The 144,179-nt window shown below is 39.4% G+C and overlaps 1 protein-coding gene across 1 annotated transcript; it reads right to left on the minus strand.

The window, feature by feature from the left end:
• Nucleotides 1-2,131: 2,131 nt before the first annotated feature.
• Nucleotides 2,132-113,604, minus strand: NXPH2 (neurexophilin 2). Its single transcript, XM_080797862.1, has 2 exons — nt 113,432-113,604; nt 2,132-3,012 (listed from the first exon to the last, which is right to left on the minus strand). The coding sequence occupies exons 1-2, from the start codon at nt 113,480-113,482 to the stop codon at nt 2,269-2,271; spliced, it is 795 nt and encodes a 264-aa protein (XP_080653988.1). The 5' UTR covers nt 113,483-113,604; the 3' UTR covers nt 2,132-2,268.
• Between the last annotated feature and the right edge of the window lie 30,575 nt (nt 113,605-144,179).

The following is a 144,179-nucleotide window of genomic DNA, read 5'->3' on the forward strand; positions in this document are numbered from 1 at the left end:
GGCATATGTTCTACTCCAATTAAAAAAATATGCCTAGGGAAACTTTCTTTTCTCTCTTTTTTTTTTTTTTTTAATTCCACAAACCCTGCTAAAATCAAAGAATTGTGTAAACCAGTCTCCATTTTTACCCTTTGCATGGATATGTTTATATTACTCAACATTTGAACATCAGAGAGTTCTTAACCATATTTCATGTTGTAATAATAATAATAATAATTAATATCAATCATAATAGAACCTCACACTCGTAGAGCTCTCATCAGGTTTCAGGCTACATGCCAAGTGCTTTATATGAATTATCCTTTTATTCTACATTAATGTCTTCATAGTCAAGGTGCTTTGTTTAATATATATATATAAAGAAAATCTTAAAGCTCACTTGAGGCTATGTGCGCATGCGTGCACGCACACACACACACACACACACACACACAAAACCCTTGTGAGAACAAAACCAAGAAGAGTCTTAAAAAAACAAACAAACCCTGAAGTCATGTGACAGATTTAGCAAATTCTTTTTATTTACATAGAAATGTGTACACATACTTCTCTGTACACAGAAAATTCTAAGTATATATACATATATGGTTCCCACATATTTTACAATAAATAGTATTTTAATCCTGTCTAGGGATGAAAATAAAAGGATGCCTCAAAATATTTCACACCAACCACAACATTACGAAAGCATCTGATGAACTCAGAGCAAAAATTTCAAGCCTGTACTACCACACACTAAGCCTAGTACATTTTTTTTTTTTTTACAAAAGACAAAATCAAACACTGTACAGAGATCACCAGTAAACAGAAAGGAATGGAGATGCAAAATAGAGAACAGAGCTGTTGGCTCTTCAAACAATGTAGAAAGAGCATTTTTGTTGGTTAGACTGGTCTTCTTTAAGTTTAATTTTTACTTCAACTGGTATTTTACAGATAAGGGGGCAAAAGTGAACACCTACTGTAAAAAGAGTAACCATTCCATGAGTCTTACAAGTTCTAGAAACCTTATTGCTGGCCAGCCAGACCCTCTTTCTGTGTTGATGCGAAGATCATTCAGATCTATGTTGCAGGATGCCTGTCCACACCCCCCCCCCCCGCTCCGCTCCCCCACAGAGAAGATGGCAATGACTCCAACTGTGAATCCGCTTTAATTTGGAAGTGATTTCAAAAGTCTGGTCAGTCAGGTTGTTGACACTTAATAATAATCAGTCATGTTTAAATATACTCTTTACCTCCAGGTAGTGTTTGATCCCCCACTCAAATAATGAACTAAACGCAAAGAGGACTTAATCTGGGAGGCTAGAAATAATGAATCCATAATCCTGGAATTTTGTCAGTCCACTTCCAATTACTTTCTCTGTTCTTGCCTAGGGAACAAAATCACTTTCTCTCAATTTCAGAGTTGTTCTATGTGTGTATATAAACTCACACTATCAAATGAATAGCATGAAGTTATAGGTTATAGGGTAGAATGCAGATTTTATGGTATTTTTGGCAATCTCAGGGCATTGAATTTGGCAAAAGAATCTAAAAACATCATGATCTTCATGATTGTGGGACTGACTTAAAATATATTCGGATTCACTTTCCCAATGCCCCAATATTACTACTCAGATGAGAATCCTAAACATGGTGACCAACCCAGGACTAAGTGTTTAAGTCTCATCCCAGCCTAACTCAGATAATAATGTGTTTAGTTCCACTGTGGCACTGTAACCTCACACATGAGTTTTGAAACAAATTTTACCCATTCATCTCCCATATCAATAACAGCACAGATGTGGGGGGAAAGACGCAGATAAAAAAAGAATTCAATGTCAGAAATGTGATTCATCTATCAAATGCAATCTTTTCAGTTGCTTTACTGAATCTGCTATTTTTAAGGTAACCTTCCAAAACAAATTTCAAAGGCAGGCTCATTTCAAGAGCAATGTTTATCACATGCACAATTCGGTTCTTTTTCGTTACATGTTTCTACCATTGATGTTGATTTTAGAGAAACAACAATATTTCTAGGACTTAGCCATCCTATATGAAAGTGATGGCTTCATACACAGTTTGACTTTTCAGATTAAGGTACGAGTTAAACAAACACATTTCACATTTAAAGATGTTTCTTTTTCTTTTTTTTAATTTGAAAACCTAATAGGGAACTAAGGTTCACTGCCAGAAACAAAAGGGATCCTTTACCACGAAGAGTTGGCCTTGGTTCTTGGTCATTCTAATGAAATATGTATTCACCCCTCATTTATATCACTGTGGAAAGATTCAGCCAGAAGATAAATATGGAGTCTCACTATGGTAATTGTAGTCAGGACAGACTTTTTGCACAAGTTTATAATCAACACTGTAAAAGGCGATGTAAATGCAAATGACCTTGAAGGGTTTGGAACACAACCAAGACACATGGCTCTGGGTCTGCTCCTGGTAGCAGATCTTCGATGGGTCAAAGTTGCACAGGGCAGTCTTCTTCGCCCGGTCTGTTTTTTCATATTCAATGCGACAATTGAAAGATTTAGATTCCTTGGTCTCCAACGTAGACTGCGGGGAAACTTCAAATTCCACCACTTTGGAGGGGGGTACCAAACTCACTGAAACATTGCCTAGGCCTGTGGAATTATGTCGGAAATAAACACTGAAGGTTCCATTTCCATGGTCAACAATTTTTCCTGTGATGAGGAGATTGAGTTTAACAGTTTTAATGTTGGAATGGAAGTCGCCCCACCCAAACATCTTCTTAAATTTTCCTGTCTTTACTATTGGCCTCCGTTTAGTTCTTGTCAGTGGCTCCTGAACCTCCGTGACATTGGCCAGCCAATCCCAAAAGTTTTCCATGCTGTCCGCATACGCCAAGTGTCCAGGCTTTGCAACAGGAGACTGTTTAACAAACAGGCGCAGAGGATTGATGATCCTTGAGTGCACCACGTTTCCAACCAAGGTCCCGGGAGCATCTTTGTCTTCCCAGTCCAGCCCCTCTGTGGCATGCACCGCCTTCTTACTGTCACAAAATAGCTGTTTGAAAAGAAGAAAGAGAAATAAACTTGAGGTTAGGCTTTGAGCACACACACTAAAGCCAAAGCAAAGGGGAAGTGCTTGCAGTATTATTTCAGTTCTTGACAAATAACATTTCACACACACAGCTGGGCTCAACAGCATAACAAGATGAGCATCTATTCAAGCAATGTAAAATCGTGAGCACAAAATTCAAATTAGGAAGAAAGTATTTCATTTTAATGGGTTAATGTGGTTTTCGTCCCCGCTTCCTCATATTTATAATACTATCTTTCCAGATTGAAGGAAGTAATATATTTTGGTATCTCATTCCATTTGTGAGGTCTTCTCTTTCAGGTAGAAGACGACTCCAGAATGCTGAAGGTTTCTACCAAGAAGCTAGAAGTCATTTGAATGCAAAATATTGATATGTCTTTTAAGTATACTTGGGAATATTAAGGGTATTATTATATTCAAAGGCTTATGTCAAACAATTTCATAGCTTTTGATATAATTCCATCTCAAACTCTGTAATAAAAAAAGGAGTATGAATAGTAAGAGAAAGTTCTACAAAAGTTTTAGTTGAAAAAAAAATTTCAAATTTTGTGGTCCTTACAGAAACAGAAACAAATTGGAAATGTCTATTTTGAATTAATAACAGACCATAGATTATCCAATAAATTTTATTACAACTGAATTCTATACCCTGAAAGAATTGCTAAGAAAGAATGCAAATTAGTTTTATGGATTCCACAGAATGCGGTTCAGATCACACCCACTGAAACATGATACTTTATCTGGATCTGATGTTTCTTTTTATTCTTTTTGTAGTGCAAGAGTCCCCATAATTTCTAAAAATCAATTAGTTAAGCCAATATTGATTTTGAGGGATGGAATCATAATATATGAAACTGTTGCCTGGAGTGAATATTTATGGATGAGTTATAAAGTCCGGAAAATAGAGGTTTCTAGTGGAAACACAGATAGCCTCTTATCTCTAATGGCACAAACCACTCTGGTAATGATTCTCCAGAAAACTGTCAGCATGATGAAAAGGATGAGAGAGAAGTGAAGCTGTATTTATGAACTGTTTCCCCAACCCTTTCAAACTTGGCAAAGTACCTGGTAAAACTAGTCTCAGATTATTACAAAAATTATTGCTTTCAATCCAATTTTTGAGAAAAAAAAAAAAAAAAAAGAAGACACAGCTTGGATTATAAATTTTGTACTCCACCATATGGTAGAGCTTAATAATAACATGAGGTTATCTTCTATAGATTCATGAGAGTTTCGAAGTTTAAGTTCTAATAGAGCTTCGTGAAAAGTGTTTTCACCTATACCCCAGCCCCCTAAGATCACGTTAGAGTCAGAAACCAAGGACTTCAATGCATGGGTTTTTTCTTTTTGTGTATTTTGGGTGAGGAGGTGGGGTAGGGTGCATAATGTATTTCCCTCTGATTAATTTCCTGATGGCTTTTCTTCTTCATGTCTAGTATTTTTAAAAATTCTTTTCCCTTAAATTACTAAGGTTTGGCAGAAGGGCAAATTGAAATAATGCACAATCTTACTATTTGGAGAATCTAAATCTGTGCTACCTTCTTAGGGGTTTATGTATCCTGAGTTGATACTTCTTTCCTCTGCTGATGTTGAAAGGTGAGTATATTCACCAGGAAAAGAAGAATCTTTACTCTGGATTTCTGGCTCAAAATATTCTGGGTATCTCTGACAGTGTGACTAGCTTTCTGATTTTGAATATTCTTTTTTTTTTTTGTAAGTTTTTATTTATTTGTTTTTTTTTTAAGATTTTATTTATTTTGACACAGAGAGATACAGTGAGAGAAGGGACACAAGCAGGAGGAGTGGGAGAGGGAGAAGCAGGCCTCCCACAGAGCAGGGAGCCTGATGAGGGGCTAGATCCCTGGACCTTGGAATCATGACCTGAGCTGAAGGAAGATGCTTACAACTGAGTCACCCACGCCTCTTATTTATTTATTTGAGAGAGAGAGAGAGAGAGAGCAGGAGTAGAGGAGGGGGAGGATAGAGGGAGAAGGAGAAGCAGACTCCCCGATGAGCAGGGAACCTGAGGTGGGGCTCAATCCCAGGACCCTGGGATTATGACCCAAGCCGAAGACAGAGGCTTAACCAACTGGGCCACCCAGGCACCCGCTATTTTGAATACTCTTAATTACGATGTGTAAATCTCATTCAAATCCTTTGTTACTCACCCATGGGGTTCAGTGGTTGCTTTGGTTATGACTTAAGTTCCCTGAGAGCTGACTGAAGAAGCCTGGTCCAACTGACATGCCACCCTCTCCCCAGCAAGACATCCAAGAACACATGGGCAGGTAAGAAACCCCTTCCTGATCAAGGTCCAATTTCTCTTTTCTGTGGTTGTGATTCTTGTTGCCCAGAGTCTACTATCTATTTTTCATCCATTTCCAGTATTTCATGAGATGTGCTTTGCTTGGTCCATGCTGACAGACCAAGACACACCTTTCACTTACTGAGAAGCTTGTCCATAAGAACTTTACTTCCTGATCTCTACTCCCAGACTTGGTACAACTTACAAACATCTTTTCTCACTCCTGCCTTCCTCTCTTTGATAGAGTTAATCTTTTCCAAAATTTTCCCCTTCTAAATTGTTTTTTTTTTTTTTTTTAAATCTAGGATCTTACCTTTATACACCATGCTGTCAATCAATGTTTTATTAGCAGGACTAAGACTGATTTTCCATTCAAAAATATTTTTTTTTTTACTCAGAAGTATGAGAACATTCTTTGCTCCCAGGGGCAACATGATCTTTTTTAGCTCCCTTAAAATGTCTGTTTTACATTATACATTTTCCTGAATTTTTTCTACTGGATCATTTTTTCTCATTTAGTGCTTGGCCTGATTTTCTCCTTACTTTTCCATTATTGAAAACTTATAAACAGTGAATCCATCATTCAATGACAAGTAAGTTTGCAAGTTAACTGGTATTGGCCTTTTACTCATCATAGATGCCATTATGAGACAGATGTTAAGAAATCCTCTTATCTCTAGGACTTCTGCTGTGCTGGTTCTGAGATTATTCAATGGTAATAAGAAAAACAAGAATAATAATACTAAAAAATCATTTACTGAGTGTCAAAAAAAATGAAAACTTTCTTTGTAGTAATTTATGTTATAACAAATTGACCCAAACATACGTGACTAACCCTAAGAAATTAAAGTGTAAAAACAAAAACAAAAATAAAAACTAAGTTTATCAAACAGATAACTTATATGCAATTATTTGGTTTTAGAAAGGCTCTTCAACCCTTCAGAAAAGATTTTTCATATGAGAATTTAAAATGTAATTTGACTTTTAAAAAGTATATTCTAACACAATACTCTACAGGTTCAAACCCATTCAAGGAGCTCATGATTTTAAGGTAGGCTTATATAAAAATATATAGTAAAATTTAACTAATAGCACAGGCCTGAAACTCGTCCCTGCTCTTGGGAAAATACTAACATTATTTTAGATAAAAGACATTTTTAGATAAAAAGTAGATATACATATATTTTAATTTTTTCGTTTTGCTCTAGACCATCACATCACTTTGACAACAATATTAAACAAGTTGAGAAAAGCTGTGTATAACTTCATCTGTTTATTACTTTATTTTTTTTTAAAGATTTCATTTATTTATTTAAGAGAGAGAGACAGAGAGTATGAGCAAGGGAGGAGGCAGAGGAACAAGCAGGCTCCCCACTGAGCAAGAAGCTCGATGCTGGGCTCAATCCCAGGACCCTGAAATCATGACCTGAACCAAAGTCAGACACTTAACCAAGAGAGCCACCCAGGCAGCGGTTTCTTACTTCAAAATACATGACAGTTATCACAAATACTGATTTCCAAATCTAAATCCAAATCTCAAAAAGTTGTCAAATAATGAGAAAAGTGTAATTAAATGGGTAAATATATTGCTAATTGTCCTACAAAGCTGACAATTGTACCTCCTCTCCCAACTCACTGTCCCTTTGGTATAACATGTTCAGCGTTCCCCCTGGAATATTTTTTTAAGATGAATGCATCACTGCTGAGAGGGTGCCCCCTCCCAGACCAGGTCTGCAAAGATGGTTGTATGATCTAAGTCTCCAAGGCTCATGCTTAACCTCAAAGATCTAAAGAAGGATGACTAGGGGTTGGATGAACTATAACCCTGCCCCACACTCATCCATATACTTCCAATATGGAAGCACAACAGTGGAAAAGGCACAGGCATCCGGTGCCTAATGACCTCACACCCCTTATTGAGTGTTTGATGTGAGCCCATTTTCTCACCTATGTCTCCCTTGCTGATTGATTGTAAGGACCAAATTTAAAAAAATGGATGGAAATTACTGAGCCCAATTTCTGGCAAAAGGCATTCAATGACTGATGGCTCTTGCATGGTCCAATGGATAGTACCATGTTTCCTATTCAAGAACTGTCTTCAAAGGGTTGTATGAACTCTTGGGCCTTCAGGAAGCTGATTAATGGTTAATCAAGCAACTTGTTCAGTGCCATATATTAAATGAGTGACTGAGTAGAAAACACCTTTCTTAACCCCAGAACATCAATCAATCGTTTCCTCATGTTTCCACTCTCACTGGCATCTGAGTCACAGCCAGATCATAGGCACAGGTGAGCTCTCTTTGCCAGCAGAACGTGTTTGTGGATCTTTGATTCCAACCTACCGAATGAGTCAGCGAGAGGACATGCTGGGAGAGTCTGGAGGTGGTTCTGAATCTGTAGGCAAACACTCTGTCCGAGTCAATGTTGTTAGATGTTATCTGCAAAACACATGGCTGTATCCCTTTGCTTACTTTTATATTTGCTGTGGCTTTCTATGGCTATCACTGCTTCCTTTGGTCCCATTGTATTACAATAATAATGCAAAAACATTTAACCACAAGCAAGCCCAAAATGGAGTTTCGAAAAAGGGAGAAAAAAGAGGAATTGCTGTGCTTTATCTGTTTGAACATTCCCTGATTTCCACACATTTATCAAAGTTTAAGTAATTTATGTCTTGGCAGGGTGTATCAATTTCACAAAGCACACACATTAGCGAGATACAATGATATCATATTAGCTTTTTCTGCATCTTACAGAGGAGCTCAAAAAGATTAATAAAAGCTCAAACCTTCATCAATTAAATGAAGCAGGTGGAAGGAAGGGAGTAGAGAAAGAAGACTGTATTTCATTTCAGTTCTTTGTTTTTAGGGGGGAAAAAAGCTGACAGGTTCAAATCATTCATCATAACAAGCTGGAGTTGAATTTTGCTGATAATTAAATGCATTTTTTCCCAAGAGACAAAGAAGCTGCAATGAATTTTATAGTAGCAGATGTGAGAACTGTCACGAATTATGGAAATAATTTATAAACTGAAAAGCATTTTCCTCTGCAAATACTATATCAGAAGATCCTTTTAAAAACTATATCTGCCATATACTTTTCAATAAACGGTTTATTTTAGAGTAATTTTAGCTTTATAGAAAAATTTTGTCATATAGAGAGTTACCATATACCCTGCATCCCATTGCCTGTACTGCTAACATCTTACGTTATAGTGTGCTTATAACAACTAATGAACCAACACTGACACATGATTATGAAATGAAGTCTATACTTGACTTGGATTTCCTTTGTTTTTCCTTAATGTCCTTTATCTACTCGAGGATCCCGTCTAGAACCCCGCATTATGATCATCATGAATCCTTAGGTTTGTCTTGGCTGTGACAGCTTCTTAGTCTTTCCTTCTTCTTCTTCTTCTTTTTTTTTCTTTTTTTAAGATTTATTTATTTATTTGAGAGATAGCAGAGGGAAGGGAGGGACAAAGAACCTCAAGCAGACTCCAGACTGAGCATGTAGCCTGACACAGGGCGACATCCCATGACCCTGAGATCAGGACCTGAGCTGAAACCAAGAGTCTGACACTTAATTGACTGAACCACTCAGGTGCCCCAGTCTTTTCTTGTTTTTGATGAAATGGTATGTTTTGAAGAGTACTGGTTAGGCATTTTGTAGAATGTTCTTCAATTTGAGTTTGTCTGATTTGTGTCCCACGATTACACTGGGGTTATAGGTCTGGGGAGAAAGTGCCATTTTCATCACTTTATCTCAAGGGCACATGTTAGCAACATACTTCATTACTGTTGATGTTATTCTTTGTATTCTGGGAGAAAAGTTCCTTTTTTCAAAGTTTTCCTTTCAGAATTTTCATAAGACTTGTTCATTTTTGTTATCATAAGCTTAGTTTAATTCACATCTAATTCAGTGGCACTTGGTTTAGGATTATTATTATTTTTTAAATCAGGTATTCTCAAGCCTTTCAATTTATAACTATTGAATCAGTGAATTATCTAAAATAACCTCAGAGTTGTTTGGGAAGTCATATGCTCCTTATAAAGTATTTTAGCAATACTGCATGCTATACATTTGTCTGTCTTCCTTATTAATTATTTTTTTATTTAATATTAATTTCTTAAAAACTTGGGTTCATTTCAGTAACTGAGAGCTCAGTCAGAAGAGCTTATTCTATCAATATCTTACATAGAATTAGATGCTGACTGTATCAGGGTCAACTGTCCCTTTTCTCAAGTTTGGAGCCGGCCCACCATACTTGACTCTAGACAGCCCCAGTGAGTCTTATCAACTCTGAGATGAGGCTCTCTTGGTGCCTGTTTATCAAGGGGGCATGGAGCTAATGAAAGAAAGCCCCACAAAAGAGCATTCTATATTCATAGTACTCTGGGTGCTAAAGGATCGTGAATGCTATGTGCTCTCACTTGGGATCTGGGGACAGTGAGACCTTTGGCATAATTATGAGATAACCCTTTCCTCTATGTCCATCATCGTGACAGCTTTGCTTTTTCTCTGTAGCTGCACACTATAGGGCTGAGGAGGGGAGATTTCTTTACACACAGTGCATAACAGAAAGGAAGTGAAGGGCATTTAAAGCTTTGAGCTTTTGGGGTTCAAATTCCATTCAATCTATACCACACCACTATCTGTCCAGGTAGTTCTATCTTACAGCACTTTGAACAGATGGTGTTTTCATTTGAAGAAATGCCAGCAGAAGAGATCTCTCCACCAGCCCTGCTGTCCCGGTCCAGTGTTTAACAGTTACAACTGACACATTTATTTTGTTCCCACTAACTCTTCACTGACATGACACCAGGGGAGTAGGAAAGGCTTGAATTTCTTAAGTAATTGAAGCTTAGCACTTGAAGCTCACTGCTTCTATATATAGTTCTCCTGACTTAGCAAGACCAGACTGGATGACATTAACATACCTTGCTTAAGAAAGTAGGAAGCCTGAAACAGCTTGGAAATGTTTCCACAAAAATTATTTTACTTTTGCAGGAGTAAATTAATTGCCTCACTGATTTTTGCCTATACCTGCAGCCAGATGAATGCGACTGGACTCCTTCCCACATTGCATTTGCAAATGACTGGACTGGGAGACAAAATGGGGAGTCCCAAACAAGTCCGTCCATTGTAGAAAAGAATCTGTCGGCACATCCTCCAGCAGCTGAATTTGCCCAAACAGAAAAACTGTTCCAAGAGTGATGGAATGAATGAAAGAAGCAGACACAAGGAATTCAATCAGAATAGGTTAAACACTACAGCAGGAAAGAATGAGGCATGGAAATAGCAGTGCTTTGATTTGGTGGAATGAGTTGGGGTCAGAGCACCGGGATGGTAATCTGGCACCATCACTTATGGTCCCATCATCCTGGGCCAGTCATGACTGTTTTTTCAATGGTAAAACAGTAGAGGCAGGGAGGGTTGGAGTTGAACTTGGGAGAGAAGGAGGTCCTGAGGTAGCAAGTGAATCAGAGTGAGGCCCCTCTGTGGGCAGGACACTTGTAATGATGTGAGTTCTATAGTCCAGAGGATTGAGGAGACACAGAACCATGGCCAGAGATGCAAGCGTTCATCTTTAATCACTGACTGAACACCTATTTATGGAATGCCTTCCAGATGTAGCATTTATGTTCTAGGTATTGGGAGAACGTTGCTCAAGGGGCAGATAAAGTTTCTGCCTTCATGGGATTTGTAGAAGAGCAGGAAAAAGAAGAATAAATCATACATAAATCTCTCACTTATTTATGCTTGTCATAAGGGCCAGGAAACTTATCTGTGTATCTATATCTATATCTACATATATCAGCACAGCAGGAAGTCAAGAGCCCTAGTCCTCAACAGGGAGAGCAACAGTGCAGGGAGTAAATAGAACCGTGTAATTAATACCTTTTTTCTGATGAGAGAAATGAAATTCAAGATTTACCAGTTGATGATTGATAATGAATGAATCAGTGACAAGAAAACATATCGATCTTGGTATTTATACTCCTTTTTTCCTACTTTAAATTATGTATTGATTTGTTTATAATTACTAATGAGAGTATGATAACATTATAAGATAATAGTTATATATCTTCTAGTGAAAGGTTAATTTGTTTTCTTTTTCTTTTTCTTCTGCCCCCCCAACTTTATTGAGGTATAATTGACAAACAAAATTGTAATATGTTTAAAGCATTCCACGTGAGGATTTGATACATGTTGACAGTGTGAAAGGATCCCCAGCACCCAGTTAATTAACACATCTCTCACCCCAGAGTTACCTTTTTGGGGGGGAGGCGAGTGAGAACCCTTAAGAAAGGGTTCTTGGCAAATTTCAGTTGTACAACACAGTACTATTAATTACAGTCACCAAGCCGAACATTAGATCTAAAGAACTTACCTGTCTTATAACTGAAAGTACATGACCACCTCTGTTAACCTAAGTGGACTCCAACGTTCTCAGTGCTGAATTCCTGATTAGGAAGTCTAGTGCTCTTAGGTAGCAACCCTAGCCAGCCTGGGCTTTCACCCTTAAACCTCCTACGAGATGCTGAAGTTTTATAATACCGTTGACCCTGCAACAACATGGGTTTGAACTCTGCGGGTCCATTTATATCCAGATATTTTTCAGTAAATACCATAGGGTACTGCAAATGAACTTTCTCTTCCTTATGATTTTCTTAATAACATTTTCTTTCCTCTAGCTTACTTTAAGAATGTAGTATACAAAAATATATAAAAGTATATAACACATATAACATACAAAATATGTGTTAATCAATTGTTTAGGTTATGGGTGGTAAGTCTTCCAGTCAATAGGTTACTAGTAGTTCAGTTTTAAGGGAGTTAAATGTTGTATGTGGATTTTTGATTGCATGGAGGTCAGCGCCCCTAACCCACTGTGTTGTTCAAGGGTAACTGTATACATTCTTGGGTTCTGGGAGAGTCAGACCTTTGCCATGATTATGTTATAGCTCTTTCCTATAATACTATATAATTAATACAATATATATTAATGCTGACTGATAATGAACTAAGTATGTTCTGGGTAAGTAACAATATTCTGAAATAAGGTAGGTTTGTCTTTGTGTGTCTAAGTGTGTGAAAAGATGCTAGTAGACAATAAATTTGGATGATATCTATGATTTTCACAAGAAATACTGATTGTTCTAAATAAAAGGAAGAACAAAACAATTTTTTTTTCACAATCATAGCACTGAAAAGACATCTATACCTCAAGAGGATGTTTTCAGTTTTCTGTGTTTACATTGAATATAAAGTATTTATAGCCCATACTGCTTTACCATAAAACGCTTGCCATAATATATATAACACGCAATGCACAGATTAAATATATTACCTACCATTAACAAGGAAGGCCATACCCTTAACTGTTTTATACTGCACTAAAAATATGTAGTCCTCTGGGGACACCTGAGTGGCTCAGTGGGTTAAGCCTCTGCCTTCAGCTCGGGTCATGATCTCAGGGTCCTGGAATCGAGTCCCACGTCAGACTCTGCTCGGCAGGGAGCCTGTTTCCTCCTCTCTCTCTCTCTCTGCCTGCCTCTCTGCCTACTTGTGATCTCTCTCTGTCAAATAAATAAATAAAATCTTTAAAAAAAAATGTACTCCTCTGTCCATTAAAGGAAAAAAAAAATCTGAATTTCCAGGATGAGGCAGAATGAACCAAATGCTCCAAACTTGTGGATTTGTACCAAGCTGGGAGAGTTGGCTTTTCCTTAATAACAGAAGTGGCATATGCTACAAGAGATAAATTGATACCGATCTATACAAATATTTTTTAAAGGCAGCTGGCTTGCCCTCCCTTGGATATCCTGGAATCATTCATTAATGTTCTTTTCGAGTGACAATCACTGCTAAGTGCCAGTTTGGAAGGAGAACTGGTTTGTTTAATAGCTCTGTTTATAATGTTGTTCAAGATGGAATCCATGTAGCTGGCCATTAATTATTTTACTAAGGGTATGAGTTTACGCCAAGAACCCCCAAAGTGACCCCTGCTATACAACCTACAAGTGGCCCACAGATGCCATTATAGAGCTGTATATTATAGAGTCAATAATGAAGGTGGTCTAAAGCCTTATCTTTGTTGCATATATATAGCTTATATAATTGCATTGCTTTAACAATTCTGTCCTGTATCTTGTAGTTAAAACTAAAATGACGACCAGCTCAGCAGAAAGAAAAAAAAAAATCCCTGTCATGATCAAACTCAGCATCCCATTAAATTCTTTATTTGCAAAGGAATCTTGGAAAGCATTTTTTTCTGAGTAGAAATTTTACAGATTATCGTCATTGCTGACAAAATAGAAGCACGTATCTGATGGACAACACACAATGCTATATTGATGATTAGTAGTATGGCTGGCCCTAAAGTCATATTTCTGGGGCTCTATTACTGAGCTGTCATAGCAGATTAAAAGAAGAATGACATAAAGGGAATGAAGGATGGTAGAATCAAACCTGTATCAATATATTAATTGTGCCTATTAATTTTTTGTGGCAATAAAGTGGCATTGTTTCAAAATTCATTTTGCATGTTGAAAAACAAATGATTGCTTAGGAGAAGAAAGTTAAACAGTGGACATCCTTCCTTTCTGCTGAGTGTAGCAAATTCATTTTACCTTCCAGATATCTTTTAATAGCTACCCTTTACATTTTTCTAAATTGATACAGGAACTAACAGGAAACATAAATGTGAAGACAGAAATCTTAGCAGTAAGAGCCAAAAAGCTAGATTGCAATGCTTGGCAGTAGTTTTATTGCTAAGGTTAAATATGGCAATTCCAATTTTATCCTGATGACAGTAATCTGGAAAATCAATGACATAACTTCTGCAAAAAAATGTACACATGCACACACATACACACACACACTGATACACAGAAATATCATGTGTATAAACACATGTGTGCATGCACATACCATAATTTCTGTAAACATTTAGGGGAAATGGTGTGAAAGGAAACTTAGATTTCATTTTATATTAGCAAGCTGAATAAAAGGGGCTCTTAAACAAGCACGAAGAGGTTAGAAACAAATGTTGAGGATGTCCTGTGGAAGGGGGCTAAGTGTCATGACAAGACCACGCTTCCAGAGTGAAACGGGGTCAGATTGTAGTCTCCATCACTGCAAGTTTTGCAAAGTCAAACAAAGTCAAACAAATATTTTTTTATTTTTATTTTTTTGATAATCTAAGAGATGAAAAATAGTCCCTTTGCAGTTAAGGAATCAATGCATCAGCATGTTAAGCGGTACTGTTGTTTTCATCCATGAGTCCTTATAAACCCCACCCAAGTTTTTAATAAGAGAGAAAAGCTTCACGTGATAGGAATACAAATACTTCTCAAATATAATGCCTGGGAGAAAACAACATGAATCTGTGTGTGTGGCGGGAGGGATTTAAGATTTTATTTATTTATTTGACAGAGAGAGAGAATACAAGCAAGGGGAGCAGCAGGCAGAGGGAGAGGGAGAAACAGGTTCCCCGCTGAGCAGGGAGCCAGATTCGGGACTCAATCCCAGGACTCTGGGATCATGATCTGAGCCTAAGGCAGCCAGTTAACCAACTGAGCCACCCAGATGCCCCGTGAATCTGTCTTGACCTCTAAATGTTAGCATTTGAAAGGGAAATTTACAACAAAGGGAAAAACAGTCAAATGAGGAGTGGAAATGCCAGATATCGCTATTTCTATCCCTTTAGGCAGAGTTTCTTTAAATTTTTTTTTTTTAGATTTTATTTATTTTCCAGAGAGAGAGAGAGAGAGAGTACACACAAGCAGGCAGAGAGGCAGGCAGAGGCAGCGAGAGAAGCAGGCCCCCTGCCGAGCAAGGAGCCCGGTGCGGGACTCGATCCCAGGACTCTGGGATCATGACCTGAACCAAAGGAAGCGGCTTAACCAACTGAGCCACCCAGGCGTCCCTAGGCAGAGTTTCCATGAGGGATGAGGAAACACAGTGTGGGGGTGGGTACAGAGAGAGACAGGAGATGGGGGTTAGGAGAAGTGCACATGTGCAGGGCTGTGTACCTCACCATCAAATCCTTTTGATATTTCAGTCTTGAGGTACAATTAGTCTGGTAATCAGCATGCACTGTCTGTGATGGTTAGTTTTAAAATTTCTTCTTCTTTTTTTTTTTTTTTTAAGGAATCTTTACACCAGTGTGGGGCTCCGACTCACAGCCCCAAAATTAAGAGTCATATCCTCCATGGACTGAGCCAGCCAGGCACCCAGTGATGGTTAGCTTTAAGTGTCAACTCAGTGAGGTGACAGTGTTCAGTTATTCAAACACTAACCTAGGTGTTGCTGTGAAGGTATATTGTCAATGTGGTTGACATTCACAATTAGTTGACCTTCTCTTTTTCAGTTCAAAATGTTCACTGCTTATTGGTTACCTTCTTTCAACAAACATGACATTTATTCATTTAAAATAAATCTTCAAATGGTTTTAGATATATAGTTTGGTATTTCACTTAAATGCAAATGTTTACAGTGTACTGGGGGATTTTTACATGATCCTACATAAATGTGCTGCTTTATTATGACACAATATAAATGTTTTAGAAAATCAATGATAATTTCCATATGATAAAATATCTATTTCATAAAGAACACAAGTGCATTATTACTCATGTAAATGAAATGGATAACAGTGCTAAAATTATTTTTTGCAATAATCATTCCTAATATTTATACTGAAAATTACATTCTTCATAAATAATTTCATTTGACAACTGACTGAATGGGAGAAGATATTTGCAAATGACATATCAGATAAAGGGCTAGTGTCCAAAATCTATAAAGAACTTATCAAACTCAACACCCAAAGAACAAATAATCCAATCAAGAAATGGGCAGAAGACATGAACAGACATTCTGCAAAGAAGACATCCAGATGGCCAACAGACACATGAAAAAGTGCTCCACATCACTCAGCATCCGAGAAATACAAATCAAAACCACACCAGTCAGAATGGCTAAAATTAACAAGTCAAGAAATGACAGATGCTGGCGAGGATGCGGAGAGAGGGGAACCCTCCTACACTGTTGGTGGGAATGCAAGCTGGTGCAACCACTCTGGAAAACAGCATGGAGGTTCCTCAAAAAGTTGAAAATAGAGCTACCCTATGACCCAGCAATTGCACTACTGGGTATTTACCCTAAAGATACAAACGTAGTGATCCAAAGGGGCACGTGCACCCGAATGTTTATAGCAGCAATGTCTACAATAGCCAAACTACGGAAAGAACCTAGATGTCCATCAACAGATGAATGGATAAAGAAGATGTGGTATATATACACAATGGAATACTATGCAGCCATCAAAAGAAATGAAATCTTGCCATTTGTGATGACGTGGATGGAACTAGAGGGTATCATGCTTAGTGAAATAAGTCAATTGGAGAAAGACAACTATCACATGATCTCCCTGATATGTGGATGTGGAGATGCAACATGGGGGGTTAGGGGGGTAGGAGAAGAATAAATGAAACAAGATGGGATCGGGAGGGAGACAAACCATAAGAGCCTCTTAATCTCACAAAACAAACTGAGGGTTGCTGGGGGGAGGGGGATCGGGAGAGGGGGGTGGGGGTTATGGACATTGGGGAGGGTATGTGCTATGGTGAGTGCTGTGAAGTGTGTAAACCTGGTGATTCACAGACCTGTACCCCTGGGGATAAAAATACATTATATGTTTATAAAAAAAATAATAAATAAATAAATTTAAAAAAAAGAAAAAAAATAATCTCATTTGATTCCCACACCTACTTTGTGAGGTGTGGTGGGCAGGAGATAGCCTTGGAGAGCTTATGAGGGGTTATCTAAGGTCCAAATATTGAAAGGCAGCAATAAATACAGAAACCAGTTTTTTATCAAGTCACTGTTTTTTTCACACTAATACTCTAATGGGCCTGACACCAAAAAAACAACTTGATCAACATAATACAAATAATATGATATAATATTACAAATAAAACATTTCTTTTCACTACAAAATGTTTATTCTAGAAAATAAAACTAAGAAAACTAAAGAAAATTAAAGTCATGTAACTGAATATTTTAATGTATATTTATATTTTCTTCCTATGTAATACAAATGATACATCAATGTGGAGGCCAAGAAAAATGAAGGCCATCCCACCTCAGGTTTAGCCTTAGTATAAGTATAGCCATCTTAGCTCTGGCAGCCCTGTGCCCAAGGGCTGAACTTTCCCCTACTTTACTTTAGTTCTAAGGACCCCCACCCTGCTTTGGTTCCAGAGACTCCCACCCTGCTTTAGTAACAGGAAGCCCCACCCTGCTTTGGTTCCAGAAACCCCCACCCTGCTTTAGTAACAGGAACCCATAAATACCCCTGCCTTAACTAAGCTCGGGCATCCAAGTCCCTACTTAGCGGTGTCAGATATACTTGGGCCCAAGCTTAAGCTTATTGAATAAACCCTCATGTGATTGCATCAGTGTTGGCTCTTTGGTGGTCTCTCCGAAGCAAAAACTCGGGTACAACAATCTTTTATATAGTATCTTTAATTACTTTAAAGAAAATATATTGTATTCAGTTGCATAACAGTTTAAATGCTTTAGAAGAAAAAAAATCTCACTATTACTAAGAGTAAAAATCTGGGCCTTCCACATTTGTCATCCAAGTCCAAATCAATTATTTGGATCATTTTGGGCAGAACCAAATTTGTTCTCTGGGATGGCTCCATCCTTGAAGGCCAAGCAGGTCTTGAGGGCTCTAGTCTTTGTATCCATGGCTTTGCCTTCTTTCTTCATCTTAACCCTTCCCTCTAAAGTGCCTTAGTCCAAGCTGGTGACATTTCTGGTGCTATGAATTTCTTAAAAACACATCAGTTTACTGTGTCATTCACTGGGGTCCAAACCATTAATAAGAACGTCCTCCACACATCTTTTCTGGATAACTGTATCTCTCTTCCTGGTTTCTGCTGAGGTAGTTGATTGGATCCATGAGTCATAGACCTAAAGTCTTTAGCAAAAGCACTCACACCTTTGGTGTTCTCCCCAGAGCCCATCATTTGACTCTAAGTAAAGGAGATTATTCTTCTTGTTGTGGGTGGGCATTATCCAATCAGTCGAAATGTCTTAAAAACAAAATTGTGGTTTGCCTGAGGAAGAAGAAATTCTGCCTCAAAATTGCAGCATTAACTCTTACCTGAAAGTTTCTGGGGCCTGCCCTACAATGTCGGACTTGGCACCCCCACAATTGCAAGAAGCAACCCCTTGAAATATGGCTTTTTAGGTTTCCATTTATCTACCCATCCACCTGTCTTTTATTTATCATCTCTCTAGCCTGTTGATACTGTATCTCTGGCGAACTCCAATACACTACCTTTTAATTTTAATAATTATGTTCATGTGTAAATATCTTATTTCATGACTCATTTATGCCTCTTGCTTTCTTATATTGTCCATAGAACCCAACAGAGGGGATACTTGATTGTGATTTCATCACAAGTTCAGATTTAGGGTCAAGTGTCTCCATGGTCTCCCAACAGTAACCTGTGCAAGTTCAAATCATTTCACCTGCCATGTTGTTTGTTATTATCATTATTATTTATTTTTTACTTGACTCTTCCTCTTGTAGATTCCTTGAAGGCAGCTGCTCTGTTTTGCTTGCCTTTATGTCTCCAGTGCTTATTTCAGTGCTTGATTCACAATAAGTGCCCAATGAAAGCTGAGTACATAAATCTGACCGGCAGTGTGTAACATCCTGGACCTTTCACTACTTTTTATTTCCTTAGGCTTTACTCTTAGGCCACTTTGGAAAATGTTCTAAATCCTAAATAAAATGGAGTCGATAAAGTAGTCAAGTAGAAAAAGTAGTGGAGACAGGGAAAGAAGAGTTACACATTGGGAGAATGGAACTGAATAAGCAGAAATGATAATGTGATAGAGGAAGAATGAAATATAAATAGAAAAAAAATTCAAAATAATATCTGAAAGGTTTGGCAAGAATTAATGAAAAACTTAATTTACAGAGTATTATAAAAAAAAACAAAACTGAATTCTATTACTCTCAAGGGGTACTTATTCCCGTGACTGTCTTTCCCCCTAGAAGCTGAGATTTACTCACAGATCTCTACCGTTAGCCCCAACTTAACCTGGAGTTCAAGATTTATGGATCTAGCTTTCTAACAGACAGGTTCACTTTAAAGAAGGGTAGTCAGGAGAAAAGCAGGCAGGGACAAGGGGCCCTGTCCTAAAAGGAAAACTACCCTTAAAAGGAAAAAGATCGCATCCTGTTATCTAGGCTTTACTCAGGGCTACAGCCTTAAGTCTTCCTACTAGGAGGCCTTACAACATGTATTTAAAATAATGGAAGGGAATGGTCTTGGGTGTTTTTACCCAGGTCCAGGGGCCTGCTGAATAGTCAGTGGGATATTTAAACAAAGTGCTTGATTTGGTGGCCTGTGGCTGGAAGGTGCGCCTTAGGGCAGTGGGGCCACCACCCCCTTGATCCCAGAGGCTACAGAAACACCACCCTGGAAGGAGCCCTCCACCTTTCCCATTTGAACAACCACCTGGTAAGTAGATGACAGGGGCATGGAGGGTTAATCAGATTAAAATAGCCCACATCAAAGAGCCCATAAAACATCCTAGATTTAGATACCAAATTGTCAATGTTTCAAGTCCCCTCCCTCTTCTGGAACTTTGTACTCTCAATAAACTCTCCTTTTCTCCCCACTACCCTTCTGCTTTACCTCTTCGTTCTAAAGGGCGTGACCAAGAACCATGGGCACTAAAGGAAAAGAAATCTTGCAACAACTTTAGCCATGGAAAGTACACACCAGTTTATAAAACTCTGTAAAATGTAGTATGATTCCTTTGTGATAGTGTAGTAGCAGTTAAAGATAATGCGGATAGAAGGTTTTTTCAATGATGGGCGGTCAAGGGAGCTCTTTGTTACAACTCCAATGATTACAACATTGCTTCAGATTGTCTGGACTGAAGTTGTGCTCACAGGGCGCCGAGGGCTTTCGTACAATTGCAAATGGACAACTTTCAGTCATCTGATACTGGCTAAGATCACTCATGCCTTCTTTCTCTGTGTCTGAAATCATTTGCAAATAGGATCAAATCAAAGTCTTTTCTGTCTCTCTGGCAAACTCTTGAGGTAGCCTTCCCTCAGTTTTCTCCACCTCCTTCTCCCAACATGTGGTTCAGAAGTCCTGGGGAAGGTCCAACAGGATTGTCCTGGGATCAGGAGCTGGTTCGGGCCCACAGACAGTGGCCCTGGCTCTCTCTTGCCAACACTTTCAGTCAAGCCACACCCATCAGGTATCTGGCCTCGGGCATTTTCTAAGATCTACTGGAATCTGATTGTGAGCCTTTAAAAAGCTCCCTGTTACCTAAATCGATGCCTTTACAATTACAAAGCAGTGGACTGTGTTCTTGTTTTTGTTTCTTTTGCCTCAAAGTAAGCTTCGGTAGAATTTTAATACATACAAGAGAAGCCAGTGTTATTTACTAATGCAATTATATGTGAGTCCAAATGAGTAACAATTCTTACAAGCTTCATGAATGAGAGTAATAAGGATCTTAAACATATTACTTGAAATCAGAGGAAGTAGATGAGTACTACAGTCATATCAGCCTCAGAAGAGTTCATGGCAACATCTCCACCACAGAGTGTCTTCGACAATCTAGTAGACTTGGTCATTCCCCACCCCAATTAAGAAAAAAATTGAGAACTAAGTTATCTTCATTCTTTGTTGAGAGCCTTTTCTAGTATCCTTACAGACTATTAAGTATAAGTGAAGACCCAGAAGTAGTGTGGAGATGGGACTTGGTGGGCCCACCATTCTACTCCTATAATAGTGCCTGAGTTGATTGGTGTCCCTTCGTTAGGCTGAATTATCTTAAGATACAGACATTTTCTTATCCTTCATTTTATTCTCAAAGCCCCGCATTTATTTTATGTCTAAAGTGCACATGAAGTAAGCATACATTGCTGAAAAAGTGTAATCCTTCATATAAAGTGCCAATATAATTTCAATAGTAACAGAATGACTGGGTTAAGTTTTCCCAGGAGACTTTGTATATTGTAATATCATTCCTGGACTGTACCCAAATGACCATATAACATTTTTAGATAATTGGGGATCAAATTCAAAAAGTTTAACTATCTGTGGTTTTTGTAGGGAACCTCGAGAGAAAAGCCACACTTACAGAAGGAACAGAATGGGATGCTACAAACAATTTTTGAAGGGCTCCTGGCCACTTTGGCCCTTGGAGACTCAAGCATAATCCCAGCCTCTGGGATCCAGCAGAAGACAAGCGTTGTTAGGCTTAGCTGAGGAGTACTGTCAGATTAGGAAGGGATCTGGAAAAGGGATGTTGTGGCTTACTCCATTTAATTAGGGAAAGGGAAAAGACTTCTGTGAAGAGTGTCCTCTAGTGACAAGGGAAGAATTAGTGCAGCATCCACTGAATTGCTAAGGAGAGAGTATACTTTTCTAGAAGTGTCCCTGTCAAATAAAGGACTAGAGAAAAAGATACTTAGGTAAGTTACAGTGTTGTGGAGAGTTCTGATTTTTTCAGACTAAAAGTGCTTTGGACCTGAACCACGTAGGTAAACGTTCCATTTCTCACTGTACTGCACTTGGCTTTTGTAGACACCTTTAACAATCTATTAAGTAAGCCAGAATACTTAATAACCAGTGGACACCTTCCCGATGTGTTATTGGGAAAGAGGAACAACCAGTGATTCACTGGGTCTTTACATACAAGTATTAAGAACTAATCAACCTGTTAATTAAACTTGGTTCAGATTGGTGCTTATTGAGCAACTATGATGTAAAGACCACTTGGGGAACATTCCCTCATTAAGAACTTGCAGTGAAATGGATGGATAGCCTGAGGTGGTAGCAGAGGGAGGAAGTGGTTAGAAAGCAAATATCCAGAGACTGAGAAACTTGAAATGTGAACCTATCCTCAACAATGCCCATCCCTTATGCAATAACTGGATCATTGTGCTCATTTCCTTTCTGAGTTCCTTCTTCAAACATATTCTCCTCCCTTTGCTGCCTTATCTTTCCCACCTGGTACATCTCCCTCCCTCCAAAATTCAACCCAGATCCTTGTGTTATGCTTGAAGCGTTCCCCTGTTTTCATCTTTCCCCATCTAATTCATCACTAATTCCTGTATTCTGTTCTCAAATCTATTTTATTTTATTTTATTTTGAGAGAGAGAGAGAGAGAGAGAGAGAAAGCAAGTGCACAGTTTGGGGAGCAGAGGGGAGGGAGAGAGAGAATCTCAAGCAGACTCCCCGCAGAATGTGGAGCCTGACTCAGGGCTCGATTTCATGACCCTGAAATCATGACCTGAGCGACATCATGATTTGGGACATTTAACTGACAGAGATACCCGGTGCCCCCCAAATCTATTTTAAATGTGTATCCCTATTTTCACTTCTGCTGTCTCCTCCATCAACAAGTTGATCTCTCTCCTGGACACCTTCAGCATTGCCAGTGTCCAATCTTGACCTTTCACTCATTCTCTGCATGGTGACAATTATACAACCAGGCCATGTTCCTCCACAGTACAAACTTGTCAGCATATTCCACTGCATTAAGAATAAAATTCAGACTTCTCAAATGGTGAGCAAAGTCCTCTGGTTATAGCTCCTTTTACCTTTCCAATGTGCATTCCACTTTCTCCTGGGCAGACGCTTTGTGTCTACTCCTCTTGAAAACCAACAGAGAACTTTGCTCATGGTCCTTATCGTAAGACATATTAATACTCTGACTCATGTTGCCTTCTCTCACTAGACTGCAAGTTTACTTTGGGTCTCCTATTACATGTATTCTACACACATTTCAGGAGCACCTGCACTTTAGGCACTCGGTTGGGCAATGAGGTACAGTGGAGAGTAAGATAGTCACGGCTCCTACTTTCTGGAGTGTGGTGTCCAGTGGGGGAAGGCCGAGAAGAAATTTGTAAGCAAATGCATTTACAAAATAAATGCAAACGGGGGGGGGGGCAGGGAGTGGAGAGAAGAAAACCAACAGGAGATGCACCAGAAAATAGGGTAAGTGCCTTTAGAGGGGGTGGCATTTAAGCTCACGTGGACAGAATTACAGGGACAGTGCAGAAGGAGTGTTGTGGGCAGAGGGTCCAGAGTCCAGCTTGTGAAAGGCCTTATGACCAGATAAAGCTTGGAAAATTCCAGGAATTATATGGAGGCAGCTAGCAGCAGGAGAAAGGGCATGAGGTGATTTTGGAGAAACAGGCAAGGGAAGGGTCAAGTCATTTGGGCATCAAGTTGACCATCTTGCTTGTAAGAAGTATTTAGTAAATATATGTTGAGTTTTCATGAAGTGACTATACACCAACTACAAAATTCTACAGGTTAAGAAATTGAGATCCTTAAAATTAAGAAAAAAATCAAGAACTAAGTTCTCTTCATTCTTTGTTAAGAGCCTTTTCTAGTATCCTATAGACTGTTAAGTATAAGTGAAGACCCAGAAGTAGTGTGGAGATGGGACTACTCAACATCTGCAGAGGACAATGCCAGCTTCTATCAGGCACACACTGAACGTGACTGACATGCATGAATCAACAGTCTTTTATCAGAATGTGTGACAGCGAGTGAGTTTCCCAGAGTCTATCCATACTCTAAACGCAAATGCTGCTCTCTGCCTGAAAGCTCCCTCGTCCCTTAATTCCTCTGGGTTCTTTATGCCCTGTGTTTTCTCTATCAGGGAAACCTTTCCCACTATTGGGACCAAATTATAACTCTCTAATATATGCACTCTTAGAACCGGCAGGTATCAAGTCGAACTACCCTGCTTGAGAGACTGTGTGTAGACACTCTGAAATTTAATGGTGAGGGCAAAGAGCCCAGTTGAGGCCAAACTTCCAAGGTCCTTTCACGTGAGTAAAGTCATCCTGAGCTCTTCAGAGCTGTTCAAGTGCTACGGGGTACCTCCAAGGGATCCCAGTAATTGCCACTCAAAGCAAGAGACTCCATCAACTAAGCCCTGTCCAAATCTTGGATCCATGATATCATGAGATATAATAAAATGGCCATTGCCTTAAGATTTCCACAAATTTTGAGGATTTTTAAAAAAAATTTTATTCATTTATTTGACAGAGCTCACAAGTAGGCAGAGAGGCAGGCATGGAGAGAGGGGGAAGCAGGCTCCCTGCAGCGCAGAGAGCCCAATGTGGGGCTCGATCCCAGCACCTGAGATCATGACCTGAGCTGAAGGCAGAGGCTTAACCCACTGAGCCACCCAGGCGCCCCAGGATAGTTTTTTATGCAGTTAATAAGGGAAACATGGAGGGTGTGTCTAAGTCTGAGAGGGGAAAGAGTAGGAGCCACAGGTGCAAGCGCTAAAAAAGATAATCGGAGCTTTGTCCTGCAGATGAGGTTGTCTGTGTGTGGAGCGACCCCGAAGCATTAGCCTGGGTGATTCCGCCAGAGTCAGTCTGATTTACGGATCCCACACAGAGCCTGGGGGCCTTCCCAGACTCTGCTTCCAGGATTTCACAGTCATCATTGGGATGGTTCCGGAAAAGTCCAGACTCAACCCCGGGCTCACCTGAACATGACCACCTGAGTCCAGACTGCTGGTATGACTTCCAAAAGACACGTGCCTACCACCAAGGAACCGATGCTAGCTCTGCCCAGCTGGTGCAGTTTTGGTCAATTTACATATTTCAAGGATATTCAAGAAACATGTAAGACAAACTTCAATGTTAAGTAACCATCCCCCTGTTTTCTTTTGCTTATGAATTCCGAGGTAGCTTGGGTCTTAATCAGTCACCTTTTTGCCCTGAAAAGGATTCATAAAGGTTAATTCTGCATGGATATCTAAACAGAAGAAAATGATTGAGTATATACTGTTAAGCCAGGTCAGCAGAAACCAGGTAAAATTCAGGATCGTTGGTTTTTATTTATTTAATATATACTTACAATGACATCATTTTTTACAGGGCTTATTTGATCTTTAATAGATCTCACTCCTCATCTTGTTATAACCTAATTCTGAAAAGTGGGTGCTTCATAATACTTGGAGATTTGCAATATTTATAAAGGAATCATATTTATAGAGGGTGCTAGCAAAGGAAAAAACAATTAGAAGAGTCCTGGTTTCTTAAGTCAGTTGTCAGAGTCCCAAGAAAGTCTTTTTCAAATAAGTTCAAGTTTTCCCCCTCTTAACAAAGTGTATGTAGGTTGCATTTCCATTTCAGGCATATTTTTTAAAAGGTGATTCAAGCAAGGAATTAATGATTAATAACATTTAAAAACCTGCCTGTTTCTTTTCCATTGTATCTCCTTTTTACTATCTTTGCTTGATTTGGTTTCATGGTTTGCCCCATGAATGTACTTATGCTTCTCATACTTTGTCTCTCAACATAGCTCAAGCATGTACGGGCAGTTACCTGCTCTGTCACCACAGTCAACAAAAAGGTGGCTAAAAAAAATAGAAATCACCCACTTCTTCACCACCTAGGCACCTGTAGGAGAGAACTCACTGTTACAAAAGTGTGAGTGTTTCTCTATTACTGGCTTTGGTCAAGTTAAAAATTTAAGGTAAGGGCTATGCTTGCGAGTACACTGGGTCAAATATGCTGAAGATTAATTCAGATGCTCCAAGAGCATGCAAATCAGCAGAATTTGAGATTATGCTCTGAGATAACTGGTGAGGATTCGGAAAAGCATATTCAAAACTCACAAGTCCTATCACCTAGCTTATTATGTGCACTTCTGAAGTATCTTCTACCAACTAGTGAGAAGGTGTTTCCATATAATTTATAAATTCTTGATTGTGGCCAATTCTTGATTTCTCTCTTCCTCTCTCTCTCTCTCTTTTTGCATCAAAGGTGTGACTATCTCTAAACAGTGAGCTATGTATGAGGTTTTGGTATATCTCAAGGGCTGTCCAATAAAAGCCCGGTGAAATTTGTAGTGGTTTGTCCTAGGTCTAAGTATGGAGACAAGAGGTAGGGAAACCATGGTTTGGTAAAAGGAAGGCATTTCTAACCAGAGGACTGCCCACCAATAGAACAGTCTGCTCCTATGAGAGTGGTATGGGTTGGATTGTGTCCATGGGTTATGGGTTATGGGTTCAGCATGTCCAACCCATGCTGAAGTCCTAACTTCCTGTACCTGTGAATGAGATTTTATTGCAAATAGGGTCTTTGCAGATATAATCAAGTTAAAATGAGGTCATTAGGGTGCACTTTAACCCAATATGACTAGAGTCTTTATGAGAAGAGAAGAAAAAACACACAGGTAAAACTTGGGCTGGCAGAGACACACAAGATGCAATCTCTCAAGCTGGAGGCAGAATTGGAGTTCTGCTGCCACTGGCCAAGGAACACCTGAAGCTACCAGAAACTGAAGCAGGCAAGGAAGCATCCTCCAGCAGAGGCTTCCAAGGGAGCTTGCTCTTGCCAACACCCTGATTTCAGACCTGGAGGCTGCAAAGCCCTACAGAGTCCGTTTCTGTTGTTCTAAGCCACCCAGTTTGTAGCACTTTTTTTATGGCAGCCCTAGAAAACCAATGCAGACAGTGAATTCCTCTGTCCTCATCACTCCAGATATTAAAGCAGAATATCTGAGGTTGTAAGGGAAATCTATAAATAAACTAAGCATTACTTGAAACAAACTTTATGATTTTTCCAGTCTCCAATTACCTTCATTTTTAATATGCTTTCCTATGGTCTGTCAATGATACTGGAGGCTCTGAGATTATAGAGCTACTATTACTGTTATTATTTAAAATGGTTGCCGAAGTTCTGACCAATTCAATAAGGCATAAGGGAGGTAACTGGAAAAAATCCTGGCAATGAAATGACTACATTATCACTAGTTGCTGAAAAAAATAAGTTGCATAAGTAAGGAATCCAAGGGAATAAAATGAAAAGGATTCAAAATTGATACTAGTCCAACAAAGTAGCTAAACGATTAATAACAAAAATAAATAACTTTCTATATTTTAATATTAAAAGTACTAGAATGTAATTTGAAAAAGATGCTCATTATGGTAGCAACATCAAGTCTGACACATGTAGAAATGGCTTTAACAGGAAATATCTAGGACTTCTATGGGTAAATTTACAGAGCTTTACCAAGAGAAACGAGTTCTCTTGTTTCTCTACCTGTCTAAGCAAGTGGACACATAACATGTGCTTGACTGAGAAGAATGGATTGTGTGAGGATATCACTTCTGGCCAAGTAAATGTATACATTTTATACCATTTGATCTACAAATCCTAATGGGATTTTTTGGAGAACATGAAAAAATGATTTTAAAGTCCACTCAGAAAAAAGTACTAAACACCTCTTGATACATATAAAAAACACAGATTAATGAAGCTAAAATACAAACACAAACTGATAAATTGCTTTGAATAAATATGGTAGAAAAGAGATTCATATCTTACCATATGAAGAGATTTTAGATATCATTAAGAAAAGAGCTAAGAATCATGATGGAAACACAAAAGATAAAAACATAAATTTCACAAAAAAAGATATACAAGTAGCCAATGAATATTGGGATAAACAGGTAAATACCTAATTAAAAGTAATGACAATATTTTCCAAAAGTTAAGTTGGCATGGAGTTTTTAAGGTGACACAATCAACGTTGAAGGTTGGGAACATGCCTGGAAAAATAAATAAGATGCCATCCCTCTAGAGAGAAATTTGGGCACATAAACTAATAGCCTTAAAAACTGTGATACCCTCAAGTCCAATATTTCATGTTTAGGAATTCAGTCCAAGGCAAAATAATGCCCAAAACAATGGGCCAAAATAGAGAGCTCTGAAATAAACCCATATATATATATGGGTTGCGTGATATATATATATATATATATATATATATATAAAATTTGATTTATAATAGAAGTGCCAAAGTAATTGAATCAGAAAGGAGTAGTCTTTTCAACAAAAGGTGCTGAAATACCTGGATATCCACATGGGAAAAATGACTCTCTTACACCAAACACAATAATTAGATAAATCCAGTAATTATTGGATCTAATGGATCTTAGATGTAAATGTAAAAGTTAAAACTATAAGACCTCAAAAGAGGGAAATAATCTTCAGCCAAGGTTTCTTAGGATATAAAAGCCAAGGTTTCTTAGGATATAAAAAACAAAAAGTATAAAAGAAAAAAATTTAAATTATATGTCACCAAAATTCATATAATCTGTTCTTTGGAAGATGCTGTTAAGAAAGTGAAAGACAGGGGCATCTGGGTGGCTCAGTGGGTTAAGCCTCTGCCTTTGGCTCGGGTCATGATCCCACGGTCCTGGGATCGAGTCCCGCATCGGCCTCTCTGTTCAGCGGGGAGCCTGTTTCCTTCCCTCCCTCTCTCTGCCTGCCTCTCTGCCTACTTGTGATTTCTCTGTCAAATAAATAAATAAAATATTAAAAAAAAAAAGTGAAAGACAAGCCACAGACTAGGAAAACATATTTGCAATACATTTAACTTACAAAGGGGTCGTATCTAGAATGTAGTAAAGAATCCATTCAACTCAATAATAAGACAAACATTCCATTTTTTACAAAGGGAAATGGTTGAGCAAAAGAAGATGTATTTCACTACAGAGACACAAATGGACAATATGCTCTTTTCAAAATGTTCCACCTCCTTAGTCTTCAGGGAAATTAAAATGAAATCCACAAGAGATAGCACTACATACCCACAAGAATGACTAAAATGAAAAAGACTGACAGTATCAGATGGTAGCATTAGTATCAGATGTGGGCTCACTAAAATTTCTGTACATTGCTGTCAGGAAAGTAAAATGTAAAATGCAACTTTGGAAGGCAATCTGACAGTTTCATATAAAGTTCAGGACATACCTACACTAAGACTCAGCAATTTTACTCCTAGGTATTTATCCAAGAGAAATGAGTATGCAGGCATACCTCAAATGTATCGTGGGTCCGGTTCCAGACCACTGCAATAAAGCAAATACCGCAATAAAACAAGTCAAATGAGTTTTTTGGTTTTCTAGTGCATATAAAAGTTATGTTTGAAAAAAAGTAATTTTTACACTCTACTATAATCTATCAAGTGTGCAAAAGCATTATGTCCAAAAAAGGTATATACCTTAATTTAAAAACACTTTATGGGTAAAAAATGCTAACGTCATGTGAACTTTCAGCGAGTTGTAATCTTTTTGCTGGTGGAGGGAGGGTCTGGCCTCAATATTGAGAGCTGCTAACTGATCAGGTTGTGGTTGCTGAAGGTGGGGCTGTCTGTGGCCATTTCTTAAATTAAGACAACAGTGAAGTTGGCCGTATTGATTGATTATTCCATGAGCAATTTCTGCATAGCATGCAAGCTGTTTGATGGTATTTTAGCCACTGTAGAATTTTTTTCAAAATCGGAGTCCATCCTCTTAACATCTGCCACTCCTTTAGCAACTAAGTTTATGTCATATTCTAAATCCTTTGTTGTCATCTCAGCAACTGTCACAGCATCTTCCCCAGGAGTAGTTTCCATCTCAAGAAACCACTTTCTTTTCACATCCTTAAGAAGCAATTCCTCACCTGTTAAAGTTTTATCATGAGATTGCAGCAATTCAAATATAATAATAATGAGAAGGTTTGAAATACTGCAAGAATTAGCAAAATGTGACACAGAGACACAAAATGAGCAAATACTGTTGGAAAAATGGTGCTGAGAGATTTGCTCAACACAGGGTTGCCGTAAGCCTTCAATTTGTTAAAAAATAAACAAAATAAATAAAATAAATAAATGCAAATATCTGTAAAGTGCAATAAACTGAAACACCATAAAACGTGGTATGCCTGTGTATATCCAGACAAAGACTTAAACACAAATATTTATAACAACTTTACTCATAATAGCCCCAAAGTGAAAACAATCCAAATGTCCAAATAATGGACAAACATGAATAATTAAGTAATGGATAATCAAGTGGAAAATAAAAAAATAAAACCATTAGATACAAAAGTAATTCTCCAAGGAGGAATATAAATGGATAGTTTCATGCAATGAAATATCACTTAGCATTAAAAAAAACCAAACTACTGACTTAGAAAATATGAGTCCATATACACTGCATGGTTCCATTGATAAGAAATTCTAGAACAGGCAAAACTAAGCTATAAGCAGGTCAGAGGTTGCGTTTGACCAAGGAGTTGGTGGTGGTGTTGATTTCAAAGGAACTTGAGAGAAGTTTTCAAAGTGATGGAAAAGTTCTATACCTTGATTATGGTGGTAGTTACACATGTACATATCTGTCAAAACTCTCAGAACTGTTCTCTAAAAATAGTTAAGTCTATTATGTGTAAATCATATCTCCTGTAAGTTGATTAAAAATTTAAAAGAAATGATGCACAGAGTTTATGTACAAGCCTATCAATTATAGCATTATTCATAATGGCAATAATGTACAGTATATACATTTAATGGAAGCAATAAAATGTAACTGATACGAGGATCCATTAGAGTAATGTAAACAAGGAACATTTAATAAGAAAAATGAAATACTAGTAAGTGGGAAAAAATGACCCATTTTTGGAAGAAACCAGTTTATATACACATTAAAAAATTATTGGCAGGACCAAACAAGACATACAGATGGCCAGCAGACACATGAAAAGACACTCAACATCCCTGATCATCAGGGAAATGCAAATCAAAACCACAAAGAGATCTTACTTCACACCTGTTAGAATGGCTAGTATCAAAAAGTCAAGAAGGAACAAAAGCTCGCATGGATGTAGAGAAAAGGGAACCTTCATGTACCATCGGTGGGAATGTAAATTGGTGCAGATGCTGTGGAAAACAGTATGGCGGTTCCTCAAAAAATTAAAAATAGAAATACGCTATGATCCAGTGATTGCACTGCTGGATATTTACCAAAAGAAAACAAAACCAGTAATTCAAAAGCATATAATGTGCCTCTCTGCTTATTGCGGCATTATTTACAATAGCCAAGGTATGGAAGCAACAGAAATGCCCACTGATTGATGAATAGATAAAGAAGATGTGGTATATATGTGCAATAGAATATTACTCAGCCGTATAAAAAAGAATGAAATCTGTCCATTCACGACAACATGGATGGACCTGGAGTGTATCATGCTAAGTGATGTAAGTCAGAGAAAGACAAATACCATATAATTTCACTTACATATGGTATCTAAAAAACAGAACAAATGAACAAATAAGAAAAAGAGAAATAGATTCATAAATACAGAGAACAAACTGGAGGGGGCAGGGGATGGGTGAAATAGGTGAAGGGGATTAAGAGGCACAAACATCTAGTGATAAATAAGTCATGAGGATGAAATGTGCAGCATAGGGAATATAGTCAATATATTGACATAAGAACTGTATGGTGACAGATGGTAAGGACACTTAACACGGTAAGCACTGAATAATGTACAGAATTGTCAATTCACTATATTGTATGCATTGTACACATATAACATTATATGTCAACTATACTTCAACTTAAAAAATTGGCAAGAGTAGAAAAAAAAATATTGGCAGGACATGTACCAAGTCACTAATTGGTTGTCTCAGGATAATGAATTCTTGGTGCTTCTTCTATGTAGTTGCACTATGTTTCATTTTTCTAATTCAGAAAAAATTAAAAATGCAAGTATTGAAGAAAAACAAAATAAAAATTATAAACTGACAAAGTAATTCTCTCTGGAGTAAGTATAAATGGATAAAATTAACAATTTAATAAAACATTCAACCTTATTACTAACCAAACAAGTACAAATTAAAGAACAGATGCTTTTGTGACTAACAAATCAGCAAATATAAAATGTATGAAAACAAATTATGTTTTTAGAATGAGAATATCTACTGCTGGAAAGGATATTTCCCCTACTTTGTTATGGCAATATAAATTAACAGAGTATTTCTGGAAAGTGATTTACAATATTAACAAAAAGCCTTAAAATTCCTCATTACTTTTGATGTAATAATTGCACTTCTGAAGTATTAGCCTTAGGAAATTCTTTCAAAATACAACAGTGAGGGGCACCTGGGTGGCTCAGTGGGTTAAAGCCTCTGCCTTCGGCTCAGGTCATGATCCCAGGGTCCTGGAATCAAGCCCCACATCAGGCTCTCTGCTCAGTGGGGAGCCTGCTTTCCCCTCTCTCTCTCTGCCTCCCTCTCTGCCTACTTGGGATCTCTGTCTGTCAAATAAATAAATAAAATATTAAAAAAAAATACAACTGTGATGTATGTACAATGATATTCACTACAGTGTTATTTATACTATGATAAACTACACACAACCAAGATCTCTAAAAGTTTATGAAAATTGCTAAGTGATTTTGATACATTTATTTAAAAGCTTATTAACTGATATTTAAAAATGATACGGACTTTAATAATGTGGGGGAATGCTTACTTAACATTCTATAATATTAAGTTAAAATGGCTACAAAATTGTCTATAAGGTATTATTTCAACTGTATTATATTAAAAATAAAGGGACAAAGGTTAGAATAAATATCCTAAAATACTTATAGGTTACAACTAGGCAGAAAGGTCACTGATGATTTTCCCCCTATTTTTTTAAAAGATTTTATTTATTTATTTTTGTGCGCGTGCCCATGCGTGCACACGTGCGAAAGAGCACAAGAGAGAGCGCGAGTGGGGCCAGGGGCGTGGGGAAAGGGAGAAGCAGAAGCCCGGCTGAGCAGAGAGCCCAATGTGGGATGGATCCCAGGACCCTGGGATCATGACCTGAGGCAAAGGCAGAAGCTTAACTGACTGAGCCAAGCAGGCACCCAACTCTCCCCTTATTTTTAATGTATTTGTGTATTTTGAAAATATTCAACAATATATATAGGTATAAATACAACTACTCCCAAATAAAATTCTGAAGTTAAAATATGTCCAGACCAAGATTAACACATTCAGGCAGTTTGCTATCAAATGTAGAATCCTTTAGTCTTCTAGTGTCTGGTGAAATGGAAAAGGGCAATAAATTTTGGGAATCAAACTACTTCAGTGTCTGGACAGAAAACAATAGGGCATTAAATAAATTTAGATTTGTATCTATGATGCCTAGCATAATATCTAGGACAAGATGGCTAAATAAGTGCAACTTACAATGAACAGAAATGAAAAAAATATTGAAGATGTATATGAATGTGTATGTACATAAATACACGCACATGATATAAAGCAATCTCCATATCACTCAACAATATGTAAAAGGTTTAAACCATATACGTAGAAAACATTGGATTGAACACAACCCCCTTCCGCAGTTGTCAATGAAGTGCGAGTTTAATCTTTTGTGGGCAGAAGGATGAAGTGTCTACTGCAATGCCAGTGCTGCCCCATAGCCCTGGGAGGAAGGGAGGAAGGTGTTTTTCCTCATCCAATCAGCTGGCCCACTAGGGAGCTGTTGAATGTAGAGGAAGTCAAGGAACAATACAACCTGGGTTACCAGTTGACACCTTGTGAACAGTTCATTAGGAAGACTCATCCTTAACAGAGCAGAGGAAGAGAGGGCAAATATTCCCCTCTTTGCTTTGTGCTTTAATTAATCTAGAAAGTACTTCCTGTTCCAGCAGCATCCAGTCCCTGGGATGAGAGCTGGCCTAGAAACATGGCGGTGAGAACAGATGAATAGGGCTCAAGATTGAAGTAGGCTAAGGGAGCTAGCCTATGGTGGGGTGAGAATGAGGGCAGATATTGCTGTGTCCAGCTTCTGAGAAGGCAGATGACGGAAGATGGACGTCAGCACAAGGGGGCGCTTTTCTGCAGGGATTAGACAGTTAGAGCTTTGGGGGAGCAAGTATCCAACTGATCCCAGTCAGTCTCCTGCTGAGGTGCAGAACAGGAGCTATGGAAATAAGTCCATGTATTTTCTCGTTCATGGCAACCTTTAGTCCAAAATTCTACAGGAGGCCAAAATATATTCAAATACAAACTGAAGCTTTTGTGGTAGGTCTTGCACACTCTGTGTGTGCAAGGCACACTCTGTGTCTTGCACACTCTGTGCAATAATCCAGACTGTTCCATGCATGTGCGGGGGTGTCCTCATGCGGGCTGGTACTGTTGGAGAGCATTACTGAATTCCATCTTCCCTGTTTCCAGTAAGCCATGTAGGCAAATGGTAATAGCCTAACTTTTAAAAAAACATTATTTAATTTTTTTTTCAGTATTCCAACATTCATTGCTTATGCACCACACCCAGTGCTCCATGCAACATGTGCCTTCCTTAATATCCACCACCAGCCTCACCCCACCCCCTGACCCCCCTCCACAACCCTCAGTTTGTTTCTCAGAGTCCACCGTCTCTCATGGTTTCTCTCCCCTTCTGATCTCCCCCAACTCACCTCTCCTCTCCATCTCCCAATGTCCTCCGTGTTATTCCTTATGCTCCACAAGTAAGTGAAACCATATGATAATTGACTCTCTCTGCTTGACTTATTTCACTCAGCATAATCTCTTCCAGTCCCGTCCATGTTGCTACAAAAGTTGGGTATTCATCCTTTCTGATGGAGGCATAATACTCCATAGTGTATATGGACCACATCTTCCTTATCCATTCGTCCATTGAAGGGCATCTTGGTTCTTTCCATAGTTTGGCGACTGTGGCCATTGCTGCTATAAACATTGGGGTACAGATGGCCCTTCTTTTCACTACGTCTGTATCTTTGGGGTAAATACCCAGTAGTGCAATTGCAGGGTCATAGGGTAGCTCTATTTTTAATTTCTTAAGGACTCTCCACACTGTTTTCCAAAGTGGGGTAACAGCCTCATTTTGGGGATGAGAGATCAAGATGCATAGAGTTTAAGCAACTCATCCAAGTGCTGTAAGCAAGTGAGCCAGAAAACAAACAGAACCTTGCTCCTTCCATTGCCCTACAGGGATGCATCTAACGGTCCATTCCAACCCAGCATTCACACCATTTTTAACATGATTTATGCCTTTTCTTTTATTTGACTAGGTGGTATAACACCCAAGCCCTTAGTAAAATACATATTTAGCACTATAGACATTTAAACCTTAACAATTCGATGATCTGTTCACCTACCAACATCTGGTTTCTCATATTTCTATTTTGCTGAAATGGTTTATAATACTGCTAACAATTACTGCTGGGTATCAGGCCACATAAATATTTAATGATGTCATTAATTTCTGAAAGAGACAAAGAGAACCTTGACATTAGGCTTAAATGAAGAAGGAATTTATTTCCTAGATTTTACACTGATATTTAATTTGAAGTTCTTGGACTGAAGCCTCACATGTATGATTGATTCGACTTTGACACTGTTCCTTAGGTATTTCCATTCACCTTTAAACATGGGCTTTTCCCTGCCTTGTGCAGCACATAAAAACTGGAACGTTCAACACTCTATCAGACCAGCACCTGCTGACCATCCGTCTGTTGGACTTCTTAGTTAATGTCCTCCCTCCTGCTCGTCGTTTCTTGAAAGCCTGGGAGATTTCACTTTACATTTGCTAAGACTGGTTCATTAAAATACTAATTTTAAACTGTAATTATCTGTTGGTTCATATCGGCGATTGAAACGCAGTGGTGCTATCTCCTAACTGCAGGAGAATTTCACATCTGTTCTCATCCCCTGGAGCCTCGAGCAAGAGTTACCTTGGCTCTCAAAGAAGGAGGCAGTTTGAAAGAAATGTAGAGAACTGTGCTTTAAGAAAAGCAGCAAAGGCAGGCAGGAAGAATTGTAAATATGGTAAATAGGCTCAATTGTACAACTTTTCATGATCATCCCTTCTGGGGGAAAAAAAAACAGAACAAAACAAAAGCAACCAAATAGGAAGCACAGCAGGTAATAGTCCTGCTGTCAAATTGGGAGGATTTTAACTGTACATCAGCTAATCTAACTCCTGAAGGATTTGCAATCTGCTGGCCCACATGGGTGGGAAGTGGGGTGGGGTGGGCTATTCCTCGTTTTGGATAGAGGTCAATGATATCTTCATCCTGGGATGGCATCAGCCAGCCTAGGAAATGCCCACTGCTTGGCAGAACTGAGTGCAATTCTCAGACTTAAGGTATAAAATACATGAGAAAGGACAAAAAAAAAAAAAAAAAAAAAAAAAAAAAGGCAACCCAAGGAAAATAGAACAGGTTTAAGACAACAGACCGGGAATAAAAGATGGACAGCACAGGGGATGACTGCAAGGGGAAGGAGAAGCACGTCCCGAGTTGCTGCTAGTGTTTCTGAGCACCCACTACTTGCAACTCACTGCAGGAGTCAGAGCAGTGAGAAGGAGCATTTCTTGAATGTTTATTGTGAGCCTGATTATGTCTTTAGGTTAGATAAGACTTGGCTGCATGGTGCTGATGAGGAAACTGAGGTTTGGAGAGATGAGAATCTGCGTTTAAGACCCTAGTTGTCCAATGCCACACTCAATGTGTTTTCTTTTATGTGATACTGATTTTCAATATTTCAGAGAGAAAGAGATGAGTAAGACACAGATCCTTCCTTAAAGATGTCTCAGCCTCCAGTACACATAATTTTTTTTCTTTTTTTTAAAGATTTATTTATTTATTTTATGGGGTAACCTGGGTGGCTCAGTCGGTTAAGTGGCTGCCTTCGGTTCAGATCATGATTTCTCAGAGGCAGTTTCTTTATCTTTTAATATATTCCAGATTCAGGTCCTGACTTGAGTAAAATTATAAATATGGCCTTGGCATCATATCGTCTCATGGCTCCTACCCACAGCATCCACTCCCAGAAGAATTACAGATGATTCAAAATCTTTCTTGAGTTTCCGTTCTACTCCACCCCCATGTACCCCCAAATAACCTGAATGAATGAATTAACTTGGGGAGTGAAAACTCATGATGGAAGCGCAGTAACAATGGGGCCAGAGGGATAGATTACTTTCCCAGAGAATATTCAAGGCTTCAGATACAGTATAAAATGCTGTTGCCTTTGTCCACATGTGAGAAGCAAGTTCCCAGGTGCCCAGAACAAGAAATGAGAAAGATCTTTGCACAGACAAACAGGAGATTTAACAATGGCCAACGAAAGGTAGGACAGAAAAGACTAGGAGGGCAAAAGAACCTCTCCTCTGTCGTGAGCATGGAATGTAAAGCAAGTGAGAGCTAAATCAGGCTTAATGAGAGCTAAATCAAGGAATGTTCCTTTGACAAATTAATTTGGAAATCATTTAAGAAAAACTGTGCCTCAGCTCTTATTTATATCTGCCGGAGAGATTGGGCCATGTTCTCTCCCCTGTGTTAAATAACAAGTATTTAACCTAGGAACTAAAAGTCCATTTTTCTTTTATATCTCCAGGACCCAGGGACTTGGTTGTTAATAATTTAGCTAATTGAGTAAAACCTAATGCTTCAAATCTTGAAGCAGGGAAATAAAAATTCAAGATTTCCTGTAGATATGGGATGCATAATATTTAATGCTTCAGAGATCATTAGTAAAAGAAAATATTACAGCCATACATACCCTCTGAGAGTCTAACTAATGAACGTCTCCCAGCTGCTGTTGGAAAATCAGCAGCAGCATCGGTACCAATTTCAAGACAAAGCACAGCTGACAGATGTTGGGAGGGATAAATCAGGCTGTACAAGGATTAAAATAATAAGTCCCCGGTGCCTTTTAAAGGCAGAGGTGTCACAGCAAGCTATTCCTGGCCACTTGAGTACCACAGAAAGTTGGATCCTGGGGGTCATTATCAAGCAGCCTGGTAGGTGTGTGAGCGGTATGTGACCAAAACCTAGCACAGGTTCTAATCACACCAAGTTTTCAGTGAGAGCAGCTTTTACTGTTACTCCTGTTTTAAGGGAGTCTCAAAGATTCTCCTTCAGTTACAGTGTTTGGGATCTGACATGACAAATGTGAATAGGGCCGACAGGACAGAACACAGATGACAGCGATCCTTCATATGCATCGTAATGGGTGCTTAGCAGCGTGAGGTAGCCGGTGTCCAAAGGGTGGCAGACAACCTCCTAACGGAGAAACACATACCTACGGGGGATCTGTTATGTGCCTGTTCCTATTTATCATTTAACAAGGTGGGGTAGGGAGACTTTTGAAAAAATACGCATGGTTAGGCTTCATTCCAAACATGCAGAAGCCTTGGGAGCTACGGGCCTCTCCTACCACACCACCCTGGATAGGACTTCATTGCAACCAGTACTCCCTTGTGCTGCAATGGTGTGAAAGCATGCTAGCTATGTTCCCCTCGCACACACCCCGTGAACTGACTGCGGGTGAAACCCGATCTGAGGCATCTGTGTCCCTCAGAGACTTAGACAATACCTGTGATGTAGCATATTTAATAAAGGGCTAGCATTTTCCTATGTGTCACAATATGATGGTTCACTTTATGGTCAACTTGACTGAGCCACAGGGAGCTTAGATATATGGTCAAGAGGGTTTTGGGATAAGATTAGCATTTAAATTAGAAGACTGAGTAAAGCAGATGTCTCTCCGGAATGCGAGTGCACCTCATCCAGTCCACTGAAGGGCTGAATGAAACAAAAGGCTGACCCTCCCATGAGTAAGAGAGAATTCTTTCTGGCTGATACCCTTTGAACTGGAACACCAGCTTTTTTCGTGCCTTCAGACTTAGTCTGGAATGTTGGCTCTTGGTAGGTCTCTCCGGTGCTGGCCTTTGGACTGGAAAGACATCTTTGGCTCTCCTGGGTCTCCAGCTTGCTGCCTCACCCTGCAGACCTTGGGGCTTGCCAGCGTCCGTAACGATGTGAGCCAATTCCTTATAATAAATAACATTTCTTTGGGCTATTGGAGTGTAAAATACAAGTAGATACGTAAGAAGTTAAATGGAAGGCAATGGCGGACCCGCAAGGCAGGTTCTCTGAAACCAGCGGTTCCTTACTCCAGCCTCGGTTAGAATCAGCGCTTCTTAAAGTAGGAGCCACAAACTGTTACCAATCCAAGACAAACACTTCAGTGTTTAGAAACTTTCATAACCAAGATGTTGCAACAACATCCAATCACAACATTCAGTCCTATGGTTTTTCATTTTACACAACTATTGGAACTTAAAACAAGCAACAACAAAAATCACCACTGGCCATTTACAGAGATGGTCTGACAAAACTGACCTAGAAAGCTTGTGTCACCTCAGACCAGTTAAATCAGAATTAGGGAGATGCGCAGCCAGAGCGCCACCTGAGTTTTACGACCCTCAGGGGATTCTCAGGTGGTGCCGCTAAATAGATCTAAAACGACTGGTCCCGCACCTTTCCTAACCCACCAGAGCCGAAGCTGGTCAGCGCCCACCAATCAGAACCGAGCAGGCTGTACACAATCCTATGACCGTCAGTAGCAGCTGAGGGGCAGCCTTTCCTATTACAGGATCCGAATGGGATGAATCACGTCATGAAGAGCTCTGAGTTAGTATGACAGGTGCAACCACGTATGATGGGAAGATACTTTTCCAGTCCATATAGATATGCTTTAAAGGGGTTCAAAATTGGAAATTTATAGGTACACAGTGGCCGTGAAGTAGAGGAAAAGTCCATTATGGAATAGAGTGAAGATACACTGGGGCTCAAATCGTATCCCTCAAAATGTGACAACCGTCCAGAGTTAGAGACTACCATAATGCTGCTGTTGTGTCTTGTCTCCCAATAACAAAATAAAGGGATGCCTATGCTTTTAAAATTCTATACTCTGGCAGCTGTAACTCTATCAAGCGGATTTTATTCAACAGAGTAGGACCCATCATAGTTTTCAAAGTAAGCATGATTAAGTCTTATTAGACTTTCATATGTCTTTTCAGATTTGTAAGTCATTTTAAATTCATACGACAAATTCACTTAATGTATCTTCATGTAGTGGAGATATAAAATTACCCTGTTCCAGGAAGCAATTATTGTTAATAATATTAAGAAGACTGGTGTTTCTTTGTTTCTTTTGCTTTGATTTGAGATATGGAATTCTCATACTGGAAGAGAATATATACACACGTAGACTCATACATATGTATGTATACATATAGGCGTGTATATTCTTAGTTATGTTTCTGGCATCTTGACACAATAATCATTCTTTTGAAGAGAAGTTTGTTTTTTAAAATTAAGCTGAAGCAAGAACAGTTAAGACTGCCCTTATTTTGGTAATGTAAAAGCTCAAGGAAAGTCTTCTGCTTAATCCTTTTTAATAGATTGTCCTGAGTTATGACTTCCTGGCATTACCATTATGATTTGAGAAGTTACCATCATCTAATTGAATTTCCCACACTATCCTGTATTTGTTCTATATCATTGCTGCCAAGATGGTCATCCTGCCTGTGTTTGAACATGTCCAGTGACAGGTACCTCCAAGACAGCCTGTGTCATCTTTAGACTCTCTATTAAAATTCATACCAGTATGAGCTGAAGTTTGTCTGCCTATAATGTTATTTGGTGATTTGTGTTCATTCTTTCTTTCTTTCTCTCTCTCTCTCTCTCTCACTCTCTCTCTGGAGTCCTAGAGAAGAATCCCCCATGTAATAAACATTCCAACAGCTGAAGACATCTGCGAAACAGCCCCTTTTTAATTTTATTTATTTATTTATTTATGAGAGAGAGAGAGCGAGCGAGCGAGAAAGCACAAACAGGGGAGCAGCAAAAGAAGAGGAAGAAGTAGAATCCCCTCTGAGTAGGGAGCCTGACGTGGGGCTTGATCTCGGGACCCTGAGATCATGACCTGAGCTGAAGGCAGAGGCTTAACCCACTTAACCACCCAGGCGCCCCATTCAGCCCCTTTTTAGACTAAATGCCTCCACTTGATCAATCATAAGCCACCCTTCGATTCCCATACTCATCCTGGAGACTTCCCTCTGATTACGGTCCTACTTCACAGCACACTGACTGCTCACCCCTCATGGACTCTTCTCAGGCACCCACCTACTTCTCTTGAGTTGTAGGGGAGACAGCTATTTGTCTCCATCTTGTTTATGTCAGTCATATTGGTCATTTTAATTATGTAATAAAATATTACATAAACCGATGAAATATGAGTGAGGAAAGAAAATTATGTAAAAATTAAGTCGACTGCTTGGAGAAACTTTGTGCAGATGAGTCTCTTAAAATATTGCTGCTAAAATAAGTGAAAGCAAGGGAACTGTAAGAGGAAAAAAGGTAAAAATTGTAGAACGATTTGAATTGATTGGAAGATATCTTTAGGTATGTGCTCCATTAAAAAAAAAAAACAAAAACGGCAGGAGTTAGGAATCTTAGATAATTAATTAGAATGGGGTTTATTTATGATGAGAAAATGAAAACTCCAGTGAGAGGACCCATGTTTAAGGGGATGATGTTGCAAATGTTGTTAAAACCAATGAGAACAACACCGAGCCCGTGAGGATGGGAGTCCGCCACCAAACACAGGCATGGCCATAGCTGAGTGCACTGGCTGAAGGTACGAGCCACCCCCCAAAGGAAAATGTTTGACCCTACACCAAAAAAATCTGTGGAAGAATGAACACTCATAGTGTCATTTAAAAAGTTTAATGCACATTTGACATTTTTATGAATCACTCCTGAAGAGCTTCTACTACACCATGAGCCAGAGATGGTATCTGAGAAAACCGTTGTCTGATCCCAAAGAGCATTTGCTTGACATCTGTGTATAGTGCCTGCAAATGCTTTATGCTATCGCTGTTCTCTTACTAAATACCAGAGTCTATTAATATAGTCTAGGATTGCATAAGCATTCTGGAAAGCTCATGCACATTTGAAAAGCATTCACCATATTGATGACTCACAACTTTAGTTTATTTCAGCTAAAACTTTTCCATACTTGCTCACCATACATCCTTCGTCCTCTGGTGGTGGTTCTTTCTGTATCCAAGTATCTGACTTCAAAATGGTCCCTCTTAACTTTCTTCCTTGTGGATTTGGCCCATCATTCTAACCTGCTGAGCTCCATTGGAATCCTGTCAGCCAACACATCCCCCCTGCTCTCTCTGAGCCTCATGTCATCAGCTAATTTAATAAGACTTGCTTCTCCTCTGCCCTTTTAAAATCTGACCTTGTCTGAAGGCTCCCTGGGCAGTCAAGCTGATAACTATAGATACTTCCTCCATTTCTTCTTCACTGGAATAATTTGTGATTACAGTCACCACGCTGGCTGTCCCAAGATGCCAGGGCTGTCTCGAGCACGAGTGCATATAGTCTAAACACAGGGCATTTAATAAGTGTGTTTAAAGCAGAGAATTTAACTCTTTTTCTGGCATAGGATGACAAGGAGGGCCTATTTGGGAAAAAAAACAAAAACAAAAACAAAAACAAAAACAGCTGCTAACTTCCCCAGCTGTCATCCACACAAACCACTTTGCGATGATCACCAAAGCCGTGAACCTGAACACGGGAGAAGAATGAGCATAGACTAATTAAGATGTTTTAACAAGTATCTGAGCATGCAATTCAGCCAGCGCTATTTCTTGCACCATGATTTGAATATCGGAGAAGACTGTATTGATTGCTTAAATCTAAAAATAATTTCATTAATGGAGGCGGATGTAATGTGATTTAATATGCAAATTAATGCTGCACTCACTGAAAAATACTAAATCACCCCATTTAGCAATTTGACTGAAATTAACTTATAAAATTCGAGACAACTTTGTTTTCCTTCACAATCTTACTGAAAACTCTTGAAAGACAATAAATGTTTTTTGAGTGCTGAATATTCGACACAGCAGTCTAGAAATAGGCCCAAACTAATGTGAGGTATCGTGCTCATTACTCTTTGAATGTTGTTCTAAATTAAGGAGACAAGTTGTAGAAAAGTTAACTGCTGTGAACTGGAAAACCTCCAATTAAGTGGTTGGGTTCCAACCTCTCCTTGACTCAAAGGCTGGAGGACATTTATCAAGGCGCAGGGAAATCAAGACTGAAAACAAGGGCTGGTCTGGATAACAAAAACCCCTGATTCACTCTCTCCATGTTGACAAAATAGACTCTATGCCCACAAACCTAGGCTGTGTCCACGCACCCACAAACCAATTTGAAACAAAAACAAGTGAGTATTTAAATTTAGACCAATTACGACAGCAAAAGCTGTGTTCTCTGGCATTCTACCAAACAAAAGCTGTGGAAACGGGCACTTACAATATTCCACTGGTCCCCATGTGTGTTCTAGCAGCAGGGACTGGCAGTGGCGTTAACTGTAATCAACGATGAAGTTATTGAGACCCCAGAGGACTGACTCTGGGAGCCACTGGAGGGAAGCTGGAATGAGGGCTGTCAGTTCCCGTTGTGGGTTATGGTAAGACAGAGGGCGCCTCCCTTCCTCTCAGGCAATAGGGGCAACTGTGGGGTCCGGCATTCCTGAGGCAGGCCCCTCAGCAACTGACAAGTTCAAACTGCATTTTCTCTCTCACTCTTCACCCTACAAGTAGCCTCTGCAGCTTCTCTTAAAAAAAAAAAAAAAAAAGTTTTTAAATTGTGGTAAAATATACACAACATAAAGTTCACCATTTAATGATATTTAAGTGTATATAATTTAGTTGCATTAAGTATACTCACATTGTTGGGCATGCAACCATCACCAGTATGTCCAGAATCTCTTCATCACTCCAAAGAGAAATGCTGTAATCATTAAGCAATAAATCTATTCATCTCAAGGCCCTGGTAACCTACTTTCTGGCTCAAAGAATGTGACTCTTCTAGATATTTTTTGTAAGTGGATGCATACAATATTTGTCCTTTTGGGCCTCGCTTATCTTACTCAGCATAATGCTTTCAAGATTCATCCATGTGGTAGCATATATCAGAACTGTATTCATTTCTATGGCTGAAGAACATTCAATTGTACTGATGTACCATGTGTTGTTTATCCATTCATCTGGTGGCGGACACTTTAGTTATTTCCACCCTTGGCTACCATGAATAAATTTTTCAGTGAACATTGTTGTACAAGTATCTGTTTGAGTTCCTGTTCTCAATTCTTTTCAATTTTCCTATTTCTCAGTATCTCGAAGTGGAATGCTGGGTCACATGGCAATTCTATGTTTAGCTGTCTGAGGAACCGCCAAACGGTTTTCCACAGCGAATGCACCATTTCACATTCTCACTAGCAATGTACAAGAGTTCCAAATTGCTGCTGATCATGAGACCCAAGCAGAGGGGTTAGTTCACCCGCGGGTCACTCTCAAGTTACCTGGCGTCCTTACTCCACCTCAGATTCTGTAAGATACATTTTTCTATAAATTATTATCGTTTACCAGCCCCTCACCTATAGTTCTCCTGTGGAAGTCCACTCACTGAGACTTCCTTTTCTGTGTCTCAGGTGAATCACTGCCCCATGCACACAGCCTTTATTCACTCACTCTCCATTTGAAGTGTCTAATCCACCTCGAATGCATCTAAATGGCCCGGGGTTAACACTGATCCAACTTGGCACCCAGCCCTCCCAACCCCTCCTCAGGCTTTGCCTGATCTCCCTTGGACCATTCAGCACTTTTTGCTGAAATGCTCCCGGCTCCTTAGTTCCATTCCTCTTGCTGCCCTCTTCCTAGAGCCAGCTTCTCACTTACTAAAATGAAGTGAGATGCTCCTTTGGACTCTGATATTGCACAATGCTGTCTTATGACTGGCATGATTCTATTTAAAAATCTTAGCCAGAGAAAGGAGGCTGACTAATTAACGAGCCCTTCCGGAGGAATTTCCTTGGTTTCTTCTAGCATTTAGGCTTTCCTCTCGGTCATCCATCTGCCTCCATCCTACTGAGGCCATAGTTACCTCATGACAACAGCTTCCAAACTTGTCCAAACTTGTCCCTTGACCTCTCAACTGCACCTCTGTCAGATACACATGACCTGAGCTCAGGGAACCGGTGAGTATGTGTAGGTATGTGCGTTGCAGAATGTCATTACATGAGTTAATTCTGTTGAATCCATCTTGTCGACTGCAATCATAGCATATCTTTTACAGCACAAATTCTTTTACTCAAACTCTTTGATTGTTCCTTAGTTCCTACTCAGTATGATTCAAACACCTAGTTCTAGCGGCTCAGTCCTCCCACAGTGGCCCAACCCACCTTTCCCACACCAGCTCCCACTATTTCCTAGCAGCTCTGATCTGCACAGCCCATGCATGTCCCTCTGCATCTGGCTCATGACATGGCCTTTGGGTTCCCATTCACCAAAGCCCTATGCTTAATGAACCTCTACATCTGTTCAAGGGTTGAGTTCTGTGGTCATTCCAGTTAGAAGAGAAATGTGTATCGTTTGCTAGTCTCATGTAGTTTGTAGCATTTTGTTTATGTTTTAGCTTGATCTGAAGCTTGATCCCATGAGCTTGGGCTGTCACTGCAGGAGAGCAGATGGCTGTCTGTCAAATGGTTTCAGTCAGGAGATCTTGGGGCATTCACCAACGTCAGGGTCTAATTGTTAGTATGGTAGGTGGGGAACCTGACATTGAGCAGTGCATACTGGGCAGAACTGTTTCTTAGGAATGGATGCACATTACCTGAGCTCACAGAACTGATGTGTGTGTGCAGGTGTGTGCGCACTGCAGAATACTATTACATTATAACCTACATGGATAGAAGCATAAGTCACATAGGTAGGAAGACTCTCCCCCTGATGGATAGAATTAAACTGGAAACCAATTTATAATCAGAATATTAAGTGAGTACAGACTCATAACAAGGTGCTGGTTCACTGAAGGGATTCATTCCTCTGTCCCAGGGTCTGAACTGCTTATCTTGGGCCAGTGAGCATTGGAATTTGGAGTTCTCTCCTCTCTGGGCTGACTGCCTTCTCTTGATTAAGTTTTACTCTCACCAGCCTAAATACAATTCACCACAGTATCAGCCCACCTGTCCTCCTCCCGCCCTCCGTCCTCCATCTTGATATTCAGGCACTTGTGAGTCTGGTTTTACTTTCCCCAAATGCACAGCAACGTCCTAACTTTGGTTTATCCTCAAATCAAGTTCAACCCTGTGAATGTAGCTGAGTGTATCTTCCTAGGTTAACTCTGAGAAAGCAAAGCTTATTTCCCCCATTATTATGTTCTTAGGTATTGGTTTACTTTTCTGTTATGCATTGACTACTCTGTGCCACCGAGCAGAAAATCATTGCACTGTAAGTACTTGGGTTCAGCCCTTATTTCCATGTATGAATGGAAAACTCCTTGAAGACAAGGTCAATGTCTCCTATATCTGTCTACGCCCTACACGGCTTACCACACAGCAGGTATCCAGCCAGTACTACTGAGTGAAGGAACAACCAGAGACCATCATGGTAAACACTCTGTGATAAATTCCCTCTAATTCTTCCTTCTCGCAGCTATGTCTACCATTACTAACTGTTTGGAGACAGTTTTATATGCTGGTTGTTTAAAAAAAATGCTCTGAATGAAAAAAAAATTAAATTAATTATCCAATGCTTCCAAGCCTTACATAGTTTTGATTACATACATTATCAATGCCAATTCCAAAGCGGTTTCCTGCTGGGAGAAAACTGGATTGGGAGGACACTCAGGATTTGCCCCCACCCTGCAAGGTGGCTCTTCCTGGGAGCTGCCGCTGACCTTGACTGCTCCCCTTCTTCTTCTTTTTTTTAAAGATTTTATTTATTTGTTTATTTATTTATTTGAGACAGAGAAGATAGAGAAAGAGAGAGAGTGGGGAGGAGCACAGGGAGAGGGATAAGGAGACTGTGCTAAGCCTGACACTGGGTTTGATCCCATGACCCTGAGATAAGGACCTGAGCCGATATCAAGAGTTGGACATCCAACCCACTGAGCCACACAGGCCCCCCGACTGCTGCCCTTCTGACTGAGGTCTAACCTGCCTCCTTCCAAGTAGCAAGCCTCAGAACGTGACAGGAAAGCTTGCTGAATGTTCTTGGCTCTGTGGCTGACCCAGTCTGAAGAGGAACCCTTATCCACTGGGAGTAACAGATTAAGTTTTTGTTTTTGTTTTTGTTTTCTTCTGCCATCTTTAGAAGCCTGCAAATGAAGAGAGACAAAAGAAAAATGGAGCGCACTCTGCTTACAGTTTTGCTGCCTAGTACTGGGTTATCCGGTGTGTTCAGTGCTCATCTCCTGATTTCAGTGAGGGAAACGGAATGAATAAGAAATGAGAACATGAGAAATTTAAAAAACCCTTTCTAGAGGGTGGTTTAACTGCACTTAAAGTCAACTATAGAACCCTTTTTTTTTTTAAACTTGCAAAATTAGAGCAAGCAAAATCTCCGTTTGCCCAGGATCCCAAGAGAAATGGCGTCATGACGTGTGACGTGTTCTGCGATGAGGCCGTGGGTCTGGACAATAGACTGGGACAGGATGGTGGGCCCAAGGGATCCTTCCCAGCCTTTTGTTTCGCACGGACTCACAATGTACTCGCCAGGGGACTCCAATGTGTTTCTTATCAAAGCTTTCTGTTTTCAGTGTGAATTACCAAACAATCCTCCAGATACTGATTTTTATCTCCTCACAAGATAAATTTTAGTTCCTACTGGCACATTCCTAGTCAGTGCACCACTCTCGAATTATGTAAAATCAAAACAGAACAAAACAAAAAAGCTACAGTCAGTAGAACAAAATAGGCCAGAAAACTAGTAAGAAGAGTTTCTTTCTTTTTTGTTGTTTTTATAAAAGTATAGGAGCTTAAATATATGTCCTAATGCAATAGGCCACTCCTTTGGACTATAATAATTGGTTATTTTCTGCCTCAAAATTCACACTGGAATAAATTAAATTCATTTTCTATCCCTGCTTCTCTCTCTTGCTATGTGTGTATATAGGCATGTGGTGGGGTGGGGTATACTGAATAAAAGATCTAATAAAATCTCACCATGAGATCCCTACTAGTAGGATAGTTTTGGATTATTGGTTCCCTATTTTAAAAGACTCATTTGTTCATTTTTTTTTCATTCGTTCATTCAACAAATAATACATGTTAAGTGTCTGTCAGGTACCCTACTCCATGCTGAATATACTCTCATTTAGTAAAATTCATATCTTGAATTTCTTTGGTTTCCTAGAAATGGAGCAACGCTTCTCACATTAATATAAGACTCCCCTATTCCCAGCACCTTAGGAAGAAATTTCAAGTCTTTTTGAAGATCATGTGCTAGGAGAATGCCGGACTTTTCTAAATGGAGAGGCAGGAAGCAGGCTATGTTAGCTTCCCCACAAACTGGAAATGGCACACTTTGCTGTTAATGGCCTGATAATAAGCAAGAGGTGAGGTGCTGAAGAACTAGGTCCACCTCTGAGACAATGGTGTTAAGTCATTTGGATTACTTTACTTCTACCATGTGCAAAATAGCACAAAGACAAAGGTCTAGCACTTAGAAGAAATTAGACCATGTACTAAAAGAACCTGACTTCATGACACATATTATAACATCTGAAGGCATACACATATACAATATAGACAGATACAAAGGTGGATGCTGATATTTTTCTCTATTCAAATTGTTGATGTCCATTAGCATAACCTCTATGGTTTCTTTAACCAGAGAGACAGAAAATCAGAGGAAGCATTACATATGTGCCATAAAGTTACTTGCCAAGTCAGTTGAAAGGCTTATTAGCACATTTTTGTCACGGTTTTTAATGAAAATCCATAAGACACTGTGGCCAAACAAATTAATTTAGGAATTAATTAGAGATGTTAGAAAAAGAAATGTTGAACTGATACAAAGACATCAGACAGAAAGTTATTTTCACTATATTAATATGGTAACCAACTGATTACAGTTTATCCTAATCACCAAACACATTCTCCCTTGCTGTGCTGATTTACTTTTGATACAATCATGCTTGGCTCCCCAGAACAGTGCTGAAAATATTTCATCATGATAACTGCTTCCAGCAATATGGTGGACCATAATTGTTGGGAGGGACCCTCCTGCTGTAGAAATGACCCTAGCTGGGGCATGCTTCCTGGTGGTCACAGAACCCCAAACCACAAGCAATTCGGGAGTGGGAATGGCAGGGAGGGGCAGGATTGCCCTGAGGTCTCATGCCATATATTAGGTATTAGGCCAACATCATGGACAAGCTGAGCCTGAGAATCCTGCTTTGAACTCTGACTCTCAGAGGGACCAAATGGTCACAGGTTGCTGCAGACCCTTAGTTCACAGCAGAAGTAGATATGGATACTCTCTTGGCCAAAAGCACCCCCACAGGATCCCCACAGAGGAAGTGCAAACAAAAAGCTTAAAATCAAAGAGCTCCAAACATAAGAGAAGGCAAGCTCCAAGAAAGAGTTAGAGCAAATGACAAGGAGCAGAGGTGACCCTCTAGGACCACAGAGACTGGAACTGTCAGAGAATGTAGAACAGTTACGTGTGAACAAGTTAAAGAATTAATATGGGAATTAAAAAAAAAAAAAAAAAAGCAAGAAAGAAGGAATTACCAGGAATGACTTGGTAGACTTGTAAAGGAATCAAACAGAAACTCTAAAAATGGTAAGAATTTTTGGGAAGAAAAAGGCAAAAGTGCCATTTGGATAGAGCTAAAGAGAGAAACAGGAAGAGACAGCTGAAGAAAGTATCAGCATAGAGAGAAAAAAGATAGAAATATGAAAGAAAAGTTTAAAAATATGAAGTGAGTAAAAAGTTCTACTGTAAGTCCAAGTAGAATTTCAGAAGGCGAGAACAGAAAGAATGGAAGAGAAGAAATATTTGAAAAGGCAATGACTGAGAATTTCCCAGACCAAATGAAAGACACTAAATTACAGATAATAACTGAAAGAAAACGAGTAAAACAATTCCAGGAGTAGACCCATCATAGTGGAATTCCCAAATCAATGACAAGGACATGAAATTTGAAGCAACAAGACTGTTCTCTCAACTCTAGGTATGCTCATCTGAACACACTGAAAATAGTATTTCATTGTAGGTCCACTACAATCACTTTATTTTTAACGAGAGTCTCTGTATTTTGATTATAATTGACTATAAGCTAATAGCTCTCTTGGCACAAAAACACTTACCTATTAAGTAGATTTAGGATTTGATTTTTCACTCTAAACTCAATTTCAAAAGAGCAGAGATTATTTTATATTAAACACATACAACTATTCCATTCAGTTGTTTAGAGCAGGGTTTCTCTGTCCTGGATACAACTTAGAATCACTCGGGGAGGTTTTTTTTGTTTTTGTTTTTGTTTTTTTTTTTATTTGACAGATCACAGTAGGCAGAGAGGCAGGCAGAGAGAGAGAAGAGAGGAGGAAGCAGGCCCCCCACTGAGCAGAGAGCCCAGTGCGGGACTCGATCCCAGGACCCAGGGATCATGACCTGAGCTGAAGGCAGAGGCTTTAACCCACTGAGCCACCCAGGCACCCCATTCGGGGAGGTTTTATGAGGTAAACAATATTGCACAAATTCTTGTGCACAGCTGGATGAAATGTAACAAAGCAACACAGTCCTGGTGCAGGCTGACTTACCAAATGCTTTCTGATTGGAGGGCAGAATTCACCTGTGACAGTGTTCAGGCTTCTGACAGGCTTCCCAGTAGGGCATACTGGCTTGGAGTAGGAAGGAGGCTGGGCATCCCACAACAGTCAAGGAAGAAAGGCCTTACTTGGATGGTTAGAGGGTTTTCCTGTTTTTCCCCTTTGCTCTCTGAAGTAGATAGACATGTAGGGTTGCCCAAATCTCCATTTCTGTTCTCTCTCAGGTCCAGTACATATATTAAGACCCTTTCCCAATCCATCAGCCACTTGTTCATTAGAGAATAGGGCTTCAGTCCCTGACCAGATCACCCTGAACGTATCCAATCTTGTCTGATACTGGAAGCTAAGCAGGGTTGAGTCTAGTTAGTACTTGGATGGTCTTCAATATTAAGGGCAAAACATCTCATGCCAGCTCTGGAGGAGCCTCTGTATATTGGGGTAGGGTGAAAGCCAGCAAGGCAGCTGAATTGGCTCTTCTAAATTTAGTTCTTAATCTAAAAATCTTGGTGTTTTTCTGATGATCTACTCTTGCCATTGTCCTAATTAGCTTAGACTTTCCTTGGAAGCTATCTTCCTTTTTTTTTTGAAACACTTTGCAGCATTCTTTTTTTTTTTTTTTTTTTATTTGACAGAGAGAGAGATCAGAAGTAGGCAGAGAGGCAGTCAGAGAGAGAGCGAAGCAGGCTCCCTGCTGAGCAGAGAGCCCGATGCAGGGCTCGATCCCAGGACCCTGAGACCATATCCTGAGCCGAAGGCAGAGACTTTACCCACTGAGCCACCCAGGTGCCCCCCTTGGAAGCCATCTTGAGAAGAACTGCTTCCGTCTCTCGTGTTTCTGACTATAGCTCCTCCTGTCCTGCTTCCTTGCTTCAAAATTTCCTTAAACTTTCCGGTCCACTGTTAACTCCACTTTTGCTTTGCTTTCTCTTCATATCATTTTGCCTTGTTGCATTGTCTTCATACACATATATCTGTTTTATTATTTCTGTGAGGCTATGGGGAATGGGAGGCAGGTATTTAGTGCTTTTCCAGGCACTGATTCATGATATCTTGGCTAGCCCCTGATGATCAATCAGTTCCACCAAATTACCAGACATAGTTATAGTCCCTGGTTATAGAACATAGTGAAGGAAGTGTTACACAGTGAAACAAATAATGGACCGAATGTCATGAGGTAATGGTTCTGTTCCCCACATGAGCTTAAATTTGCTATGTACCTATTTTTAAGTCACCTCATCTTTCTGGGGAGGTTTTCTCATGTTTGTTAGTTTTTAAAATTTTTTTTGAAGATTTATTTATTTATTTGAGAGAGAGAGAGAACTTGCAGGGAAGAGGGATTGAGGGAGAGGGAGAGAGTCTTAAGCAGACTCCTCAGTGAATTGGAGCCCGCTGTGGGGCTCAGTCTCAGGACCCTGAGATCACGACCTAAGCCAAAACCAAGAGTTGGAGGCTTAACTGATTGAGTCACCTAGGTGCCCCTGTTTCCTCATGTTTAAAACTGAAGGGCAATTTGTCAATACTTTCCAAAATTAAAAATATATTGTTTTAATGCAGATTCTGTCTTTAGAGGATTTATTTTGCAGGTATAACTGCACAGGTACAAAATGACAGTTAGATAAGATTACTGATTGCAACATTAAGGAAAGAATTCCTTCCCCTAATATTTGAAAGAACTCAAGTGCTTCAGATCGATAGGGAAATAATTAAATAACTATGGTACATCCACACAGTGGAATACCATGAAGCTCTCCAAAAGCAGGGATCTTTCTATACATTGATAAGGAAAAAATCTGCAGGACATATTATTAGATGAAAGAAGACCAAGTGAAGCAACATGTACATCATCTTACACCTATTACCTGGCAGAGATACTCTTAGGTCTTTACGCCAGATGAGAATTGCCTGAAGAACTTCTACAATACTCACTGCACGGCACCTCAGGTCATCCTAAAAGATTCACAAATATGAGCAGATAGCAGAAAAGCAGCAGGAATGTGAGGAAATAAAAGAGATCCAAAATGTCTTTAAAAATTCCAAATATTATCCTCAGAAAAATTAGGGAGGCTACTGTACCTATGAAACAAGAATTTTTTGGAAATTATAGTTTGATAGCTGAAATTTAAAAATCAATGGACCACCGTGTTCTAATGGTGTTAGAAACCATGTTATTGATTTGGAAGCACAAGCAAAGAAGTTTTCAGCAACCTTAAACAACAAGCAAACAAACAAAAGACAAGAAAAAAGAGAAAGTTGACTAAAAGAAGTTCCAGGAGAAGACAGAAGAGAGAGGAGATAGTGAAAGAAATAATGTAATAAAAATATTCCAGACTGAAGAAGGATAAGACCTCTCACATTGAAAGTCTCACTGAGGTAAGGCAGACGGAAAAAAATCCATGCTTCAATATGCCCTGTTGAAATCTCTGGAAAGAAAACTTTAAAAATTTCCAGGGGGAAAAACAAATGATGTTATTTATAAAGGAAGGAGAATTAGATTAGTAGTAGATTTTTCTATTAGCCACACTGGACACTAAAGCTCGAAGGAACAAAGACTGTGCAAATCCTCATTGGTATAATGACTATGAATTTAGAATTCCATATCTAAACTATTATTTATGTAACATTCTCAGTCATACAAATTCCCACAAAGTTTGTCACTCTCAAAAGCTTTCCAAAACCATTACTCAGTAAGGCCCTCCAACAGATCAAGCAAAAGAGAAATAATGAAGAAAGAGTATGCGATGAGCCGTAAGGGTAACAGTTGACACGACTTAGAAGAAGAGAAAAAACTCAAAAGAAATTAAGAGAAACCATTAGACCTTCAGGTTTGGGGCATCATCCTTTGAGTGGCTGCGATTAGTATCTTAACATTGTATCTCTCTCTCTCTAAATCCAACAACATAATTTGTTCTGTAATAAATATCGATAGGCACATGATCTCATTAATGTCTCTTAAATCTAGGTTAAAAGCTTTGCATTGACTGATAGACTGAACAAGTAATACATAATCATGGTCACAGAACAGCAGACGTAAGGAAGTGGAGGAAGTTGGAGACTGAGCAGAGACTCACTAGACGGTGTAGTTTCTGTATCAGGAAGGCAATAGCTACTCTCTAAAGTCAAGACAACAATAACAATAAATACACAAACAAAAACAAAAAGCAAAGAAAGAAGAAAATGTCATTTAAGCTGCAATGGTAACCCCAGAACTATGACACAGACCCATTTTGTGTTTATCCCTAGGGAAGAATGTTAGAAATAGAGCCATAGGGAATTTGACTTTTCATTTTTGTTCCTTCTGTATGATTTGACGTCTAACAATATGTTAAAGACATCCCTATCGATAAAGGGCTACTTAAATAAATTGAAGTTAGAATCATGTAACAGAATACTGTGTGTAGCCTTTGGAAAGATTGAGATTTGTCAATATATATTTTTGCAGAATGTCATCCATAATGATATATTCAATGTAAAAAGTATATAATTTGCAAAATAATATCATGTCATCCCCTTTAAGGTAAAAAAAAAATCCATTTGCATGTATATAGGTAAATGCACATCAAAGTATTAGGGAGGAGAAATTATAAACTGAAATTATAAACTTCAGCTTCCATAAAGAGGAAGGAGTCTTTCAGTATTTACTTTTATGATCTCTGAATTGTTTTAATGTTAGGAACATGTAATATACAATATGCAGTATGTAAATATTACTTTTAAGATAAATTCTAATTCTTTTAAATTACAAAGGTAACGTGTTGTAACAAGTCAAAAATATAAATTTATAAACGTATAGTGCTATTTTTTCTTTCTTCAATTAAAATGAAATTATTAAAATTCAAACTATTTTTTATTTTGATAACAAAATAATGCCAATATTATTTATTAAATCAACTCTCTCTTTCCCCCGGAATGGAAATGCTCTCATTATCATATAGTAACTTCCCATATTTACTTATACACATTTCTTGATTTGATCCTATTCCATTGCTCTATTTACTTTTTCTTGTGTAAAGAGCATTTTTTTTATTACATTAGCTTTAAAGTAAATTCCAATATCTGGTACTATCTGAACCATCTCATTATTCTCTCTCTCTCTTACATTCTTGAGAATTCTTGCATCTATTTTTCCATATGAACTTTCAAATCACCTAGTCCCACACAAAAAATAAATCTATTGAATTTTGGGGGAATCACATGAAACACACTATCAGTTATAAAAAAATTTAAACAAAAAAAGCAGTATGTTTAAATCAACAGAGGTCATTTGAAAGGACAATGCAAAGCAGGTGTGCTGTTGAGTGTATAAAGAACACCAGCAATAAGTATTAGAGAACCTATCTTCTTACAAAAAACAAAACCCTCAGTAACAGAAAAAGGTATGTCTATGAACTTCCTCTCAGGCAGGCCAGAGCAAGCATGAGTCTTCATGGATGGCTGTGTTCATAGACCTGTGGTCATCATAAACCAAATGAGCAAATTTCCTTGAAGTGTGTGCATTTGTTAGCCATGACTGTGGTGAGGGACAAGGCCACACAGTCAAGATGAGGGCTGACTGCCCCAAAGCTGTTGGTGTTCACACGTAATTCCTAGTCACGCTCTTTTTCACAGATAATTAATCTTACTTATGCAACTGCAAAATTGATGACCCGGGTCACTGAGGCACTGTAGCTACTAAGAGAATGAGACGATTCTGCCAGAAGGGGCCTGCCATCTTAGCAGGAGATGGGATGACAGGAACAGACACATGGCACCCAGCATGGTAGAAAGATGGCATGCACTGGGGACGTGGCAAGAAAGCGGGGCTCGGATCCCTGTTCTCCCATTGTTTAGTCATGGGGTCTTGGGCTCTCTGAGCTGCACTTCCTTTATCTGTAAAATATGGGCTAAACATGCTTGCGAGCAGAGCTGTTGTGAGCATGAAGCAATGTGTTTCATTTATGTTTATGGACAAACACCACCTGACACGTTGCAGGCTCTCCATAGACCCCGGTGTTAATGACAACAGACAGGAATCAGGCAGAGAAGGTGGTTCAGAGTGTCCAGAATAGAAGAAAATGTTTAAATGTGACATTGCATGATGTATGCAGGGCCTTATGAATACTTTTTTGTTGTAAAATTAAAAGTTGCCAGAGGGGGCAAGCCTGGGCAGAGGGCTATGAGGGACGCAGGATTTCAATTAGCAAGGGCCTCATGTGCTAGTGTGCTAGGTCAAGGAACCATGATTATAGATGACAGCAGGGTTTTTTTTTTTTTTTTTCTTTTTCAAAATGGAATAAAATAGTAAGATTCATGTCTTATAAAGACCCTTCTGGCAACAGTACAAAGGATTTGCAGCAATATTGCAGACAGAAGATCATTTTATTTCAAAAGAAGCATTTAGACCTGTTTTTTTTTTTTTTTTTTTTTTTAATTGCAATGGGTGAGATATGATGTGTGCAGGAAAAAAAAAGCTACTAAAAAAAGAGTATGCTGAATAGCTAGATAGGTGACTGACACAGGCTCTGGGAACTAAGGAATCCTGTGTTGTGTTCAGTCTTGTTCCCTTATCCTTCTTTCCTCTCCTGCAAACCTAAGACTGACAAAGGCGTAAACCTCCCCAGGCTGAGTAACCTTGTCAGCAAGTGGGTAATGCTGGAGGTCTGCAGGATGTAGATGCAGCAGGTAGATACACAAGTGTAGTGTGCTCTGAGCATCCTGCCTTTATTGAATGTGCAGACCCATAGGAGCGATGGATGGAGCGTGGCTATTTTTGCTTCGAAGTCAGCGTCTTGGGGTAGCAGGGAGCACACGGGCTGCAGAGACTGCCAGACCGGAGGCTGTGGTCTAGCTGCTCCATGCACACTATGGGTAAGTTCACGGCTCTCAAACTTAATCTCATTTGTTGAGATTAATCTCTTTCATGAAATTTACATACGCGTGGACGTGGATGGACGCAATAAACAAATATGCACCAAAGATGACATGTGTTGTAAAGAAGAGCAAAGCAGCACGAGGGGCTAGAGGGTAACCGAGAACTGCTTTTTGCAGAAGGTGGTCAACGAAGGCATCCTTCGGTAAGTTTCCACCTGAGCACACACTTGCAGGAAGCAAAGAAGTGAGTGTTGAGGCTATTTGGAAAAAAGAGAATTCTGGGCCTAAAAAACAGCAAGTGCAAAGGTCTTGGTGTGGAAGCAAGCTGGGCACGGGGGCAGGAATGCTGAGGAGGTGAGTATGATCAGAGTACAAAACCGTGGACATGGAGCCAGCAGGTGGGATGTGTGGGCTGCGTGGAGGCTCGGCCAGTCAGCACAGATAGGCGTCCAGCCAGCCCCCCTCTGAGCGGTCAGAGATAGGGGAAGCCGTCCTGAGCAGAGCAGGGGCATCAACTCACTTTGAGCATCACGAGGCTGCCGGGCTGAGTACTGACTCCAAGCGTGTCAGGAGGAGAGACCATTCCAACCACCAGGAGATCTGCGATGGGCCATACAATGAAGATGAAACTAGGACGGGAAGGGGTGGTAGGGTGGTTATATTCCACTTTTAGAAGTGGAATTTTCTAGAACCACTTTTAGAAGGTAGTCCTGGCAGGATTTGCTGACAGGTGGTTAAGGTGTGATCTTCGGCTCAAGAAATTTTGGCTGGTCTTACAAGAATAAAACAAAGTTAAAAAAAAAATTCCCAAAATTCGATAGTTGCTCAAAAACTCGAGTTCACTTCCATCTTCCTTGGAAGTTCTTTAGCGTCTCCAGCTGTTCGTAGGCAGAACATAGTTAAGAGCGTCACAAGTCGGTGGGGAAGGGGAAGGAAGAAAGAACACTATGAAACCCCACATCAATTAGATTTGAATTTGGATTTTTCACTAGAAGTTCCCTCCTCATCAGTAGATGTCCAAATTAAAAATGGCACTGAGAAGGAAGAATACAAGAAAGGGGGGGGGGCAGGGGAGCGCCGTATGGCCCTTCTTCACTTCTTCAGCTCCTACCTACTGCCTCCTGTGTTTCTGGGTGACTGCTTGTTTTCTGGGTGAAGAAAAATGAAGACGTTAAATACCACATTACTTAATATCTATCACTAGGGCAAGCAGAGACAAGAACTGCTTGACGCAAGATATTTTCTTTCTCAGAACAACACTGAGGAAATTCATTACAGGCTTTCACATTAAAGCCAAGCCAAGCCAACAAAGTGTTTCTCAAGTCTCAAAGCTTTAATCCAAGTAGCTTTAATGAAGCCTTGAATAGCAACAATTGACAGTGGTAGTGGATTTCATTCCAGAAGGAACCAATGAAAAAAAGAAACTCATTGAACATTAGAAATACTGAAAAATGATGGAAAAGCCATGGTTAAGTACTTAGCAGAATACCTGGCATTCAAAAGGAAACCAAACCATTTGGCTCCAGCCTGTCCCTAAAATCTAGTTTTTAGCAATTACACCAAAGGGCTTCTCTTCTCCGAGTGAGGTTTTCATGTTAATCCAAATGATAGGGGCACAGCCTTGGTATTTCTTAGCGTCCAAGCTTTTCCTAGCTGTACCTCATTAGAAAACACAGCCTGGCCCTTTCCTAAGGCGTCTAAAAGGCCCTTAGGTTTAACATCCAAACGAGAAACCTATATTTATTGGGCATCTGCCTCCTGTCAGGTCCCGGCATTGAGCTCAGCTCTCACAGTGCGGCTCTGGGCTGACTTTCACTGTCCCCAGTTTTCAGAGGGGGCACTTGAGCCTCGCCCCAAGCCTCACAGCTCTTACCCCATGAAGCAGCACGCGGCTGAGCCGACACGGATCCCACAGTCCCTTCTCTTTGGCCTCACACGTCCTTCTCTACCCTTGGCTGGTACCTACACTTCCCGAGCCCCTGCATGCTTTCACCATTCCTCCTAAACCAATATTTCCTGGTTTACTGATATTTTTATCAGGCACGACTTCAGGTATATAAGACATTTTATCAACTGTAGGGAGCACTGCCTCACATTTAGCATGACTGTTTTCCCTCATGTCTTCAGTTCGTGGCGTGTGACGTGGCTACAGCAAGTCACGCACGCATGCTGGCCTTAACTTCACGAACCCCCCTCTGTCTGATGGGATGAGTGTAGGTGTGTGTCCTTCTGGACGTCGGATATGGCAGTGTGACGGCACGGTGGGACAGAGCTCAGCAGGTCATTGTGGGCTGTTCCATACCTTTCCCTCCCATCCTGATTGTTTTTCCCCCAAAACTATTCATTGTTATTTCTACCTTTAAGAAAAGCATAGCCTCCTCGGAGAAAGTGGGGGATACCCTGAATTGCTCCTAATCTATGACTGCTTCAATACTAAAGGGATTTGGTGAAATGATAAAACGCCACTCCTGATACTTGTTTGGGGGTATGCGTGTGTGTTTCTTGTCTGAATGAGTCTGTTAGTGGCTCAAGAAGACCAAGATTGTAACTGACGAATTAAACAAACAGCAATGGAGAGCTTATTATGCAGCAGGCATTATGCTACGTGCTCTCTAGGGAACCAGGCGCTCATAACACAATAGGATTACACATAGCTGAAAATCGGTCTGAATGGAAGAAACTACACCAGGGACAGCCTGTTGCCTTGCTTGCTGTCACTACTACTGCCCCCTCCCTGCTGTGTCCCACATTGTGGAGGCTTCACTACTTTTTTGTGCTAACAAGTGGGAGCAGTGAAAGATGAGCTAAAACATACTGTGGCTAAAATACAATTGGTATTTGCTTTGAAAATGCAGTCTGAAAGATAAACACAGATTAGGTCTATTCCATAACAAAAGAGTGGAGAGGGCAGTTAATTACTGAATATTTTATCCTACTGTTTTAAACCTCTGCAAGTTTTTTAAATGCACAGGTATCTGAGGCAACTCACTACAAATATTTACTAAGTGGTTGCTTTTTACATTTTTAATCTGATGCTGTGTTAAATGGGCTCTGCCTCCCCAGCGGGAAGACTAACCCACGTATCTACCCATCTTCTACACTCAGATTTTACAGTAGTTTACTAATGTTCCCATCTGGGAGAGAGAGGAGGTCTGTGAGAGGGGATAGAGAAAGGAGATGAATCCAAAAAGCTACAATTTCTCATCTGAGGGCCCAAGTCAGTAAATGTGTGTTGACCCGAAAGCAAATAATTATTAATAGATGTTAAATTGTGACTCTTTGTTTTAGGTAAATTTCATGAAAGCAAGCTCTTTTACATAGATAGTTTTAATTCCAGATTGAGGCAAAAGGATATTCTAGGCTTATGTTACATAATATTTGGCATTGTAGATACACTGCTTTCTGTTCTTAAATTTATCCCACATTTGTTCCACCAAGCTATGTATATAGTCGCTCTTTGTATTTCAAAATAGTCTTCTGACAATGAATTGTATTTTCCAGCTTCAATGATCAGTGGCTTTCTCTGACAGTCTCTGTGGTTTTTTTTTATTTTCTTGCATTAAAAAACCCATTTACTGTGTGTAAAGAATTTTCAAGTGCACAGGTAAGAAGTATTATCATTGTTCCAGTATGCCTGCTTCTAGTGTTTACTGCCATTCACATTATCTACATTTATATTCTTTCATGCATGTATGAGTTTGTCTCATCTGTGCCACAATTTCCTGACTATATCTTGATACTGTAACTATTTGCATATTGACTCTCTCTCTTTAGGACCATTCATAACATCTCCCAAGGTACAGCCAACTGAGAGTTTAATTAACATAATGTTGATATATTTCCCTCTAGATTATTAACCTAGATACAGAAATTGTGTTACTGAAATGGACTATTATTATTACTGCTATACTTAGGATTTTTGGAGATCAAAAAAATTCAATCCATACTGAAGTAAGTTCCTTTTTTTGCAGCAATTGGAAAAAAATGAAAAAGAAACACACACACACACACACACACACACACACACACACACAATCTTCGACACAGAATGAAGGACCAACTTTATTGGTTGAGTACATGAACCATGTTTTCATGTTATTTGACCTAAATAAATTTCTGCTGATTACATTGCTTTTAATTTTTGTGCACCTGCCAAGGTTTCTGTAAGATAGAGGCAGAGGTTAATATATAAGGCAGAAAGAGTGAACATGTAAAGTAGAGCTCTACAGTCAGACTGCCTGGATTCTAAACCTGGCTCCAATATTTGCTGGGTATGTGATCTTGGGTGAATTTCTTAATATTTCTGTATGGATTGTACTGGGTTCTTCAAAAAACTCCTATGTTGAAGCCCTAACCCCTGATGTGATTATATTTGAAGATAGGGTTTTCAGAGAGGCAATTAAGATTAAATGAGGTCATAAGAATGGGGTTCTACTGTGAGGGAACTGGTATCCTTACAAGAGGAAGGGACTCTAGAGTTCTCTGTAAGCTCACCTTCTGAGGAAAGGCCACATGAGGACAGAGAGAGAAGACGGCTGTCTGCAAGGCCATCTGGAAGAGAGGTCTCATGAGAAACCAACCCCACCTACCTTGATCTAGGACTTCCGGCCTCCAGAACTGTGAGAAGTTAATTTCTGTTGTTTAAACCACCCAGTCTGTGGTATTTTCCTATAGCGGCCCTAGCACACTAACACAATCTCTAAGATGGAGTTTTTAATCCTCTGGATACAAAAATAGCACATACCTGATACAAAGTATTTGGATGAAAAAGAAAGTCATTTCAGTTACTTAACATAGTATCTGACATATAGAAAGGTCTCAATAAACATTAGCTATTATTATTTTTAATGAGAAGGTGCTTAATCTAGCAGAAGTCAAACAGAAGTCTTTTAACAGAAATACATTTTTTCCTTAAGACATAAAGAATACATAAAGTATAAATAAAAACTCTTATGTGAAAATACAGCTGTAACAACAATGTGGACACACTTAGTCCCTCATAAAAAATGTTTGCCATTATTAGACATCAAGCTGTACATAGTGAACAAAGCCAAAATTATAGATTAAAATTGGAAAAAAAAATCAGTAAAAAAAATTCAGATGTGGCTTTATAAAACATTTTAATCACTTCTGTTTTCATTTTTCAGTCTAAGTGTAGGGAATCCGGTAGACACAAAGTTTCACTAAAGGGTTTAAGTCATTTCCTCATAGTTATTATTAAGGCATTTTATGACTCTGATTAGTTTTCTAAGGTTAAAAAGATCAGAACTTTATTTATATTTCTTTTTTATATTTCCTTTAACGTATATTGGCCCAAATATTATACTGAATTACCTGCTTTCCAAAGAAAGCCGTAGATTGTGTCTGGGTCCGTTCTTCTCCCAACGTTCAGAACTTTGCTTATGTTTTGCTAAATATTTCATTATAGAACAGGTGATACCTGCTGTTCTTAAGAAGAAAACGTGTTAGGGCGCCTGGGTGGCTCAGTGGTTAAAGCCTCTGTCTTTGGCTCAGGTCATGATCCCAGGGTCCTGGGATCTAGCCCCGCATCGGGCTCTCTGCTCAGCAGGGAGTGTGCTTCCCCCTCTCTCTCTCTGCCTGCCTCTCTGCCTATTTGTGATCTCTCTCCCTCCATCAAAATGAATAAATAAAAAAAAATCTTAAAAAAAGAGAAGAAAACATGTTATTTCCTCTTTAAAAAATGAGTTCAATACTGAATTCTGCTTAGAGTTCTATTCTTTTCTAGATGTATAGAGAGTTCTAATATATTCTGATTATCTTCCTGGACAAATTGGATTTATTTGTTTCTTAAAAAGTAGTATTCCTTCTTTTATAAAGTAAGACTGATATTTTTCTACGGGTCCAATCTTTTACTTTTTTTTTCTTTTTAAATTAAAAGCACAGTTTTTAGTACATGCTTGCATACTTGAAGTCTACCTTCAACTGGGGATGAGGGCGGGAAGGGCGCTTGGAGGCTAGAGGTGACATTTGTCTCGGGTAGTTCTAGTTAATTTCTTACTCTACTTTTGTTAAAAGAGAGAAACATGAGTAAAATTATGGGGGCTTTTTCATTTCTGGATTATTGTTTCTGGGAAGATTTGCTAAATTCCATTTGAAGAAGTTCAAAAGATGCTTTATGTATCCAAAATAAGCCTTTGATTTGCATTCATCTTCCCACCCGATCTGTCTCTCTCTTTTTTCCTATCCCAGAAAATAGCAGCATTAGTTTCTCAAGCTGGAAATCTGGTAGTTATCCCTCGTGCCTTCAGTTCCCTGCAAACTCACATTCAGTTCTTCATCAAGTCTTGCCAGTTTTACCTTCAAACCCTCTTTTGTACCTACCTGTCCCTCTCTATCTTCACCACCAGTCCCTTCCTCCAAGCCAATGACTTTGTTCTCCTGAATCTCTCAGTCCATGTAATAATCAGTCACTCTGCTTCCATTGTCCTCTTCCTCACATCTGTGTTAGTGCTTTTAAAAAATATAAACCAAAACATCACGCTCCGGATTAACCTTCAAACATCCTGCTGCACTTAGAGCACAATTCGAATTCTTTGCTGGGACAAAAAAGTCCTCAAATAGTCAATCCCCCTGGTGTTTACTTCTTCCCACGTGACACCTTGCCCACCATGTCCAAGCCACACTGGCCTTTAGGTCCTCCAACACGCTGCAGTTTTAAAACACTGCCCCACATCTTTCGACACTCCTGTCATGAAGAAATCATGAGGTCCATGTCTCTCTTGTTTGAATCTGGGTGGCTTTGAGACTGCTCTGACCAAGATAGTAACATAAGAAGTAATTGTAACGAAGACCAAAGACTGGGTGGCTTAATCAATGGCAACTGATTTCCCTGCAGTTCCAGAGGCAGGAAGGAAGTCCAAGATCAAGGTGCTGGCAGGGTTGGTTTCTTCTGAGGCCCCTCTCCTTGGCTTGTAGACAAACATCATCTCATTGTGTCCTCAGATGGTGTGTCCCTTAGCTGATGTTGTCTGTGTCCTAATCTCCCCTCATAAGGACACCATTCATAGTGGAAAGGCCAATCACATGGTCTCATTTACCCTTAATTACGTCTTGAAAAGCTTTATCTACAAATACAGTTTCATCTGAGGTACTGGAGCCCAGGATTCAATATATGAATTTGGAGGGATATAAGTCAGCCTAAAACACTTCTGAGGCTAGGTTATAGAAGGCTAGGCATCATCTGTTGTTTACTCTGAAGCTCTAAGACTCTATGTAAGAAATATGACTCCCCTGGGGCACCATACTGTGTAGAAGTCCAAGCCGACGGACAGGCCATCTGTAGATGCTTGGGTTCACGGCCCCAGCTCTGCCCAGTCTTTGTGTTATGCCTACACAAGAGCCAGTCATGGGAATAAAGTCCTAGTAACTCCAGCTGATTTCAGCCCCTAGTCATCCAAGTCACCCAGATATTTTAGTCTTCCCAGATGAGACCCCATACTTTGTGGAGCAGGGAGAAGCTATCCTGGCTGCAGCCTCTCCAAATTCCTGACCCACAGGACCTATGAGCACAGTAAATTTTTTTTTTTTTTTAAGATTTTTAAAGATCACAAGTAGGCAGAGAGGCAGGTGGGGTGTGGGGGGAAGTAGGCTCCCTGCTGAGCAGAGAGCCCAATGTGGGATTCGATCCCAGGACCCTGGGATCATGACCTGAGCTGAAGGCAGTGGCTTAACTGATTTAGCCACCCAGGTGCCCGTAAATTGGTTGTTTTATGTCACTAAATTTAGGGTAGGTTTGTTACCCAGCAATAGACAACAGTAACACCATCTCCAGCTTTACCTACGTTCTCTTCTCTCCCTGGAATGGTCTTCCCTCTGCTCTTGGTCATCCTCTCTCTCACTTTGAACTTCACCTCCTTAGAAAGGTCTCTTCTGATGGCCAGTATAAAGTGTCCCCCCCTTTCATTTGTCTTAGAGTTCCTTATTGTTCCCCTTCAGAGCATCCATAGACACTTAAATGGCATTTAATCATTTATATTTATCATTCAGTTTCTGCCTTCTCCATAATACTACTTGCTTTTTAAGAGCAGGAACCACTTTCCATTTGTTTCCTTGGATCAGATATGCTGTATGTGCTCATAATCAGAGGCTGCGTGGTACTTGTTGAATAGACAGATGACTATCGGGTCAGCATTACTCTGTTCTTGTTGGGAAAAAAATCATTGAAAGTAAACTGATGGAATTTCAGAAGAGGCTTGGTTAAATGTAAGCAGTGCACTTTGATTGAGTACCTGTTCTTGCTGGCTCTAATCTAGGAGCTGACAATGTGATGGTGACCAAGGAAACCCAAAGCCAAATGAATCCACCAGTGGACAGCACTGTGGCAACTCACAAATAGTCTGCTCTTTGGCACAGTCTCTCCAGAGTTTTGGCAACTTAACATGGGAATCAAAGTGATGAGAGTACTGGCTCAAAATGCCCATGACATTCTGTCATTGGTGGGTGAGGCTGTTTCCAAGTTCTTCCATAAATACTAGGCTGAGTCTTTAGAAGTCTATGCACACATGGATGAACGATTTAAGCAAGTCTTTAGGTAGATCTGTTAGAAATCACAAAGGTCAACCCAAGGAGAGGGCTGGAGTTTTAGGGCCCAAGGTCAGCATTCTGGTCTTACAGTGAGCAGCGCCACTAAAACCATCACAGGGAGGAGGCAGGAGCATGGCCTTGACAAGCCCAGCTTCACAATTCTTAAAACTCACTTCTTTTTGTAATAGTACCTCTTTGTTGTTTTTGCCCAAAAGTTTTGCATTGTTTCTAGTTATGCTTCTCAGTTCTCATGATTTATATATTGCCTCAACCTCTGATCTGTGTGTATACACCTCAGCCAAAATCTGAAAATGATGTCTGTGTAGGCTGTGATGAGTAGGCAGGTGTGGATGGATGTGTGGATAAAGAGGAAACAGAAATGAGAAAAATGTGACTAATGTGGCAAAGAAGGTTAAGGAACTAGCTGATTGTTCTCAGACATCTTGGTTTACATCCAAAGTATGTCAAATTAGAAATAAATCATTGCTTCCCAAGTCTGCTGATCTCGTACGTGCTGTGTCAGAAGGGGAGCTCTGATTAGGGATACAATCATCTCAGGCAATCAAAAATATTTCAAGAATCCTGTAGAGAAATTTGGCACATGAAAGTCCTAGAGAAGAGGAGGGGGTTGAGAAGCTTCTTAGGTGACCTGTTATATACATATGGGCCTGGAGGAGAGTCGGATGTATAATTGGACTTTTTAAAAGGCAGCCGCATGGTTAGGTAATGAAAAAAAGTGGAAAAACTAACTCTGTTAAACTGTAAGGTGAGAGCTCCTTTCAGGAGAAGGTCTCATCTAAAGTTCTGTCAGTGACAGACCTGAGGATGTGGACTTTTTCTAATGAGAGGAGATCCTCAGGTCTGCTGGCCCACCCTTTTGAGTCATGTACCTCAAAGCTTCACTAGCAGGCTCTGGCCTTCTCCTGCCTTGTCATGTTGGTTTTCCAAGCCTGTGCTGTGATCTGTTTGACCTATCATTCTGAGCCTACGTTCTTCTCAGTGTTCCTTCTGCTGGCATTCTGGTTTTACTTTGTGCCCTTAACCTTTTATGTGAAGTCCTAATAACTGGCTCTTCATAATCCTGAATAATATGGCTCTTCCTACTTCCATTACTTATTCTTTCTATTCCACTTTTAAAAGTTTGCTCACTGTCGTTGATTGTATGCCTCATGGCATATTTGACATAAAGCCTCCAGATTAAATGAAAAAAAAATGACACAAATCACAAATATTTGGTATTGTGCAAAACAGACTTTCAAGCAATTGACTACATTTCCTCCTTTTCAAAATGCAGCTTCTGTGCTCTTCAATCATTTCTCGGCCTGTTTAACATGCACAAATCCTTCAAATACCTCACAGGACTTGTTTCTTTTCCTTCTTTCTTTTTTTCTTTTTTTAAGAATTTGAGAAAAGTGAATTTATTGAAGTAAGTTGTGTTGTATCTTCCAAAAATTCTTTCTCATTCCATGTATCAACATGGCCTATAATGAAATGATCTGAAGGAGAAATTCCCTTAAAGATGATTTTACTATTGACTGAAAAATTTCTATGAAATTGGCTAGTATGAGTGATCCAGTGCTAAGTGTATTTAAAGGAATCAAGATAAACAGAAGGCCATTTTGTTAACCAGGGGTACCTTAGAAAGACAGAATAGAACATTACAGAGATTTAGAGAGAATATCTGACTTAAAATAGGGGTTGGGTAAATATCTAGATATTTTATTTCTATGTGAATCAAGGGGGAAACCACTTATCAAATCTGCAGTGACTCCAAGCTGGGAAAGATTATTTGCCTGTCAGATTACAGAACCGAGAATCTGAAAGATCTTGAAAGGCAAAAAGGAAAGAATATGAAATTAATGGAGAGAAATGGAAGTCTTTGCACTTAAACCTGGATAAACTTTCTGTGGAAATTGTTGTTTCATGTGAAAAAATATCTGTATGTTTAGTTGTCCTCTAGCTATACTTAAGCAAGAAGGGGATATAACACCTAAGAAAACTCTCCCAATTTTTGGCTACATTATAGAAGGACATTATACGGGGTGATCCAAGGAGGTTACTGCACTCATGGACTTCAGATCACGTCGTGATATTCATACTTGGTTCTAAAAGGAGCATTAAGTAATGAACTGTCTCCAGAAGATGGGTGGACCAGGATCTGGAAATTTCCAGAACATAAAGACAGTGGCAATGGAAAGATTTGCAGTTATACATCAGGAAGCAAGAAAATTTCACAATCAATCAGAATGTTGTTTGTAAATATTAGATAAAATGTCAAATAAAAGGAGACATTTTGGGTAGTTGTAAAGGGTAGGTCTAAAAGAATGCATGGAAGTTACTGAGAAGCAGAACTCGGCTTGGGGATATTTGATTTAATAAAAACTTAACTACTTATTATAGTCTGAGCATCAGGAATACAAAGATCAATAGGGCTCCATCCTTGTTCTCAACTTTGTGTTTTAGGAGGGGAGTAATGTTCTGAGCACCCAATCTCAATGTGTGGGGGGTTGTTTGCTCCCCACCAATAAGCAATGCTCTGGTACCAGCTGGGTGTCTTTTAATTTAACTCAAAATCTGACATTATAGTGGAATTATATAAAATTTCAGGGCATGAGAGACTCCATTTAGAGAAAATCCCCATTTTCTTTTTAATGAACTCATTGTGAACTGGGCAAAAAGACCTTTGGACTGGGCCAGAAACAGCAAGCAAATATTTTACAAGCAATTGTTTATAAAGTCAACAGGACAATGGACATCCTGATCATAAGACAATGGATTGTGGACTTTTTAAAGACATAATAGCTAAACTAATTAAGATACACCAGGAGTAGTTTCATTTGTGAACATCAATAGAAGAGGTGATCAATGTGTAACCAAAAGCAGCTCTGCCTGTTAGTACCAATGAATAATTTTTTGTCCTCATTTATGTGAATCATTAATTGCTCCCTTTCTTTTTTTACTCATAAAACCCCCTGCATTCACCTTGTAGGCAGGACACTTTTCTGGTTACTGCTGGAATCTGCCCTCCCTGAATTACAATTCTGAGACCCCCAGATAAAAGCCTTTGTTCTTTTTCAGTTTTGCCTCCTTTATAGGTTGACACTATCTATCCAGAGATAGCATCACACCCCACAGGTTACGGAGTCAGTCCCATGAGACTGTTCCCATCCCCAATATGGGATGCCAACTGCAAGTCCAGGTCACTGTCTGTGCTTCTGACCAACCACCTATAGGTTGGAGGTTCCAGTGACCTTTTTGGGTTCAATTAATTTGCTAGAATGACTCACATAACTCAGAGAAACAGTTTGCTTACTAATCACAGGTTTATTATAAAAGAATGTCACTCAGGATGGCCAGAAGGAAGAGATACATAGGACAAGGTATGGTGAAGAGGTGCAGAGCTTCCGTGCCCTTTCCAAATGGGCCACTCTCCCCAAACCTCCATGTGTTCACCCAACCTGGAAGCTCTCTGAACCCCTTCCTTTTGGTTTTTTATGGAGGTTTCCTTACATAGGCAAGATTCATTAAATCACTGGTGATTCATTAAATCATTGGTGACTGATTCAACCTCTAGTTCCTCCCTACTTCCTGGAAGTCAGGGGCATGGGACTGAAATTTCCAACCCTCTAACCACAGGGTTGATTCCCCTGGCAACCAGTCCCTATCCTTAGGAGCTACACAAAGGTCATCTCATTACCATAAACCCAGTTGTGGTGCAAAGGGGCTTGCTGTGAACACGAGATACCCATTACACCTGTATGGCTCTGAAGTGGTATTAGGAACTGAAGAAGAGAGACCAAATATTACAACAAAAGATGCTTACTGTTCAGGAAATTCCAAGGATTTGGTGTGTTGTGAGTCGAGAACCAAACAGAACAAATATGTGAGAGAAATATATTTTGGTTATCTGAATGACCAAATATATACTCCTTGTAACTCACAATATCACAGGGAGGCAATGAGATAAAGTATTCAATGTGATTGATGGCAGAGAGGAAGAAATGTCCAAGCTAGGGAAAGCTTTACAAACATGGTTGTGTTTGAGCTAAATCTTGAAAAGTGAATGTGTGCTTGTAGAAGAATGGAATATGGAATAGAGGGAGTGAACACCAGTTAGAAAGGTGACAATAAAAAGCCAGAGGGAGATGCCAGGAGTGGGAGGATATTTGGACATGGCAGAGTAAATAGGACCTAGTGTTGGTGGGGGTGGCTAAGGGGGGTGAAGGAGAAATGCATTCAGGATGATTCTAGGGATTTGTGTTTGGATGCTTGGATGGCTGATGAGACCATGGTGAAGAGAGGCAATATGGTGAGCAGGGGATGTTCAGGGACAGGAAGAGAAAACAGGGAATTCAATGAGCTTATAGTAGCTCAGAGGCATCCTGGTAAAAATGTAGAATCAAAAGATGAAAATAAGAAAAGGTCAAGGTCAGAGGTATAGATCTAGGAGCCCTCAGTTCGTAAGTGGTAATTAGTCTTGATAGTGGGAGATATTATCTGGGGTGTGGTAGACAAGATTTTACTGAGCGAGAAAGCCAAGAATAAAATCTTGAGGAAGTCAGTTTTTTGAGGTCAGGTGGGAAAGGAGTTTGTGGCAGGCAAAAAGCTGTGCTTAAACATAAATATGGTACTAGTCTGGAAAATCCATGATATTGGATGTCTGGACTTGGTTTTTATTGATCTAAAAGGTCATAAATCTCCTAGGTACTATAAAAAATAGCTGATGGTTGAGACTGATTTTTGTGGGTTTTAGAGTTAGGATCCCATTATGGTATTCTTCTTTCTTACTTTCCCATATCACCAGTCCCCACACATTTTACTACATATTTCAGAGCCAATCTGTCTCTGGAATGTCTCGGCCATCCAGGGATATTCTCTCTCAAGTCAAGAGCAATGTGTTGGAATTAGTCAGAACTGGATGTCCACCCCTGCCATACTGCTGGTATCCTAATCAGTATCTATAAAATACACAACACACAATTTTCAGGCAACTAATAAGGAGAGTGCTTCTTTGAACCATTATGTAGTGTGTCATCCTTTCAAAGTCACTGCCAGTCTAATTTGTGGTTAATAATCCAGTGACCAACACAAAGGAGTTGTTCCATTGTCCAGTTAAACTATACATCTTCATTCTCATATGTAGATGAAATCCAGTGTAGTAGAAAGAAAGCAGAGTTTGGATTAGGTTTTGGATTCCAAACCACTTTATTGCTTTCTAAAACTTATTTTCTTAAACTGGAAAATGGTAACAGTATGGAGCTTATGGGCTTGTTTTTGTAATTAAATAAAATGATGAAGGAAAAAAAATACTGGGAATAGTGCAGAACAATTAATGGACTCACCTCCATATGGTAATCACTATTTGTAATTTTATTTTGGAAAACATATTTTCATCTTCTCTCATTGTGTGTAAAAATCTTTATCTAACCTTTAGAGATATACCTATTACCTCAGAGGACAAGGAATAAAAGACTTTAAAGAAAAAAAAAACACTGTGGTTATTCAAAGGATTTTCATGGCAATGATAAATGGGTCTTTTGTCCAATATAGATTTCCTCGATCACTTCAATGCTCATTATAGAAGCACCTCTCTTCTATTCTCTCTTTTACAGTTTTGTTCCTACAACAAAAGAAATCAAAGCACCCAAGTTCAATGCAATGCAATGCAACCCTAATCTAACTTCACTGAAACAAAGAGGCAGAACCAAGGGGACTGCCCGAATTTGCTTCCCTTGCTCTGCCTGATTAGTGCTGCTTGTGGGAAACATGTTATCACACATGCCACATGTGCTGCAGCATCAAAGGGAGCAGAAGCAGGTGAACTGGGGATTTTTGTCTCTCATCAGCTTCTTTGGGTATGGACACACCTGTGACACCATCCTCAGAGACCTTATCTGCCTGCAACCCACAGACTACCCAGTACGATGGGAGCCAGAAAAACCCTCAAAGCCTTCAAAGGCTTCAAAAATTAACAAACTCTTAGGAAACAGGGTCTTATTTTTTAAGAGGGAAAACTTCTTAAGCAATAGATTAAAGTTGACACTGGATACAGGATGGTGAATAAGTTAGCAATGATTGCTTCCATGGGCGATGTTTTATTGCCCAAGGAGGAGCAGAAACTACAAAGCACTATTTAGGCATCGCTCAGTTTATTTGCCTTCAGTTTTTTGCATTTTGCAGATATTCTTTTTTTCTTTTCTTTTCTTTTCTTTCTTTCTTTCTTTCTTTCTTTTTAAACAAACTGAAGGTTTGTGGCAACCCTCATTTTTCCAATAGTATTTGCTCATGTCTGTCTCTGTGTCATTCTGGTAATTCTTGCAATATTTCAAACTTTTTCGTTATTACTGTATTTGTTATGGGGATCTGTCTTCAGTGATCTTGTGTGTTACTACTGTAACTCTTTTGGGGCACCATCAACCATGCCCATGTAAAACAGCAAACAATATATAAATGTGTGTTCTGACTCTTCCACCAATCATCCAGTCCCTTTTCTCTCTCTTTCCCTTTGGGCCTCCCTTTCCCCAAGACACAACAATATTGAAATTAGACCAGTCCATAACTATACCATGGCCTCTAAGTGTTCAAGTGAAAGGAAGAGTCACATACCTCTTGCTTTCAAGCAAAGGCCAGAAATGCTTAAGCTCAGTGAGGGAGGCGTGTTGAAAGCCGTGACAGGCTGAAAGCAAGACCTCCGGTACCAAAGAGCCAGCCAAGTTGCAAATGCAAAGGAGAAGTTCCTGAAGGAAGTGAAAATTGCTACTCCAGTGAACACACGAATAAGAAAGGGGAACGGCCTTATTGCTAAAATGGAGGTTTCCTTGGTTTGGATAGAAGATCAAACCAGCCACAATATTCCCTTAACCAAAGTCTGATCCAGGAAAAGGTCATAGCTCTCCTCATTTCTATGAAGGCTGAGAGAAGTTGGGAAGTTACAGAAGAAAAGTCTGAAGCTAGCCAGGTTTGGATCATCAAGGTTAAGGAAAGAAGTCATTTCCATAATTTAGAAGTAGAAGGTGAAGTAGGAAGTGCTGACGGAGAAGCTGTAACACATTATCCAGAAGATCTAGCTGAGATCTAGATCCAGAAGATCTCAGATCTGAGATCTGAGAATGAAGGGGGCTACACTCAACAACAGATTTTCAATCTAGTCAAAGCAGCCTTCTACTGGAATATGCCATCTCAGACTTTCATAGCTAGAGAGGAGAAGTCAATGTCTGGTTTGAAAGCTTCCAAGGACAGGCTGACTCTCTAGATGGGGCGAATGCAGCTGGTGACTTGAAGTTAAAGCCAATGTTTATTTACCATTCTGAATATCCTAGGGCCCTTACGAATTGTGCCAAATCTACTTGGCCTGTGCTCTATAAATGGAAGAATAAAGCCTAGATGACAGCACATCTGTTTACAACACTATTTATTGCATATTGTAAGCCCATTGTTGAGAGATCTTCTGTTCAGAAAAAAAAGATTCCTTTCAAAATATTACTGCTCGGTGACAATGCACCTGGTCACCCAAGAGCTCTGATGGAGAGGGACAATGAGATTAAGGTTGTTTTCATGCCTGCTAACACAACATCCATTCTGCAGCCTATGGATCAGGGAGTAATTTTGACTTTCAAGTCTTATTATTAAAAAAAATATATTTGCAAAGCTATGGCTTCCCTAAATAATGATTCCTTGGATGGATCTGGGCAAAGTCAATTGAAAACCTTCTGTAAAGGATTCACCTTCCCAGATACCATCCAGAACATTCATGATTCATGGGAAGAGGTCAAAACATCAGGCATCCACTGGGTTTGGAAGAAGTTGATTCTAACCGTCCTGGATGACTTTGAGGGGTTCAAGACTTCAGTGGAAGAAATGACTGCAGATGGGGTGGAAACAGCAAGAGAACTAAAATTAGAGTGGAGCCGGAAAATGTGACTGAATTGCAATCTCATGATAAAGTTTTCACGGATGAGGGATTGCTTCTTATGGATGTGCAAAGAAAGTGGTTTCTTGAGATGGAATCTATTCCTGGTAAAGATGCTGTGAAGATTGTTGAAATGACAACAAAGGATTTAGAATATTACATAAACTTAGTTGATAAAACAGTGCCAGGGTTGGAGAAGACTGACTCTGACTTTAAAAGAAGTTCTGTTGTGGGTAAAATGCTATCAAACAGTGTCACATGCTACAAAGAAACTGTTCATGAAAGGAAGAGTCAATCAATGTGGAAAACTTCTCTGTTGCCTTATTTTAAGAAATCGCCACAACCATCCCAACCTTCAGCAACCACCTCCCTGATCACTGAGTAGCCATTAACATCTTGCTGAAAGTTCAGATATGGTTAGCAATTTTTTACCAACAAAGTTTTGCATAGTTAAGGTATGTACATTTTCTTAGACATAATGCTAGTACACACTCAACAGACCACAGTAGAGTGTTAACATAACATTTTTTCCCCAAGATTTTAGTTTTCAGTCATCTCTATACCCAGCATGGGGTCAAACTCACAACCTGGAGATCAAGAATTGCACACTCTACTGACTGAGCCAGTCGGGCACCCTGAAACATAACTTTTATAGACCCTGGAAAACTAAAAAATCATTTGACTTGCTTTCATATGATATTCGGTTTATCGCAGTGGTCTGGAACCGAACCCGCAGGATCTCTGAGGTGTGTCTGTATCAGTGATAAAAATAAAGTAGCAACAATGATAGGCAACACCACAACCACAATCACAGTCATGTGCTTTCATTTATGTAACAAGTAATCATCGAATGCCACCTCAGGTTTCAGATCTGACTGCCGCACGAGGAGGCACGGGGGGAGAGAAATTGGGCCACAGCCCTCGTGTAACAAAACTAGTAGACACAGACAAACATTCACAATATTTATCCCCTCAAATTTTACACACACACACACACACACACACACACACGCACACACATTCCAAAGAGGGAGAAGTATTGACCCCGAGGATCAGAAAAGGTTTCCTGTGGTAAACAGCAATGAAATGTGGTGAGGAGCTACTATGGAAAGAAAATACAGAATGAGCTAAGGTATGAGCTTATGAGCAGGGCACAAAGGAGGAGGAAGGGAGTGGCCGGAAGGAAAGGGCAAGAAGTTCCAAGTTCCTGTCACCAGCAGTGGGGTCACATTAGGCGAGGTCAGCGGACTATGGGGGGAGCAGGTTACAGAGGGACATGAACACCAGGTTGAAGAACTGTGATTTTCTTCCTCTGCAGTTTAGCTGATGAAAAGCCATCTGCTCTCAAGTAGGGAAATGACATATGATCAAAGATGCAGTGTAAGATTAACCCAGCAGTAGTGAATCTGCCTCAGGAAAGAGGCAGAAACTGTACATTCGTATAAAGAAACTAAAAGATATATAATATATTGTCTATCGGCACTGTATGGAACAGATTAGAATATGAAGGGGGTGGGCTGCGAGCAGGGAGAACAGACCAGAAGCAGGTGAGAAGATACAGTTCTTGACTCTAGAATTATTTGGATATGCACACTTTGAGTTGCTTTTGTAACAGCTATGGCAATTTTTCCCTAATCCATCCATATCTGCTCCCTAAAATCCTCTTTTGCCGAAATGGGACAAATTTGCACACTGGTGTTCTCAGTCCACAGAAAAGAACCATGCACACTGGCTCATACTGGGCTCAAGTTCATGCTCCGTTCTTCACCTACTGCCCGGGTGGCACAAAAGGCCTGCCCAGCTGGAGATCATGACTGTAATCGGCGGCAGAAAAAGGAAGGACAAGTCAGGAGTAGACTTTAGTAACTAGGTCCTGGTTAACTTAGGAAGAGAGGGTCCTAGGACTGCAGACGTCTTTGAGAAAATCTGTCCATTGGAAAAAAAAAGAGTTATGAGCTTGAGGTAAAGTATTATTTTTCAACTCTCCGGCAATAGGTACTCTGCTACTCTATTTTCCCCCCATTTTCTCTCTTAATCAACATACCACATGGGTATCCGATTGTTCTTGAACTTTGCTTGTTTGCCCACACACCTTTTCAGAAGATTATCAAAGTGTGATGAGGGGTTCTAGTCATCCTGAAATGAATCAGCTAATTAAATTAATTTTATCTCGGGTATATTGCTTTAGTCCAATTAAGTTACTAAGCCAATCACATCAGAATAAATCAACCATACTGTTACATAATTCTTTTTAATAAACAGAGTTATAATTATATGAAGGCAATTCTGAGGATACCATATGCTACAAAGCAGGGAACCTAATTTATTTCCCTGATTCGGAGAGACAAACTCACTCATGTGTAATAACTTTTATTATCCAAATTTTAATTCTCATTGCATTATAAAGTTTAGAGTCTCTTGCTTCCTTTATAGATCACAGTAAGAATGTGTTCACGATGGGGCTTTTGGGGGGGAAAGGGAGGCCTCACCACAGATCTGAAAGGATAAGCATGAAGCCATACTACAAATTCGCTAAGGCAGTGTCAGAAACCAGTGCTGGTGCCTCCTGTACTTTTGAACAGTCAGTGTAAGGAGAGATGTCATGGGGGTTGGGTGGGGAAAACATACATTGTGAAACAGATCCTTAGAGAGAAGAGCCATGTTGGGACAATCCCCTTGCTTCCCACTTCCCCCTCCGCACTTTCCTGGCAAGTCAGAGGCGTCGTATCAACTCCTGGTGAAAATGACTTATTTTAAAATACAACAAAACAGAAATCCACTTAACAGATCTGAGAACAGGAATGAAAACACCTTTGTCTGAGAACTTGGCCTGATTCTCTGCGAACGCTGTTGACGGTTCGGCTTTGTTGTGGATGGGAACAAGGGAAATCGGTCCATGGTAGCATAATGTTCAGAAACAGCTACCGTCTCCAGCTGAGATGGTGTTGGCAGAGCTGCGAAGGCCACTGGCCCAAGGGATGGATGGCCTGCACAGCCGTGCACACCCTCATTCATGCAGCTACTCGGGGATGAGAGCTGGGGAGCTCAGAAATAATAAAGAAAAGTTAGGTCAGGGTCTCTGAGAGCTACCTTTGCTTACCTTCTGTTTGAAGTGATTTTTGAGAATGTTAGAAAAACAGGAAATCATCCCCCACTTTTTGGTTCATATTTCTCACTATTGAAGTTCTGAAATTATATGATCCAAATCCCAGTTATTTCTGGAAGAGATAAACGAAAAACCTAATTTCTCAACTGGGGATGGCACCTCTTGTCATTTAATTTCCCTATATGTGGAAGTTAGACCACTTGCAAATTACTCGGGGTCCTGAAATGAAATAACCTCGACACAAATATCTTAATTTCACGGGAAAAAAATCCAAGTTAAATGAACAAAAGTAGCAGAAATTGATGTGAAAGAAGGTGTTTAGTGTATTATATATTTTACATAGTGGTTCCATCTAATTCCATTCTGGATTGCGACTAGAACTGTTTGGATATTAACTACATTTGTTTCTGCTTCCCCAGCCCTTATATAATTACCTAGATGCAGAACAGAGAGAAGTAGAGGATCCCCAAAGCACAGAAAGCCTTGTATTGCACTCGATTTAGGCATTAATGGGTAGAATGTTACCATGGTAAAATGCACTATTGCTAATTCATGGTTAAACGTTCTGCAGAAGCTAGCATATTGCTCTCTATTTATGAGCCTGAAAAGTCAATCCCATGCCATCATTAGCCCATAATTCCAGCCAACTGTCAGCATTCCAAATGAAAGGGAGAAACACAAAATTTGGCTCGAATTGAACCAGTTCATTACCAAGGTATTAATCCCAGGAATAATGAGTCTTGGGCTCAAAATTCAGATTGTTTTATTTATCCTCCACAACTTCTGAGTTAGGTGTCTCACATATCAGAGACACGTGAGATGTCTCTGAGCTAACACTTGAATCTGTCTTCAGGTAATCCTCTGGAATGAGGGGCTGGAGCCTGAAGGAGGTGTGGATGTTTTTCTGGAACCTACGTAGGTTAGAATACTGAGGAATCCTGGAAGAAAGTGAGTGATCTCCAATAGAGCACAATGAGAAAAAAAAACAAAACAGCAGTTTTTTTTTAATAATGACGAGATGAATTTGGATCTTTTGGGAAAGTATCGATGCACTTTTGACAGGATTTTTCTTACCAATATTTTTGCTGAATATTCATTTCAAAAACACTCTGTTATGGTATTGTAATAGCAATGTAGAGTGACAAGTGGTAGCTATGTTTGTGGTGAGCTGTGCCTAGCATAACCTATAGAAATTCAAATCACTATGTTGTACACCTGAAACTAATGGAACATTGTGTGTCACCTATATTTCAATTAAAAAAAAAAGCTCAGACATTAATATATAATCACATAAAATGAGATTAAAGATTTCTTCCCAAGATTCCCAAAACATCATAATGTGGATGTCACAATGTATGAACGTGACAGGAGTGTGTGCAAAACACCAGCAGGACACACCAATGAGCAAAGCAGATCCCTCACTTGGCTGACACTGTATTCACTCCCAGCAAGCTGGCACTGCCTCCCTGTCCCCCAACCTTTCCCGGGTCCAGAGCAAGCCAGCTTTATTTACTTATTTATTTATTCCATGAATTCAAAGAAAATGAAATAGTGACTTAATTTAAATCTCGACTCAAGTTTTGCCATGTCGACAAAGTGTTTTTGAAGTTCAGTTTCCAAAGGTATCTGGGAGGCATACAGACTGACCCGGAACATTACTACTACTACCACCACTACTATTATTATTATTATCTACATCATAATAGAGACTAGAGATATGGTAGTGATTAAATGTAACAAATATTGCTTGACCATGGATATGGCAAACACAAACAGTAACAATATTTTTAACATGACCTTTCACTTCTAATTCAACATGTATTTGTTTAAGTCCATGAGATCATTTCTTATTTGCAAGACTATTTCTTCTGGTTAATATAGGTAATTCACATTTCAAAGAGCTGGCCAAAAGAAAGAATTCTCAAATATATTTCAAGAGAGTTACCACTGCAACCAAGTAGCTCTTTTGATTGCTTGTGACTAAGGCCGTGAGTCTGCACCCAACACAGGAAGAAATGGATTTACATATGCCATGAGGTGTCTCTTTGAGGTCATGGTTATCCAGACATGAACCACTTCTAGTTGAAAAAGACAAACGAATGTCCATCAACTGGTAAGTGGGTAAACAAATTGTGGTGTATCTTGATAATGGAATATTATTTGGTCATGCAAGGGGATGAAGTACTGATACCTGCTATAACATAGATGAACCTTGAAAACATTATGCTAAGTGAAAAAAGGCAGTCATAAATGACCAGATATTATGTGATTCCATTTGTATGAAATGCCCAGAATAGTCACTCCATAAAGAAATAACTTGAGTTGTCTATGGCTGGAGGAAGTAGGAGAAGAGAGTGACTGCTAATGGGTACAGGATATCTTTTGGGGATAAAATGAAAATGTTCTAAAATTAGATAGTGATGATTGCACAACTCTGTGAATATACTAAAAACCACTGAACTGTACATTTTTGAAAGGGACAATTTTATGGTCTGTGAATTACATATTAATGAAACTTATAAAAATGATTAAAGCTAGGAGCACCTGAGTGGCTCAGTTGGTTGGGCGTCTGACCCTTGATTCAGGTTCAGATCATGATCTCAGGATGGTGGGACTGAGCCCTGTGTCATCAGCTCCATGTTCAGCTGGGCGTCTGCTGGAGATTCTCTCTTCCTCTGCCTCTGCTCCTCCCCCCACCCGCTCTGCCCTCTCATAGTAAGTAAGTAAGTAAGTAAATAAATAAATAAATAAATAAAATCTTTAAAAAATGACTGAAGCTACCCTGTTATTTTATTTTTAAATCCATATCTTTAAACATCTTACTCTCTCTTTATGATCATTACTAGTAGAGGAGTGGCTTGGCCATTAAAAACAAAACAAAACAAAACAAAACCACTGTGTGTTTTCCATAGGCATATAATGTGGTTTGGCTGTGACTACCAGAATATACTGTTCTAAGAATTTTGTCTCCACACAGAAAATATATGAGAGCATTTTTCCCCTAATAAGTACAGACCAATAATATGTGAGTTGATGACTGGCTTAAGAATGGAAGTCTTTTCTGTCCAAAGAAAAGAAAGTGAAGAAAAGAAAAGGACAAAAGAAAGGCTCTCAGAGGGGAGGAGGTCAGTAACTCACTGTTATCCTTGGCACTGGTCCTACTATGTCACGTCAGTCTTTAGAGGCCTGTATGAACAGGCTGTCCTATCAGTGTCTACCACCACCTCTTAGACCAAGCTTTGCTTTGATTAGCTCAATGTTTTGACACTGGGTAGGTGTCCATCCGATCCTCCCTGCAGTTACGGATTCTCTCAATCTGCTACGCCGCCATCATCTTCCCTCGGTCTCCCTCCTTCTGTTGTCCAGACCTCCCTCCTCTTCATAAGCCTCCCTTCCTTTATGGACCACCTTGAATCTGCTTCCTGGTCACACCTCTGGTCCTTTCTGTCTGGCTTTTTCCACTGCTGTGAAGGGAGTAGTTCTTCCCGGCTCTAGCCCCACCATGCAAGGACCAAGTCAGACTCATCCTCCCCAGGTTGGGTGGGGATCTCTGAGTGCAGACTGCGGCTTCCAGGGACCTCCTCCCATCTCCGTGTCCATGTGCGATGGACAAGGAAGTGGTCACCTGTTCCTCAAGAGTCCAGGACCTCAGCCATGCAACCTTTAGGGTGCAAATGCAGACATGTGCCTCGGGCTGTCACGTTTCCTTGTGTGGTTGGCAAAGCTACGGAAACCGCTGCATCTGCTTACTGTCTTCCTCTGTCCTGACTTAGACTCAATTTTGCCTCCACACCCCTAGCCGTTATTGCTCTCACTTCCAGGCTCTCCTTGCTCCTCTCATTGTTTCTAGGTGATGTTAACAGCCTCCTTCTGACACAGTATACTTGAGGTTAGGTGACTGGGTTTGGAATCAGAGGCCATGGATTCCTTTTGGCCTTGACACTGACCAGGGCAAGTGACTTCATGAAGTCATTCATGCAACGTTGCAGGGATGTTGCTAGGTGCCTGCTCCCATGCTACGTGCTAGTGACACTGCCATGTGTCAGGAAGGACGAGGAATGACAAACAATTAGTTTGTTTAACCTCACCAGCCTGTTTCCTCCTCTGTGACATGGGAACAAAAGAGTTATATCAATCTCAGAGGACTGCTGAGAGGACTGCCAGGAAGTTCTGACTTAGCTTAGTGTTTCAGAGTGGGCACTCATTAAAAGCTAGCTCAGAGTCATCATTTATAGCCTTTACAGGTCTGCATGGCATGAGGATCCTGTGGCCCAGTGGGGCCACTTCCCATCGTGGTCCAATCCACAGCTGGGCAAGAATGACACTACAAACAACACAAAGGTGTGCAAACGTTATGGTGTCCGCTAGAAAGATTTATTACTATAATGGATAGAAATGAGCTGGAAATGGAAAATGTCTGCCTTTGAGATGTATGCTCACATGCACGCACAGGCACACACGGTAATATACTGTGGAAAATGTATTAGGAGAGGAAGAAGAAATTGACATATCTAAGTAGTGGAAATGAAACTTCTACTTACTATTAGATTTGCTTTTAGAAATCAAAGATGGCATGTTACTGCAACCCTAAGAATAAGGGAAGTCAATATACAAAACAGAGCACTTGGAGAGAGGCAGTTTTTTTAGAAAAGAAAAGTATGCATTGTGGTCAGCAAACGTCAGGATTCCTCTGTGATTATGTAATAAAATGGAATAAAAGAAATGTAGGTTTGCATTCTTGCTCCTACTTCTTCTCCTACCAAAAGGCTGAAACGCATGACTTCATTCATTCAGTCCTGAATCTTCAGATTTGATTTAGTAAAGTTATTATTAATGACAATACTTTATATGCTCCTTTATTTTTATCAAATTACTTTCATATCTTTGCCTTATGTTATCAATATGCTTTTGTATTTTCTAATGATGGATCCTGCAAAGAAAAAACTCTTTATTAGGAAAACAGAAAATCTAAAACAAATACAAGAATTCGATGTTTCTCTATACCTTACCTTTCATCTGCCTCTTTATCCCAAGCTGAATTCTTAATTTAAAAAGTAAAACAGCAAAAACATTCAAAGTTTTGAGGACAGTTGCTTGAACTACAGAGGTAAAAAATGATAATTTTAAATCACAAATAATTAAGAGTACAGTTTATAATGTCAGGATGCAATAATAAATTTTACTGACATGAAAGATTTCTCTTATGAAAACACTACATTTAAGTTTTGTTCCTCATAAGGATGAATTTAAATGAGCAAACATTCCTCTACCAACTTAATTTAAAACCAGTGCAAGCATCTTCTGGTATCTTAAATCAAACCAATAGCAGGGACTGTGTTGCTTCTACAAAAGACTTGTTTTGTTTTTTCATTTCAAAAGATGCTTACACGTCAGGTTGAAACCAGAAACCTAGGAGGCAGGTGTCCATTCCCTTTGAATCTCAGGGAAGATAGGGAAATGGTAGGCATTTTAGCTCCAAGATTTTTTTCCTTGTGATCTTAACCAGAAAACACTAGTGATACACACACAATGGGGTGATGTGAGGCTCCTACAGGATGAAAATAATAATGCAATCTTTTATTGCATCCAAAATAGAGGTCTTATTTTATTCTCCTCTATGGTGAGGACTGAAATGTTTCTTTTTATAGTTCACCATTTACTATTTTCAAAAGAAACATTTTGTGAATGTGAAAGTCATCCATGTATTCTGCTTTTAGTATCTCCCACAGAATAAAGATTTTAAAAGCCCAAAACTTGGAATGTATGCAAATGATTTAATTCTAAACATTAATATGCAGTCCAAATTCAGCCAATGACATAAGCAAACAAAGAATTAGATAATTCAATATAGGCATTAAAATAAAAGCAGCTCATGAAGTAAGGAGAAAATCTATTTGGAATATAGTCTAGATGTCACCAACATCATGGCTCTAGCCCAGCCAGCAGAGCTGTAGCTGGGTAGTGACAGAGTGGAGACTCATCCTTGTGTCCATTCATTCATTCACCAAACATTTACCAAGAACTGCTACAAGGACAGGAGCTATGCTTAGGTACTAGTGACACAAAGGTGAATAAGAACCAGTCTTTACCCATGAAGGCCTTCCAGACAAGTGAATGAAGATACTGTCCCCAAAATCTACTGGGCAATAGTATGACTTCAAAAATGAAATTAAAAGTACGGGCACCTGGGTGGCTCAGTGGGTTAAGCCTCTGCCTTCAGCTCAGGTCATGATCTCAGGGTCCTGGGATCAAGCCCCATATCGGGCTGCCTGCTCAGTGGGGAGCTTGCTTCTCCCTCTCTCTCTGCCTGCCTCTCTGCCTACTTGTGATCCCTCTCTCTGTGTCAAATAATTTAAAAAAATTTTTTTTAAATGAAATTAAAAGGAAAAAGAGATGTATGCATAGCCCCAGCCATGTTAAGACAGCCAAAATTAAAAATCTAAATATTACAAGCTATAGTAAAATCAGAAATGTTGAGGCACTCATTCCAAGTTACAAATGATAGCTGTGGTTTCTAGTGCCAGAGGCTATTTTGTGACTTCTCACGTGGTGTGGTACAGGACAGATCTTTCAGCTGAAGGATCTGGCAAGCCTGAATGAGAACATTCTGTGGCCAAATGCACTCCCCGAACATGATCACACGTTTGTAGGTTATTTAAAAAGCATTCAGAAGAAACTAACCAAAAGTGAGTTGACTGTACTGAGTTAAACTAAACAAAGAAGTTATTTTATTCAGTATTTTCTATCAAATAGTTTGTTACTTTAAAAAAGTATAAAATAAACCCCCATGGGAGGCTTTAGGCTTAATGCTTAGAATTGTAATAAGTTTGGGAATGTATTTACTTGGTGAATGGTGTGTAACAGAACCTTAAAGTAATGACATAAAGCTCTTTAGTTCCCGGAAATATGTTTCAAAATCCATAGTCCTAAGCTTCTCGTTAGATTAGGCAAGAAGACCTCGTTAAATACTTCTTTCTGCTAACACCTACACTCCTCTATTGGCCACTGGCAGATTATTTTCCCCATTTTACCCTTTAGTTCAGAGATAATTCCCTGACATAAATTAAAATTATAATTAAAATGACCATACTTTACAATGGTAGGTCCATCGAGTTACTAGATTCTTTCAATACTACATTTCAGTATTATTCCTAGTTTTAGAAAATTTATTTTTAATAAGCAGCAAATTTACATCTCTTGATCCAGTATTTTTTTTTTTTTTTGTTATAGAAGAAGCAAGTCTGTCCTCATTAAAATCTTCTTCATCTTATGGAAAAATATTCCAAGAAAAATTTAAGTCTATTTACATCTTTCAAGGACACAGTCTCCTGTTTTATTAAACTTTTTCAAAAGCTGCCTTGTGATACCACCACCATCATGGGAGGCAAAAAGGCTTCCTGCTGAACCAGATAATGTGAAAAGGTGCAATGCCAGAAGGAGCCTATGCATCCTTCATTTAACATTTATAATTCACTATTTAAACCTTGTTGTTATGTAACCTATTAATGCCTACAATGGGCAAAAATGAGACAAATGGGCATCACTGCATCTTCTGTTCCCTCTTTCTGGAAATAGATTCTCTTTCCTCAGGTATTCCATGTCTGACTTCTTTATTTCCCCTCTGGCCTCACGTCTACTGTTGAGCCAGAGAGGCGTTGGCTTACTACCCTCTATAAAACTTTGCCACCTGCTCAACCCTACATGCGTCCCCACCACCACCCCTCATCCCACCCCCACCTCTGTCTCATTACCCTGGGGTTTTTCTTCCATAGCACCCCTTACTGTCTGTCCATCTCCTGATGGCTTATTTCCTTGCTCTCTTGGGTCTCTCTCACTAGAGCACATGCTCAGGAGACAGGTGTCTGTTCTCAAATGAACCAGGATATCTTGGGACACAGAAGCTCCTCGGAAAGAAATAGTTGTGCGAGAAATCAATGAACAGTACAGATCACATACTAGAGAATATACCATGCTCTCTCTCAGACCCAGTTACTCCCAGAAGCCCAGATGAGAAGGATAATATTTAGAGAAGATAATTTTAGGAACAAGCTATGTATATACACTCTTACTCGTCTAACATATTCTCAAAGTGAAATAGAATTTGGAATTTCCTACAATATACATGGACTACATCACAATATCCTCTCAAATAACTATGAGCATTGAATTGCTTTTTATTGTTACGACTTCAATCTTTTAGTCAGTTTTTATGAGGAACAATTATATAAATTCTATTTTCATAATGGCTGTGAAACTATTGTGAACAATTCTTTTATTTTACCCCCTTGAAATACCCTAAATAATAAATTCTTCCAGAATCTGAACTAAGGAAAAGTTTTGCTGAAAATCTGGTATGTTCCCTCTTCAAAGGAGAAATATAACTTAATCATATTTCCTTCTTTTTCTTGGCCACCAGATAAAACCGGCAGCGTTCATGATGAATTTTAACAACTCTATTAACTTTTATGTTTAAAGTATTTGTTTATCCCCCTCATAACTCTGTTTAGATTTTTCTTAAATTAATTTTACTATATTCTTCTTTCTAGGGTAACTTCAATTCTTATTTTAAAGGTTGTGGGGAATACTGAATTTGAATTGTAATGCTAAATATTAAATTTAATACTCAACACTAAATACTCCATACTAAATTGAGTAACAGACATCATTGAGATTATAGGGCGATAACTTCAGGAATATTTGAGATGCCTAAATTACTTTGTGTTTGGTCTCAAAGACACATTAATGAAATGGAGGCCTGGAGGGATTAAAAAATAAATTTTGAGAATAGAGCAATGAAGAATGATTTAATTCTAGCTAACAACATGGCTTTAAAAGCTTCCTGTATCTAACAGTGTGAAAAAGGAAATGTAAAGCGGAAAAGCCCACATATGAATTCTTTTCCACTCAAATCTTATTTGTTAGAAATAGAATTCTGACAAGCCCCCCATTTCCTCTCAGCATCAGACTCCTTATTCACAGATCTGAAGAAAAACACTATCCCCGCAGTGTTGTGGTAGGGAATGAATAAAATAAAAAAGAAAGGCATCTAGTGGAATTCCAGGTCCTGAATTAATGGCAGAGCTTTCTGGAGAATGCCTCCGATCTGAGGAGATTAGCCCCAGCCCTTGGGCCTTGGCCAGTTGAAAATAGATGGATATGTACATTACACATCACACACTCCTTAAACGTGTTTTAAAGAAACTTCAGTTTATAAGTTTTTAATTTACTGAAAATCATGAATATAGCTTACTGAAAATCATGAATATAGCACAGCGCTCCCATTTACCCTATCCCTGATTTCCCCTATTATTAACACTATATATATATAGTGTATATATATATCTATATATCTATATAAAGTCATTTGGAATCCTTCTGCTTGAAGATTTGCTTATTTGGTAATTTGTATCAATAAAGACTCACTTATTTTAAGCCTTGGGTTACAATTCATCCCATAGTAATTTACCTTGCTGCTCACATTACCCAGCTTTGACCACTGGAAGCTCTTTCAGTTGGCTCTTGTGTCCTTTTGACATATGTCATCATTGAGGATTTCTTTTTTTTTTTTCCTCTTCTGAGCAATTTCTTATTCTCTGATACTGAAAGATGATCCAGACATGAACTGTGTATCTCTTGCCTTAGTTCTAGAATTGGTTGTTTTTCTAAGGAGCTCTGGTTCCTTTTATTGAAAAAATGGTGTTAGAAACTAAGATGTGGTTAATGGGTGTGCTCATTGCTACCGGGGTGTTGTTGCTGCAAGGTCCTCTCAGCAGGCAGAGCAAGGAAATACATGTGCGTGTGCTAACTTGCATATATACACACATCTATAAATATTTCTAAGTGCCACCATCTATATTTATCCTAAACATGAACTTGTATTGATGACTCCAAGTCTAACCCATTACCACATGGATCATTGTAGCCTCCTCTCTTCCTTGTCTGTAGATTCCAGCTCCAAAATAAGAAGTCTAGCTCCAACATGCACCACACACTTACTTGATTGATTGATTCCAGTGTACATGTATAGTGATGTAAGGACTAGTGACTTGGACCTCCAGGGGAAATTTTTATCAACTCGAGTACGGTGCTTATGTACAGATTTTTGCCTTTAGTTTTGCAGACCCCACTCATTTATAGTTGCTTAGGTCAGCAACTCCCCCTGACCCCTATCCTCTTCAGTGAGGTCACTTCATACATTTGCAGTACAGTTAGACTGTTTTGTCATATTCTGCATTCCAACCTAGAATCCCCTGAGCTCCTAAACCCCCCCCTTTTTTTTTTAACATGCATGAAGATTCGCTCTTTATGCAACAAAATTGTATGCATTGTAACAAATGCCTGGTGTCATATATCCACCATTATGGTATCATGCAGAATAGCTTCACTGCCCTAAAATTTCTCCTATGCTTTGCCATTCATATCCTTCCCTGCCCCCTGAACTCTTAGCAATCACTAATCCATTCAGTCTCTACAGTTCTGCCTTTTCTAGACTGTCATGCAACCACAAAGTGTGTGGCCATTTAGTGTGGTTTCTTTCACTTAGCAATACACATTTCAGATTCATCCATATATTTTCCTAGCTTGACCACTCATGCTTTTTTTTTTAATTACTGAATAATATTCTATTATACATATGTACCAATATCTGTTTATCTGTTCACCTATTAAAGGACATCTTGTGTGTTTCCAGTTTTTGGTGATTAAGAATAAAGATGTCATAAACATTTGCATGCAGGGATTTGTGTATAAATATAAGTTTTTAATTCTATTGGATAAACATGTAAAAGCTCAATTGCTGAATCTTGTGATACAACTATGTTTAGCTTTGTAAGAAACTGCCAAACTGTCTTCCAAAGTGTCTGTACCATTTTACAATCTCATCATCAATGAAGGAGAGTTCTTGTTGCTCCACATCCTTGCCAGCAATTGGTATTGGAAGTTACTTGGAGTTTAGGTATTTTAACAGGTGTGTAGCGGTATCTCATAATTGTTTTAATGCTCAATTTATCTATGACAAATGATACTGAGCATGTTTCCATATGCTTATTTGCCACTTATATATCTTTTATGGTGAGATTCACATCTTTTGCCCATTTTAAAATTGTTTTTATTGTTATGTTTTAAGAATTCCGTGTATATTCTGGATTCAATTCCCTTATCAGATACACACTCAGCATACATTTTCCTTCAGTCTGTGGTCTTTCTTTTCATCCTTTTACTACTGTTTTCACCAAGAAGTTTTAAATTTTAATGAAGACCATATTATCACTTTTTTCTTTCCTGGATTGCGCTTTTCATTTTCTATTTAAAAATTCATCAATAGACCCAAGATCACCCAGATTGTCTCCTGTTTTCTTCTAGAAGTTCTATAGGTTTGCAATTTATATTTAGGTTTATAATTTTGAGTTAGTTCTTATGAGAGATGTAAACTCTGTGTCTAGTTACATATTTTCCATATGTATATCCAATTGCTTCAGCATCATTTGTTGAAGACTGTCCTTTCTCTGTTAAATTGCCTTTGCTCCTTTGTTAAAGATCCACTGACTAGATTTGCGCAGGTCTATTTCTAGTCCCTCTATTCTATTCTATTGATCAATGTGTCTATTCTTTTACCAACTCCACACTGTCTTGATTACTATGGCCTAATAATAAGTTCCCAAATTAGGGTAGTCTTCCAACTTTGTTCTTCTTCTTCAGTGTTATACTGGTTTTCTGGGTCTTTGCTTTCCATATAAACTTTAGGACCAGTTTGTCAATATCTACAAAATGGCTTTCTGTTTTTTTTTTTTTAAATGGTATTGTGTTAATCTGTAGATCAAGTTAGTAAGAAATGACATCTTAACAATACTGAGACTTCCAAACAATGAACACGGTATATCTCTCCATTTATTTAGCTCTTCTTTGTTTTCTTTCATCAGTGTTTTGTAGTTTTTCACAGATAGATCCTGACATATTTTTTTCAGGTTTTTTACGTAAGTACCTCATTAATTTTCGTGTTGTTCTAATGATATTATTTTTCAAATTTTCAAGTCCAGTTGTTCTTTGTCAGTATATAAGACAGAAATTGACTTTCATATATTAACCTTGTATCCTGAGACTTTGCTAAGCTCACTTATTAGTTCCAGGATTTTTTGCTGTTACTGATTTTGGGGGGTTTTCTAGTTATACAATCAAATCACCCATTTTATTCATCCTTTTCTAATATGAACACTACTTATTTTCCTTGTATTAATGCGTTAGCAAGGACTTCTAATATAAACATTTTTTTTATTTTGATAAAAATGTAAATATGTCAATTTTTGTAAGATCAAAAGCTTCTCTCTGAGAATGGGCCCATGATTACAGTTACATGTCATATTTCTTATGAAAACCATACTTTCTCTAAGATTTACAGTATCAATTCCTTTAAGTACCTCCCAAATGAACATACCTGCAAAGTAATCTGGATAAAGAATCTGTCCAGAGTTTTAGAAAAGTGTTTGCCTTTTTTCCAATTGTCTTGCCCATGCCTAATTTTCCAGCAATTAGAAAAATAATTAGAAAAATAATTAGAAAAATAATTAGAAAAAAATAATTAGAAAAAAAATTAGAAAAATAATTATCCCTTATTTACTCTTTCAAAGTTTTATAAATGAAATTATCTTTCTCTTCACAAATAATTTTTATCAATTCAAAATAATAACTATGTTACAGAATCCCAATAACAATTAAAGGTGGCATGAATAAACTGGGTGCGAAAGAAAATGGACTCAACAACAGAAACTCTGTCTCATCATCACTTTCTACTTAGAAAGTGCTCAGAAAGGTATCTAATGGATTCAAACTCTCACTGTTCCCTAGGATTTGTCAGTATGACAGAGAGAGTTAAAGCCACTAGTCTGGCTAGCAAACCACTTAAGTGGGCTAAAAGGTAATTTATTAAATTATAGCCTTAATTTAGGATTAGCGGATAGTGAACAATGTGTGTGTTCACACACATACATGGCTAGATCGATATATATGTATGCATGCATGTATGTGTGTGTACTTATCTATCTATCTATCCTCTCTCTATTCACCTATCTAATCTCCCACTGGTTCTGCTCGCCTACTTGAAGCCTAACTAAGGCACACACCAATGAAATTTCTCCCAGTGTCATACTTCTGAGTGACAAGAGTGGTGGTCCAAGGAACACCACTGTTATGATGTAGTTTTCAACAAGATATGTGATGAGAGAAGGGAGAGGCACAGGATGAATCAGGGATGACTCTCAGACACAACTTCTTAAGGAAATTTCTATCTCTTATATTCCACAGACTAGATCTCAGAAAAGAGGACAAAGCTCTTTTAACACAGAGAAGTCCAGAAAAATGAAAAATCATAGTTGAATAAGACTGCACTTCTTTTGAAAAAACTGATCACTGAATTTTTAATATTATTACCTGGGTATTTTGGCCAAGGAGATATTCAGGCATGTAGGGGGCCTGTGCTTGAAATCTGCTCTGACACGAAGGACCTGTTCCCTCTGTCCTTGTGAAATTACTGTAGATTCATAGAATATTAAGCCTAAGCATAACTTTAAAGTGTATATAATATTTTCAGGGAAAAATACCAAGGTTGAGTGATATGACTTACTCTGAGTCAAGCAGCTAGTCAATAAGAATTTAATTTTCGAGTTCAAATTCATGTGCCCAGTCCAGAGTTCCTTACACAATACTATTTTTGTACTTGACTCATGTCTCTACTTGATTGAGCCCCATGAACTCCTACATAAGCCTTCTGGTTGAAACATGCCCCATCTCACTATGAAACATCCCAAGTTTGTTAAGTCACATGATAACCTTTCCAAATTCCAGTTCTCAAAATTGAAAGACTCATAATTAGAGATGTGGCCTTGCAGATCTAATTCTCTGACTGGTTTACCAAGTCTGGAGAATTCTTAAGTACTCAGGTTTTATTTATGCCAACTATACCTCACAAGAAACCCAGCAAAAAGTTCACTGAAGAGCTGTACTGAAACATTCCATTTTCAGTCTCTGATTTTGAGGGGATGAGAGCTGGTCCTGTTCTTACATCGTAATATGCTTATGTTAAGAAAGTGTTTCCTCTGGCTATTTTATAAGATGCAGAACTCACCATCTCAGATCCTGAGACATTCTGTAGCCACTATGTCAAGTTACAAAGTAATTTGCCATCATGTATGCTGTTAAGAGGAACATACTGTCATTCGAAACTCCTTGTAATTCTTTCTGAATCCCATCAGGCTCTAATGAATGATCTGTAAGACATTTTTCTTTCTTCCTTTCTTTTTAACTAAGATATCCTGTTCATAATGGTTTGCAACTATCTTTGATAATGGGTATCTTAATTTTTAAAAAAATTTTTAAAAGATTTTATTTATTTAAGAGAGAGAGAGTGAGAGCATGCACGTGAGCTAGGGGCAGAAGCAGGGGGAATGGGGAGAGACAGACCCCTGCGCTGAGCATAGACAAGATAGAGCCCAAAGTGGGGCTCTATCCCAGGATCCCAAGATCATGACCTGAGCCGAAATAAGATGTTTAACCGACTGAGCCACCCAGGTGCCCCAATAATGGGTATTTTTATTAAGGTGGAACATGTCACAAAATGTTTTAGCATCCTGTATCAATTAGGACAATATGCGGCTTAAATAGTCAGGTACTCAACAAACAAGAAGCCCTAAGACAGGCAGGCAACTGCTGACGCAGATGCGCCACAAAGCTATAAGAGACCCAGGCTTTGTCATCATTCCTCTCTGTTGTCCTCAAGATATAGCTCTCTGCCTGCGTTTGCTGCCTCACGTTCACAGGATGGCTGCTGCACCCCCTAGCTACAATTCTACAGTCCAAGTGGAAAGGGGGTAAAGTGCCAAAGGGCAAAAGGCATTCCAACCAAATATATCCTTATTTTAATCAAAAAAGCAAAAGGTTTCCTGGCAAATTTTTACTTGTATGCCATTGGCCCTAGCAATATCTTCTAAGAATTGTAAGAATTTTACAATTCTACTTGTGCCAGGATTTTACAAAGAACAAAGAGATTGTAGATGGTGATTATGACAGCCAGCCAGTAGTATCTGTCACAGACACTTACACCACTATTCTTCTACAAAGTATTTAAATTAACAATCATTCCGAAAAGGCTTCAAAATCATAAGCCATTCTGAACTTTTTCCAAATTGAAAAGCTAAAATTTACCTGCAATTTGTTCATTCTGAAAGACAAGTGAAGAAATTAACAAAGCCAACCCTAAATTGGGTAAATACCATATGTCTAAGAGACACAACAGTAAAATAAATGGGCCACCAGTTCCCCAATTACCAGTGAATGATAAATCTATCTACAAGCCATTCTCTTATTTGCTCCATTGCATATTCAGAGTCTGTCCACATACTCGATATCTGCTTAAGTTTTAAGATGACTCAACCTGACCCTTCAAAACGAAAAAGACTGTGTGTTAGAAACACGCTTCCCAATGGTGAAATCCTGGGACGTTATAATGAGTAAGAACTACATCTCATCTGTTACAGAGGGTCCCTGCTTTGGAGAATAAATTCAGTCAGGTCATTAATGGCCCTAGAGCAACATCTTTTCTAAAATAAAGTAGAACCAGCTCCCTTTAGGCTAGTATTTCTCCAATTATCTCTAAATCTAAAGGGCTTAGAAACCCTTTAGATGCTGCTTAAAATCCAGGCTCCTGGGCCTCACCTTACACACCTGGTATCTATCTCCTTGAGCAGCAGCTAAGAACCTGCACTTTTAGGCAGCTTCCCAGGTGGTTGCAAATTAAAAGTTGAGGATCAGTCTCTTAGATTAATATGCCAGCCTCAGGGCAGAGTGGACAGGCTGGCAGAACTGTCAGTCCGACCAGACATGGACCTTCCTTCTTCTTCTTCTTTTTTTTTTTTTTTAAAGATTTTATTTATTTATTTGAGAGAGAATGAATGAGAGAGAGCATGAGAGAGGAGAAGGTCAGAGGGAGAAGCAGACTCCCCAAGGAGCTGGGAGCCTGATGCGGGACTCAATCCTGGAAGTCCGGGATCATGACCTGAGCCGAAGGCAGTCGCTCAACCAACTGAGCCACCCAGGCTCCCTGGCCCTTCCTTCTGAAGCCAAATTCTGAAAGAACAATAATTTCACTTTTTTACAGGAACAAGGCTGAGGATAAAGTCCTGAGCTCCCTTTCCTAAGCAAATATCAGGGCATGAGCAGCCACCAGATGAAACCAGCCTGTGGCACATACAAGCCTCCAACGGAATAACACTGCCACCAAGTAGATGCCTGTCCTACAGAGACGTTCAGGGTGCTAGAGCTAACTCTACCTGAAACTTAGAGACCCATAATGGACCAAATCTTCTGTCTTTGTGCCTGACCTACTGCTGCTACATGACCCAACCCTTCCCTCTATTTGAACCTCTCCAGATCATTCCAGTCTTTCCTGCCTATGCCCTGCCTAACCTCAGTCATTTTGCCAGTCTCGAAAACATTCTGTGGCCGCCCATGGCTAACCCCCATGCCTCACATTTTTTCTAATCTGTAGTACCTGATCTCACCACTCACCTATGGCTGATTGTCCTAGCAATGGGACAACCTTAACACCCAGTTTCTTGGCCAGGTCCCCAACAGTCAGGGGCCACAATATACTCCCAGTCACATTTATGCATCAGAGCTTTTTTTTTTTTTTTTTTTTTTTTTTTTTTTTTAAATTTTATTTATTTATTTGGTGCAGAGAGAGACAGAGACCACAAGTAGTCAGAGAGACAGGCAGAGAGAGGGGGGAAGCAGGCTCCCCGCCGAGCAGAGAGCCCGATGTGGGGCTCGATCCCAGGACCCCGAGATCATGACCTGAGCCGAAGGCAGAGGCTTTAACCCACTGAGCCACTCAGGCGCCCCTGCATCAGAGCTTTTCAGTGTCCTGTGGCTGTATTTCTTCATAGTTTTGTAATTTCTGTGATTTACTAATACATCTGCTGTGCCTCCTGTTGGCTCTCAGCAAGAAGCCAAAGCATGTTCTGTGGCAACAGAAATGAGTGCTATTCTGAGGGAGCATGCTGGAAATCTGAAGGGGGTTTCCTGTGCCATTTGAAGCTGAGAAAGGAGGATCCTGGCTTGGGCTTTAGTACCCAAGTACATCTTCCTCCATCCCCTTTATGCCACTAAAATAAAGTTGGGAGAGTGGTTTTCTGGCCACTTGCAGATACAAGAAAATTTAACTTTCAAAGATTCTGATTGAAGTACCTATCTAAAGCAAAATACATTTCATCGTGTGCATTCAAATATACGGATTATCTGAAGATAAAAAGGAAGGTTGGCAGATTCAGCTAAAGAGAAACCTAGGGGCTCTGAGATTTAGAAAATTAAAAGCCAGGCATCTGAAGCTAACCATTTAAGATGCTTGTAGGTGTTCATGACGGTGACATGGGAGTAGAGCTAACCACACAAAACGTCGTCCCATTTCACAGTATAAGGTTACAAAGGTTGAAATCCTAGATTAGGCTTATTAAAATCCAGAGTAGTGTACAGGTTAGGCATAATTGATATTTAGAGAGCTTTTTTTCCTGTCTTAGAGAATTACGGTATATACAGAATTGGGAAATAGCCAGGACCACATGGGTCCCCAGAGAAAGAGCTTAGTAGAAGTTTCTGTTAGAAAGCATATTAAGTAGATTCAAAGCTGGGTGTATGTGAGATGAGAAGAGGCAACAGATGTAAAGCGAAAAAGCATGACTTTTGCTTCTGTTATAAGCACACCCTGTAACCTCTCTCTGACACATCTGGAGACAAGAGCCTTGAACTACACTGTATTATGTCATCAACAAGGTCAGCTCGAGATAATGGGAGTCCGCAAGCTATGACATGTATTACATCACTAAAGGAACCAGATTTCACACCAATACTGGCACATCTCCCCGCATGATTCACACTTTACCCAGCAGTCTCTAGCACCCCAGAATTCTTAACAAAAACTTTTAAGTCTCTCATTAATAACATTCAAGGATGACAGCTTTTGCTCACTGCAAGCACTCGTGAACTACTGTTCTTCGGCAGCAGGCATGTCATTTCATAACCACTTGGGTACATCTGATTTGGTTCCACCTCTCTCCAGTATGAACCCAAAGACAAATCAAAACTAAATATTATAAAAGAAATTTGCTTAATGATCTGGTCATATGCCTTCGTTGAGTCAATTTTGATGTGCTAACTTAAGTGTGGTACAACGTATTAAAAGGGCTTCTTATACCATAATATTTTGTTGTTCAGAACCCAGAAGAAAAGCTGGTCCCAAATGAAAATGCAAAAACCTTCCCTGATAGCCTGTGTTGCTGTGGATAAATAGAGGATGCCTTGATCACCCGGATCTGCTGAGCTGTGTCCTGCTTAAACCATAACTGTCCACACATAATAATCTTCAACTGAAAGTAGACTTGCTCCCTTATCTGCTAGAAATATGCTTGTTTAGTATAATGAGAAGAGGCACCATTCCCAAGAGCCATGCTTGGCTCCTTGGGTCAGGCCATGCCTACTTACATGAGCCATTATGTTACATTACATCTACTTATACATAAGGTGGGAGAATTGGGGCATAGTTCATTGTTACAAGGAGGTTACGGTGCTTACTCATAGGTAAGGTGATGATTGTTAAAACCATATGTGTCCTTTGCAAATTTTTTAAAGATTCAATGAGGAAATAATCACCTTAATTAACACTAAATAAAAACCTGATACATGGTGATTACAATCTGAAAAGGGGGTAAATTAAGCTATACTAAGAAAGTGGCCTTAATATATAAATATTAACAGATTAAACCTGTGATCTCAGGAAATAATAAATAGCTGAAATAAGGAGATTTGTGTGGAAAAGCACTAAAATATCAGAATTAAAAACCAGATCAGAAAACTTGATCATAAATTTAAAACTGTTGGATGGGGGTGCCTGGGTGGCTCAGTGGGTTAAGCCTCTGCCTTTGGTTCGGGTCATGATCTCAGGGTCCTGAGATTGAGCCCCACATCGGGCTCTCTGCTCAGCGGGGAGCCTGCTTCCCCCTCTCTCTCCGCCTAACTCTCCTACTTGTGATCTCGCTCTCTCTGTCAAATAAATAAATAAAATCTTAAAAAAAAAATAAAACTGTTGGATGTCTAAATCCTTATTTTCATGATATTTTTTCTATCAAACGATTGACTCTAACCTTTAGAAATATGTGAATTGTATACGACTGATGATTCACAGACCTGTACCCTTGAAGCAAATAATGCATCATATGTTAAAAAATTTTATAAGTTTTTTTTTTAAAGATTTTTTATTTATTTATTTGACAGAGAGAGAGATCACAAGTAGGCAGAGAGGCAGGCAGAGAGAGAGGGAGAAGCAGGCTCCCCGCTGAGCAGAGCCCGATGTGGGGCTCGATCCCAGGATCCTGAGATCATGACCTGAGCCGAAGGCAGCGGCTTAATCCACTGAGCCACCCAGGCGCCCCTATGTTAAAAAATTTAAAAAAAATTTTCCTATATTATCTATTTCTCTAATTATTTAAATATTAATATATTAAGAAAAACAACAGCAAAGCATATTTTACTAAAAACATGAGTCAATGATAATGATGGGAAGAGATTATAAAGCATTATAAAGTGCATATTTGCGAATGAACATCAAATTTTAATTGTGCTTATCTATATTGCCTTATAAAAGAGTAAACAATAGAACCAATCAGTTCCTTGACTATTGAGAATATCCTTTCTTCATTCTACTAGAAGATAACAGACAGAATAAATAAATCTATTTTCGTATGATGGTGTAACCTAGGTGTAAAATTTCTGTCCCAAAGGATCCTTATGATAATACTGTTAAGAAAAGTTAAGAGCCATCTCCTATAGAAATCCAGAGCTCCAAAACAAAGGGGGTTCAGGTACGCTTTGAAGAAGGTCAGTGATGCTGACATTTAAGGGCTTAGATTTAATTTGCCACTAAAATTTCTTCCTTGTGATCTGTCACCCAGGTGGTTTTCCATTAGCTTTGAAGCACAGCTTAGCAGGGGGTTCCTGAGTGATTTCTCTCAAAAGCTCATTCATTCAGTCACCTGAGCATTTGCTCAGGTGGTTGACTGTGGTGTTAGAGATGGACAGCCACGCTTTCTGTGTTTGCGGACTGCACTTGAGTTCAGTGGGATATACAAAGGTGCACATCTATAAATACCATCACATAAACGCTCCAACGCAGGTATGCCCTGTGTGCAGCAGCCCAGAGAGAAGCACTTCATGTGCCTCGGGAGGAAAGGTCTGTAAAAGCTGGGAAGACCCCTTTGTGTGACCTGAGGGTCTCCTTCCTGTAACGGTGACAGTGAAATCAGGAGAGTTGGGCTCCTTCCCTGGGGCTGGCTTATATTCCACCCACTGGGGGCCAGGGCTACCAACAGCATTGTAAATTTATAAACCCAAAGAACGTCTAGGCGACCATCTGGTCTAGGGGTTCCTAAACCTGGTTGTACCCCAGCAACACCTGGTGCCTTGGCCCCAACCCAGAGACCCTGAGGTAACACGCCCAAAGACCCTGAACACGCTCTCTCGCTGTGGCTGTCACAGGGGCCGGCATACATGGACAGTGGAATCCAACCACCTCAGTTTTCACAAGGAAAAGTTTTGAGGAAATTCATACCTACAGAAGTGAAAAGACTCCACCAGATTTCAAGAACATTAGAACAGCAATGGAGAAGCATCTGGCAAAGAAATTTCAGCTCAAATACTTTCAAAAAGTATTTTCAAGGCACGTGACATAAGCTATACATAATAGGACTGTATATAAAAGAATAGAAGGTCAAGAACTATATAGTGGGAGAGAAAAACCTGAAGAAAATTGGTTTTAGTAAAGATACTTATTGCAATGAGCCGTAAATTAGCTCTGCTCTTTCTGGTAGAAAAAGTTAATAGGAAACACTGAGTTGAAAACTGTCATTCTTTAAGTAAGGATCCTTGACTTACCAGGAAAAATACTTCTGTCCCTAGGAATATATTCTAAAGAAAAGTTTGGCAGAATACAATGCCTACAGTAGACCTTTAAACTGGCAAACAAAGCGGTGAATGAAAATATGAATATATGTGTTACTAAAAAAATGTTTTTCTATGGCTATTTCCTTCGCTAACCTTCGAGGGAAGCTAAGAGTGTACCAGTAAATGATGGCTTGTTTGGGCATTTGCAGAGAGTGACATTAGCACAATATAAGCAGGTCTCTAGCTGCCGAAGTAGAGACTAAATATCCTCCCTGCCAATCAAAAGATACCACTTTTGATGCGGTGGGAAAAATTCAATAGGAGAGTTCATCTGTGTGCATGTGTGTGTATACAAGGGCAGGAACAAGGACGTACTGGCCTGCCCAGGGTGTGAGCAACACATTCACTCCAGAGGCTATGGGAGCCTATGCAGAGGCTCATCCACCATAGACAGAAAAGCCTAGCGCATAGTCCACTGTGGTTCCCAGACTTTATTCCAGTAAGGAAAGTCACCATTTATACATATCTGTAATTTCATGAAATTATAATATATTTCAAATTTTAACACCAGCCAGGGTCTGTTTACTTGTTTATTACCATGTTTATCTCTAGGGGATAAGATGCAACTTCTAGTATACCTTCATAGATACATTTTTTTTTTTAAGAATTGCCTTAAAGAAGAAATTTAATTAAAAATGCATTGCAATGTAGAAGAAAGTGATTCATACCATTTATAAAAAGAGTACCTCAGAGTTCACATTTCAGCAAATTTGAAAGCCCCCAATTTTTCAATAAAAAGGAAACACATTCTAGCTCCTAAGAGCTGAATTTAATGGTTTTAAGCTACTTTTTAAAAATCTCAAAAACACTGAATCAAATTTTCCATTCAAAAGTGCTACTCTTGGGATGTCTGGGTGGCTCAGTCGGTTGGGCCGCTGCCTTCGGCTCGGGTCACGATTCCAGAGTCCTGGGATGGAGTCCCACATCGGGCTCCTTGATCGGCGGGGAGCCTGCTTCTCTCGTCTCTGCTTGCCACTCTGCCTGCTTATGCGCATGCGCTCGCTCGCTCTCTCTCTCTCTCTCCCCCTGAGACAAATAAATAAATAAATAAAATCTTAAAATAAAAGGGTGCTACTCTCTAGTTCTGATATGCATAATGTAATCCGGGTTTGTGATAAATTCTTTGAAGACTATAATCCCACTACATTTTAATTGTAACAAATACATACATCAAGTGTGATTTAGTTCACATTTTTATTAGCCAACTATCATTGATGATCACCATTTTCAGTTTTATTTGCTGTCTTTAAACTTCTTATTACCGCATTTTAAAATATGGAAATTCAAAGGCTTTACTAAAACTCTCTGAGTCAGCCCTAACAACTGGTAAGAGCTGTACCTGAAGCAAAATGAAGCGTGTGAATTTCTACTACGAGGGAAATCTTATCCAGGAGGGCAATATCAGGGGGGATCACTCATCCATTTGCCTTAAAAATGAAAATTTGTAAAATAGAGGTGGGTACCCTGGGCAGAGTGTCTGACAGAGCTGCACTCAAAAACACTGTTTGAATTGAACTGAACTGAAGGAAACTGAAATGAAGGAATCTGAGATAGGGTTTAAAAAAAAAGTGTTAAGAAACTAGGTCTATGCAAAGTGTTGATCCCTTCCCAATAGCGCAAAGATAGAGTATTTAATAGGCAGAGGCCAAAGAGGTCACGTGGCTCAGCTTCTCACAGCCAGGAATCTCCTACAGTGGTGGGCCTCAGTCCGGGTGTGTCTGTTCTCCAGGACACATTGGTCAATGTCTGGAGATATTCTTGGTTGTCACAACTGGGAGAGTGTGCTACTGGCATCTAGTGGGTAGAGGCTAGGGATGCTGCTGAACATCCTACAATGCCCAGAGCAGCCCCTTTTTCACTACCCCAACCCTTCACTCAAGTAATTACTTGGCCCAAAATGTCAATAGTGCTGAGGTTGGGAAACCCTGCCCTATGGCACCACCCAAGAGATGACCTCTGCTTACCCCTTTTTTCAAATCCTTTATTGAGGCATGATGGACATACAAAAAGCTATACATTTATCACATATACACTTGGAGATAAGTATACACTCATGAAAATAACACCACAATCTATGCCATTAACATACCCATCACATCCCAGTAAAGGCACACATTACCTCACATGCATGTCTTTACAACTGCTGGGAAACTCCCTTTACGAAGAAAACCTCCCTTATTTTGAAATTCATAGTGATAATATTTGTCAAAAACACTACACAAAAAGAAGTGCACTCATACAATCACATTTGAAGGTCAAAATCCCATCTCCAGATGTTACTATTAAATTTAGTATTCTAATCTGTTTATATGGCAGGAAAAAATAAAAGCGCACTGTAAATAAATTTACATGAGAATTTTTGTTGGTTGTGTTATTTTTAATTCTTCCATTGTTTGGTAGCTTTTAACACTCAAAGTCTATTTCTTAATTTTTTTTAACATTAGACAGCTCCTCTTAACTTCTTCCTATGAAAGATAAGGAAACTGGCATGCTTGCTTATCTTCACCTGTGTATTCCATTTACCTCCAAATTTTTAAAATATTCTGTTACTTAAGTTCATTAATACTCATTACAGTTACATTCCATTCTTAGACTATATTTAAATCATTCATGCTTTGTGTGTAAATCCATTCTAAACACTAACAAATAGCATTTATAGAACTGAAAGGTTGAAATGGAAATCCCTGTAGAGCCACAGTGTGACTGAACTAGGAAAGGAAACTGAACCCCATACCTTTCCAAGGTCAGAGGCTAACGGATCCTTTTCCAGCTTCCTTCACTTCTGACTCATACTCAGACACTACTATATCCCACATCATCCCCCAGTTCTGTATTTCTACTTGCTTGGCTGAGGTATTTCTTTGAAAATTGTTCCACATGGAGTGAGTAGTAATTCCCCCGAGATCCTTGCATGTCCAAGTCATTTTTTGTTTTCTCTGGTTTTCTCTGCTTTTTCTTCCTCCTTTTTCCTTCATACTTTATAGTATCCCTTTCCTCTCAGAACTATGAAGGCATTATTCCTTTGCTTCCAACACCCAGTGGGGTTAATGAGATGTGTGTGTGTGTGTGTGTGTGTGTGTGTGTGTGTGTAATCTCTTGTTTCTCTGAAAACTCTAAGGATTTTCTATTTTTTCCTTCAAGTTCAGAAATTTCACCAGATTTTTTTTTTTTTCTTTTTAAATCAGCCCCTTCAACACTGTTTTTTGTTTTTTGTTTTTTTACTATGTTCCCTCCCCTCACAGTCTCTGTTTCTGGAGCATCTTACTGGATTTTCTGAATTTGTCTTCTATGTCTCTTCACTGTTAACTCCTATTTCCTATTTTGGTCTTTTGGTTCTGTTGTGGCTGACTTCCTCTTATGAGTTCACCAGCATGGATGCCTGGGTGGCTCAGTCATTAAGTGTCTGCCTTCAGCTCAGGTCATGATCACAGGGCCCTGGGATAGAGCCCTGCATCAAGCACCCTGCTCAGCAGGGAGTCTGCTTCTCCCACTCTTACTGTCCCTGCTTGTGTTCCCTCTCTCTCCATCAAATAAATAAGTAAATAAATACAATCTTTAAAAAAAAAAGAAAAGAAAAAAGAGTTCACCAGCATGAATTTAGCCTTGTTCTTTCCAATCTTCTCCTCAACTTCTAAATTTCATCAGTTATACATTTCATTTCCAGGAATTCTTTCTCATTGCATAATTGATCTTTCTTCATAGCAGTCTATTCTTATTTTCAGGATGCAATAACCTCTTGAGTTTCTGAGAATATTAATTAGGAATTCTTCAAATTGAAATCTATCCCTTATATTATTTGTTTCCTGCAGGGTAGCTCCTCTTCTTCCTCCTCCTCCTCCTTTTTGTCAATGATTCCTCTTAAATGTCTGGTGATCTGTGGTTATTTAAGTCTATGAGTGAAAAAAAATCACACTAATCAAGATGAAGAGCTGGAGGGGTTTGGGTCTCTTCCTCTGATAGAGCTCTTCCTTTAGCAGGAGTTCTGATCACAAAAAACGAGAACACGGAGTGTTGATTCCCTAGGATGTGTAGAACTGTTGGTCTAAGCAGCCCACCTTTTTCAAGTCTACCAGACGCTCTCAACCTGAACATGACATCTTAAATGAAGCAAAAGAAGGACTGGAGGGGGGGAAAAAAAAAAAAGTTGGCATTTATTCATCCTCTTGCCTAAGTGATACTTTCCTGATACCCAGATCCTTGATTCTGCTCTTGACATGCCTGGTTCTCCAAATTTTCCCGTGAGTCGCCCTGTTCTCATGAATTTCTTCTCTGCTTAAGTTTGTCAGAGTCAGCTTCCGTTGCTTGCATACCAAGAAGCTACGATGTTGCAGATGGAAAGGAACGCTGATCTTTCTTAAGCTAATACTAGGTACTAGGCATTTTACACTTTTTAGACAATCATCACAACTTTATGAAATAGCTATAATTGACATTATTTTATGAAGAAACTGACATTGAGTAGACGTATTGGCTTGTCCAAGATGCCAAAGAAAGCACTGAATCCAAATCATTCTGTCATCAAAACCTATGCTTTCCCTCTACTCTAAAGTATCCGTAGAGTGTTAAGGATACAGACCTGGCTGCAGTTTGTAGCATGTGATGAATATTGGACAAGAGATTAAAAGCTAGAAACCCAGGCAAAAAAACTTAGATACCACGTGTTAGGAAAACGGGAATCACAATCTCATTCTTAAAAGTAGAGTGACAGGGGCACCTGGGTGGGTCAGTTGGTTAAGTGTCTGCCTTTGACTAGGATCATGATCCCAGGGTCCTGGGATCAAGCCCCATGTTGGGCCCCCTCTTCAGCAAGGAGTCTGCTTCTCCCTCTCCCTCTGGCCCCTGCTCGTGTGCTCTCTCTCTCACTCACTCAGTCTCTCAAATAAACAAATAAAATCTTCAAAAAAAAAAAAAAGTTGAGTGACACAGTAAATCAAAAGAGGATTTAAGAAAGCTGATTCTATGGCATGTGTAGTGAATTTAGAAGGCTTGTTTTGGAATAAAGTAGACCAGCTAGGAGGCTGCTGTAGTGATGAAATGGCACCAGGTGGAGAGGAAGAGACAGTTTACAGAAGGATTTGGAAGGAAATTTCATAGGATTTTGTGACTGAATGGATATTGTAGGGGATGAAGAAAAATGAGCCAAAAACGACTATAAGATTTCCAGTTGCAGCGGGGAAAGCTGAGTGAATGTATTTACCTTGCCTCCCTCCCAAATTTCCCATGACATGAACTAGGAATGCAAAAACAAGAATGAATGCATAGTGGTGCTAGAAAGAGGAAAGGAGGCCAAGAGTCCACAAGATGTGAGAACCTTGAGAGGAAGGAAAGAAAGTGAATCAGAATGATGCAAAAGCCAGATGTGCTGAGCAGCCTGTAATCAAAGACATAGGAGAACAACACCTGAGCAGTAAGCTGGGGTTTACTCCCAACCGCCTCCACCCACCGCCCCCACCAACGAATACCCTCTTCCCACCACCAAGCTCAGTCCAGGGGGAGCTGGGAGCGCACACAGGTACCAGGGCTCTTCCCAGAAGGCAGTGAGAAGAAAGAGGGCTGAGGCTCTAGATGCTCACCCTTTAATGTGGGGCTTCATTCATCTTTGATGGCTTACAGAATTAACTCTGGAATCTGCCACAGAAAGTTTCTAGTTACAGCCATAGATCTACAAAAAAGATGAAGGCCGTCCCCCAGCAGCTATTGTTCCAAAACACACAAACTTGGTTGGGGCGGGGGGAGGGGGGAGATTTGGTGTAAATTCACAGATGTGAAGTAAATTTTTAAAAATTAAAGTAATAGCATATATGATATTACACTAAATAAATTTGAAGATGTGCAAAGATGCATACTTTTCTTTTAAAATTAATAAAAGGGACTCAATAAAGTTTTTAAGAAAAAAAATCTGAGGGGATAAGTAGTCTTAATGGCAATTAAATGTTTACGATAGATCTCTCCTGAAACAAAAAGGCTCAAGTGGATTAAATTGATTCCCAACAAACTTCCAAGGCAGAAGCAATTCTCATCTTAATTTCTCCTAGAACTAAGGAAAAAAAATAGAAGTCTTTCTAATTGTGATCTTAGAATAATCCTGATGTAAAACCACTTTTGCTATATTTTACTTATGTATTATCAATGTTCCTAAATAAAATGCTAAGAAAATAAAAACACATGTACCAGTGTATTAAAATATAAATCATTTAACTTGGCTTAAACAGCTTAATATTGGGAAAATTTTAGGGAAAATTATGTTACATAAATGAGAAATATATAGAGGTTAACATTTTAAAAATATATGATCATTTTGAAGGACGCTAAAAACATATCTGAAATCGACCTCTGAGATCAACACATTTATTTTAATGTACAATATAAACGTATATTCTTAACTTGATAGATTACCAGAAGCTAAAAGTAAACATATTGAGTGAAGTGTTCACTGAAGTTGAAAATACAAGAACTCTGTCTTTCCCAGTGTTAGTCAACAGTATTCTGAAGGTTTTACTCAGGACACTAGGAGAATAGATTTTAATTCAAGAGGCATCGATGTTTACTAAAGAGACAAATATAAGATTATTTATAGGTAATATAATTATCTATATGTAAAATCCAGGAGAATCAAATTAAAGTATTATTAAAAATAATCTAGTTCAGAAATAGAACTCATAAACATAAATATACTAAAACAAATATCTTTCCTTTTATGCCAGCAAAAAATAATTTTAAAATGTCAGGCATAGAAACAGTATCCACAACAACCCCATAATGTATAAAATATCCAAGGAATAATAAAATAAACAACAAGGGCGCCTGGGTGGCTCAGTCCTTAAGCGTCTGCCTTCAGCTCAGGTCATGATCCCGGAGTCCTGGGATCAAGTCCCACATCGGGCTCCCTGCTCAGTGAGAGCCTGCTTCTCCCTCTCCCACTCCTCCTGCTTGTGTTCCCTCTCACCATGTGTCTCTCTCTGTCAGATAAATAAATAAAACCTTTAAAAATAAACATACAAATAAAATAAAATAAACAACAATTATGTAAGAGCAATATAAAAGATATAGAAATTTAAAGCTGTAGAAAAAAAAGAATGGAAAAATTAAGAAAATTAATAAGAATAAGAAATACAAATGGTTAAATATGAAAACACACTTCACCTTCCCTATAAACAATGAGGTATTTTCCTCTAATAGATTGGAAAAGTTAAAAAAAAGAGAAAACACTATCCAAATAGGAACACAGATGTGCAAATACACTGTGTGTGGTACTCTATTTTGGTATTGTCAATTAGGGGACAATTTATATTTATCAAAAATCATATTGTACATTCCCAGCATTGAACCAGAATTTTCAACTCTAGGAATTCATTTTACAAGTATACTCAAAAACTTCAAAACAGTTAAAATATAATATTGATCAAATACATTATAGTATGTCAATGCTATGAAATACTATGAATCCTCAAAAATATAAGCTGTTCTATATTACATAAAAATGGCCATAATATATATTCTATAACAAAAAAATGTTATAGAACATTATGTTGTGTTGATATAATTATGATAAAAGCATACATATTTCTGGAAAAATACACATTAAATTATTCATAGTGATTATCTCTTACTGTGAGATGGCAGAAAGCAGAAAGGGGTGAGAATACCTATTTTAAAAGTTTCTGAATATTTATAAAAAAAAAAACACATTTAAATAGAAATCTTAGGTCGGTTTCCCCAGAAGCAGACCCCGAGCAAGTGTTTGAATGCGAGTGATTTCTAATGAAGCGGTTCCAGGGAAGTCTGGTAAGACCGTGGAGCTGCAGGTCAGAGTGTGGAAGGCAGTCATGGAAATGTATGATCTCAGGCAAAATCCACTTGAGGTAGATTCAACCTGCTGCCTCAAAGGAAACTCTGGAATATTCCGCCAAGTCTCCGAGCAAGACAACCCTGGCACCTGTGAGTCATTTGTTAAAAGCTGGCTGAAGGGGGAGGGAAGGGAACAGAAGGACATTCTGACTCTGAGTGCTTCCTGGCAAGGTGCATCCAACACCAGCACCTGGGGATACTTCTCTGCAGGAGATTTACAGTTGCCCAGAGTTAGAATGGAAATCAAAAAGTGGAGGGGAGGGGGTTGTCCATAGAAATATTAAAAAGAGATCAGGATGGAGAGTCAGAGATGTACTACCTTTACAAATGTAAGAAAGGGAAGAGAGAACAAGAGGAAGTTTGCTACTGCTAAAGAACAATCACATACGGACTCTCCCAAGTTCTGCACAAGGGTAAGTATCTACTACGTAGCCCGGCCCCATCCCCCAGGCTCCTTCTCACATTCCGACCTTCCCCTTAGACAACTGGGATTAAGTGGCCCTTAACAGAAATTAAGACCTTTTGCTCTCTTCCTGTTCATCTTTTTCATCTCAAGTGGAGCACGTTGAGATCTTGAGGACTTAGAGGAACTCTCAGATCCTCCGTTGATCCTAACTGGAGCTACATTTACTCGGCCAAAGTACTTGGCAAACTGGACTCTGGAAGGCTAAATTCTAAATGGAACTGCTGACCAAAGGACATGAACCAAGAACCTGTTTGTTGTGTTTACCTTCTTTGACTTTATGACAAACTTGTTTAAAACTTTCCTAAAATGAATGAGTTGAAGTTTCTACCTCAGCATGGATACTGAACAGAGTGAGGCGTTCTGGAGGTCAAAGTCAGATCTCATGACCTTCTGCTGTGAGTGGATACTGCCCTGACCTTAGAGCTGAACTATCTTTTTCTGGTCTACATCCCATTTCTGAAACCTTCAACGCTTTTGTTTCTTCATCTGCAAAGTGGATACACTAAAGTCATTACTGTTCTGCTTACCTTTCAGAGCTAATGTGAAGATAAAACATGAGATCACATATGGGAAAAGAATCTAGTAAACCATGTAGTGCTTTATACCGAGTCACTTGTCTGAACACAAAGATACCAGACATTAAAAAGGGGAAGGTTGTGACTTGAAGATCTGAACCCATGAATATTAGAAGGCACTTGTTCAGGAAAGATGTGTGTGACTTTGAACATGGTGACCGGGTGTGAGTTGGTAATAAAACATCCGAGTCAAAATGAACAGAGAGCTATGGAGATATGGTCTTGGAGTCTAAACAGCAGGGCAGGGACTGAGGTGCAAATTTGGGAGTCATCGACAAGGGATTAACGGGTGAATTCACAGTTATGGAAAACACACCTTTGAAAACTTCACCTCCCTTTTTTTTATCTCCGTAGCAATATTCTTCATATTGATCCCAATTGTCTTCTGTTTGGGTTATCAAAATGTAAGACTTTGTTAATAAAAATGATTGTTATCACTACTGCAAAAGGTTAAATAGTTCTTTAGAGTCCCTATTCTCTTATTGTATACACTATCCATTCAAAATGTCATGCGATTGTCATACTCAATCAAACACTTTCAGTGGTTAAGTCTGCACACACAAATGAGGGGTAGAATTCTGGAATGGAAATCACATGGACTTTATAGAACCATATAAATTAAACATGCAGTCTCTCTCTGCAAATAATCTAGAATATTTCTTAAGTTACTATTGTGAATGAATAAATATACATCTATGTAACTTAAGGTAAAACTGATAAGATTTTTATATTGTCAGTATTACACTACAATGCTTGAAAGTCATAATCTTGCATATTCTTGCATGAAGAGAATTAAACAAGTGTTTTTATGGCCATAGACTTACCTTATCTGGCCCAAACAGTAATATCACAATGTCAGGGTTCATTTTTTTTTTTTTTTAATTTTATCTATTTGACAGAGAGAGATCACAAGTAGGCAGAGAAGCAGGTAGAGAGAGAGGGGGAAGCAGGCTCCCTGCTGAGCAGAGAGCCCGATGCGGGGCTCAACAGATCCCAGAACCCCAGGATCATGACCTGAGCCAAAGGCAGAGGCTTAAGCCACTGAGCCACCCAGGTGCCCCCGTCAGGGTTCATTTTTAAAGACACTTACATTGTTTAATGTGTAATTGGAGTGAACCCCAGGACTAGTAGGTCTGTTCCAGATGGCTCGTTTCCTAATGTTAAGACCACTGACATTTTCTCCACCTTTGATAGGGTCTCACATGGCAGCTCTTTGTTGGTTTTCTTTTAAAATTTCCATACCATTTATATCTAAACTCCTGAAACCTTTTTAGTAGTTAAAACTATTTCTGATTTAAATAGGCTGGATTCTACTGAGGAGTACAAAAGTCACATGATCATTTTCTGGTTGAAGTACAGTATTACACCATTACGTTGTTTATCTTAATTATTAGAATTTAACTGAGCTTCAATTTACTTTTATTTAAATTAAAGCAATGACTAGATTTTAGTAGTTTACAATTTAAAAATAGTATAGATGGGGAAAAGCCTGAACACACCATTTTAATTTAAATTTTATTGATTTTGTTGATTATACGGGTTAAATAAATGTTCATCAATTCCCTTTGCCTACTTTCACTAATTTTCTCTTCCCATAAACAGTGATAACATTAATCAATCTTGCAGTGTTTTAAATCTACTTCTAAATACACATATCATTTGTGATGTGGTTACACAGCATAAACTCCACGTAAAACTTATCTTTAAAACAATTATGTTTGTATTAAGACATACTTTAAATTGTACAGTAATTAAAGATGTAATTCATAAAAAGAAAAATCCAGAAACACTGTTACCATATGATAAAAAGGAAAGTGATGCAAGAAAGCACTTTTCATCCACTTTATCATTAATGACTTCATTTATAGACGAGGGGTTGAGGTTGTTAAGGGACTTGCCCAAGACCCATACACACAAATGTGTGCGCACACATCCACACACTCACACTGTCAGACCAGTCCTACTCTGCTTACTGGTATATCCTCAATGTCTGCTGTCGTCTCGGTGCGGTTGTCTGGGTCAAAACAGCCAGTCAGTCAATATTTGTTGAATGTGCAATTTAATTAGAAATGGAACACCAAATGCATTGTTCATTCCAATATACAAATGGAGACATTTAAAAATGTCCCTCTTGATCTTATAGTTTTATTGGGAGAGCAGAACATGGTAAACTGTATGGAAGAAACTTGAAAATAAGTATGTACAACTTTAAGACAGCATTATTACTGTAATTTAAGTATACAAAACTTCCCTTGTCCCTTACCATACGTCCATAACTCTAGGACAGACAAAATTGATAAGAACGGCAAGTTTAAAGACATTATTTTAACTTCTTAAATGATCTGGCTAGGAAAAAAGGAAAATACGATTTGTAGCTTTTGGGTTTAGATAATGACATTTTAATTTTTAATGGTCATTCTACAAAGAAACAGAATCCCTTATTATATGTTGATCTTATAGCACAAAGAACCAAACAGTTGTTTGAAGGTTTTTATCTAGATTTTCATAAATTAAAAATAACCTAAAATGGACGTTTTCAATCATATCTTAGAATTCTTCTATAATATGAAAATCTCTGCTGTAAATTGCTTTACATCCTTTTTTTAATGGGACAGGGTTTTGAAATAAGGAATGGAGTTGTATTAACACCATTAGTCATTTCAAAAATAATTTAAAAAAATCAAGTAGATTGTTAGCAAATAAAAACTCATAAAAATAATCATTAGGGCATCTGATTTTGGCACGGTAAAAAACACTTATGATGAAATAGTGTTTCAAAGTCTTACAACAGTGCAATAAATGGGTTAATTAGGAAAAGATTATTTAAAATAATTTAAACATTATAATGTCTATGCCAGACTAATATAGAAATTAGTTTGTTAAATCATGGTCTTCCGTGCTCTACGAATACTGCGAGAGTAACCTCACATGGATGAGTGCTCAAGATCATTTGGACCAATTTTTTAAAGCAGCTTTAAAATAATTGACTCCCAGATCAAGATATTAAATGCCAACTTCTTACCAGCAATAATGCTTATGGCTAAGATAGAAATGAGATTCTCTACAGAAACGCTGACACAGCCCTAACTGTAGGCACTTGAGTGTGCAGCTGTAATTCTTTTTTCAAATCTTACCCAGCAATGCTTCAGGTAAAGGAGTCCGCAGAATATGTAAACAGTAAGAGACAGTCTTAGAGCTTTTACAAAATCATGAACCTGTGACACATTTATATTCACCTTTGATTGCTACTACCAAACGTCTAAATCATTCAAAGTGTATTGATTAGCTCTTTAATAGGTAAAAGGTGGGCAACATATTAAAAAATCAACATTTCTTAATTCATTCGATTTGCAAGAGCTACACATTTTAAGCTGACAATGTAAAACCTCTAAAAGGTTTTCCAAAAAGGCTTCTGCCTTATTGAGCATTTTGATCATTAATCAAAAACAATACAAAAAGAATATTAAAAAACAACAACAATGAAGATTAAGAAAGCTTTTCTTTTCCATTTGGAAATCTATTAAGCTGTAAAATAAGTTCCCAAGAGGAGTCAATTTCCTATGTGGAAGGCATTTAAAACTGAACCAGATAACATAAATCTCAGAATAGGCCAAGGGAACACAACATACACTGAGAGGTGAATGGCGAGAATAGAGGACTTAGCTGTCTAATCCTAATTCTCATTTTTAAGAACGTCTAAAATAATGGTGTTTTTAATGAGGAATTAATTGTAATGCCCCGTCAACTCTTAAGTCGTAGCCATGATATGGCAGTATTTTTACGCCTGTGCATTATCATCATCTTGCCAAAAGACTATTGATCCTACACTAGAAAATACTGTTTTGATGTTTATTGATCAGAACTGTATGAGGGAAATTACGATATTTGAATGGAAGACAGTCATGAGTTACCACTTTTTGTAAATACGGAGCTGAGAATAATATATGTTATGAATATCATAGTAAACAAATCCTAAAATTATTAATTTATTAAAAGATAAACAAAGGAAGTTCATGTGGGAAGATACTACACAATGAGGATAAACTTAAAATTGTAACACCTTGCCTCACAAGTGTTCTGATTTTATAGAATTCTAAAAATTCGCTACCTTACATCACTTCTAATTTATATTTTACTTTATAAAATCATTGTAACACAGAAAAACAAGTGGAAATGTATGACAAACTTATTTTAAAAATCATCACTGAATTTTATCTTAAACTCAAGCTAATAATCTATTTAAATTCAAATTTAATCTTTTTACAATCTGCATTTTACTTAAAGGCAAAAATCACACTTATTAAGAGTCCTAAATTATCATGTAAATCTGTAAGAAGTTGTCATCTGGAGAAGTCTTTACTTTGCATCATGTCAGGAAATAACACTCATTATATTATAATATTAATTTCAAATGCTAATTTTCTCATCATTAGAAAAGAAATAATGTGTTGTTAATACTATAATAAAGAATGGTTGCTGAATAAGGATTTCGGAGAAAATAATACATTCAGGATTGATATTTAAATTTTGCAACTGCCTAGCAATCCTTTTAATTAGGTAAGCAATCTATCTGTTAAAACACTGGACGCAGGAAGGAGAACTGGACAAGGATAGGTAACACGCACGCACTTCATAGGCTACCTGCAATATTTACCAATTCAGTCGACTGTTTTCTTACAAATTTTAAGTATTACAAAAACAAGTAAAAACATTCTAGTTATTGCACCAGTATCACGTGGTTAGTGACTTATTTGGACCCAATTCCTTGTGACTGTTTTCGATGAAACAGACCATTTTCTTAAAATTAAATTTCAAAATCCCCAAATGAATCCACTACTGGTTTAAAATACTTGGCATGTTTTAAAAAGTACATTCTTCAGGTTGCCCAGGTGGTTGAAAAAATAAAATCCAATTCCAGCAATAATCCAACCTTGCTCCCACTTCTGCAACCCCCCCATAGCAGATCTACTAAATACAACTATTTCTAGTTCCTAGAAAATTAAAAGTCCAGTTTTCAAATCTAGAAAACACTTTATCCACTTGCTGTTGGGACTGAGCAAATAAGTCCAATATCAGCTTGGAAAAGGCAGAATAAAACTGTGAGCCATCCAAAGGGTCCAGTTATGACCTGCCCTCCTTGATACCTGCCAGGGTGGGGTACATGGTGGGACTGGGGAATGTTTCATTTAGGTCTATCTTCCTCAGTCACTCAGTTTTCAGCTCACATCCTAACTCCCTTGTGTTGTGTGACTGGAAACAGCTCTAAGAATGTGGAGAATGTAAACAGCCTTTTATTGTCCAAAAGGATGGCAGAGTAAGGAATGTGTGCTTATCACACAGCTGCAGCTCACACCTCACTTACCATGATAAAGTGCTCCAGGAAAAAAACATTACAACCCAAGCACAATCCAAAAACGGATTAGAATTTGACATAAGCTTCCTTAAAAATGAATCAATCAATCCATGCTGTAATATTAGAATCTAGCTCTTAAGGAGGGTATATAATCCCTTCAAGATGTATTTCCTATTTCTTATTGACTATGGTGGTGTGAAAAAAAAAATGTAACATTTCCAATACGGTGGCTGATAGGAGAACTTTTCCCATCATATGCCCAAATATATTTCCTCATCTTTAAGAGTCTAACACAGCGGAACAGATACACAGTTCATGATCACTGAATGCAAAATTAAATTAACTAAGAGATTCATGAAGATATCCTGAAAATCTTACCTAAGTACCTGATTTCTCTAGGCCTTTGGAGTTTTATTTATATACACCATACAAATGCTGCTGGTTAGACCATCTTTTATTGGAATCCAGCTTAAACATTTTTAAAAAGCAAGTGATACTAAAGTCTAATGTGGCATATATGTTGCATGCACAATGCCTTAGATGTAAAATTTATTTTAACATGCAATACTGTATATAGGCAGGATGTGATGGCTCCATGAAGGACATGTGGGAACATGACTGCATTTTCCTCTTGATGTCACTGAAGAATTTCTTACCTAATGCTGTGCGAGCAAAGCTAATCTCTGTTGTAACCAGAATGGACAGGCCTTTCTTTATCCTCTCCCCTTCACTAAGACCTTTTAGAATCCCTTCCATCCTCAAAATTTGCAAGTACCTCGGCATCTACAGTATCATACATCTCACAGAAAAACTTTCTTAAGTTAGTTGATCTTTCCCTCTAAAAGGAAATAATAGAGAGGAGAGAAAGAGAAAAGAGAAAGAGGAAGAGAAGAGAAGAGAGGAGAGAAAAGAGGAGAAAGGGAGAGATCACCATTCTCTGAGAACTTGGTTTCCTTAACCTTGTTTTAACAGCCCAGAGCTAACTGAGCAAAATCTTAAGTATAAGGACCAAAGAAACCGTGGAACCTGGAGAAAACCCTTAACAGCACTGTATCAAGGTTAAGTGCCTAGAGAACAATTGAAATCCACAGGCGAAAGCAGTCCCTTTCTCTAATTTTACTTTAAAAGTTGTCTTCTGGAAGGTTTTACTTGGGATCTCCCTTAAGTATAATTAACTAACAATACCTACATTATGGAGGCATATTTCGGGAGGAGGAGAGCGCGGCGCCACGCGGGAAAAGCAGGGAGAGAAGATAGTTAAAGGACTAACAGTCACCCAAAACCTCGCCGGAGAACCCTGAACCACCCTCTAACGGCCTTCATATTCCTCAGAGCCCCCTCAGCCAGACGAGGCGGGAGAGGTCTTTGGCAGCATACTGCTTAAGAGATTCCCGAGAGGGGGCTCCAGCGTGGAGTTGGGCGTGAAAGTTACATCCCGCATCCCCACCGGCACAAAACCCCATCCCAGTCCCTTGCGCCAGACGGAAAACGAAGACAAACCCAATCTCCCCCCGATTCCCAAATCGGTCTTTTGCCTAAGTTTCCCCTAGCAAGGAGCTACTAACTGACCCTGAGAACAAGGATGCACGACGCCCCGTTTGAAAGGAGTGTCTGCAGGCATCCGGGCAAAATACCATGTGAAACACAAAAACCACCAAGCCCCTCAAACTCTGGCCTGGAGGCAAATCTTTCAGACCATCCTCATCGTACCGCTCTACTCTCATCCCCTCTCGCATCTTCTTCCCCGGCCACTTTCTGCCTACTTTACCCCAGCCCTCAAGTCCCAATCCTTGCTAAACCCTCCATCCGCCTCAAGGTCCACTCTGTTAAATTCCACGAATCTTCCCCTCCAACCCCTAAAGCAACCCCAAACTCCTTCCACTCCGCGTGCTCCCAGCCCCGAGGTCCCGTGCAACCCCAGTCTCCGCTTCTGAGTCGGCTACGGACGCGGTTTTCCCGCCGAAACGCGTCCCCCGCGCGCTAGGCGCGCGGCGGGCCGGACACTCACCAGCTGCAGTAAGCCGGGGACCACGACGAGGGGCAGCGGCCGCAGGCGCATGGTGCCGGCTGGCGCGGCGTCTCACGAGCTGCGCGCCCTCGCCTGCCTCTCGCGCATCTCCACTTCGAGGGGCAGGACTGAGGACGCCAGGGACACCGCGCGGCGCTTTCCTCCCGGAATCCGAGCGCAGCGCCGCGCCGCGCGGACCCGGTGCGCGGGCGGGGAAGGGGGAGGGCGGGCTGGCGGGAGGTGCTTCTGGGGGCCCCCGCGCGCCCCTCCTTGTTGGGGGCCTGGAAAAGAGCGTGCCGTGCCGCTCGAGACCCGCACGCTGAGCGAGGCTTCAGGGGCGCCCGAGGCTCCGGCGTTCCGGAGTCGGGGTGAGCGCGGGGGACGCCAGCGGGCTGGAGGCGGCGGCTCCGGCGCTTTGGTGCCGGGTTCCCGCGCGAGGCTGCTCTAGTGATCCGGCCCCGCGGTGCGGCTGCCCGACAGAGCTCAGCGCTCCCCGGAGCCGGGGGAAGGCCCGTAGCCTTCTCTGTCCCCGTCCCCGCCCAGCAGAGAGCCGGTCCGGTGACTCGGCTGGGCCAGCCGCCCTGCCCACTGACCCGCTCCCGTTTTACTGGGGAGGTAAGGGCGGGGAGGAGTCTCCCTACATGGATGCAAGAAAAAGGGCTCCGGGAGAACACCCAAGGAGTTTGGAGGGAAGGCAGCAGGGGTCTGGGCGGGGCGTGGGGGCCAGCGAACAAGAAAGGCTGATGCGGGGAGGTGGAGGTGGAGCTGGAGCCCGGGACGCCCCGGGAGAGCGCCCCACTTCACCTCCGCGCCTAGCTCCAGAGCCCCAAGCGAGGGGTGCAAAGTGTGGCTGGTGCGGTTGAAGAGATTTCTGAGAGTAGGAAATAGTGGGAACCGAGAGGCACCTGGAGAAGAGGGGTAGTGGCAGAACCGTGAGAAACCGAGCTAGGTGTGCGGTCCGGGCTCGACTGGGTTTAAAGATGGTATAGACAGCTGGGTGGCCGGGAGACCGACAGAGTTGGGCCACACAAACCTTCCGCCAGGACGCGGGAAAGAATGGAGAAGACTCCGCCGCAGATTCACACTCGAGAAATGTTGGAGAGGGGTGTCTTTGAGCCGGGGAGAGGCTGCAAACCTGCAACCAGTGAGCCTCACCCCCATGTTAACCACTTGGCATTGGAGAGATCCTTAACCTTCAACTACCTCTGTGCTGGACATTCCAGGAGAAAGTCAAAGGGCAGCGGGCCTCAGACTCCTCCACTGTTTATGGTGGATGAGAATTTGACCATCGCTCATCAACCGTTTTATTGAGCAGGTGGGAAATTTAAGATCCAGAGAGGTAAAAACTACTTTTCCAGGGATGAGTCTCTAGGCAGCTGCTTCAAAAAGAATGAGCGAAATAAGGCTATTTCCTGCTTCCAGAAACGCAAAACTCTTACTTATGGAAGAAAAACACGTTGAGGCAAGGGAGAAGAATTGCAATTGGTTTCCAGTCTTCAAAAAATAAAACAACAAAAAATGAAGTTTGGGCTGAAATGTTAGGGGAAATTCCTAGGGGAATTTTAGGAAAACCTTTCTTCTCCTCCTACAACCCACCTCCCATCCTGAAATAGAAATGAAGGGGGCGTCTAGAAGTCTTCGGACCGCGTGTGAAGCAGGGGGGTCTTGCAGGTATGTCCCAAGAATAGTAGGATTAACTTGGGTGCGGCAGGGTCCCACCTTTTCACCGGGTGTGCCAAGATTGTACAGACGAAGAGAGAGAGTATTCTGGGATCCCAGTGTGACTTTAAAAGCATGTTGTTTCTGAGGCTACAGGTGGGGCATCTCTCTAACACAACTCCATTCTGTGTATGGAGGGAGGAACGTAAAGGAGGGCCATGTGTTCTTCCTAACCCCTTGCCAAGCCTGGCTGGGAGTTCCAGAACCCAGTAGCAAAGGATGCACCAGCTCTGTGCCACTTCTGCTTGTCCTCAGACTCTTACTATTCCGTGCAACTGCCTCTTAGACACAATCATTATTTACATATCTAAATCTATAACTCACCTCTTATAGCTAGCCCTCAGGTCCATAAAAGTTCTCTCTTCACCAAGGCTTAGAGGCTGCTTCTAGAAAGCTTTTCTATCCTAGAAGCATAAATAAGATCATTTCAAAAATTGGAAGAGATCTCTATGGGTTGATCCTCTTGTCCAACTTTAGGTCCCTGTGTAAGGCTGCATGCTATTTATAGACAGTCTTTGGGAAACAAAAAGGACTACATGGGGAAGGGTTTGGCAGACATAGAGGAACCCCTTTTTAGAGACATGCCGCTAGAAGAGGAAGGGGGGGGCAAAGGACTTTGCAAGATTTAGATTCATTTAGACTTGGTGTCTGAGCCTCAGCTGACTCATCTATAAAACCAGAAAGTGGGCTCCCTTCCTGACTTAGTAGTTTCTAATTCTGTTATCCTTAACTCTCTAAATGATAAGTGGTTGACTTAACACTCAACTGAAATAAATAATTAAGCAATTTAATTACTGGAATACTTAACTTTTTAAAGTGGTTCATATTTCTTGGGCCATTTCTATAACTTTGTGGACACAAAATTTTAAAGGGACCTGAACTTGGACATGTGTCTGAGTAGTACAAAGTATACTCACAAGGGAACACGCTGAATGATGTCGAATTCCAAGCTAAAAGCTTAGGGACATGAGTAAACTTTTGTGTTCCGTTGATAAGGCTGTGTAAGAGAGAAGCACCAAGGGCCTCATTGATTAAGGTCTGGTATTACTGTGTTTTTTTAATAAGGTGACTACTGGTACTTTACTCTATTCTGCTGTACATACAATGGGAAAGTAGGAGAAAGGAAGGAAGGAAAATAGGTAGAAAGGAAAGAAGAAAGGAGGAGAAACAGGCAGAAAGTAGCCTCTAATGTGTTGCTTTGTCCTTCAGAATATACAGTCTAATCAGGAAACATGTAATAAACAGAACACAGTAGACATTACAGGAAAGTGTAAGCTTAAGGGCTGCCTCGTGCAATTCGAGGGGAGAAAGATCATTCTAAACCAACACAAAGGCTTCATGGCAGAGGTGAAATGGGAGCTGGTTCAGTTGCCAAGAATGCCCAAGGTGAGTCTATGTGGGAGAAAATGGGAAGAGCCATCCCATGTGGGAGGAAGAGCTTGAGCAAGGCAAAGTGCAGGGACTTCATATGCCATCATTGATAGATGGACAGTGAGTAGAGCAAAGTGGCTGGAGGAAATATGTTGAGGCAAAGTGAGAGGAAAGTTAGGTTATGGGCTAGACAGTGGAGATCTGAGAATGCCAAGCTGAACAGTTTAGCTTGATCTGCAGGAAACAAGGAGTCTTACAACTTTTGGGAGGAGGAAAGTTGCACATCAAGTGGCAAAGATGTACATGAAGGGTGGTCTTGAGGAGGAGGTCACATGATGAGATGGTCATGGTCACTGGAAAGACAAGAATGCAGAGATGGGGGTGCATGAGCTGCTGTAAAGGAACAGTGAACTGAACTTGGGGTTGGAATATTTTTAAACTTTCCTGGCATATTGGAGGGTTTTTTTTTTTTTTTTCACTTTAAACATCACCACTTTCTCTCGTATAGGCAATTTAACAGCTAGAGAATCAGATCATTGCCTTTTCATTTTGCAAGGGTGGTTTTCACAGTGTGAGGGGAGTGAAAATTGTCTTTTCATACAGACAAGTGGCAGAAAGTGGAACCTAACAAATTTTACTGCCATATGACTCCATTGTAGCCTTTCAAACAGGCAACTTATAGGGATGCCAATGCTTTGAGAGCAAATTTGTCAACTTGTTGCTCATCTGGACCATTAGCTTTCTTCTTAGGCTTCCCTGTACTTACTTTCTCGCTCTATTGTTCATTGGCACCATCACCAACACATAGATAAGAACATTCTATGCAGAGTAGCATTTCAGAGTCGCAATAGGTAGTAGACATTAACCAACTTTCTCACTTTATGTTTAAGGAGACAGACACTCCAAGTGTTACGCGACTTGCTGCAGGTCATCGGGAGACGGATCTGAAGCTTGATTCGAGGCCTTGAGCCTCCTGTGCGGTGGTGCTCTTTCCAATTCATCACTCTGCCTCAGGTAGTTTTCGACTGGCTGGCAGTTATAAAAGTTTTGATGTGGTGAATGAATGGACCTTTAGTTAATAAGAGTTGTGGGAATGATCTATGGATGCTAAAAGCCCCAGAGTCTGTCTTATTATTAGGAAAAGATGTTTGACTGGACTGAGCCTGAAGCATCGATCTGGCAACAATTTTAGAAGAGTGAGACATGAGGAGAATTAGATCCCTCTGCAGCCCTCAGGGAAGTGGGGTTCAGGACTCAGGAATATGGCAGTACTTACCCCAAGGAAAGAGGGAATGCTCAGAGAGCCTTTGGAACTCTTAGACCCCTGTAATAAGCTGGTGGGCTTTTAGCAGCAATTCTTAACAACTTAAAATCCGTTTTAGTTGCCACTCTTGTTGAGTAATTGAATATTATTGAGTCACTATTTAATAAAATATGATGCCACATTACATTGATTTTAAACCCTGAATGCACATGGAATCACTGGGGAATTTAACGACTCTAACATGGGCTTGAACACTGATATTTTTCACCCAGTTTTCATTATACAGTCATGGCTGAGAAGTACTAGTCTACCAGAAATGTATTTTTTTCCTTCCTTCCTTCTTCCCTTTCTCCTTCTGTTTTTCTTCCCTTCCCCCTCCTTCCCTTCCCTTTCCTTCCTGCCTTCCTTCTTTCCCCTACAGAATTGTAGCCCCCCCAACTTTGGAATGCATTGAGGTTTTAACGGAATATTGTTTGAACCTATTTACATTCTTAGTTACATAGGACATGCCAAGAGAGAGCTAGAGATCTTCTGTGTAGATATTTGCACCATGACTGGGGAATTTATAGAAGTTTTATCACATAAGCATCTCAGTGGCTCCTGGTTCAGACACAAATCAAAGGATTCCTCTGTAGTGACATGTTTTTTTTCTCCACAGTTGGTGGCCACAATAGTATGTCTTCACCATCTCGTCCATGGATGTTAGAAGGTGTTAGCAGGAGTGAGCTGCTGGTTGATGCCACTGTCTGTAGCCAAAAGGAGAGGTAGTGGGGAGATAGGTGGCCTGGGGTTCCCAGTGGGTCCTGTGATGGGAGGGCTGCTGGGTAAAGAGAACATCAAGACTTACAAGGCAAGAGAGAGCCTCTCCCTGAGTGCTACATCTCACTACATCTCTACAAATCGGAATGATTTTTTTAATAAACCTTTCATTATTGTTCCATGTATGTTTCCATGCATTGTCCATATATGTGTGATTATTGGACTGCATAATCACCTTTTCCACTTATACATCAAATATGGTGGGTATCACAGCTAGGAAGTCATTTAGCCCGTTTTGGATGTTGCTTCCTAGGTTGTGTGAAGGCAGAATAACGGAGCATAGAAAGTTAAAATTATAACATCTTGCTTAACCCCTCAGTTTATAGATAAAGAAACTGAGGCTCAGAGAGGGAAAGCAATATTCCCAAGGTCACACAGCCAGGCCATGGCCGGAGAACACCAGATTCCATATCAGTTGCTTTTCTGACCAACTGTGCTAGGCTTATTTTGGGATGGGATGGAGTGCCTAGCCGATTCACAATGATTAAGAAAGAGACAGCAGGGGCGCCTGGGTGGCTCAGTGGGTTAAGCCTCTGCCTTCGGCTCAGGTCATGATCCCAGGGTCCTGGGATCGAGCCCCGCACTAGGCTCTCTGCTCAGTGGGGAGCCTGCTTCCCCTGCTCTCTCTCTACTTGTGATCTCTGTCCGTCAAATAAATAAATAAAATCTTAAAAAAAAAAAAAAGAAAGAAAGAGACAGCAAAGGAAAAACACACTTACACAATGCTATGTTGGGTAATCAAATGGAAATTTGCTTAGGGTTCAGAAATCTGGGATGCAGAAAGTTTGGAGAGGACTCCCCCACCCCGCCCCACATATTAACAAGGCACTCTTGGTTGCTCATGCCCAAACCCAGACTTAAATCAAACAATGACAACAGAAGCATGTAATGGCTCCCATGAATGGAAGTTCAAAGGTTGAAGGAGTTTCACTGAATTTGAGGCTAGATTTAGAAATTTTTGAGCAGAGTATGGGATTGGCCATCTTGAGTGTGTAAGTGCATTAAAGTGGGCTGGGGGTAGCAGTTGCAGACAGCTTGAGGTCAGACCTCCAAGAGCAGGGAATAAAACCAGTCCTCCCAGGAACTGACTTTTGTAATAGCCTGACACTTGCAACCACTTCCAATTTTCTGCAGAAGGAAGCTGAAGTTGTTTCTTTAGTTTCCTCACTGATTCTTTTCAGATGTCTTTTTTTTTCTTAACATGGTCTTTTCTTGCCCAAAAGTGCCTCCAGTTTTCTTTGATGGGTAACTGAATGACTCTCATCTCCTAACTGCTCATACTCCAGGTTTTCTGTGTCAGCCCGGACAGAACCTCAGTACCCATCACCTCGTTTGTGAGCACAGACCCGCACTTGCTGTATCAGAAGAACTGGGTGTGCAAAATCACAGCGGCAGCAGCTGGCTTTACTGCTTTTTGTCTCTAAAGAACAAGAACTCCTCCTTATGCACCACAGAGGCCGTCACTTACCAAGGCATCGCCGCAGCCACATTTACCAGTAGGTGGAACCACACCAAGGCACTGTGCGCCGGCTTCCAGCAATTATGACTCAGTTTTTTGTTTACAGCCAGGTTCTTAGTTATTCAAATGTTGCATTCGGAAATACACATCGCTTTTGAACTGTGCTCTTTGGCAGGATGGATGTCTACTACATTTTGAGTCTTTTTTTGTGAAATGCAACTGCCATATTCCACTCCGTGGTCCCTCTGGACCTCGGCATTGCTATTCAAGTGCTGCGTTCCTGTTTTATTTCAAGCTGTGTCAAATGAATGGTAGTCTCCTTGCCTTCAAACAACAATTGTCTTAGGAAACAAGTGGGCTAATTTTCCTACCCTAATGAAGTCCAGATTTACATTAAAAGGTTACTGGGATTTGGTACAAAAATCCCAATTTCTAAGCATTTGGAGGCACCTATATTGCCCCTTCACTGATCTAAAATGAACTTGTCTGATGTTTCCCTGGCAGGGTTCATAATCTCACTGAGACTGTCTCTTCATTTATTGAAATATCTTGAGTGCTATCTACTGGCCAAATGTGGCATTGCCTCATAAGGCATGAGCTGCTAGCAAACTGTCATGATTCAAATTTTAAGTGTGACTTTGTTTAGGGACTGAATACGGACCATACGCTTTAGCACATATTGATACACACTGAGGCCCTGCGTTCTTGAGTGATTTCACTGCTAGGGATCACTCATTGTCTTCTGGATCAGGGGATCCCTCAATTAGGAGTCATACAGGTGTAACGTAAGTGAAATGTAACAGACAGGCCCTGGCCTGCTTGTCCCTCCTTTATATGGATGACTATCAGTAGCCTAAATCTGATTCTCACTTTCCTGAGTAATGTGAATGGATAAATATAAGCCATTAATTTAAAATGAGGCATACGGAATCAATGTATGTTTCCATGAAGAGAGAAGTTAATAAAAAATCCTTGCACTGTTACTAGGTAAAAAGCACATGCCAATACTAATAGTATTGATCAGAACACTTGAAAGCTAAGAGATAGCCAATATTTTGTGTGAGTTAAAATTCATCCGATTTATGCTCATCAAACCATATTTTCTGTCCAGGGTCTTTCCTTTTTAAGAATCTTATAGATTATCTAGAGAAGTCCATTATGCTTTAATCGGGATTGCAGAAAAGAGCATATCAGGAGGGAGTGAAAAACAGTGAACAAGTAAGAGCCAATGCCAAGTGATTTGAGAGACACAGCCAAAGAGCCATGAGATCTTACTTATTATAGCAAAGTGAATGATTGTCCCATTTAGGACAAATAGCTATAAAGGAAGAACCAAGGACAGGAGATAGCTATTGATTATCAAGAAATAATAAAGAGAAAGACCTAATGGGTTGACATAAACTTAGGCAAAGATCCAGTTTATGAAGCTGTAGTTATAACAATATACAGGGCGATAGAGTGTCCTATCTGAATTTTTAAGTTATTAAAATACAACTTGTGCTGCCTTTAACTCAATTATTTTCAATTATTTATTCAGTAATTTGGAGTTGTGCATGTCAGTTCATATCTATGTATACTTCTAACTAAAGTTAGAAATTAAATATCCTGGATTCTGGGGTTGTATGATATATGCAACATATTGAGTTATCTGTATGTTATTAAATAATACATATCAGCATTTTGATTGATAGCAAAAAAGAGAACATATGTTATAAATATATAACTATAAAACCATTCTGTTTCAGCAATTGAATATTTAAAAAATTATTTTTATAGGCACAAGCTGGAATCTTACTAATACTTATTTTTAATCATTCCTAAATTGGACTTTCTATTTTTTTTAACCCCAGGTGCTGTACATATATTATCACATGTAATTATTATAACAACCCTGTAAGGCAGGTATTATCTGAAATTTGCAATGATAAAGCTAAGGAATAGAGAGAGGAACTGAGTATTTTGCCAAAGATCATTTAACTCTTAGATGACAGGACCCAGGATTTAGATCTGGAACTTTCTATCCTAACCATCATACAATATTATCTCCTACTGTTGTTTACATCTTGGTAAAGTTCCAAATCTGCCCAAACTCTTCATTTTTCTTATTTTAAACAACAGAAATGGGGAAAAGTAGCATATAGTTTGATGCCACTGAAGAAGTTATGTGTACATGTGTGTATGTGTGTGTATGTCAATATCTGCCACAATGAGAAAATTAAAATTAGTGTGGAATAGAAGTGGATGCTTTTTGTTTTTGTTTTGCATACAGTAAAACTCTTTCTTTGTTGTGTATGGTTTCCTGGACTTTGTCAAATGCATAGTTTCAATTTCCTTATAAGTGTCTTAGCTATTCCTTTGAACTTAACCCACAGTCCCAAACCCTGGCAGCCACTGATTTATTTTCTAACCCAATGGCTTTCCTTTTTTCTGGACAACAAAAAATATGTAGCCTTTGGGGTCTGGCCTCTTTTACTTAGCAAAATGCCCACATGTTTCATCCATGTCATTTTGTGAATAAATAGATAATTTCTATGTTGTGATGGACAGGTGTTTTGGAGTTTGTTTCTCCTATGGAAGGATATCAAGGTTTTTTCTTGTTTTGAGCAATTATGAATAAAGCTGTTTGAACTTTCGTTTTTCAGTTTAGCTCGGTATAAATACCTAGTAGTGGGATTACTGGATCATATGTTAAACGTATGTTTAAGTTTAAAAAGGAACCAACAAACTATTTTCCGGTGTCTGTACCATTTTGAATTCCCACAAGAAATGTGTGACAGTTAAACAGTTGCTTTACATCCTCATCTACATTTGACATTGTCAGATTTTAAAATTTTAAACAATTTTAATTGGTAGGTGGTAAATTCTCATTGTGTTCTTAATTTGCATTTCCCTAAAAAGTAATGATGATGAGGGTGCTTTCATATGTTTATTTGTTATCTATATATCTTCTTTGGTAATGTGTCTGTTCAAATGTTTTGCCCATTTTCTTTTCTTTTTTTTTTTTTAAAGATTTTATTTATTTATTTGTCAGAGAGAGAGAGAGCAAGCACAGGCAGCAGAGTGGCAGGCAAAGGCAGAGGGAGAAGCAGGCTCCCCTCTGAGCGAGGAACCCCATGTGGGACTTGATCCCAGGATGCTGGGATCATGACCTGAGCTGAAAGCAGCTACCTAACCAACTGAGCCACTCAGGCATCCCTGTTTTGCTCATTTTCTATCTGGTGTTTTTGTTTTTGTTTTTATATTATTGAGTTTGGGGAGTGTTTTTATATCCTCAATACAAGACTTTTATGAGATATATGATTTACATATATTTTTTTCCTATTCTGTGGGTTGTCTTTTCATCTTGTTAACAGTGTCTTCCACAGAGAAAAGTTTAAAATTTTGAAAGTCTAAGGAATCAATATTTTCTTTTATGTGTTGTATTTTTGGAGTTGTATCTAAAAACTCTTTGACATACCCAATGTAATGCAGATTTCTTCTAGAAGAATTTTTGTAATTTTACATATTACCTTTAGTCTATGATCCTTTTAAGTTTTTTGTTTTAAATATACCAGGGGGTATGAATCAAAGTTGTTTGTTTGCTTTTTGCATGGATGTCCATTTATTCTACCACCATTTGTTGAAAGCCTTTCTCCATTGATTTGCTTTCAAACATTTGTTAAGATTCAGCTTAACTTGGGCACCTGGGTGGCTCAGTGAGTTAAGCCTCTGCCTTTGGCTCAGGTCATGATCTCAGGGTCCTGGGATTGAGCCCCACATCGGGCTCTCTGCTCAGCAGGGAGCCTGCTTCCCCCTCTTTCTCTGCCTGCCTCTCTGCCTACTTGTGATCTCCGTCAAATAAATAAATAAAATCCTAAAAAAAAAAAAAAAAAAAAAGAACCTGGAGATTGGGGTTTAGCTGTTAGCAATCTGATGTCTCCTTTTGGTTTTGTGTTTACCTACTGAATGGCTATAGCTCCTCCCTTTGAAGGGAGATGAAAATCATGAATGTCCTTAAACCACTGTTAGGCACCCAGAGGAAAGCTTGGTAAAAGAAAAGGAACATTTTTGTTAGTAGAGAGAATCTTTAAGTCTATTGATCATCATTTCTTGACTAAGACAACAAACAAACAAAATCCAAACTTTTCAGGCTCCTTCCTGTAGCCTGAGACCGGAAGTCGTCTATCCTTCAGCAACAACTTCTTTTTCTCAGCCTTATATTTTATAAATTTTCAGCCTAGATTCTCATCTCCAGTCAAAGCAAATCACTAACGGCTCTGAATTCTCTGACGTACAGGGCTATCCTCATGCCCATTAATTTATTCCCTTGCCTCTTCCAAAATTCTGCCTCCCCCTTTATTTCAAATCCATTTTCAAGGTTTAACTCAAGTGAAATTTTCTCTGGGTTACACAACTGGTGGTCATATCTTGGCATCTGCATTCCTTCCATAGACATTTGTGAGCACCACTCATTAGACGTTTTCATTTTTATCTGAGACTCTCTTATCAGAAGCACCACCTGGCAAACTCCCTAAAGGGAGCGACCGTATTTATGTTCTTCTCTATCTCTATAGAATGTGAGAGTATGCGGTGTACATGACTGATATCTCTAAGTATTAACAAATTTGAATGAACTTTCAGTGTTTGATACTATAATAAAATATTAATACTCCTAATATGACTCCAAATTTAAGTATTTGGCCTGGGAAGTGTTTGGATTTGGGTAGGGCTGTTTATGCAGTTCATCTTCCTGGTTCTAAATTGTTTCTTTCATTTTCTCCTCATTCCTCTTCATCTCCCCTACTCCCTTGGCGTCTGGGTGAGTTCACATGGTACTGGGGGGTCCCTTGTGTTAGATCTTCTATGGAGGGGCCAAATTTCTGAGACTACTTATTTCGTTCTTCTGATCAAACATTCCTTCTCAGCTGTACCATGTCCACAAAGGTACTGTCTTTTCTAAGCGATGTGTGGAGATCAGAAAGAGAAAAGGGATTCTGATCTGATGATACGCTAACAGAATTCGGGTTGGGAATTTTAGTGAGAAGGGCAAGGTCTTTGATGTCAAATAGTTCTATATTCAAATCCAAACTCTACTATCTTTGTGACCTTGGGTGAATTGTGAAGTTTAACTAAAAGCATATATAACTAAAAGCATATATAGTGCTGAGAAGCACACTCCACATTAGTTTCCTTGTCCCTGTTTTTCTATAATCCTTCTCTGAGAATATAGTAATGGCTGTTATTTATTTAACATCTTCTGTATGTCAGAAACAGTGCTAGGTGATTTATGCACATTTTCACATAATCCTTAAAACAATCTAAATTTCTGGTGTTACTATACTGTTTTTCATAAGTACAAGCAAAGACTTCATTTAAAGAACATTTTGTAAAGTCATAAGATAGGGAAGTAGTCAATTTGGTGTTTGAACCTCAATCTGATTACTGCTAAGACCTGGACTTATAGTTACTATACCACATTTCACTGGCTATAAGTGTTGTTTCTCTTTAGAAATGTCACGTGTGGAGTCAAGAATGGGGGACATTCAACATGGAGCAAGATTATGGGAGATATATTTTAAGTTGCATGGATTTCCCATTGGTCCTTCAGACCATACCACAAGAAGCATTTACATGTAACATCTGGTTATAATTTGTTCAATGTATTTTAGTTGGGCAGAATGTATTTATATGGTCACAGCATTCTGCTGAAATTTCTGTACCCCAATTCTTTATACCCAATTAATCAAGAAGCACTGTAGAGCCTTTTTTTTTTTTTAAAGCCTTTATTTATTTATTTATTTATTTATTTGACAGAGAGAGATCACAAGTAGGCAGAGCGGCAGGCAGAGAGAGAGGGGGAAGCAGGCTCCCTGCTGAGCAAAGAGCCCGATGCAGGGCTCGATCCCAGGACCCTGAGACCATGACCTGAACTGAAGGCAGAGGCTTAACCCACTGAGCCACCCAGGCGCCCCACTATGGAACCTTTTACAATAACACCATTGTTGGTGTTATTTCCACTGACACTTAAATATGGTCCAGCCTGACTCACAAGAAGTCCACCTCTTCTATTTATGGTGGGGTGGGAGGTTACAGGAGAGGATCCGTATTCACAATCAGAGCTACTGCTTGCACGTCTGCAGCTGTCCTTCTCAGGGCTCTTCTCCAGTTTCCTTTGGGGAAACCATTACAGCTGTGCTTCCCATAGCCCCTTGTAGCTGCTGACTTGCCAGCCATCTCTGAAGAGTCAGCCTCTAGGATCTGGCCCTTCTCGGCCAGCAGGAAAACAAGTTTTCCTTCTTGTAACCAACTTTCCCTGGAAACTTTCAGGGAAAGGCAGTGGGGGTTCCTAATGGCACGATTTTCTCCCTCCTCCACCTTCTCCTCCTCCTTTACCTCTTATAAAATTTAGTTTTTCTTATTCTGCTGAGCTCAGCCCCAGTCTCATCCCAACCAGCCCAAATCCTAAAAGGTAAGTCATTTTCATATGTGATGTCTTTATAATTACTAGAGTTACCACACATTTATTTCTTTAAATTATTTTCTATTTTGGGGGGCAGGGAGGGGAACCTTTTCTACTGTTGCCCTTTCATCTCTGGTCAATATCTAATTTTCCAAATAATTATTCCTTTTGCAATTCTAGCACCTTACTGTATTTATATATTATTTTAGGGCTGGGTAACCAATTTTTGTGCACATAGCACAGTGTTTAATCTTAAAATTAATATTTCCCAATTAAAAAATTGATGTATATTCATTGTAAAACATGAATTTCAGTGAGGTTAAGCAATTTTCCCAAAGTTGTCTAATTACCTAGTGTCAAATCCAAAATGCTTACTATATCCATGCTATTAACTAGTCTGCTATACTATTTGATTAACCTAAGGTGTCTTTTGCAATGAAAGAACTATGTAAATGATAATCATACATATCTTATTATACAAATCCATCTAAATTATTCTCTTTTGGTCTTATTGATATTCAAGCTCCAAGTCTATTAGAGTATCAGCCAGCATTTTCTCAGAAGTAGTTAACTTATTTATGAATTAATTCACCATTCAACAAATAAACACCTCCTATGTTCCAGATTGTGTTTGATGTTGGGCGATCATTGGTGAGCAAATGAAAATTGTAGGATGAGAGTTTTTTCACGTTTTTTCCCCCTATTTTATTTGGTTTAGGGTGAGAAATTCTTGATTTCTCATTTTGGATTTTGCACATTGGTTTATCTTTACTTTTTCTCCTCAAGAGAGAGATTGTTGAATGCCAAGAGCTAAGGTCTTTTAGCTCCTTTAGCTGTGACACTGAGAGACAATTAGTTTTGCCGTCTCCCCAGTCTTGCAAACTTAGGCTAGGCATTCTACCTGCAGGCATCACACCAGCTAGGTCTGGCTTAGGAAATAAAATATATACCTTAAATCAACAAGTTTTTGGCTGATTCCCGGCTGTAATAGGACTCGTTCCAAATCCTCCTCTAGTCACCGGTGAAAAATCAATGAACAACTCATGGGGATATGTAATGGGGGAAAAGACATACGTTGAAAGGACAATGAACAATAAAAAATATTCAAAATTAGGTATCAAAGAAAAGCAACCACCTGCAATGTAATCTGCTATTTTTATTCTCAAATTTATGCACCATCTTCATATTTAAATTGCTGCTTCCCCTAAAAAACTAAAGTAGCAAGATACTTCTGAGTTTGGCAGATTTTGACCTGAGGGCATGAAGAAGTAGGCTTCAATTGTGTTGTTGCCTTTTTAGTTTTGCCCCCACAGGAGAGGGACTCCTCCAGGTGTAAACATGTTCTTTCCTATTACTTGTGAAGGAGTAACACAGAAATGGCTAACTGACTAGTTTTTGTTTGTTTGTTTGTTTCTGTTGAACAACTGTGTCAGTGTTCTATTTCTCTCACACATCAATGTTTGGGGAACTTGGCTTGAAGCAGTCGTTTGTAACTGCTTGCGGCTCAGAATCATCTGTGGTAGGTTTGGACATTTCAGCTGCCTGGGTTCCACTCTGGAGATCCTGAAAAGCTTCACGTGTGAGCGATTCAGTTGGGCCATCAGAATTGGGAAGCCCTGGGCCGCAGCCTGAGCTTGGAAGGGCTTTTCATGCTTGAATGAAGGTTGCAGAAGTTAAAAGCCTTGTGTGTGGAGGTGATATTAAACAAACTAATTTGGCCAGAAGGGGGTTATGTTAACATGTTTATGAAGAGATAAGACTGATGGATATTTCAGGTAAATTTCAGGGAGAGGTCAGTGCCAGTTTGTTTTCCTGGCCAACTGCAATGGGTATCGGATTTCCCTCGGAAACTGTTTTAATCAACAACCTCCTCGAACTCTAGAAGCCACTAAAAATATAGAAGAAATCTCCCCTAAAGGTTCCCAGCCCTCCTTTCCGTTGTAAAATAATTGCTGAAAGTCTGTGGGCAGAGATGTGGAGCTGCTGCCTGTTTTCCATGGCCTGATGCCATGAAATCTTCCTGCCCAGCTGGGGAGCCCAAGTCAGAACAGATCGCCTTTAAATGCACAATCAAAGCCAGGTCAAATGTTCCAGAACAGACTGAGAAACGTGAAGCCAAATATGATGAATTGTGGGGAGTAGTTGGCTGTCAGAGAATTTGGCTCTGTGTGCTTCAACACACGTTGCTCAGGGAGGGGTTTGCTTGTTGATTGTGGAGTGCATTTTAAAAGCAGAACTCTGTCCCCTCCTACAAATATGGCCAATAATTCTTCCATGTATGCTGTGTTATTCCCCAGCTGCAACAAGGGGCCGATTAGCATAAGCATTCGGTATTGTCTGGATTTGTCACAATTAGGTGATATTAGCTAGAAATAACTCAATTATCCCTTTACCTCCTCTAATTCACTTTTTCAATTTTCTTTGTATTTCTCTGCTGTGATTTGATGTCCTGAATTTTCTCTTACGTACCATATGCTTCCAAAATCTTCTCATTCTTTATTATTTCTTTTTCACTTCTATTTTTATAGTCATAACTTTATTCATGTGTATAAGCACCTAAAGTGGCCTTCCGTGTGAATGGCAGATTGTGATTCTTATGCAGATCATTCTGACTTTCTATTGTATCTAGCTGTTAGTTGGATTGTTGTGTAAAACTAAATAAAAATGAACATACTATGTTTAAATTACCAGATACTTCAGCCCCAGTGACATATTTCAGGCTGTGCTCTTGAAAAGGAAATTTTATTTTATTGAAAAAATATTTTAATCTAACAATAAGTTGATTTGGGTTACATGAATTCATAAACCTGGCGTCTACCTTTCTTAACAGCTGGAAGACTCTGGCAGGCCTACATTTGGATCATTAGAAGTATTTAAATATACAATGATGCCAGATCCTAGCTGTGCTTCTCTGCCCCTATGCTAATAAATGGACATTTTGGGCAGCTGCTCTTTTGGTAGTAGGATTAAAAAAATTACACAACATTTTAAATGCAGAGACAGAATAATTAAAATAAAAGAAGAGAGAAAACTTTGAGAACACAGAAACACATGTCAAGACTAGGAAAGGAAGGGAATAAGCCTCAAAACAGTATTTAGAATATTTAGTTATTTTTTTAAAATGAGTATGGTATCGTTTGTAGTATTTTTTTTTTAATATCTGTGGTTGTTCTCAGCAGTGATTTTTAAATTTTTTCCTACATATATTTCTAGATTTTTTTTCACATTCTCTTCAATAAGATTATATTCTATTACATTTGATTTTACTATTTTTTTTTAAGTTTTCTTATTTAAGCAATCTCTACTCCCCACATGGGGCTCAAACTCATGACCCTGAGATCAAGATTATCTTTTATAATCAGAAAAATGCAATATTAGGTAAGTCATTAGATCTGTAAACCTTCTGTTAGGTTTGGCAATCTACATTAGCACCATTCCTTACCCATGATGTTAGGGGCAGGAATGAGGAGTCTTGCTGGGCTAAGACTAATCATGGTTAGATGACCTTCCGCAAGCCGTTTAAACTTCCTGAAGGAGAGATTCATCCATTCGAGTCACCTGGAGCTCCACTGTCCAAAATAGTAGACACTAGTCACATGCAGCCAATGAACACTTGAAATGTGTCTAGTCTGAGGTGAGATGTGTTATAAATGTGAAATGCATGCCTGGTTTCAAAGACCTAGTACCAAAAAAAGGTAAAATATTTTATCAATAATTGTTTTTATGTTGTTTACATGTTGAAATTATAATATTTGATATATTGGATTAAATAATACATTAAAATTAATTTCATGTTTTTTTAACTTTTTAATATGACTACTTGAAAATTTACATTTGTAAATTGCATTATATTTCCATTGGGCAACATTCATTTAGAGGATGTAGGTGTTTAACTTAATGATCTTTAAAATCCTTCTACCTCAACCCTATTTTGAATTGAGAAGAGCATGTGAACTATGTGTCAGTACTTCAGAGAGGATCAGGATGGAACATATCATATGTATCATTTTGGGGTTAGTGCAAAAGCGATCCATGAGTTAAGTTTTGGGGAATAGAAATAATGTAACGTGGCATAGGTGCTTGAAACTCCCTGAAGAAAGTATTTGAAAAAAATTAAGCAAAATGATGGGGGAAAAGTTTAAAGAAAAAAAAAATGAATAGTGATACCTCATATCTAATACAGTAGCTGTTCTCTCACCTGACTTCTGTTTAACCAATTAAGTTGTTTAACTGACCAGTTTCTCTTTTTTCTATGACATACATTATATTGGCTGGGGCCCATAAGTGTATGACTTACATATCTCATGGCTAATCAGGTGCCCCCAAATTATGCACCCATCCACTGAGTCATATTCTTACCAGGGGTCACTTGTGTTGGTTCCCAAACCTGTTTATGCCCGTTGGAGTTGTTATTGTGATTATATAACTTGTTATTGTAATTACATGACTAAGTGATGAAATACAAGTGTGAAAGAAACTTCTTGTTTCTATGAAAAATAGGTTTAATGCTTTGGAATTAATAAGGCCCAGTTGTTAAAATATGATGTCAAGTTATATCTAAAAGTTTCTTGGAGAACTGTAAAAATCTACAATGACTCTGTACTTACTTTGCTTCACAATGTTATTAAAATCTGTGAAAAGCCTGTAAATTATAGATGAGGCATTTAAGAGGTAGTTTATACAAGAGAGAATGAGGAATTCTAACCATACTTTGTAAAAGATAATGCATCTGTCTACTTTGATACAATTGAGACACATGTTTAATGCATGCTTGTAGTGTGTTAGATAATCCCCATTACGGCCACTTCTAAAATGTGAGTAAGTATTGTTCCTGACTATCTAGTAAGATGTCTTCTAACTTGAATTGCTCTCCTCCCTTTAGATTCTATTTTTATAAATGATTACTCCCCACCACCTATCCTCTTATTCTCCCAGGCTGAAATCTGTGGCATGTTCCACAGTCCTGTCAAGAGACAAACTCAACTTCCAATTCTGGAGGCTGGGATTCATCCATTCTATGCAGGATCCAGCCTGGGCTAATCCAGCAGCTTATTCCTTCCTAGGATCCCCGTGTTCCAGAGAAACGGAAGTAATTACTGGTGCAGAAGAAAAATGCAATTTCCTATCTCTACTCATCTAGTTTTGCTTCTTTTGGCTAGAATATTCTTATCCCTTCTTTCATAATCAGGATTCTACCACCTAACCACTGTGTAATTTTGAAACCATTACTTACATATCTGGTAGGATTGTTATGGGAAAGAATGAGGTCAAGTATGTAATTCACCCAGCACAATACCTAATAGGTAGGGGTATTTACCAGTGTTACCTCCTTTTCTTTTAGATGAAGGTTTCCCATTGAAAGTCCCTTAGCTTTTTATCTGCATTTCTTTCATGGCCTTTAGATGGTATGTTAATTTTATTTATTGACATGCGATTTGTAACTTACTGAGAGTGACAGAGTTAGTCTAGTTTCTGATCTAGCATTTATTCCCTCTTCCTTTTTTTTTAGATTGATTTATTTATGAGAGAGTGGTGGGGGGAGGGGCAGAGACACCCGGCTAAGCACGGAGCCCGGCTCGGGCCTTGATCACAACCCATGAGAATATGACCAGAGTAAAAACCGAGTCCGCGGCTCAACCAACATAGCCACTCAGGCACCTTTCCCGGCTTTGCTTCTGAGTAACAGAATCCCGCATTCTAGTGAAAGCCCCCTTTTGCAGTAACTGATCATTTGACTAAGGTCTGTCCAGAGATACACACGCAGAAATGTATGAGACGTCTGGGAATCTATATAAAAGCTGGGAGGCGAGCCATTCTTTTCTACTTCATTTGTGCTGTCTGGAATGCAGGTAATAGCTGAAATGCACCAGCCATTCTGGGCTAGGAAATGGTCTTGAGATCTATTTTGGTTAAAACACAACTGTTTTGGTTTTGTTCATAGGCAAATGAACTTTTTCTTATTTGATAGGTCCATTAGACTCTGCTGCAGGAAAATTCTTGTCTGACTTACCTTTGTATACATAACACTAGTGTTTCTCTAATTAACTATGCTAAAACACCAGCCTCCTGTCTCAAGCCACTGGGGTGGGCACTTTCATAAAATTAACTAAAAATTAACTACTAGAATAATGAAATAAATAAAACTACACATGAAAGTCTCAATTCTTTATTATTAGATTTAATAGGCAAAATTACAGTTTAATAAATGTAATTAAGAAAAAGCAACATATGAAAAAAGAATGAAAAATTGAAAACAATACGCATTGTTCTTTCCAAGTGTGAATATAAGACGATTAATATAGAGAATCACTATTATACTCCTATCTTTGATCATTCTGCGGTATAATAGAACAAAAGGTTGTGAGTGAAATACTGACTTCATATATTAAATTCCTATTGTTAATTTTGAATGAACACCATGTATATCAATATTTAAAGTTCTTTACATGATGAATGATCTTGCTTGTTAATTTATTTAATCTAGATTGGATTGATAAAATTGCTATTTTCAGGGGATAGCACACAGAGGATTATTGAAGGGAATGATAGAAGGGATTTTAAAGCCCGCATTTCAATTCAGTTCCCAATCTTTATACATTTGGGCAGCTTTGCTGTTGCCTGCTTCTTGGTGTAGTTAGAAACATGGGTTCAGGAATTGATCTCTCTGGGTTCATACCTTCGAACATTGTTTACTAAATATCATGCATTAGGCTACTTAAATTATCTGATTCTCATCTTCCTTGTGAATAAAGTGGGGTTTATAATGTGCATCAGGTTGTGGTGAGGGTTAAGTTAATACATAAAGGGTTTCGTAAGTGCTCCCCTCCCAAATCCTTACCATTTATCAGAGACTAAAAGCAGGAAATTGCGTTTGGTGGCATCAGAGAAAAGGGCGGGCAGGAGGGAGAAGCTGTTCCTTAATGAAGCACCTGCAATGCCTTGCAGGCATGGTGGAGAAACCTGCGAGAAAACTTTCCTTCCTTCGTCCAACCTGCACTTGCTGATCATGGGAGGACCGTGAGGTCAACTGTCCGTCAGTAAAGGACAGTGGGAGTACTGGGGATGTCTGTAGACCTTAGCTAAGGTGGTGCTCTCCCCGGCATCCTTGGCCTGGATCTTCTCAGATGTCTTTTAGCTCCAATTCACTACACTCACTGAGAAGCCTCCAGCTTTATTTTGGTTTGCCTGCAACGTCTTAAAATATGGTTTACCCTCGGGGCCGCCTGGGTGGCTCAGTGGGTTAAAGCCTCTGCCTTCAGCACAGGTCATGGTCCCAGGATCCTGGGATCGAGCCCCGCATTGGGCTCTCTGCTCAGCAGGGAGCCTGCTTCCTCCTCTCTCTCTGCCTGCCTCTCTGCCTACTTGTGATCTCTGTCTGTCAAATAAATAAATAAAATATTTAAAAAAAAATATGGTTTACTCTTGACTGAAGTTGAACCTGATCCATTTTATCAGGCCTTTCCATCTTCTGTTTAGATCACTGAGCTCGCTGAGGACTGGTGATGATAGACTCAGCTCTGGAGCCCTGGGAAGTGTTGGTGAACTTCTCATTTTCTCCTCCCACCTGGGTGAACTCTCCCATCTGTCAGGCATCTGCTTCCTCCATGTGTTCTGGGCTCCTCACTGGAGCACTCCACCAGCGGGCTCCGAGCCTGAGCGCTTCACCATGGCTTCTCCTCACCACTCCATTGAAGGGGCTCATGGTGTTTCCTCAGGCTCTGATCTCCTGATAAGTAACAAGAAAGAAACATTCCAGATTTGTAACATCTGACAGGTAAGAAGTCCATTTCTTCGTTGGAATGGCTTAATTTTGGAAACCTCTGGCAGATTTATGGAGTTGATTTTGGGGGGTGGGGTGGGTAAATGCTACAAATCCGTATTCTCTGACTCTCCAGGATAAGCCATGGATGAGCCAGGGCTGACATTCATGGAACTACAGTGAAGGGTCTAGCAGAGTCTTCTCTAGTGTCAGTGTCAAATGGTGCCTGGCTCTGAGGTTTCTTCCCCTCAGGAAGCACCTGCAGCTCCTCAAGCCCAAATGGCCCAGCGTTGGCCAGTGTTCCAGGAGCAGTTGCTACTGGTTTGCCCTTGGCGTCCATCGCCTATTTAACAGCCATCAAATAGATGATTGTATTTTGATTACCTGGAGCTCTATTTATAGACCGTGGGAACAAACCTCTGATTAACTCAGTCCCCAAACCTGGCCACTTCCATGAAAACAGCTGTCAGCTGAGTTTATTTATTTCCTTCAGAGTTCCACTTAGGTACTTTTTTTTTTTTTTTTGAAGATTTTATTTATTTATTTGACAGAGATCACAAGCAGGCAGAGAGGCAGGCAGAGAGAGTGAGGAGGAAGCAGGCTCCCCGCCGAGCAGAGAGCCCGATGTGGGACTCCATTCCAGGACCCTGAGATCATGACTTGAGTTGAAGGAAGAGGCCCAACCCACTGAGCCACCCAGGCGACCAGTAAGGGTACTTTTTATTTATATGGTGCTTTTCTTTTCTTCTTCTTTTTTTTTTTAACATTTTATTTATTTATTTGACAGACAGAAATCACAAGCAGGCAGAGAGGCAGGCAGAGAGAGAGAGAGGAGGAGGAAGCAGGGTCCCCGCGGAATAGAGACCCCGACGTGGGGCTCGATCTCAGGACCCCGAGATCATGACCTGAGCCGAAGACAGAGGCTTTAACCCACTGAGCCACCCAGGCGCCCCTATATGGTGCTTTTCAATGTACAAATTCATAATATGTATTTGAAACAAATGTGGTTAAAATCCAACTTATTTTAGAATAAGGAAGCTGAAGCTTCAAGAGGCTGTGTGATATACCCAAGACCACAAACATGGTAATGGCAAGGCCAGGGCAAAATTTATGCTTCTTTGTAATAAGAGCTAATATGTATTAAGCAAAGAAAACAATAAATATACTCTAGTCTTACAAGGTAGACCTATATTACGATGGGAGTCATTGAAGCTTAATTAGCTTGAATAATGTGTCTACAGTTGAATGATTAATGGTATGACTCTGGGTTGAAGCCCTTATGGGGGGCTGCAGAGCCCATGATTGTATTTCCAGATTCTCCTGCCTCAGTCTATCTTCTGATGTCTGGTACCGTGCTACTAGCCTCCTCCAATCCCCATCACAGCTCTATAAGGAAAGCAGAGAAGGTCCTATTATTGCAATTTGTCAAGTGAAAAAATTGAGGGTCAGAAAAGATGGCCATAAGAGCTTTAAGTTATGCACAAGTCTCCCTGCAATAAGTCTCCAGGGCTTTTGTCATTTCCAGCAAGAAGGATGCAGTTCAGACCTCAAGCGCGGTAAGGGGATGAGTCTCTCTGTATCCTAAGCTGGCGGGTCAGGGAAGTTTCTGATGGCTGGGGACCCTGTGTCCTACCAGCAGCTAACTACCTTTAATCAGTCCTGGTAACAAAGCAATCAGCAGGAAGCACTTAGGTTTCTAGTTTGTTTCTCCTAACTGACCAATAAAGAATATTCAAATTCATAAATGTTCTTTTTACTGCCTTCCAAATGATTCCAGTGAACCAGCCAGCATGTAAGAAGTATATTTGTTTTCCTTTTATTTGCTATTTGCAATATTATAGTTTTCACTCTGAAGGCCCATTGGATGGTGCACAGGAAATTTGGGGATGTTATATTTGTCACTTGGGTTGGACTTGGCTTACACACTGAGCTAACATTCTGTATCTGGGACTCACTACTGTTAAACAGTCTTGACTCTGCTCTGCAGACCTGAGGGCACATCCCAGCTGGAACAATAGCTCTATGCTGCCATCTGCTGGAACTCTAGAGAATATGCTTTCCTTGTCTATCTATTAGAAAATGTAAAACGGAATTAGCAGAGAGCTAGAAAAACAGAAAGAAAAAGAAACATAACAGATGTTTGTATGCTGGGAAAGAAGGCCTGAAAAGATTATTTCAAGACCAAAATGACTGTAAATAAAAATAATGAAGTTATACTATACTTTCATTTTCTTTTCAGCATTTGCTATACTCGCTGTTAGAAGTTTTGGCCTGAAATCAAATACCTGCTGTAGAACTGAATCAGACAGCAGCAGAGCTGTATCTCCTGCAGATGTGCAATTTTCTTCTTGACTAAAACCAATTTAGAAATAAGAAAGGCAATAGGAAAAAAATCTCCCAAGACTCAGCAGACAAAGATCACAGTAAAAGGAAATTCCTGAGATAAAATGGTGTTTGTAATCCTTAAGAATGGTTCACAAAACATTGTACTTGCTATGAACCGTGATTTTCCTAGAGTTGTCATCCAGGACACTTCAGAATGAGGAACTTAACTCTTCTAAGTCCAAACCACCAAGTATATCAAGCTCTTTGGAAGCCCCTGTCTTAAAGCTCAAACCTCAGGCAACTGAAAACTAAGATAATCAGAATTTTATTTTTCTAATATTTCGTTGTAAAGTGGAATCAAATGGCAAAAAAGTTTAATAATGAGATAATTGAGGCATGAACCAGATCTATGAACTTGAAGTCTCAATATAATAAAGATGGCTATTCTTTTCTTTCTTTTCTTTTTTTTTTTTTTGAGATTTTATTTATTTATTTGAGAGAAAGACAGTGAGCACATGAGCAGGGGTGAGGAGCAAAGGGAGAGAGGCAGATGGAGAAGACAAGCAGATTCCCTGCTGAGCAAGGAGCCTGATGTGGGGCTCCATCCTAGGACCCCGGGATCACTACCAGAGACGAAGACAGATGCTTAACCGTCTGAGCCACCCAGGTGTCCTTAAAGATGGCTATGCTGTCCCACCAGTTCAGTATGATTGCAATCAGAATCCTAATAAGGAGATTCTAAAACTCAGATGCCAGAATGAAGTGCCAAAACCCCCAAAATTCTCTTTAAAAAACAAAGTTGGGGAACAACTCCTCTAGATAGCATGACTGGTTATAAAACTATAGTATTTAGATACTGTGTATGGATCATGAGGTAAGCAAATGGAAATAAAGGGAGGTGGGCAGATTAGAGAGCCCAGGAACACTTACTGCAACTCGATAAATGACAGAGGAGACGGTTCAGATCAATGAGGAAAAATATTTTCTTTCTTTTTTTTTTTTTAAAGAATTTATTTATTTGTTTGACAGAGAGAGCGCACAAGTAGGCAGAGAAGCAGGCAGAGAGAGAGGGGGAAGCAGGCTCCCCACTGAGCAGAGAGCCCGATGTGAGCCCGATGTGAGGCTTGATCCCAGGACCCTGGGATCATGACCTGAGCTGAAGGCAGAGACTTAACCCACTGAGCCACCAAGGCGCCCCAGAAAAATGTTTTCAATACATGATGCTGTGGCGATTGGTGTCCTGGCTACAATAAAAAATAAATAAAACAATTTGCTTTATTCACATCAGACAACACATTAAATGTAGAGCAATTGTGAAGAGCAAACTCTGAAAGGTTTATTTAAAAATGTTCAGAATACCTTTACAAGCTGAGAGTAAACGACGATATCTTAAAGCGTAAAACATGCACAATTTAAAGGAGAAGATTGTTCGTGTTGACCATGTTAATATTAAAAATCTCTGCGCAAGATAAAAGCCCGTGAGCAGAATGGTAACACCAGAATCAGAGAGATTTGCAGTGTATAGACAAAGGGCTCATCTCTGGAACAGGGGAAGTGACCCAAATCAGTAAGAAAATGACAAAGTACAAAAGAATGGATGAAGGATATGAATAGGTATATTCAGAAGAGAAAATCCGTATGGCTAATAAATATTTGAATAGATGCTCAGCCTCACAAATAATAAAAAATGCAAATTAAAGCAATTATGATATTTGCAAATACATTTTAATAGTAAAGTGTGCTATTTGGGTACCATATTTGACTATGGAAAAAGATACTCTTGTTTTTCTGTATATTGTAGTTTTTTGCAGCTTATATTAAAAATAGTGTAAAATAACAGAAATTTGCTTTAAAAATAATTGTAAGTTAAGTGCTGTTTCTTCTGCTTGATTTTAGGTTAAACATCAAATCCTCAAGTAAGATTTCCCTAACTACCAGCACAGGAATTACAACATCCCCTTGTAATTTGTCAGTTGCTCACTGCTTTTATAGCATTAAACACAGCTGGCTGTGATTAAATATTTATTTGTGAAATATTTTGTTGATTCCTCCCCTTCCTCTCAGGCGTATTTGCCTGACAGAGAATAGAAATTGAATAATTATTTGCTTAATGAATTAATGGTCTTTGGGTATATGTCCTGGGGTCAGTATTACTCCGCTCCAATCCCTCATACCTTCCTCATCCATTACCTACCGACAATTCAAGTGTCTGTGCCAAGTCCCTATCCACTGCTTCAATCATGTTCAGTGTACTCCTAAAATACATACTAACATGGGAAACTGACTCTTACAAGTTCAAAGAATTCCAGTGATAAAAGTTGAAATATCAAGGGCTTTCAGAGAACCAGAAGTCCAATAAACCAAAGCACCCTGTTCCCGAGTAATTCGGTTTTCAAGGTTGTTAAGCAGATACTCTCTCTGTGCTCAATAAAACAACATCTCAGCCTCAGTGTGAGGTTGCTGTCAGTTTCCAGTGAGAATGACTTGAATTTCAACTTGTCTGTGATATCGTTCTCCCCTGGGTCCATCATTTGTCATGAAGAATCTTCACCATTTGAGGAAGAGATGTCATTTGAAGCAGCATTCAAAGACCCTCTGAAAATCCACAGTGCACCAAGAAGACACAATTTCATGGGGTAAAACAAGTGCAGTTAGCTGTCCTTATCAGAGTCAGGGCAATAAGCTGCCAAAAGCTTTGTCCTTCTTTGGAAAGGCTTGTGTCTACTCGTCAGGGCAGCAGGGGGCCCCCTAAGGGGGGACATGCACAAGTCTCTGTTTTAGGGTGGTTGATCGGGCTCAGGTTGGTGTCCCTTCTCATTCAGCTTCTGAGTGCACTGCCTTTGGAGAATGAAAGGACATTGACGCAGAGCCATGATTACTTCTGCTTCCAAACAGCATGATGTGGATATTTGAAACCTTGTGCTCAGGGAGGCCCAGAAACCCTGCCGCTTTGTTCCAAACCCATTCTGATATTTGTCTGGTTTTCCATTTGATTTTCCAGTACTTATTGAAGCTAGCCTGTTGCATTGTTTTCTGACTCTGGCAGGAAAAAACTTTGCTAAGGGAACAATCACCACATTTTGACCCTTGTGGTCCTCTACAGGTAACACAGTTGATCCTGTTGCCGTGGTGCTATTCTCCGAGTTGGCAGAACTTAAAGGACACCAGCTAGTTTGATTACTTTAAAGACCAAAGTTAAGAGGAGGTTATGATTTTATGAATTTTTGCTGAAGACATTGCCTAAGAGAATAAGAAAAATAAAAACAAAGCGTAGAATAGTGTTCCACAGTGTTTTTGCGGTTCACTCATTTTGGCTTTATTTTGTTTTATTTTGTTTTCAGGAAGGAAATAATCCCATTTGCCCTAACTGTTAACGAGGTGATTGTCTAATAAGTCTTCGGTCACTGGATAGTTGCTTCTCCAGTCTGTTTAGATGATTGGAGTTTGGTCTCATATCACCGCCTTCTCTTCCAACAGCTTAGCAAATCTAGCAATTCCTTTATCAAGATCTCCGTTTTTATCTTTTTATCCTAAGGTATCTCCAGTCCTGTGGTGGTTAATTTTTTAATTTAAGTTTTAAGTTTTTGCTTAAATTCCAGTTAGTTGAAATATGGTGTAGTAGTCCCAGTGGACAACCTAATGATTCAACAATTCCATATATCACCTGGTCCTCATCACAAGTGCCCTCCTTAATTCCCATCACCTATTTCACCCATCCCCCCACCCACCTCTCCTCTGGTAACCATCAGTTTGTTCTCTATAGTTCTCAGGGTCTGGTTCTTGGTTTGTCTCTCTCTCTTTCTTTTTTCTCCCCTTTTGCTTGTCTGTTTTGTTTCTTCAGTTCCACATATGAGTAAAATCATAGAGTATTTTGTCTTTCTCTGACTGACTTATTTTCCTTGGCATAATACCCTCTAGCCCCATCTATGTCATTGCAAATGGCAAGATTTTATTCTTTTTTCTAATTGAGTAATATTCCATTATATGTATACTACACCTTCCTCATCCTTTTATCAGTCGTTGGTGGACAGTTGGGCTGCTTCCATAATTTGGCTATTATAGATAATGCTACTATAAACATTGGGGGGGGCATATATCCTTTTGAATTAGTATTTGAATTAGTATTCTTTAGGTGAATACCTAATAGTGCAGTTGCTAAATCATATGGTAGTTCTATTTTTAACTTTTTGAGGAACCTCCATACTGTTTTCCCCAGTGGCCGTACCAGTTGGCATTCCCACAGTGCAAGAGGATTTCCCTTTCTCTGCATCCTCACCAACTCCTATTGTTTCTTGTTAATTCTTGTTGTTAATTTTAGCCATTCTGACAGGTGGGAGGTGATAATCTCATTGTAGTTTTGATTCACATTTCACTGATGACATCTTTTTATGTGTCTGTTGGCTCCTGTGATGGTTAACTTTATGTATTAACTTGATTGGGACATGGGTGCCCAGATATTTGGTTAAACATTATTCCAGGCATGTTAAGGATATTTCTGGGTGAGATTAACATTTGAATTGGGAGATAAGTAAACCAGATTGCCCTCCCCCATGTGCATGAGTTTCATCCAATCCTTTTGGAGACCTGAACAGAACAAAAGGCAGAGTAAGGAAGAATTTTCTGTCCTCTACCTATTTTTAAGCTGGGACATTGGTCTTCTATGCTCAGAGTGGAAGTATACATCAGCTCTCCTGGATTGCCAGCCCCATAGACAGCAGATCATGGAGACAGACTGTCTCCATGATCTCTCTCTCTATATATATACATATAGAAACACACACACACACACACACACACACACACGCACACAAACATAGTATAATGCCCTCTAGTTCCATCCATGTCATTGTAAATGGCAAGTATTCATTCTTTTTTATGGCTGAGTAGCATATATGATTAATGCACAATGAGCTAAAAATCATGGACCAGTAACACATCACTGGCCAGGAAAAATGTTAATGCCAACGCAAGCTCAATTATAGTGGGATAAGTAAATGCAGAGTATGGAAAGTGTCAGTATATTCGTAACAACGTTCAAGGGAGAGGAGACTCTGAATCTTTACTCCTAGATTAAGTAGACAGAAATGGGATGGTGTGGAGTAGGCTGAGGGTTTTCCCCTTCTTTCATATTAATATAATGTTAGCTGAACACTTATCTTCAAATTCAGCTCTGTAAACTTGAGCAAGGTACTGAATTGCCATACCTCAATTTATCTCATCTGTGAAATGGAGATACAGGAAGTGCCTAGTTCACAGGGTTTATACCGGATCAAGTAAAAGAATATGAGAAAGCTGTTCCACACAGTGTGACCGCCAACTGATACTTGCTATTATTATTGGTTTTCACCTTCTTTTGTTATCTCTATCAAACATGCCTTGATATATAATTTTGCCTCTTAAGTACAGTCGCAGCCCCCATCCATAACCAATTTCCATTTTGAAAGAAAATACAAACATTCTCATATTCAAATCTGTCACTTGTGAGTTTGAATAGTGTGAGACGATTAAACTTTAGAATCTCCTGCAAAGATGAGGATCTGGCCACAGATTAGGTGATTTTCTGAAGGTGAACCAATAATATTGTGATTAACAATGCTGCCAAAAAGATGATGGTAAATAATACACATCACAATAATAAAGTTGACTGAGGATTTTTACATGCTAGACTGTGTACTGTCTTTTTAAATGTGTTGTCTCCTACTGTTTGCACTATAATTGCATAACATGGACATTATACTCATTTTAAGGATGAGAGAAACCAAGGTCAAGTTAGTTATGTTCCCTGCTCCATAACACATAACCATTAGGGATTAGATGAGGAATTCAAATTCAGTTATTATTATTACTATTATTTTTAATTCCAAAGCCTGTTTATTTTCCATTGTTTTCCCCTGAACTCCTTGAACTCTTGCCTAAGGAAGCATTCAGTCTTCCTCCATGGTTTCTTTTAACATATTAGGGTAAATATACCAGTTTCCCACTTCCACGTTCATTCGAGATCTAGAGATTGACCCTAGGCTCATTATTTTATCTTATTTATTAAATAGATGCAGTTGTTTTGTTTTGTTCTTACCAGAATGAAAGTACTTTAACTTGGGATTCCAGTAAGATAAAGAGAGTCTTATGTTTCTTTAAATCTAGCAGATGACAGGTTGACTGTTTCTTAGGACATTGTAGCATATATTTACTAAGGCAAGTGGTGTTCTAATAAGCAAACAGAAACATAAGGAAAGTGGCAAGCTACTTCTGAGTTTTGGGCCTCAGTTTCCCCACTTGAAAAATTAAGTTTTTTTGGACCAGATCATCTATCACCAGCTATTCTAATTATAAATATTATTTAAATAGAACCTCTCTGCCTCTTTCTTCCCTTTCAGCTTTCTACTTTCTCTCTTTCTTTCTTTCCTTAAATTAGTCATACTAAAATACTTTACTTAGCATTAATCATTACACCATGAATGGGCCATCTGCTTCTGTATTTCATCAAAAAGCAGAATTTGTTCATGGCTGCTATACAAGAATATTTGCATTATTTATATTATAAGCAAATGAATCTGACATTTATACCACTGTGGCCTAAATTCTCCTAAATTGTGTCTTATATATGAAATGTGTATGATGTGGAGAGTCTCAGAAAGCTCTTAAGAAGGTTTTCACAGTTGAACAAATCTCTTTGATCTTCTCAAGACTAGAAAGCTGAAAGTGTGGAATATATGAATATTTCTGAAGTTCTCAAAATTACAGGTAATTCAAATGTAGTCTCAGGATTTTAATATGATCAATGAGTGAAGTGATACGAAGTGGATGTCATTTAACTGTTAATGCAGTACACTGCATCTACTAAATTAATCCTGTGAATATTTCATTATGATACAGGATTAGAAAAAGACTCTTCTCCTGGAGTCAACTTGAAAAAATATGATAAATGTAAATCTATGTTTGGAGAACTCAGTGTCATTTGAAAATGGATTGTTTCTTTTTAATGAAATTTTAATATACCTACATGATTTCACATGGTAAGTGTAATTTTATTTGGCTTATCTAATGCCCCTCACTTGAAGAATAAGAATATACCAAGAACCAAACTTGAGCAGAAGCTTTTGCAAGAGTCTACCTATATTTGTAAACTGGACTGTGAAGCGAGTGGAAAAGGGAAGACATTGACAAAAAGAATTTGTGGACTCTGTCCTCTAAGTGCTTAAAAGAGGCGGAGAGAAAAACCGTATGGCAAGCAAAATGGCAGAGAAACATTACAAAGAAACATAAATATATGCAAAATTAAGCAACATATTTCACAGATGTAAATGAATTCACAGGTGATTTGAATTTTCGAAAGATTAAAGAAGAAAGAAGGAGAGGAAGTGAGAGGGAGGGAAGAAGAGGGGAAAGAAGGAGGAAAGATGTGAAGAGGGAAGGCGGGCAGGTGGGAGGAGACAGAGAGCACTGGCCCAGGTCACTGGTCCATCCTGCAGTCTTGAGTTGATGGCGCTCCCTGGGGAAACATTCCAGAATGAGGCCCTCATCTAAGTGTTATGGAAGACTGAACTTGGGCCATGGACGTTGATGTCCTTTGATGCACTTCCTTTTCTCTTCTCC

The sequence above is a fragment of the Martes martes genome, assembly GCF_963455335.1.
Source record: "Martes martes genome assembly, chromosome: 3".
NCBI classification, from domain to species: Eukaryota; Metazoa; Chordata; class Mammalia; order Carnivora; family Mustelidae; genus Martes; species Martes martes.

Bases quoted from the DNA above. Each gene is read 5' to 3' on its own strand.
- NXPH2 (XM_080797862.1), bottom strand. From the start codon at position 113,482: ATGCGCCTGCGGCCGCTGCCCCTCGTCGTGGTCCCCGGCTTACTGCAG. The intron at 3,013-113,431 runs GTGAGTGTCCGG...CTTTTCAAACAG, and splicing joins TCCCCGGCTTACTGCAGCTG to CTATTTTGTGACAGTAAGAA.